Source organism: Paramisgurnus dabryanus, chromosome 6, assembly GCF_030506205.2.
Source record: "Paramisgurnus dabryanus chromosome 6, PD_genome_1.1, whole genome shotgun sequence".
Taxonomy (NCBI): Eukaryota; Metazoa; Chordata; class Actinopteri; order Cypriniformes; family Cobitidae; genus Paramisgurnus; species Paramisgurnus dabryanus.
The window spans coordinates 38,051,758-38,189,417 of record NC_133342.1 but is presented as its reverse complement, the minus strand read 5'-3'; the positions used below and the strand labels follow the sequence as shown (position 1 = coordinate 38,189,417).

General features: G+C 37.1%; 4 protein-coding genes, 1 long non-coding RNA gene and 2 other non-coding genes across 22 annotated transcripts; 5 read left to right on the top strand and 2 right to left on the bottom strand.

The window, feature by feature from the left end:
• The first annotated feature begins 32,264 nt into the window (after positions 1 to 32,264).
• adcyap1r1a (adenylate cyclase activating polypeptide 1a (pituitary) receptor type I) lies at positions 32,265 to 66,315 on the top strand. Of its 4 annotated transcripts, none has more exons than XM_065276727.1 (15): positions 32,265 to 32,498; positions 34,590 to 34,684; positions 38,895 to 39,000; positions 48,372 to 48,479; positions 48,934 to 49,034; positions 49,224 to 49,321; positions 49,900 to 50,032; positions 50,810 to 50,963; positions 51,108 to 51,168; positions 53,750 to 53,819; positions 53,970 to 54,061; positions 54,515 to 54,598; positions 55,002 to 55,131; positions 57,403 to 57,444; positions 61,575 to 66,315. In XM_065276727.1, exons 2-15 carry the CDS (start codon positions 34,628 to 34,630, stop codon positions 61,797 to 61,799), a joined length of 1,461 nt encoding a protein of 486 aa, XP_065132799.1. In that variant the 5' UTR covers positions 32,265 to 32,498; positions 34,590 to 34,627; the 3' UTR covers positions 61,800 to 66,315. The 4 variants fall into 4 exon arrangements, with proteins under 4 accessions (XP_065132799.1, XP_065132800.1, XP_065132801.1 ...); XM_065276728.2 differs by having other exon boundaries at positions 32,266 to 32,498; positions 61,588 to 66,315; XM_065276729.1 differs by lacking the exon at positions 54,515 to 54,598 and having other exon boundaries at positions 32,268 to 32,498.
• Positions 66,316 to 68,454: 2,139 nt separating this feature from the next.
• On the bottom strand, positions 68,455 to 98,965 carry ghrhra (growth hormone releasing hormone receptor a). Its single transcript, XM_065276755.1, has 13 exons — positions 98,918 to 98,965; positions 98,239 to 98,347; positions 92,473 to 92,580; positions 86,280 to 86,380; positions 81,432 to 81,529; positions 81,186 to 81,318; positions 80,838 to 80,991; positions 80,296 to 80,356; positions 80,086 to 80,155; positions 79,910 to 80,001; positions 77,055 to 77,184; positions 76,920 to 76,961; positions 68,455 to 69,544 (listed from the first exon to the last, which is right to left on the bottom strand). The coding sequence occupies exons 1-13, from the start codon at positions 98,960 to 98,962 to the stop codon at positions 69,395 to 69,397; spliced, it is 1,293 nt and encodes a 430-aa protein (XP_065132827.1). The 5' UTR covers positions 98,963 to 98,965; the 3' UTR covers positions 68,455 to 69,394.
• LOC135767123 (uncharacterized) lies at positions 72,590 to 75,071 on the top strand. Of its 3 annotated transcripts, XR_010541895.1 has the most exons (10): positions 72,590 to 72,688; positions 73,133 to 73,245; positions 73,349 to 73,414; positions 73,515 to 73,625; positions 73,729 to 73,794; positions 73,895 to 74,005; positions 74,109 to 74,174; positions 74,275 to 74,393; positions 74,491 to 74,587; positions 74,668 to 75,071. It is a non-coding gene; the product is annotated as an uncharacterized lncRNA (long non-coding RNA). The 3 variants fall into 3 exon arrangements; XR_010541897.1 differs by lacking the exon at positions 73,515 to 73,625; XR_010541896.1 differs by lacking the exon at positions 73,895 to 74,005.
• A 433-nt stretch (positions 98,966 to 99,398) lies between the features above and the next one.
• trnal-uaa (transfer RNA leucine (anticodon UAA)) lies at positions 99,399 to 99,481 on the top strand. Its single transcript has one exon. It is a non-coding gene; the product is annotated as a tRNA-Leu (tRNA).
• A 7,173-nt stretch (positions 99,482 to 106,654) lies between these two features.
• Positions 106,655 to 106,737, top strand: trnal-uaa (transfer RNA leucine (anticodon UAA)). Its single transcript has one exon. It is a non-coding gene; the product is annotated as a tRNA-Leu (tRNA).
• A 765-nt stretch (positions 106,738 to 107,502) lies between these two features.
• Positions 107,503 to 127,866, top strand: eef1da (eukaryotic translation elongation factor 1 delta a (guanine nucleotide exchange protein)). 11 transcript variants are annotated; one of them, XM_065276718.2, is made up of 11 exons: positions 107,595 to 107,654; positions 108,755 to 108,804; positions 112,867 to 113,382; positions 118,176 to 118,296; positions 118,813 to 118,884; positions 124,724 to 124,789; positions 125,431 to 125,518; positions 126,934 to 127,028; positions 127,116 to 127,316; positions 127,391 to 127,585; positions 127,727 to 127,866. In XM_065276718.2, exons 3-11 carry the CDS (start codon positions 112,868 to 112,870, stop codon positions 127,763 to 127,765), a joined length of 1,392 nt encoding a protein of 463 aa, XP_065132790.1. In that variant the 5' UTR covers positions 107,595 to 107,654; positions 108,755 to 108,804; position 112,867; the 3' UTR covers positions 127,766 to 127,866. The 11 variants fall into 11 exon arrangements, with proteins under 11 accessions (XP_065132792.1, XP_065132793.1, XP_065132796.1 ...); XM_065276715.2 differs by lacking the exon at positions 108,755 to 108,804 and having other exon boundaries at positions 107,529 to 107,654; XM_065276720.1 differs by lacking the exons at positions 108,755 to 108,804; positions 112,867 to 113,382 and having other exon boundaries at positions 107,503 to 107,654.
• A 119-nt stretch (positions 127,867 to 127,985) lies between these two features.
• On the bottom strand, positions 127,986 to 136,753 carry ftr87 (finTRIM family, member 87). The gene is made up of 7 exons (XM_065276710.2): positions 135,992 to 136,753; positions 134,745 to 134,831; positions 133,512 to 133,745; positions 133,023 to 133,182; positions 131,439 to 131,501; positions 131,297 to 131,356; positions 127,986 to 128,588 (listed from the first exon to the last, which is right to left on the bottom strand). The coding sequence occupies exons 1-7, from the start codon at positions 136,574 to 136,576 to the stop codon at positions 128,038 to 128,040; spliced, it is 1,740 nt and encodes a 579-aa protein (XP_065132782.1). The 5' UTR covers positions 136,577 to 136,753; the 3' UTR covers positions 127,986 to 128,037.
• Between the last annotated feature and the right edge of the window lie 907 nt (positions 136,754 to 137,660).

Below are 137,660 nucleotides of genomic sequence, written 5' to 3'. Positions count from 1 at the left end.
TAACTAATTTTGACGCATGTGCATGACACCACGCATGATATCATGTGTCACTTCAGAGCCGAGATGTTCTCACAGGCCAGAAGGACTTGATTTAGTGTGAACTTGAATCGGGTCATGCGTAGGTTGGCGTGCTTGCATGCAGATCCTTCAGACGCCCGTGATTACGACCGTCACTGAAGGTTTTTTCTTCAAGCGCAGAATAAATGGCTCGGTAATTACAATATATCGCTGCAGGCATTGGAACGGACGTGCTTTCCAGCTCAGGTTTCCATGGATACCCCGTCTGTTCTGGAACCTTTCTAATGCGAGTCATTGACTTCCATTAGAGAGGCGAGCGGCAGTGGAAGAGAGCGGGTTTCTGCACATACCTGTCAGCTTCACATTACATACACAACTAGACATCCTAACATACCTTTAGCACCTTTCATTTAGCACCAGCTCATCTTCATTAACCGCTTTTGGTAAATGTTCCTGTAGCTCGACTGCGTTAACAATGCTAAAGTCATGGGTTACAGTCTCAAGAAACACACGTACTATTAAAATGTATAGCTTGAATGCAAGTCACTTTGGATAAAAGAGTCTGCCAAATGCATAAATGTAAATATTTTGCTTGAGACAGATTTAAAGAACATCTAAGTGCTCATTGCTATATATATCAAAAAACCCATCTCCTTTATCTCTGGCTTTGATTGAATTTCTTTCCCAGTTTTGTTTGTTTGGCTGTGTTTACAATGGCAGACTTCCATACCACTTCTTCTCCCGCAGTATGTACTGTGACTTATGCTAATTTTACTGCATACGTGAAACGAAATGGCTTGATGGTTTACATTTTGACTCTACCCCATAAGAAAAATCACAGATGAGATCTCTCTCATAAAAGTCTCTGTAAAGCCAGTCTTGAAAATTGTTTCTAAACGCATTATAAATGTTAGAAATGTATTGCTGAAACACACCAAAAAAGACTGTACACTATTCACTACTGAATAGACCTTTTGCGTGTTTGTAAACAGAGATGACGTATTTTGTGGGCGGAGCCAACTGGTGTTAGTAAGTGACAGCTCTGCAATAGCAGTGTGAAGTGTTAAACTGTGATTTTTATGGATCCGGTCTTCTGTCAGAAAGTCTGTTTCCCTTCAGTTTTCATCACGTAACATTTATTTTTTAGAGAGATTAAAAGTTTAAATGGCTTGGCTACTGAGATGTGTGCATGTATGTAATGTATATGTATTGTTCTTTATTGGTAAATCAATTATTTTAACAACAAAAATTACTAAAGTACATGAAAAAGCAATACTAACATTTATTCTAATACCATTAAATGGTATAAACAGAAAAAAATGAAATATTTAATACATTTTATTAAATATTTCATATTTTTTTCTGATTATAGCCAACTTGTTTGTTCTAAACCTATTCTAAAACTTTTATGTTTACATACAAATTAATATGCATACGTTTGATTATATATTGTTAGCACTTTACATCGTGTGTGCTATATTTATATATTTATTAAGTATCTAAACATAATAATTTTAGAACAAACAGTAGGGACAAAAGGGAAGAAGACATAAGCCATAGAAATAAGGTAAAATGAAATAATAGAAAATGGAAAACGGTATTATAGAATACATGATATTATTGTTTTTTTTTAGTATAACCCATTCAAATTTTTTATCTTTTTAAATAAATTATAAACATAAACATAGCCTTTTTTGCACAAACTGATTTATCCAGGTGTGTCTGATTATTGTCGTTGTGACTACTGAGGTCAGGCACACCTGGATTAATCAGTTTGTCCAATAATGGCGGACAGGAAACAATGAGCTGGCTGAAGTTCAGGGAGTAGTGCAGCTGGGCATAAAGCCTTTTAAACATAACGTGCCATTTAAAGAATGATCATGTGACTTTTATGCATGTCAGCTAACCTTTAAATACAGAAAAACTGTTTCCAATGCAGTTTTGCTATATATTCCTTGTTCGCATTGCCTGAAAAACCACCTCACCTGCACGTAAAAAAAAGTTTTTGCGATATATGGGAGTTTATGTGAAATTGCTATGTTTCCATTGGGGCACATTTTCAATTTGCTATTACAATTTAAAGGGTAATGAAAACATACCTAAGATATATCAGTATTTTTTCTCCTAATATCAGATTTATAGTCAGAATTACATTTCTACTAAATTAAAAAAAAAGGAAATTTGTTAACACCAGCATACAGATTAATTGATATACCTTTAAAGGTTCCTAAAAGAAACATTGGTTTCTTATCTTTTTATAACCTGTAGATCCTTTCTTTTTCACTACAAAGAGCCTTTTGTGAAACTGAAAGTGTCTGTGGATTTTAAAGGTTCTTTATGGAACCATATAGATTGACAAAGACCCTTTTGGGAACCTTTATTTTTAAGTGATAGTGCTTGACTAGTATTCCATGTACAGTATTCAATTGCAAACATGATAATGGAGTAAGTTTGACGTCTCGCCTCTCCTCTCCAATATTTAATTACTGAAACAGGTGCTTCGGCTCTCCACCTGCTCTCAATAGAGTAAAAAAAATCTAATTGAAAAATTACCGCACACATTAACCCTGCTAATTGCTGCGATTTAAACCTTACAGATGTGGCACACATTATAATCATTTCATTTGTCAGACATATTGACTAAAGAAAACCTTTTTTTGAATACTAATATTTCATGTGTACTCAGAGGAATCATTTGGGGTTATTTTAATGTTATGACGTTAATCTTTCATCATGAAATCAGGGGACGCTGAGTTCTCAGATCAGATATCTTAAAATAAAAGTAGAAAGGAGACTACTGTTAGCATACCGTGAGATTGTAAAAGTTATCTTAATGTTGGGAGAATTTGATGAGAATTGCTTGGTAAAGTTTGAGACACTGTTGTGGGTTCGTTTTTTAGTGTGAGTCTATGAGACTGTGAGGATTTTTTAATTGTGTAATTAATCCCTGGGATCGAATTCACAACTTTTTGTGCTGCTTAAGAAACAAATCTTCAATATTCTGGTCCATTGTTTTCATCTGCCAGACAAAAAATCCTAAAAAAGTAATACCATACTTTTTTCAAGGTCTTGTATCACCTCTTGCACATAGTTTAGATAAGATACAAACCAAATTTTATAGCTAGGTTTAGTTTGTGTTTAGTTGAAATTTTGTAAGCCCAAAATAAGCCCAATATATATAATCTTTTGTTATTTCTATTTAGCGGAATTATTAGCAGGGCCGTTTTTAGGCATAGGCGAACTAGGCCAACCTGATCTCACAATGTTCCGTGGGATAGACACGGAATTTCTTGCTCATTTTTCCGTGGCATTCTCACGGATCTCTGCATTTTTCCGTGGCCTTGCTACGGACTGTGTTTTTCCGTGGCATTCTCACGGATTGGTTACTCAACTGCTTTTTCTTATTTTCAAACCATTTTCACTTCGGTTTAGGGATAGATATGGTGTTTGCGTTAGTATGTCACTTTAACTATTGGTTTATACTATTTTTTCTGATTTATTCTTTTATATTTTTAAAACTTTAAACAATTGTCGCCTGGCGTTGGGGTTAGAGTTGGGTTTGGGTAGGGATGTCATTTCATGTAAATCTAACCCTAAACCGAAGTGAAAATGGTAAGAAAATAGGACAAAACAGTTGAGTAACCAATCCGTGAGAATGTCACGGAAAAAGACAGTCCGTAGCAGGGCCACGGAAAAATGCGGAGATCCGTGAGAATGCCACGGAAAAATGACTATCCCACGGAAATTCGTGAGATCAGGCTGAACTAGGCGGTCGCCTAGGGCGCCACCTGCTGCAGGGGTCCCAAAGAGCGCATATACATTATGTATTCACTGACTGCTGCTTCACTGACTTAAATGAAAAGTGTGAAAAATTAGCACGGCAACAAAATGAAAGATAAACTCTGAGGGCCCTATTTTAACATCTAAGTGCATGGTCTAAAGCGCACAGCGCACGGTCTAAATGGGAGTGTCCGAATCCCCTTTTGCTTATTTAACGATGGGAAAAATGGTTTGTGCGCAGAGCGCACAATCAAAAAGTGTTGTTCCTATTCTTTTAATGAGTAATGGGAGTGTTTTGGACGTAACGTGCAATAAACCAAGAGAGTCTCAGCTCTCTTAAAAGCTAGTTGTGCTGGCGCTATGTCTAATCCCTATTTAGATGACGGACTTTGTAAATGTTTGGCTATCCAATATCATCAAAAAATTATTTACAAGTATGTAAGAAAAGGTTTGTACTCTAAAAATACTTTATTTGTAACAAACAGGAGATAAAGAATTTACAAACGGCTCTCCGCACGTTTCAGCACTTGGACAGCGTTACGAGTTTTTTTAAAGCATTACTTAAAAATGTTTCTCATCTCACCATATCCACAGGTACAGAGTCATCATATACAGTACAATAAATCCATGAGGTAGCATTTAAAAAAATTTAAAAACAGTTGCATTTGTTTAAAGCAAAGCATTTATTTACGTACCAGGCTGCAGGTGAAGCAGCTCTTTGCGCCTTCTAAAGTCTCATAATCGGTCCTCATTTATGTCCAAGAGACTCAATAATAATCTTTTACATTTGAATGCTTTCAATTTTCATATTTAAAAGCTTTTTTGTGCTGCTGTGCATCCATGTGTGTGATAAGCAAACCTGCGTTGTGCTCCCGTTTATAGGCGCATATTTCTAACGCGCTCATTAAAAAGCAAAAAACATACTGCAGTCTATTTTAGTTGCCTCAAAACGTGCCAACAATGCGCCTGAACACACCTCGTTTTTAGATTAAAACGCCGATGGGCGCAGAAATGGGCGCAAATGCATTTGCTATTTAAACAACGTGGCGCTAAACGTGAAAATGATAATTGCGCTGGGTTGAAGCTAGCAAAAGACACTGCATTGCGCCGGGTGTATGATAGAGCCCTGAATGTCACGTTTTTAACACCAAAAGGAAAATATTTCACCAGACAGAAGGTGGTATGTGTGATTTGCCCAAAAGTATGCCGTTTTTAAAGACTACAACCTGTTTTCCTTTGTTTTAACACATATTTTTCATGATAATTGATATGTTTTAATTATCAAGCAATGCACTTGTGATTTATTTATTCTTAGGAAAATGAAGCCTGGCAACTGTATTTTATTTGTAGTAAAAATATGGTAATAAAATGATAATTAATCTGCTAAAAACATAGTTATTACTAAAAGAAAACCATGGTTAATTTTTTTATGATGATATGGCTCACAATGTATATGAAATGAGAGTTTGGTCTTACTATGCTAAATATATTTATTTAATTGTGATGTTTACTGTAGAACTGTAAATATAGTACCGTTTTTCCAAAATATAAAATTAGTATATTAAAGGAGTAGTCCACTTTAAAGATGGGGTCCATTGACTTTTCATAGTAGGACAAAAATATACTGTGGTAAGTCAATGGGCCCCATCTATAAAGTGGACTACTCCTTTAATAAAAGCAGGTTAAAGATGAATGCCCATGTATAAATATAGTACAGTAATAAAAATTGAATGCTGATTTGGAATAATCTAAATTTGTCGTTCATATAGTATGTGGCCCTTCAACTGTATTTTAAAAACCTGATGTGGCCCTTGAAACTAAAATCTTTGCCTACTGCTGGTCCAACAGGTGACACAAACTGGGTACAGCCACCCTTAAAGGGGACAGAGAATGAAAAAACATTTTTACCTTGTCTTTGTTGAATAATGGTAGTCTACCCACATTCACAAACATACAAAAAGTGCTATACATGCTAAACATCTCAGTCTCATAGAAATTCCTCTTTTAGAAATGTCAGCCAGAAAACGGCCCAATCTGAAAAACTGATGCTTATGATGACATCACAGGTATCTCACTGCCCCTCCACTTTAAAATAATTGGCTACATTTTTTGAGTGGCAGCAAAGTCAGCCAATCAGTAATGAGATTGCAAGTTAAGCCAGTAGGGGGAGCCAAATAGGTGCAAAACCACTTGTTTAAAATCCCCCACCCTAATAGAGCTATCTGAGAGAGGTTTTTAGAAAGCTTCTAAGGCATTACAGACCCAAACAAAAAATATTTTGTCTACATGTCACATGACAGAACAAGGATAAATACCCCGTTCAATCATTCTATGTCACCTTTAAATGACTGCTGCCCCCACTATTCCACCAGCACCATTAGGTGCCTGGGTGATTCTCACGAAAACTTGGTTTTAAAAATGTCAAGCATGAAAATGTAAAAATTTCTTAAATTTACTTTTTTCCCCACCAGACATCGAAAAACAAAGTCTGGAGTAAATGGGAACATTAATTTAAACCCTTTTACTTATTATTTAACACTTTTTGTAACATAATTTAAAAAATTAGTCCTAAAAAATCTCATTACCGCAACAGTCAGAAAAGATCAACACTGACATATTTTCAAAATGACATGACAAACCTGAAAGAACATAATTTGGAGATTCTGCACATGCATTTAAAATCAAAGTATTATGCTTCTATTAATTAAATTAACATTTAATAAGCATCTGTTGCGGTAATGATAATCAAAATGTCGTGTAAGCATTCTGACAAGACAATATTTCAAATTAACTGTAAAAAAAATGATCTTACCTGGTAGCCATCTTGAAGTAACTGGTCCATGTGCTTGGTCACTCAAAATCAAACTTTATTAAAATTCTGTATGTGTGCTTAAACTGTTCTCAAAAAGTGTTGCGGAGGATGAGAACATCAGGCATGGACACATCATTTTCCTAATTTTTCTTCATTATTATTATACATGAATATTCAGTAAATATTTTTCTGTCATCTAAAGTAGTCTAGCAAAACATCCATTTATTTTTTTCTAAATATTTTTGTGTTAATTTGATTAAATTACAACATAACGCATGTTCAAACACAGCCGGACACATTGCGGTAATGAGAATTTCAGCAGAAAATGAGATAAAATTGACAAATTATAAATTCTTATGTTGAAATCACACATTGTGCAAGGTAGAACACAGTATTGTGTTAATTCTGATGCTTTTTAATATTACTATATTACACATTTTATAGCTAAAATCATTAGTGCCGTGGTGTTTCAATGGTTTCGTGAGAATCACCCGCCTATTGGGGTTTCGCCTAGGGCGTCATAATGACTAGAAATTGACCTGATTTTTAGAAATGATATACACAAGAAAAATGCATCTTTAAAAGTACGCCTTGTGTTTGACTTGAGATCTGGATGGAGAAGAATAAAGGTTCTCACACAGACAGATGTATTTTGGATGAAGGGTCTTTGAATCTCCTTACTCTTGTTTTGAAGGGTCCTTAAAGAGATCTCAGGCACACTGCAGGATAACGCCGTTCACTGACACTCATCATTTCATCTGAATCCAACCGTTGTACAGGTGTGAGTATAAAAGACGTTGTATAGTGTTACACAAGTACACTTAGCAGATGTTGCGTTAATATTTTACCCACACCGTATGTACTGATATAAAAAATAATACAAAAAGTTAGTTGTACAGTATTTGTAATGAATGATGACTTTTTTTTAAATAACCAACTCATTATTCTGTAAAAATAGTGATCATATTATACGTCACAGTATTGTAGCTCAGTTGGTTGAGCATTGCGTGAGCTTGGCAAAAGTCATAGATTTAAATTCCAGGTAACACACATACTAATAAAATGTATTGCTTGAATTCACTGTACGCATCTGCCAAATGCATAAATCCACTCATATATCGTAATCTCGTGAATTTTCCTTTAATTGAGCCGAATTTCTTAAATTGAATGAAATAAAACTATTCAACTTTAATGAGTTTGTCATATTTGGATAATAAAATGTGTATGCTGTGCTGTCGTGTCTCTACATGAAGCTCTTTGGGGCGTCTGATAGATGACCTGCTCATACAGCAGTTACCATGGAAATGGTAACTATGAGACATTTGTGATTTGTTGCTGAGACAGAGAGAGCAGGTAAAGCTGTTTGTCATGGCATCGGTGAAATGATGCTCAAAGACATGAAGGCGATTTTGTTTACGGTTGGCTGTTAGGAACCACAAACGTAATTTGTCTGCAGGTCACGCTGAATTCTAGAAACAGATGTTTTCCTTGAAATGACAAATATCTGAATCTGATGACGTCTGATATTGGCACGTGTGTGTTTGTAATTGAATGTGATGCTGCGTGCACCAAACCAACAACAGAAGGTCCTCAATGGGTGTAAACTACAAATCTTAATGCGTGAACGGAATTCGCGCCACTAGGCGGCCATGTTTGCAAAGCGTCTGGCCAGTTATTGTTAGTCATGCAAGACTATATCACTGTAAAAACTAACTCAAAAAATTAAGTTCAATAAGTTATGTCAACTTATCACAAGTCAAAACTTAAAATAGTAGGTTGAATGGACTTGAATAACCATGTTTTTTGTTGTTGACAAAATAGAATCAACAAATATTAACAACAGATCAAATATTAAGCTTTTTGATACTCTGTGCATTTTATTAAAAAAGAATAATACCCAGATTCTTTAATACACTGTTGTTTGCCTTTTTATCCAATTATTTTGTCTAAAAAATACCTTCAAGTTTAGTCAATTTTGTATCATACACCTTTGAGGGTTTAAACTAACCTGAATGGACATTTAAAGCAAATATTGTAAAACATTTTCCCCTGGACATCATCTTTGCCGACTACTGTACACTGTTAGAAAAAATTGTCAAAATATGTACAGTAGCTGTCACTACCCTTTAAAAAGGTCTATACTGTATGAACTCATTATGTACATAGCTGTAACATTTTAAAGGGTACCGCCCCAGAGACAGTTTTGACATTTTTTATGACATTGTATCTGTTATTCTGGATAATGAGGAAATGCGGTGTACACCACAATATTTAAACTCTATAACAAAAACAAATCTGATTGTATTCTGTATTGCATTGTGAATGTATTACCCAATTTCTTCAGAGCAATCTTGTCTCTCTCTCATCGGGAAATAATAAGGTACATGCAGAACGCCCACTTGACTCTGAGATCTTCCCGGCAACACTGGCAACACTCGTACACTTGTAAGCATCAAACAGACATGTGTTGTGCTTATCATGTGACTAATGCTTTTGAGTGAAGCGTAACCATGACAACCTGAAGATATGCTGCATGGTGTACTGTGAGGTTTTTTAATCAGCTCTTAGAGAAGCATACAAATGGAGAAATAACTGCAGAAACCCATGAGCAGTCATAATATTGATCTGGTTTGTGCAAAAACATCTAAATAAATTTAAAAAATCTTAATAAAACATGCTGTTTTATCTTAACAATGATCAAATTAATACCCCAAACAAAATGAAGGTAAATGAGGGTCAAAATCATATTTTTGCCTCGAGTGTCCTGACACTATCCATTTGCTTGCCTCCTACAGTATGACGTATCTGCATAACATAACACACCACACAGCAAAATCAAATTAAGCCAAAATAATAAACTGTTATTATTTACATAATGGCAACCACAACCTTCTTTAAGCTTGACTAAATCAAAAATCGTAGCAACCTGTGTTAAAAAATAATAAACCTACAGGTATTCATGAATATCAGCTGACATCACTCACTTGTCTTCCGCCATTTTGAGTACCTGAAGTGGTCACAAAAGAACTTGAAGCTATGCCTTCAATATGTTGTGAGCATCAAAATCGCTATGTTTACAACACTAAGAAGGCTCGACACAACATGATACTTTGCTGGAAGTATCACCTGTGTCTCTACACGTGAACTCGAGCATTGAGAACATTGTTTGTGTACACAGAAAAATAAGGTTTTGAACAACTGACTTTGGTTGTTTTTGTGTCCGCTCGCCGCCATCTTTCCAGTCAAGATGTATCGATCTCCGAATGCGACGTAAGGAGGTCGGATAGTAAAGATTGATAGCTCCTAAAGCTTAGTTCCATATAAATGCATGGATAATTTGTTGTTTTGTCGCAAGTAAAAAACAATATTGACCTTCTATTTGAAAAAGGAGCCTCATATGAGATTCATTCATTCGCATTCGGAAATCGATTCTTTACGTCTGGCAGAGATGACGAGCGGACGCCATAACAGCCAAAGTCAGTTGTTCAAAACCTTCTTTTTAGTAAACTCCGTGTACACAAACAATGTTCTCAATGCTTGCGTTCATGTGTAGAGATTCATGTGATACTTCGAGCAAAGTTTCATGTTGTGTCGTGCCGCGTTAGTGTTGTAAAAATAGTGGTAGTTCGGTAGCAGCAGACAGCGGCTGGAAGAACGCATCAGGGATCGAGTAGGCATCACACCCTAACCAAGATATTTTTTAAAGTAGCATTTCTTTTCATGACAGTCGAGGTGTGAAACGTCGTCTTTCGTAGCCATTTCCGTATCCGTAAAACTCATAGACAGTAAAAGATAAGAAATCTGTAAATCGTAGCAAGCTAGCCAATGCTTGTCAATAGCCTACTTGTACTCGGTAGGTACTCAAGATGGCGGCAGGCAAGTGGAATGACGTAAAAGGCCACATGACTGATATTCATGAATAGAAGCACCACAATAAACAATTCTTCTTCTCAGAACCTGTTTGGTAAGCAACTTGATGTATTAATATAGACTTCAATTTTTGTAACAAATGTTTTTGTAAGCCAATATATGGAATTTGTACGTATTTTTTTAATTGGCTAATTCATATGAATTCGTATTAAGTGACTCGTACAAAAACCTGATTATCATTAAAAACAATAAGGAAACAGTAACCTCAACGTCAGAGGGGCAAAAACAAATCATACAAAAATGAACGAATGTGGTCGCACGAATTAATACGAAATAGCCACCTCATAAAAATTTGTACAAGTTGCCATGAAATAGCATTGTGGATATTTCATAAAGCTTTGTATGTGGCTCAATAGAAAATATGACGATGCAACGCTGCATCCTTCCGTTGTAATGAAATAAATGTAAAATGTACGACGATGGGCGCTGACGTTACGAAAAAACGTGGAGCCTGGGCATGCACATGCTTAGAAGGAATTGTCCGTGGAGCCCGGAGGCGGAGCCGTGGTATGAAATTTCTGCCCAAACACTTGCTAAGGCATTCAATCATTGAACTTCTCATTTGACTGGCTTGCTAAAATAAGGTTAAATACAACTCATTTTGTCTTTGTTGAATAACACAGAAATCGAAAATTTATAATAAGTTATATCGTCAATCGTCCCTCGAAGTCTGCTCAGAGAAGCTGTCAATCACAATTATCATAAGGACACGCCCCGTTTCTATAGCATCAAATTACTAGCTAAACTGAAACTTATCACAAAAATGAACAATTGAACATAGTGGCCGGTTCCACAAACATAGCCGTGACAATAAGACTGCGTCTTAAGAATGATTCTGACCAACTAGCAATTAGTTAGGGCTAATCAGTCTTATTATTTGGATTTAAATTAGACTAATCTACCTTTCTATGTAACATACTTAAAACAGTTATGATCAGTCTTGAAGAAAAAATTCATGACTAACTTTTAAGACTAGTCTTAAAGTTTTATGCAACCGGCCACAGCTTGATAACAACTACCTTAAAGGACCAAAACGATCTTTCAAAAAATTTTATTGGAATTGTATTTTTTTACCCGAGTCGCGTTCGTTTGTAGGGAGAGAGCGAGGTTTATGACTTGTACTGTAACTTGCCACCAGGGGGCGATCAAAGAGCCGGCATCTTCACTTTTTAGGACGGATAGCACACCCGTGCTCATCCAGTCAATTTTTTTTACCTGTTTAATAATTAAGGTTTAAATATGGGTTTAGAGTTAGCACAACTTTTTTGCAAAAAATGACATCCTAACCCAAACCCTGATTCTGACCCCAACTCCAAGCGATCAAAAAACATGGAAAAAGCTACAATATATATTTAATGACATCCCAAAGCAAATCCCCAAAACCAAGCATCAATGGTTTAAAACAACAACAACTGTGAAACCAATACAGTACATAAAATGACACAAAAAGATGCGGCTTATCAAGTGAACAGGAAGGCCTGTCGAATCATATGTACGCAAAATTGGAATTTGGCTTATATATTGTATGAATTTTCAAGCGCATTTCTTGAGAATGGGTTGGAATATGATGACTTGCATTTACATTTGAAGAGTTTAGTTGCAAAACGAGATACCCAGCTAGAAAAAAAGTTCTAAGAACGTTCCGTGAAAGTTCCCAAGGTTCCCAAAAACATTCTGCCAACGTAAAAAGTGTCCAGTTTTCTTTAAGTTCTAAGAACGTCTCTGGGTTGTCTGAACGTAAGAGGAATGTTACATTTAAAGGAATGATAGAGAAACATTGCATTTTATTATTTTATAAAACATTATTTCTGAATGTTCGGTAAATATATTGCTGTAGAAAACACAATTCACTTATTAGGTGTAGATGTTGATGTTTTGTTTCATTTAAAGTCACCATTATTGTGATTAGTGTTTGTTTTAGTTGGACTCTTGACCCTTGACTTTTTGCTTGCTAGTTTTTTCCCTGGTTGTGTTAACTTTGTGTTTAGTTGCAAACTTTGTACCATGTATACAACCTTTGTAAATTCAGTAATCTTGTCATATTCACATTTGTCTTATTCGATGAACAATTCGATGAATTGTACATAAGAGGATGTGGTGAAATTACGAGTTTATTTGAAATGGCAACAAACAGATGTTAGAGGTCACATCTCAGTGTTTGTCTAAGGGTGAAAAGATGATCCTTTCCCAACAATGATGTCACGTAGGCCGTAAGTTGCTTTGTCTTGTAGCTATTTAAACATTTTAATGCATTATTTTTTGTATTATTTGTTAACTGAATCTTATCTGTCTTGTTTGTTTTCTTTGCATGTGTCATTGTCGTCAAAGACAGTCAATGCATGCATGTCATCACGTTACACACTGTAAACACAATCTTCTTTTAGCTCTGTTAACATTTCATTGGCTATTTAACCTCCTCCAGTGAAATCCTCTGAGAGGTTAAACATGTGGAATGTGTGTTTATTGTGAGAACTGAGAGACTCAATGAGTCCAGTATGTTCAGATAAACACGAACCCAAAACCACATGAATCAGGACGCTGAGGTGGTTATTTGGAGATTTAACCTCGATTAGCCTAACAAAGATGTTTCTGAGAAGCGCTGCCAGACCACATTGTCATGGGACATCACCGATAGCTTCTTAAGGTCAGACATTTTTGTGTTTTATGTTCACATGAGAACAACTACATTAGTATTTTCAGAACTGCAGTATTTTTTGTACAAAGCAAAATCACCAGTGTGAAATGTACTTTGCTGGTGTATTTATTGGCATGGTTGGACTGGCCAACTGGCATACTGGGCATTTTCCCGGTGGGCTGCGGAGCTATTTGGGCTGACAGTCCCAAGTCCCACACTTTTTTAAATCTAGATATTACTGTTTCTGACCTGCCCATGAATCTAGACAGTTGATCAGCGGCCTGATTGACATTGGGCTGGCCCAATTACATCGTTAAGCACCAACCCCTTTCACTTTGGTCCTGCCGGCATAATGCATAAAAAAAGAGTAAGAGTAACCACCGAATTGACAGAATTCGAGTTTTTGTTAAGACAAACATGAATTCCAGCCAATCACATTACAGAGCTAAGCAGAATTCAACCAATTAAATGAAAGAAGGCGGGAGTCTCTGTTCACAAGTTTGAGCGTTTGTATAGTGCTTAACACATGAATTCATATTGTTTCAAAGCTGCATTACAGACAATGCATCCTTATATAAAAAATACAGACAGTAAGCAAGTCCAGAGATGCAAACTACTTAACTTTAGGTCAATTTTGCAGTTTTAATTTAAATGTTACATTTAGATTATTTGCTATGTAACACTTGCTGCAGTGACTCTCAGTCAAACAATAAATGTTTATAGCATACAGTATAAGATAAAGTATGAATGTGTGTATATTGTGGATTAAATTAGAATGGAAGAATTCACAAGAACGCAGAACTGTTATTACAAATAATGAAATGAAATTAGGGCTAAGTTTGTGTTAAAACGATTAAAAAATCTTATTAAAGCCACCGTTTTTTAGTCAGATTTTTTATGTTGTTGTTTTTTTTTTGAGAAAGAGATTTTGTGAGTATGTTTTATTTGTTCCCTTTTGTTTAGACAATGCCATCAGGGACGATTTTTTTGTCCCGCCCATATGGGCACCACCAGATCTGGTGGTACTCATATAAACACAATAGTTTGATGAACTTAAAATTTTAAGGTCAGTCTATGTGGCCACCATGTTAAGTGAACTTAAATACGTTTTGGGGAGACCCATTTCTTAATTTAACTTAGGCAATGAGTTTACTCATTAAAATTAGTTCAGTCAAACTTATTAGGGTTTTCTATGCAGCAGTGTAAATTTAACAATAATGATTTTGCTGTGCGACCATCCCAGATAGCAAAATTGCTGTGGCCCAGATCTGGCTCACATTTGACACTCTCATCTGGCCCACCTTTGATGGCACTTGAGCACTCCACTTCTTTTTTTTCCAGATCTTTGCCACAAACAAGCCATAGAAATACCACATGTCAGCCAAGCACAAAGCAAATAATGCAGATCTGGCCCAAATCTGGGTAATGTTGATTTAAATTCTGGCCCAGATTCGGCCCACACCTGGTATGATTGACGGCACTTGTGTGGTCCACTCCTGTTTAACACATCTCAACCACGAGCAAGCCAGAGTGATGCCACAATCAGAGTATGAATCTCAACCATGGTGAGAACTAAATGAAAAACTTCATGCTGCAATGCATGCTCGGTATTAACAAATTACAAATCTCATCCAGGACTCCCTGCATGCACATTCAGAAATAATCTTTTATAACCGTTTTAAAATAATAAAATGCAATGTTTCTCTATCATTTACATATCCAGCAAACAAGTCAATATAAAAACAGTTGATGTTTAAAATTTTTTGGGAACTTTCAGGGAACGTTCTTAGAACTTTTTTCTGTTATCTGGGTTATGTGGATCACTTCAGACTCACACACACATGAGCCGGTGCCCGCTGTGCCATATCTTTGTAAAAACTTGCCCCGGATATGTTTTAAAAGAACTGGGCCACATTTGCTACATTATATGTGGGCCACTTTAGACACACACCCAAATGAGCCGGTGCTTACTGTGCCACATCTTTGCCAAAACCGTCGCAGATATGTTTAAAAAGAACTGGGCCACATTTACTACATCATATGTGGGCCACTTTAGACACACACCCACATGAGCCGGCGCTTACTCTCTCATATCTTTGCCAAAACTGGCCCAGACACGTTTGTAAAGAACTGGGCCACATAACATGTGAGGGCCACATTTGGTTTATTCCAAGATTAGGCGTGTCTGTTGTGCAGCATTTTTTGCCAAAGATGGCCCATATTTGTTTGATATTTAGGCCATATTCAGTATTTGTCGGATGGGCCACTTTTGGTTCATATTCAGATGACATGTTGCCATGAGCACCGCATCTTTGCCTAAAAGGGCCCACATGTGATTTGATATATTTGGCACATTTTTGCTATTTTACATGTAAGACCACTTTAGGTTACATACATTAGCAAATACATTTTATAAATGTTTGTTCGAACCCACAACCTTTGTGCTTTTAACACAATGCTAACTAAGCTAAAGAAACTTAAATGTATAGTTCATCCAAAAATGACATTTCTTTCATCATTTACAAACCCCCATGTTTCATGTTGTTCTAAACCTGTAATAGTAATAGTTTTTTTTTTGATGAAAAAGATATTTTGACTTCCATAGGAGGAAAACAAATATTATGGAAGTATTGTGAATTGTAAATGATGAAAAAGATATTTTGATGATGATAAATGATGGTAAGCACACAGTTGACGGTACTAATTTAATTCCTTCGTATTTGTTTATCCTACTATGGAAGTCAGTGGTTAAAATTTACATGCTTACCATAATTTATCAAAATATCTTCTTTTGTGTTCATTAGAAAAAATTTATTCATACAGGTTTAAAAAAACATGAGAATGAGAAAATGATGAAAGAAATGTAAATTTTTTTGGGGTAAACTTTCCGTTTAACCATGACACCTGACTCATAGGCAAAGCCAATCACAAAAGGACATCTTTGCATTCCAGCTAGATGAGTTTATTTTATTAAATAAATATTCAAGTATACAAAATAGTGGTGTCAAATGATTAATCGTGATTTATCACATACATAGGAAAAGTTTGTGTTTGCATAATATATTTGTGTGTCCTTTGTGTAATTATTATGTATGTATAAATACACAATTATGTATGTATTTAAGAAACATTTACATGTGTATATATTTTTTATATTGTTATATGTATTCTATAGTATAATGATAATATATTATGAATAATATAAAACATATTTACATACATAATATATACATAATTTGCCCTAATACAAAACAATTGCCTTTAATAAAGCATACATTGACTACAATTTTATCTGTTATTAATATTTATTGATCTTTTTTGTGGTAATATTTTGTAGTCATTGCCCTTGGTGGTGTCTTTATAAACTTTGCACATGTTTTGTGTGTCATTTTTTGCCAAGCCTCCCTTAATTCTTCTCAAAGCTAAGTTTCAGTTTATACCAATGCAACATGCATAAGTTGATGCATCTTTAATAAAATATTAAAAACAGAAACCAAAGATGTCAGATGATGTTGGTAAAAATATTACTACATATAGAGACATTTCATTTGATTCCTCAAATCACTTTCTATAAGCATCTGTTTAGTAATAACATTGATTATACAGTCATAAAGTGTGTTTATTATGTTAAACTTTAGTCTGCCCTGTACGCAAACCTACAGTGTGGCTTCAAAACACTTGAAATACTGCAAGATAACTTTATTAATCTCTTTTTGTCTCTTCTAAAACTCGACAGCTTCCGTCCTCTCACACTTTCAATGTACTCACTGTATAAACTTTTGCTTTCTGAAGAACACGACGGTGAGTAAAGAGTTTTTACTTTTGAGTGAGCTGGTTTAAACTTAATTTTAAGCTTGCGATGTTTCTAATCTCTTCCAGTTTTTTTCACCCATGAAATGAAAGATCCACACACACGTACATACACCCATCTGACAGTATTATGATGTGAAAGGAGAGTTTCTATTAAACATATAGACCCCATGACACGTGTCAGTCATATCAGACAGCTTGTATTACATAACAGCTTCATTCTTCTGTGCGCCGCTTGACACATCTAAAACAGGCCTGTCAACGCTGCAAAATGAAACAGAGATTGAATTGTTCAAAGATTGGCTTTGTTCAAAACCCCATCAATCGTCTTCATTTTATGCTATCTACAGTGCACAGACAGTTACTTTTGAGAGCAGTACCATAACTGTTCAGGTTCAGATTACTTTATTTGTCCACAAATACTGTCATTTCAACTTACTATTCTTTTTATGAGTTGCTGTTACTTTAAAGCTAAAAGTTGAATTAACTTCAGTTATTTCAACTTATTTTTTTATAGCAACACTGCAAAATTGACTTTCTTGCTTAGGTTTTTTGTCTTGTTTTCAGTAAAAATATCTAAATATTTAAAAAAAAAGTAAACTTATTTAAAGAAAAATTCCATTAGCAGATTTTTTTTGCTTGTTTTAAGCACTAGTTTACTAGTTTATATTTTTGTTTAAGAACTATACTTATTTTCCTAGGTCATTTTGCTCATCAAGAAATTACATCTTATTTTAAGAATTTTTTGATATTTTTACAAAAAAAAAGCCAAAAATACTAAGTAAGAAAGTCATCCCTACACTGCAAAAAATAATGTCTTACTTAGTATTTTTGTCTTGTTTTTTTTTTTAAATAAATATCTGAAAATTCTTAAATTGAGATAAATTTACTTGATAAGCAAGTGGCTTAAGATATTAAGTCTTGTTTATTGAAATAAATGATGAATATCAAGAGGTTTCTTACTTAAAATTAGGGATGCTCAACAATTAATCGCGATTAATCGTTAGCAGAATAAAAGTTTTTGTTTACATCATATATGTGTGTAAACTGTGTATAATATATATATATATATAAATATGAACACATTCATGTATAAAAAAAATTTATATATTAAGTATTTATATTTATATATAATATAAATTATACATAAATATACAAATGCATATACACATGTAAACATTTCTAAAACATATACATGCATGTGTGTACATTTATTTATACAAAGTTATTATACACAGTTCACACACATATATGATGTAAACAAAAACTTTTATTCTGCTAACGATTAATCGCGATTAATCGTTAAGCATCCCTACTTAAAATAAGTCAAAATATCTGCCATTGCAGTAAAAAAAATCAACTTAATTCCAGTTTCAACTTAATTTAACAAATTTAATTTAAGTTGATTTTTCTTACTGCACTGGCAGATATTTTGACTTATTTTGAGTAAGTAACTTCTTGATACTCATCATTTATTTCAATAAACAAGACTTAATATCTTAAGCCACTTGCTTATCAAGTAAAAATATCAAACAAAATCTGCCAATGGGGTAAGCAAATTTTTCTTGATTTCTTCTTGAATTTAGTGTTTAAGAAAAATTTTCAAGATTTTTTGCTTACCCCATTGGCAGATTTTTTTGCTTGTTTTATGCACAAAATCACTTAAATTTGATATTTTTGGTCTTAAAAACTAGACTTATATTCTTGGGTCGTTTTGCTTATCAAGAAAATACATCTTGATTTAAGCATTTTTAGATATTTTTACTGAAAACAAGACAAAAATACTAAGAATTTTTTTTCTTGGAATTTTTTCTTGGAATATATATATATATATATATATATATATATATATATATATATATATATATATATATATATATATATATATATATATATATATGAACACATTCATGTATAAAAAAAATTATATATTAAGTATTTATATATAATATAAATTATACATAAATATACAAATGCATATACACATGTAAACATTTCTAAAACATATACATGCATGTGTGTACATTTATTTATACAAAGTTATTATACACAGTTCACACACACACATATATGATGTAAACAAAAACTTTTATTTTGCTAACGATTAATCGCGATTAATCGTTAAGCATCCCTACTTAAAATAAGTCAAAATATCTGCCATTGCAGTAAAAAAAATCAACTTAATTCCAGTTTCAACTTAATTTAACAAATTTAATTTAAGTTGATTTTTCTTACTGCACTGGCAGATATTTTGACTTATTTTAAGTAAGTAACTTCTTGATACTCATCATTTATTTCAAGAAACAAGACTTAATATCTTAAGCCACTTGCTTATCAAGTAAAAATATCAAACAAAATCTGCCAATGGGGTAAGCAAATTTTTCTTGATTTCTTCTTGAATTTAGTGTTTAAGAAAAATTTTCAAGATTTTTTGCTTACCCCATTGGCAGATTTTTTTGCTTGTTTTATGCACAAAATCACTTAAATTTGATATTTTTGGTCTTAAAAACTAGACTTATATTCTTGGGTCGTTTTGCTTATCAAGAAAATACATCTTGATTTAAGCATTTTTAGATATTTTTACTGAAAACAAGACAAAAATACTAAGAATTTTTTTTCTTGGAATTTTTTTTGCAGCACTGCAAAACATGAATGTCTTTCTTAGTATTTTTGTCTTGTTTTCTAATATAAATATCTGAAATTCTTAAATTGAGATACATTTACTTGATAAGCAAGTGGCTCAAGATATTAAGTCTTGTTTATTGAAATAAATGATGAATATCAAGAGGTTTCTTACTTAAAATTAGGGATGCTCAACAATTAATCGCGATTAATCGTTAGCAGAATAAAAGTTTTTGTTTACATCATATATGTGTGTAAACTGTGTATAATATATATATTTTTTTGCTTACCTCATTGGCAGATTTTTTTTCTTATTATTATCTTATATTTTTTTTTATTTTCTTGGGTCGTTTTGCTCATCAAGAAAAAGCATCTTCATTTAAGAATTTTTTTAAAAATTTTTACTGAAAACAAGTCCAAAATACTAAGAAAATGTTTTCTCAAAAAATATTTTTTTTGCAGTGTGGTGAGGAAAGTTAAAATATATTGAATTTTCAAATTGATAAACTTAAAATATTTAAGGGGTAACAAGAATTTTTTTCAGTGTAGATATGTTACGCAGTGGATGGAAGATCCCCAAAGTAAATTCTGTACAATATGTACAAATATAAAAAAGTAGTTAAGTATTTTTTTATATTTGCATTGTTCGACTTGTTTAAATGGTTAATGGCTACTGATGCAAAGCAGGGACTTGGGGACAAAGACTTGCTCTATTCTCCTTATTTACCAGAATGTATTTTTAGTTAAAAATATACACATCATTTTAACTGGATGTATAAGCAGAGGTGCCCAAAGTCAGTGCCGGAGGGACAGTGTCCTGCAGAGTTTAGCTTCAACCCTAATCAAGCACACCTGAAGCACCAAATGAAGGTCCTACTGTGCATAAAAACTTTCAGGCAGGTGTGCTGAGGCTAGTTAGAGCTAAAATCTGCAGGACATCGGCCCTCAAAGGCCGACTTTGGGCACCCCAGGTCCAAAGCCATTGTGTATTATATCTGAAGCCAACTGATCAAACATGACAAGGTTTACATCTAACTTCCTGTGATCCAATCTGTGAATTTTTTTGTGATTTACTGTTATTAAAAAATAATTAATCATTGTGTGAAAATATAACCTTGACATAATATTTATTGAGTAAGGAAATAAAGATTGAATCAGTGTGACATTAATAGCTGAAATCTTTAGTTTTTCAACAGGCATGATCTCTCTAGTGATGCAATTTCAATCTTGCTGGTAAACCTAGTTAAAAAGCATGATGCTAGTCTTTAACAAGACAACAACTACAGTAATGCCATGAACCAGCACCCACAACATAAGATAATGCATGCTGGTGGCTGGCAATGCTTGTCTTTCGTAAACTACCGAGTGACTCTTCGCTCTTAAAGATGAAGTCATGTTTTGTTTTTTAGGCCGCTAATAGACTTTGATGCAGTGAACTTTGTTGCTTTTGGCATCATCTCACATAAGAGAGCCACTGCCGGCCTGCACTTAATGAAAGTGGGGGTTGATGGTTTTTATCGAGTTCTTCCGCTTGCTCCCGCTGCGTGCTCTTCACAGGGGGGCGAGGGAGTTCGTCGCTCAAACCTTCAAGTATCTATCAGCCCTGCGTCACTGACAAATCACCATGGTGACGCGCACACTCGGGGCCTTGAATGACCCATCAGATCCTTTGGAGAAATGTGCAGATGCGTGGGGATCATTTACATATTGAGAAACAATAAGGGGAAATTACAGATAAGAAAAAAACCCTTCAATTAAAAATTCTGATTCATTGTTTCAAATAAGGTGAGTGCTCTATTGATACTAATGAGCACAGGCTTTATGAACCGATATAGTGCTCTGATGTTGGGGAACATGAGAGCGAAAGATCTTCAATGAAAATGTTTTTTGTCTGCTAATATACAGGGCTGAGATGAGAGTTTTCCTCATTTTGCCATGGAAACACTTCAGCTGTTTCCCCATATGCCAATAAAATATCTATATATGTTAAATGAATTCCCAAGGAACACACATACTGATCAAATGTAAAAAGCTTGAATGCATTTGTAAGTCACTTTGGATAAATCGTGTAATATCCTGTTACCGTGTTATTTGGGGAAAATAATAAAGAACAATTTTCATACCCTGCTTTGTGTAAAGTGCTTTAAATATTCCTGACATGCTGTGTTAAGGGATATACTGTACTCAGCACTTTTGTTTCCGTATCTGTCCTCTGTGCTACCGTGTGCATATGTTCACCTTTAGATGCTGTGCAGACATTCTGGGTTTTGGCAGGTTAGTGTGCTCTCCCTTGTCTCATTACAGACAGTTTAAATGATAAAGAACACATCCCAGCAGGATGTCTGGGTCGGGGTCTGAATGCTCCTGCGGTGAGCTCCAAATGCACTGTCACCTCCTGCATTGTGTATTATTAGACAGATCACGTGGCTCGGCTGAGAAAGTTTGGCTAGACACAAACTAAATTAGTCATGTATTTGCTCTTTATCTATATTATAAAAGAAAAAACTGAATAGACTGGTTTAAATAGAAAACCTTAAGGATTCAAGGAAGAATTTTTCTTAAACACAGTAGTAAATTCAATAGCAAGCAGATTATCCCAGATTGAAATGTTCTTGCTTTTAACAAGAACAGTGATGATTCAGTGAGGGTGAGTGAAGATTCAATGATAGTGAATGACGATTCAGTGAGGGTTAGGGATGACTCCCTGAGGGTGAGTGACAATTCAGTGATCGTGAGCGAAGATTCAGTAAGGGGGGGACGATTCAACAATCGTGAGTGAAGAATCAGTGAAGTTGAGTGACAATTCAGTGATCGTGAGTGAAGATACTGTAGGGGGGACGATTCAACTATCGTGAGTGAAGAATCAGTGAAGGTGAGTGACAATTCAGTGATCGTGAGTGAAGATTCTGTAGGGGGGACGATTCAACGATCGTGAGTGAAGAATCAGTGAGGGTGAGTGACAATTCAGTGAAGGTGAGTGATGACTGCCTGAGGGTAAGCGACAATTCAGTGATTATAAATTATAATAGCTTTGTGATGGTAAGAGATAATTTACAAATAATGCCCATGATACATTGGAACAATGCCATCATCTTCTAGAGTGGACTTAATGAGCAACTGTTCTGGTAGGTACCAGCAAATGCTACAACATGTTTCCTTGTGCAATACCTTGTGCAATGGACACTGTGTTCTGGTGATGTGGCTTACCCTTCACAGTGTTTGAAGCAGATGACAACTTTGACTCCATTTTCTACTCCAACTCTTAGTAAAATCCAGTTCCTTCCTGGCATCAGTGATCGTCAGTGCTGATTTCACCTGTGCCTCAGAAGTCCTCCAAACCTCCCAACAGCTCCAGTTCTCTCTGCAGTCCCCTCACTACCCCCAGCTTCAGAGTTCACCACAGATTAAGCTCCAGAGTTCATCACTGAGTCCGCTCTAGAGTTCATCTCCCTATGCACAGCTACAAGCCTGCTTTCTTTCCTGAAATCAGCCACAAGCCAGTTCTCCTTCCAAATTTGGCCACAAGCCCAGTTAACTTCCCAACTCACCCACAAGCCAACTCTCCTTCCCGAACTCAGCCACGAGCCTAATCTTTCCTTCCCTACTGTAACTCTGTCACAAGTCCTCTCTCCTTCCTGAACTCATCTCAGTGCTTAGTACAGAACCTGCGCTGGCTTCAGAGGTCGTTGTGTCGGTCTTGTTGACACTGGAATTAGGATGTGTTTTGGGCAGCACACACCTCTGGAATCTCTTTCATTAAATGTTTTTTTGGTTTTTGGGGGCCTATCCTGTCACAGCCATGGTGGCCGTTTGTCTCTTCTGTTCTCCAGTCTCCTGTGTCTTGGTCATGACGGCCCTCAGTTTATCCTGTACTCCAGTCTCCAACGTCAAAGTCACAATGGCAATCTGTCTCTCCTGTACTCTAGTACCCAACCTCATGGTCACATTGGCTGTCAGTTTCTCCTGAGCCTTATGTAGAGTTCAGACTGCACAATTTTCAAAGTAGTCGGGTCACATTTCTTTTCATGGTGCATGACTATCTGGGTTAGCATTCAGTCACTGCTGTTTTCACACTGCACAACGGATCGGCGGCAGGGGGTTTCACACGGCATGACTTTACAATAGGAAAAATTGCTGACTACTTGGTCCCGGTCCGCAAACTTTGTCTCACAGCCAAATGCACGCAAGAAGTGACAAGAAAACAACGCGAGGTTGCACGTGTGACACTGCGGATTATTATTAAAAATTGTAGCCCACAAAAAGCTTGCCATAACTGCATGTGCGCTCATTTGTAGCGAAAAGAAAAAGAAAAGAAGCCCTTTCTTAACCAAATCCATGCTTGCTGATATTATGGGCTGTAACTTTATAACTCCTCCCTGAACTTCCAGCTGCCCTGTATGTTGCTCTCTCATTGGCTGTAGGTCATCGCCAATGTTAATTTCAGTCAAAACACATTTCACACAGCATGATTTTGAATCGCCGACAGGTCCAGATATTTAGCATGCCAAATATCTCACGGGTGTCGGTGACTCGTCGGTGATTCTCTCAAATCGCGTTTTTGATCATTCATTGTCACTCGCGTGCATGAGCACTGATTTGCCTGTGATTTCGGGCATTTGTCACCGATTTCTCAAAACCTGTCGGCGAGTCAAAATCAGGGCTAAAATCGTGCAGTCTGAACTCTGCATTAGTCTACTGCAGGGCTATTCAAATCTTACCCTGGAGGGCCAGAGCACTGCATAGTTTAGCTCCAACCCTGATCAAACACACCTGAGAAAGCTAATCAAGGTCTTCATGATCACTAGACAATCACAGGTGGTTAAGTTTGATTAGGGTTGGAGCTAAACTATGCAGTGCTCCGGCCCTCCAGGGTAAGATTTGAATAACCCTGGTCTACTGTGTCACATCCATGCCGGCCGTCAGTATGCTCCAGTTTCCAATGTAATGGCTACTCCGGCCACCTTTCCACCTTGGCTCCTGGTACGGGCTGCACATTTACATTTAGTCATTTTGCAGATGTTTTTGTCCAAAGCGACTCATAAATGAGGTAAACAATAGAAGCAATTAGAGCAACAAAAGAACAGCAATACATAAGTGCACTAGAACTAATCTCATCAAGAATAACACAGTGTACATAGCCAAGGGTTAGTTGGTATTTTTTATAGAAAATGTACAGATAAAGATGGAAAATAGAAAAGATATTAAGCCCTATATTAGTAAGTGAGGTGTTGGCAGAAGAGATGGGTTTTCAGCTGATTCTTAAAGACAGCTACAGTCAGCAGATTGTGTCGTGACTGGAAGATCATTCCACAGATGTGGAACAGATCAAGAGAAGGTACGCGATAATCATGTTTTCCTTTTTTGAGATCGCACCACAAGCCATCGCTCAGTGACAGAGCCCATGGATCGGGAGGGTACAACCCCAAATCAGAAAAGTTGGGACACTGTCGAAATTGTGAGTAAAAAAGGAATGGAATAATTTACTAATCTCATAAACTTATATTTTATTTACAATGGAATATAAATAGCATATCAAATGTTGAAAGTGAGACATTTTAAAGTGTCATGCCAAATATTGGCTCATTTTGGATTTTTATGAGAGATACACATTCCAAAAAAGTTGGGACAGGTAGCAAAAAGAGGCCAGAAAAGTTAAATGTACATATAAGGAACAGCTTAAGGACTATTTTGCAACTTATTAGGTCAATTGGCAACATGATTGGGTATAAAAAAGCCTGTCAGAGTGGCAGTGTCTGTCAGAAGTCAAGATGGGCAGAGAATGAGTGCGTGTGGCATGGACAGCTTACACATCTGGAAAGGCACCATCAATGCTGAAAGGTTTATCCAAGTTTTAGAGCAACATGTGCTCCCATTCAGACGTCGTCTCTTTCAGGGAAGACCTTGCATTTTCCAACATGACAATGTCAGACCACACACTGCATCAATTACAACGTCAACATTCCTATTCCTAAACATTGGTCCTACTCCAGCTGTTCCTTATATGTACATTTAATTTTTCTGGCCTTTTATTGCTACCTGTCCCAACTTTTTTGGAATGTGTAGCTCTCATGAAATCCAAAATGAGCCAATATTTGGCATGACATTTCAAAATGTCTCACATTCAACATTTGATATGTTATCTATATTGTATTGTGAATAAAATATAAGTTTATGAGATTTGTAAATTATTCCATTCTTTTTTACTTACAATTTCTACAGTGTCCCAACTTTTTCTGATTTGGGGTTGTACATACGTCTGTATAAGACAAGACTAGGACTTGCGTAGCATGCTCACTTAGAAAAAGTCTAATTTTCCTAATATTGTAGAGGATGAACCTACAAGAGTGGGCGGTGCTGGCAACATGCTTCGAGAAGCTAAGCTGATCATCAATGAACACTACCAGGTTTCTGGCTGTCCTGGAAGGCGTAATGGTCGAGGAACCGAGCTGAATGGAAAGGTTGTGATGAATCTTAAGGTCAAACAATATGACAAGCAGTTACATTTTTGCAAGGTTCAGCTGGAGATGATGATCCTTCATCCAGAGTGAGATGTCCCTCAGGCATGCTGAGATGCGGGCAGAAACCGTGGGATCTTCAGGGTTGAACAACAGTGTGTGTCATCCGCATAGCATTGGTAGTAAAAGCCATGTTTCCGAATGACAGGACCCAGAGATGTCATGCATATAAAAAAGAGCAGTGGTCCAAGCACTGAGCCTTGAGGTACCCCGGCATTGAGAAGTTTGCACCTCTGTGGCTCCTGGTGCTGGCTGCACCACCCTGGCACATGGGTGTACTGTCACACTCCCAGTCTGTTCTCTCGTCTGTTTCCACGATTTCTCCATTCATCTCCCTCCAGACTTACACTTCCTCACCTGTCTTGTGTTTGCAATCATTCTCACCTTCCAGCCATCTTCTTCATTATCTCCACTCAACCAATATGCTCCTGTTCCCCTCATCCTTTGTCCATTCTTAGTCTTATTAAGTGTGTGTTCCATGCCTGTATCTGTTCCTAGTCTTCTAATTAAAGATTGTTAAGATATTATTTTAATTTAATCTTAGAGTATCCAGTCTTCTCCATCCACGCGCACACCTGATGCAGTGTTGGTAAGATATGATTCATTGTGATAAATGATTATAGCTCAGTGATGATGAGAGATGATTTAGTGATGATGAATGATTATAACTCAGTGATGGTGAGAGATGATTCAGTTATGAGGAATGATTACAGCTCAGTAATGGTGAGAGATGATTCAGTGATGAGGAATGATTATAACTCAGTGATGGTGAGAGATGATTCAGTGATGGGGAATGATTACAGCTCAGTGATGGTGAGAGATGATTTAGTGATGATGAATGATAACTCAGTGATGGTGAGAGATGATTCAGTGATGGGGAATGATTACAGCTCAGTGATAGTGAGAGATGATTTAGTGATGATGAATGATTATAACTCAGTGATGGTGAGAGATGATTCAGTGATGATGAATGATTATAACTCAGTGATGGTGAGAGATGATTGAGTGATGATGAATGATTATAACTCAGTGATGGTGAGAGATAAATAAGTGATGGGGAATGATTACAGCTCAGTGATGGTGAGAGATGATTCAGTGAAGGTGAATGATTATAGCTCAGTGATGGTAAGATATGATTCAGTGATGGTGAATGATTAAAGGTCTCATTCTTTCTGTGTTTTTGAAGCTTTGATTGTGTTTATAGTGTGCAATATAACATGTGTTTATGTTTCACATGTAAAAAACAGTATTTTTCACTCAATTTACTTATTTGTATACCGCTGTTTTCACTGTCCTAAAATGGGCTAATGTCATCCTTGTTCTGTGACGTCCCTCCTTCAGAAATACGTAACGAGTTCTGATTGTGTAGTTTGTTTAGTGTGTTGTGATTCGACAGCAGCTTAGCTTATCAGAGCCATTTGAGCCAAGGTTGACGACTGATGTATTCCTGTGGGCGGAGTTTAGTCAAAAACTGTTTTATTGAGGTCATTCAGTCAGGAAGTAGAGGGCTGTAGACTTTGAAAGGGGACTTCTGTTAAAGAAAATATATCGCTTGGCAGTGAACTTTGAGCTTTATCATTTTGCAGGTATTATTTATGCTCCAACAGCAATATTACACACTAACTAAAGTTTGAAAAATGGGATCAAAAAGAATGTGACCTTTAAAACTTCTTACACTCTGAGGCTATTTTGGGGATTTCCGCCTGGATTTGGCCTACCAAATTTCAAAAGCTTCCCATACCCACATGCAGAGGTGCACATACAAAAGTTTGGTATCATTTTACAAGAAACCCTTTGAAATTACATAAAACACTGTTAAAAGTGGTCAACATGGTTGTATGTGTTGTCAGTCCTCTAATAAACACAAAAATAATTAGGCGCTTTTTGATGTTTTTTTTCTAAAGTCTGTATTTAAAAGTGTATAACTCTGGCCCTGAGTGGTAACGAAACCTACAGACAGTTTTGTTTGATTCCAGCTATTGCCAGCTTACAGAGGAAAAGGGATTTTTTTCTCTATCATAATAAATGCAAAAGTTATTTTACTCCAACTGAAGGGAGGAATAATACCCTTTTTGTATTTAATTTCTGCCTAAAAATATTTGAAGTGCTCCCATAACCACATACAGTGGAATAAATGGAATATCTTTATATCATTTTAAAGAAAACCCTTTGAAGTTACATAAAAAGCTGCTGTTTGTGACAAATAGTGTTATTTATGTTGTTTTTCATATGATGAAACACCAAATTGTCTTTTTTTATGTTGTAAACACTGTCTGTGATAGTGTATAACTCTGGTTCTGTGTGCTCTAGCAGACTGCAGACAGGTCTGGTTGTTAGCAGCAGCAGACAGTAAACAACCAAAAAAAGAATGAACTCTTTAGCATGTCGCATTCAAAAGTTATTCTCATTTTACTGAAGGGTGTGAAAATACATTTTTCATATAAATATAAATTTTTTGTTTTGCACATATAATAAATAGCAAGGGATTATATATGCACACAACCAAAGAAAATGCCGTGAATGGACTCATTTTTTAGAGTAGGACCTAAAATAAAAGATGATGTATCATTTGTGGCTATCTGTGCTATCTGAGGCAGATCACACTCAAGTTTCCCATATGTTTACAAAAGACCATATTTTACCTCATTATTCATTCGACGATTGTTGAATATGTGATAATAATAGAACAAAAATAACGATGTAGCTTTATTCCTGAGAGTGAGAGCTTTCATTTGATATAAGACTTGCCCATGTTGGTCATACTTGAAAAATATGAAATACGTGAATATTAAAATCATATACAAAATTGTGGGGGGGGGTGATAGTGTAAATTAAGTGTAAATAACTTTCTTACAGTGAAAGATATCTCAAAGTGATGCATATCTGCAGAAAGTAGAGACTCTAAGCTTTCAAACAGTATCTCATATGTGGTACTGGGTCCATGATAGACCATTAAAAATTACAGGAATATTTTATATTAAGTCAAAATAAGATAATTCTGGACCCGGTACAGGGTCCCAGAGTTAAAGAAGTTAAAGTTTAGTCAGTGATGGTAAGAGATGATTCAGTGCTGGTGAATGATTATAACTCAGTGATGGTGAGAGATGATTCAGTGATGATGAATGTTTATAATTCAGTGATGTTGAGATATGATTCTGTGATGGTGACAAATGATTCAGTGATGATGAATGATTGATTATAGCTCAGTGAGGGTGAGAGATGATTTAGTGATGATGAATGTTTATAATTCAGTGATGTTGAGATATGATTCAGTGATGGTGACAAATGATTCAGTGATGGTGAATGATTATATCTCAGTAATGGTAAGAGATGATTTAGTGATGATGAATGATTATAGCTCAGTGATGGTAAGATATGATTCCGTGATGATGAATGATTGTAGCTTAGTGATGGTGAGAGATGATTCAGTGACGATAAATTATTCTAATTCAGTGATGATAAGATATGATTCAGTGATAGTGAATGTTTATAATTCAGTGATGGTGAGAGATGATTCAGTGATGGTTCTGTGATAAATTATTATAGCTCAGTGATGGTAAGATATGATTCAGTGATGGTGAATGATTATAGCTCAGTGATGGTGAGAGATGATTCAGTGATGGTGAATGATTATATCTCAGTAATGGTGAGAGATGATTTAGTGATGATGAATGATTATAGCTCAGTGATGGTAAGATATGATTCAGTGATGATGAATGATTATAGCTTAGTGATGGTGAGAGATGATTCAGTGATGATAAATGATTCTAATTCAGTGATGGTAAGATATGATTCAGTGATAGTGAATGATTATAACTCAGTGATGGTAAGAGATGATTCAGTGATGGTTCTGTGATAAATGATTATAGCTCAGTAATGGTGAGAGATGATTCAGTGATGATGAATGATTATGGCTCAGTGATGGTAAGATATGATTCCGTGATGATGAATGATTATAGCTCAGTGAAGGTAAGATATGATTCCGTGATGATGAATGATTATAGCTTAGTGATGGTGAGAGATGATTCAGTGACGATAAATTATTCTAATTCAGTGATGATAAGATATGATTTAGTGATAGTGCATGTTTATAATTCAGTGATGGTGAGAGATGATTCAGTGACGATAAATTATTCTAATTCAGTGATGATAAGATATGATTCAGTGATAGTGCATGTTTATAATTCAGTGATGGTGAGAGATGATTCAGTGATGGTGAATGATTATATCTCAGTAATGGTGAGAGATGATTTAGTGACGATGAATGATTATAGCTCAGTGATGGTAAGATATGATTCTGTGATGATGAATGATTATAGCTTAGTGATGGTGAGAGATGATTCAGTGACAATAAATGATTCTAATTCAGTGATGGTAAGATATGACTCAGTGATAGTGAATGTTTATAATTCAGTGATGGTGAGAGATGATTCAGTGATGGTTCTGTGATAAATTATTATAGCTCAGTGATGGTAAGAAATGATTCAGTGATGGTGAATGATTATAGCTTAGTGATGGTGAGAGATGATTCAGTGACGATAAATTATTCTAATTCAGTGATGATAAGATATGATTCAGTGATAGTGCATGTTTATAATTCAGTGATGGTGAGAGATGATTCAGTGATGGTGAATGATTATATCTCAGTAATGGTGAGAGATGATTTAGTGATGATGAATGATTATAGCTCAGTGATGGTAAGATATGATTCTGTGATGATGAATGATTATAGCTTAGTGATGGTGAGAGATGATTCAGTGACAATAAATGATTCTAATTCAGTGATGGTAAGATATGATTCAGTGATAGTGAATGTTTATAATTCAGTGATGGTGAGATATGATTCAGTGATAGTGAATGTTTATAATTCAGTGATGGTGAGAGATGATTCAGTGATGGTTCTGTGATAAATTATTATAGCTCAGTGATGGTAAGAAATGATTCAGTGATGGTGAATGATTATAGCTTAGTGATGGTGAGAGATGATTCAGTGATGGTTCCGTGATAAATGATTATAGCTCAGTGATGGTAAGATATGATTCAGTGATGATGAATGATTATAGCTTAGTGATGGTGAGAGATGATTCAGTGATGATAAATGATTCTAATTCAGTGATGGTAAGATTTGATTCAGTGATAGTGAATGATTATCACTCAGTAATGGTAAGATATGATTCAGTGATGATGAATGATTATAGCTCAGTGATGGTAAGATATGATTCAGTGATGATGAATGATTATAGCTTAGTGATGGTGAGAGATGATTCAGTGATGATAAATGATTCTAATTCAGTGATGGTAAGATATGATTCAGTGATAGTGAATGATTATAGCTCAGTGATGGTAAGAGATGGTTCAGTGATGGTTCTGTGATAAATGATTATAGCTCAGTAATGGTGAGAGATGATTCAGTGATGATGAATGATTATGGCTCAGTGATGGTAATGATTATATCTCAGTGGTGGTGAGAGATGATTCAGTGATGATAAATGATTGTAATTCAGTGATGGTAAGATTTGATTCAGTGATAGTGAATGATTATAACTCAGTAATGGTAAGATATGATTCAGTGATGATGAATGATTATACCTCAGTGATGGTGAGAGATGATTCAGTTATAAATAATTATAGCTCAGTTATGGTAAGATATGATGGTTGGTGGTGATGTGATTCAGTGATGGTTCAGGAATTATTCAATGATGGTTTAGGGATGATAAATGATTATAGATCAGTGATAGTCAGTCAAAGTAAAGTTTAGTGATTCCTTTATGATGGTGATTGATGACCATGTTAGTATAAAGTAAAGATAGCAGGCTGATAAAATTAGTTAACAGCAAGTAAAATTCATTTTAATGTGCGAATTGTAATTTTGGAAAGTATTCTAGTATGTCAAATATTTTAAAGCTTTACACAAGCAGAATTGTATTTTCTACTTTATTTTTTATATATATGAAAATTTACGTGTTTTTCTATTGTTAATGGACTGAACTCACATTTATGCTAATTTTTCATTTCATGGAATACTGCAGTTTTTATTCAATTATTTATTAGCTGTTTTCCACATCATGTATAAATGAGGTCTTTAATGAGGTAAAATGTTGACTGTTTTCTGTGAAAGACGTTGAGTACAGTGTGTGATAGTTGTGAAGTGGTGAGTAAGGCTGCGTGATGCTTCGTGCAGGTGACTGTCTGTCAGCATCAGCAGCAGAGCTCGTGAAGGAATCACCGATCAAACAGCATCTCTCTCTCCACTGCAGTAGTATATACACACAAACCGGCTGCTTTTATCCTGGATAAAAAGTTGAAATCGCCGGTGTATGAAGCGCATTTGCAGACACTAAAGGAAAACAGGGATTATATCGCGTCTTTTGTAATGGTGAGTTTATTTCCTTCGCATTTCTTCATTCGCGGTTTGTAGCCATAGCGATACATAATAAGCGTGTACACTATGACAAAACCGGCATTTGCCTCGTGAGTGTTTTCTGTATAAATATATATATTTTTTATAAAATATCCAGTGGTTTGTGACTGTGTGCTGTTGTGTTGGCATCGCAATCTTCTGTAATTGATTTATGGGAATGTACCGATGTGTCCACACCACTTTAAAACGATACATTTGATGCAAAACGTGTGTCGCAAACCAGTGTTCAAATCAGTGTTTTTGTTTCTTTGGAAAGACGACGGAAGATGTAACGTTAAGAAAATGTCTAGTCACATCTCACCACCGCGAAAATGATATAAACATACAAACAAACATATTTTTGCATAAAAACGGAAGATTTATTTGCAAGTATATTTTCCTCATAAATGAAATGGATTTACTGTACGATTTTACTCATGGAGATGTAAGCAAATAAATACATAAACAATAATAATATTTGGGTAGAGATGATGATGGGAATATAATGAGAATCGTCCTGAGAGAATGAGTATTATAAACTTATAAGGCATCTGGAAACATAGCCTAATGAGAACTTGAGGGAGAATGATGTCACAATGCAAAAATGTAACAGACTTCATTTGAAATATGATTTGATATTTTGTTTCTTATGACTGGGATGTGAAACATGACGTGGACACATTCTTATTGAGATACACACCAAGAGCAAAGACATTCCCTAAATGAAAACAGACATCACGCGGCTCATTCTTGTTTTCCTTGCCAGAGAAATGTAACCAATGCATGTTACAGTAAAGCATCTAATAATCAGCCAATTCTATTGATTTTCCTTTACAATAGATCTGTCGTCTTTAACGCTTCACAACAGCATCAATAAATCAATTCAGATTGTGCTTTGACTGAAGGCATGCAGTGAGTCACGCCACAGATGAATTCAAGCTTCATGCTAATTCAACTGCATCTCTTCTCTTTCAAATGTTTGTTATTTTGCCTCTTTTAATATGCGGTAGTGACTTTTTATTCGGCATCTCTTTTGACCTTGCCATGTCTTGACATTATGTCCCTTATTCAGTTTATGTGAAGCATTGTGTTCTGTATATTAACATAAATAACTATTTTTTTAAGAATGCGTACAGTACGTCTCTGCTTGCATGCTGGAAAAAACTGAGTTGAAATGACACTAACCCTTAACGTCATAACAATGTAAAAAGCACATGATGTTAAATGATGGTGGTTATTATTGGCAGACGCTGTTTTTCTCTTGGCTGTAAGATCACAGATCCTGGTCAGAACCAGACCCGTGTCCAGCTGGAGCACAATGTCTGTGTTTATAAAGATGCTTATCAGAGCCCAGAGTGTGTTTAGTATCTAAATAAAACCTGTTGTTCGATGTTTTTACGGCCTCCTCTGCTATACTGTACAAGGATTGCAATAACAGAACAAAGGCAAGGAGAGAATATTTTATCAAATCTGTACATCAACATTTCAAACATCGTGAAGACGTTTCCATGTCTATCTTGTTTTCTTGTTGATTCATTTTAGGTGAATCTGATGTATTTGAAATTTAAAATAACGTCTGTGCAAATGCCCTCTTAAAGGTACCAAAATGGTTCTTGTAGGGCATCGTCTAGCACGTTTATTTTTAAGATTGTGTGTCATCATGTGTGTTATTTAGTATGATTCATCAATTATGTTTTCTCTATTCATAAAGATGTGTTGGTCACAGTCAGTGAGGTGGAGATCACATCTTGAAAAACTGCAAGCAGATTTTAAATTCGCTCTCAGTAAATCTTCCTCACATACATTTCCCATAAACCCCTGCCCACTCGGCCCCTCCCTCCACAGCGGCCCTATGCACTTCAGTGATCAAAGATTATTATTTCAGATGGCAGAGTATGTAATAAAGAAGATGGGGACTGATTCTGTGATTAACTGGTTTTGGTGGTCGTCCAGACAGAACAATGACCTCTCTGTTGCGTTATATCATATTGCTCAATAGCAGACACTGCAGTTGAATGAAACAGCTCAGTGTGTTTTTAAAACAGTGTATCGTCTTTTATTTTACAGGGCTGTGTGTGAGGTCTCCAGAATCAACAGTGAGCAGAATGCATAGAAACACGGCAAGGGAGGCCTTCCTCCTGCTCTTCCTCATCCTCAGTCTGGTAAGAGTTTGTGTTCTCATGGATGCAGATGTGGATGGTAGTTTACTGGGTGTGCGTCATCATATGCTGCAATAACATTGAGGGGTAAAGGATGGTTTTTAACAGCGCTTTTTTTTAGATGGTGATTCTGTTTTTCTCGCTTTTTGTTTCAAGAGAGGTTACTTCAAAGAAAAAGATTTTGCTATTTTTTGTATTCGATTTTGGTGATTTCCCTTGCAGTGTCTTAGCTTTAATCTGATAATAGAAAATGTAAAATGTTTGAATTGTGGTAAATGGAAAAAATACTTTTAAAAAACACGTTATAACGTGATAATGTAGAAATATTTTAATATGTCTTGCTCTTGTAGGGTCTTCGAAAGAGCAATGTTACTCATTCAGTTTAAAAATTAGCATAATGTAGCATTACATTGTCTGAAAAATTATCAGAAAATTGTCCTAATTGGTCGAACTCCTAAAAGGTACCATTAAGGTACAGATATGTATACATTTGGTACCAGTGTATATCTTTGATGTACTTATATGAACTCTTTAGGTGCAAATGTGCACTTTTTGATAGGGTACCGTTTAAGTGACGGCTAGGGATTATTGTTTGACCATTTTTCTGACACTTTTCTGAAAAGACAAGTAAGATTTATACCTCTTTTAAACGTGGTCTTCATCTTTTAAGATTTTAACAACCTTAAATCAGTTTTAAAGATTTAAAGAACTTAAAGAATTTTAGGTTTCATTTCGGTATCCAGAATTCCTAGGAGAAATGAAAATAGACATAAAAAAATCTGTCAACAATTTCATAATATTACAAAGATATATAAAATTACTAATTGAAGAGTTTGGTTCCAAAACGCAATAAATCCATTTTGAGTAATTTGGGTAAAAATGTGTTTTCTATACCAATAAAGTGAAAAGATGAAAACCACTATTTTCTTTTACAAACTTTCACATAGCATTATTAATTTTCATAATTTGATTTTCAAAAATGTATTATAAAAATTGATTTTTTTTTCCACAAAATGCAATAAATCAACGTCAAGTTTTTTTAAAATGCTATAAATCTATTGAATAATAGAATTGAATAAAATATATAAATGTGCATTAATCTTTGCCATGTTTTATTCATTTAGTTGACTAGATTAAAAAATTAAAATTAATGGCATTAATCAAAACACTTACTTTGTCATATTGTCGCTGAACTTTTCTGACAGCGCTCAGCTGTAAAATGTTTTGTTCCTGCTTGATTTTCGTTGACTTCGAGTAAAATAATGTAAAGTTTTTCATAAGATCCCCTGGGGTCAATGTGTTAGCATGAGAGAAGATTGATGCTGTCGTGTGAGAACAAGCAATGGCTGGCATTTTTCCTTCTCCCGACTGCATCTCATATAAATTCTTTTGATGACTGACGTTTCTTCCCCATCACAGAAAACAACCACAGGTTTATCAATGCCATCAAAATTACTATTTTGTTTTTGTTTGTTTGTTGATCACGAAGTACAAAGTAGATGAGGAAAACTAGGATTCTGTGTGTATTCAGAGCGCCACCATTATTGTTTACAAAGCTAAATGGTGCGCTGTGATTGGTTGAGCGGATTTATTGCGTTCTGTAGAAAAGGAGGACTGGCGTTTATCGTGTTTTGGGAAAAATGGGAGAAAAGATGACAGAATAACACGGCCGATATTTTATTTTGCGTAAAACCTGATACAATACTGATTTTGTCGGTAACTCATAAAAAAAGTCTTCAGTTAGTAATTATAAAAGATAAATTTGTTTTGGAGGAACAGAATAAAACACCCGTATGATCCGTCCGTTTTATTTTGTAGTAACCATGGCTTAATGGCATATTAATTACACTGAAAAAATTATTCATTTAATTTTCTTAATTTTTTAAGGTAAGTGGTTGCAATCAATTTATTTAAGCTACATTCAAACAAAAGTTTTTTTTATTTTATTTTATAATTTTTTTTTTAAATTTAGCTTAAAGAAATTGATTGCAACCACTTACCTTAAAAAAGTGAGTAAATTAAATGAATAATTTTTTTTCATTGAAAAAACATGGTTTTACTACAACCATATAGTTTAACCATGTTTTTTGTAGCACAACCATGGTTATTTTGTTCTAACCATAGTAACAATGATTTGTGTTATTATTTTTGTTTAATCTGCATTTTACAATGGTTAGTATTATTTCGCTTTTATTAAACAAACAGAAGACAAAATTTAACAAATGAAGAATACTTTATGTAAAAATAATATCTATTGCTTATGTCTATAAATGAACTCCCTGGCTCCACCTTGCTTTATGTGGTCAGCAGTACTAGTGTGACAGCATCACTCATAAAATTATCTGTGATTTTTGGATGATGTTATTTTCTCTTAAATCTGACTCGAATGCAGACAGGCCCTTTAAAATATAGACTCCCCTATATTTAGACCCCTATAAATTAAGTCAAATAAAAAGGTAAACCAAATATATTCATTCGTTTTAATGCCACTCATTTCATAAAGACAAAAGCAGCTGTTAGTAAATAGTATCCACATACACTCACATATAGGATTATTAGGAACACCTGTTCAATTTCTCATTAATGCAATTATCTAATCAACCAATCACGTGGCAGTTATTTCAATGCATTTAGGGGTGTGGTCCTGGTCAAGACAATCTCCTGAACTCCAAACTGATGTCAGAATGGGAAAGAAAGGTGATTTAAGCAAATTTGAGCGTGGCATGGTTGTTGGTGCCAGACGGGCCGGTCTGAGTATTTCACAATCTGCTCAGTTACTGAGATTTTCACGCACAACCATTTCTAGGGTTTACAAAGAATGGTGTGAAAAGGGAAAAACATCCAGTATGCGGCAGTCATGTGGGTGAAAATGCCTTGTTGCTGCAAGAGGTCAGAGGAGAATGGGCCGACTGATTCAAGCTGATAGAAGAGCAACTTTGACTGAAATAAACACTCGTTACAACCGAGGTATGCAGCAAAGCATTTGTGAAGCCACAACACGCACAACCTTGAGGCGGATGGGCTACAACAGTAGAAGACCCCACCGGGTACCACTCATCTCCACTACAAATAGGAAAAAAGGCCAGAATTGGATAGTTGAAGACTGGAAAAATGTTGCCTGGTCTGATGAGTCTCGATTTCTGTTGAGACATTCAGATTGTAGAGTCAGAATTTGGCGTAAACAGAATGAGAACATGGATCCATCATGCCTTTTTACCACTGTATAGGATGCTGGTGGTGGTGTAATGGTTTGGGGGATGTTTTCTTGGCACACTTTAGGCCCCTTAGTGCCAACTGGCCATCGTTTAAATGCCAAGGCCTACCTGAGCATTGTTTCTGACCATGTCCATCCCTTTATGACCAAAGCTCAAATCATTTCAAATTGGTTTCTTGAACATGACAATGAGTTCACTGTACTAAAATGGCCCCCACAGTCACCAGATCTCAACCCAATATCTTTGGGATGTGGTGGAACGGGAACTTCGTGCCCTGGATGTGCATCCCACAAATCTCCATCAACTGCAAGATGCTATCCTATCAATATGGGCCAAGATTTCTAAAGAATGCTTTCAGCACCTTGTTGAATCAATGCCATGTAGAAATAAGGCAGTTCTGAAGGCGAAATGGGGTCAAACACAGTATTAGTATGGTATTCCTAATAATCCCTAAGGTGAGCTTTCACTCCAGTACCCTTATAAAGGTTCCAAAATTGTACTATGCATACGTATGGTACCAAAATGTACCTGTGAGGTACTAATATGAACTCTTTGGTGCCAATTTTTCCCTCCTGAGAGTGTAACAAGATCATGGGCAAGATTATTAATAGTTCTATACAACTGATTACCCACCAGGTTGGGCATCTTGAACTAGTTACAAACCATGTTTAACCAGTCAGTGTATCATCAGAATCTGGTTTTAGCTGGATTTTCTTGCAGTGGAGGCACAGGGATGCCAATTAACTTAAATACAACCCCCTGATGCAGATGGCAAAGACACAAAGAATAACTTAAACCTCTGTGATGGTCCGTAAAAACCCCTGTTAATTCCCAGAGGGGTAAATAAAATCACGACACGCTTTTTGTCAACTTTATTTGTGCTGGCAGATTTTACTGGGGTTTTTTAATGGTTTATGGTGATGCTTCTGCTGCTGTTTGTTCTCATTGCTGTTGTATTGTTTTGCTTTATTTATTTGTTGTTGTGTTTCTTGTTCCAGATGTGGCCCGTACAGTCAGTGATCTCAAACTGCGTCATCAAGCGCGAGGAGGAGAGATGCATGGAGCGAATCGCGCTGCATGACCCCGAAGAGGACGCTGTGTTTGGTGAGACTGTAAAAAAAAACATTTTTTATGAGCAATGCTAAGATTCGCGGACCACCCAAACAGTTTTGCAGTATGCCGTTTGTATATTAAGCATTTACTTTTAGCCAATGTGAAGTATAACAGGTAGATGTGACTCTGAATTCTGAATGGATGAGCAGAATGTTATAAAGCAGAGGGCATAAAATGTTCATGTAATACCTGTGACCATAAATCATTTCTATATTAATCCATTGCTTTGTTGCTTGGCAACATAAAACAGCCTACATTTAGGCAACTGGGCTATTGAACCTGATAGAAGAAATCTTTCCAGATGAAAATGTACAAAAGCTATCACTGGGACGAGACCCTTCTAAAAGTACACCTTTGTATCTAATGGGTGCAAATAGTGCCATAAAGTTACCAATTGAGGAGCTCAGATGCTAAAGCCTCTAAACGTTAGTTTCCATATTTCATCACTATTTTGGGAGAATAATGACATAGTGAGAGTCAGATTCTAAAAGGTCAAGAGCCCACATGTAGGCCTAATTTGGTTTTACACATTTAGAACACTAAACCCCTACTCTAAACCTAACAAATCACAACAAACTATATCACTGGAAAGAGTGTAGTTTTCATATTTCAAGATCATTTGATAATAGAAATAATGTAGTGACAGTTTTTTGTTACATGATTTCTCCACCATAGAAATGCATATTAATTATAATTTATTCATAACACTATATCCTATTATAAATCTACAAACATGTTGACAAAGTACACGGCAAAAATTATTCATTCAATTTACTCAATTTTTTAGGTAAGGTAAAAAGTTTTTTATTTTATTTTACTTTACTAATCTTTTTTATTTAAATGTAGCTTAAATAAATTGATTGCAACCACTTACCTTAAAAAATTGAGTAAATTGAATGAATAATTTTTTTCAGTGTATGTATCATTGGAAAGCTCTAAGAATGTAGTTTTTATGCTTTAATAATAATGCAGTGACAGTAATTTATTCATTTGTGACAAGAGTATGCAGCAAACCGTTGACACCTAGTGGCCGTTGTTGGTAAAACTACTAAAAGTGTGACACAAACCTAATTTTTTGTGATTTTAACTTGAAATTTGGATCACATCTGCTTGAGACTTATGGCTTCATGTTTGCATTATTACTTTTATGAAATATTTACATTTTTATATATATTTTTAATAAAATGAATATGTTTATCTCTATTTAAACTTTTTATTAAGATTTTTACCTCCAGACACTTCTGTGAAGTGTATTTTTTTTAAAACAAGACAAAGATTAGGCTTCTAGACCAAAAAATGCTTGAGTTTTCACCCCCCCACCCCCCACTTAAAAGGGATTTGCGCCACTTAAGGGGTTAATGTAAAATTTCCCCATTATAAACAAATTATTCAATAGAAATTGCATTTGTTTATCTTCCATAAGTGTACTAAAAATTATAGCATTTTAGAGATCTGAGATATGACAACAAGTGTAACCATTAAGCCACTCATACATACGAGACCAAAAAACATTATTATATGAACTTAGTTTAGGGTGGTTCTCAAACTGGGGTGTGAGATGGTGCCAGGGGGGCCACAGTTTAATGACATTTTTGTAAATACATTAAATTATCATATAATTAAACTTTAGGAAACTAAGGCTATAACCAACAGCACTACTTAATATCTTTTGTTTAGTTCATCTTCTAAGTTTGAGATTGTTTCGTGTCATGAATTTTCTTTGGGGGGGGGGACACGAAGAGATGCAGCTTACACTGGGGTTTGCAAGTCATTTAAACAGACTTTTTTTACAGTGGGGCTTTAGCTTGACATTGTGTTGTATTCTTGATCTTCTAGTGTTTCTGTAACTTCTTTTCCTTATTTGTGGAGCTATTCGGGTACAGTGGTAAACAGGAAGCCAGGGATGTGACACCTGTCAGCAATTATAGAGGAGAGCAGTTATTTCAGAGATCGCTAGAAGACGTGTACTGTGAGATGTAGGAGAGAGAGAGAGAGAGAGAGAGAGAGAGAGAGAGAGAGAGAGAGAGAGAGAGGCTCATAGCGTAAGTTTTTAATCCTCAATGATACTTTAGATGACGGTTTGGTTTGGGGCAGGAAACCATAGATTATATAATGACAAACTATTTGAGACACTTATTACCTGCCCATCACACATTGTGGTTTTGTCATCATACTGTATTTTTGTCAATTGTGAAAGTGATTAGAAAGAATAATTTTCAAATGATATATGCTGAAAATAGTATACCGACTATAGTTTTTGGTTGATTTTTTTTTTGAGGCGTACATCCCTGTAGATTTTTTGTTATCTCATTTGACCCACAAACCCATGTTATGGAAATGTTTTTTAAACCGCATTTAAACCTTTAGCTGACCAATCATCACTCTTGGGAAGTAATAAAGGTAATTGGACGACAGCAAAACCATTGACTGTAAGCGGGAGACAGAAACATTTTTACCAGCAGAGGATTAGACATCGGGGTCAACTTATGTGAAAAGCATTTATAACCACAGTAATTGAAGAGCTCATACAGTAATTAAATTGAAAGCTCTCATTGGTTGAAAATGATCTGGCTGTAAAGCAAAACCTGAACCAAATGAAGGATTTGCATAGATGTATAAGAAAATATAATCCAATGTGGAAATTTTTCTTTTAACATTCACTGTAAAAAATTGCTGTAATTATGCAGCTGGCTGACAGTAACTTACTGTAGGAGATAAAGACTGAAAATGTTTAATGTTCATTTTACTTGAAGCAAACTGTTGCCAGTAAATATTCTACAAAAATATTTTAAAGTGTTCATATCAATAATTTTGAAGATGTACATTGTTGTGAAAAACTGTACAAAAGCACATTATATTTTTCATATTTGCTGTCATTTCTGTGCATTTGGCAGATGAACAGGAAGTTGGGATAGGACATTTTAAATGTTTTTTTTAATATCTTAATTATATTTAGTAAAATATATCTGTGTTTCCGTACAGGGTTTATCCTAGCCACAGAAAATGCATGTTTGAGCTGCCTTAGTTTAAAAACACCTTGACGTATCTTAACATAAATCTGTGCCATTGTTTTGTCTTAAGATGCACACCAGTATTGTTTTTGTAAGATTTGCTTGTAAAAATTATTTAATGTCGTAATGTAACTAAGGCCTAGTACTCGATTAATCTAAACCCTGTCCGGGAAACTGTCCCAATGTCCTCTTATTTAAGTTATAAATGACAATTTTGGGCGGGTCTTATTCTTCAGATCTACATTCACCTAAAGGATTATTAGGAACACCATACTAATGCTGTGTTTGACCGCCTTTCGCCTTCAGAACTGCCTTAATTCTACATGGCATTGATTCAACAAGGTGCTGAAAGCATTCTTTAGAAATGTTGGCCCATATTGATAGGATAGCATCTTGCAGTTGATGGAGATTTGTGGGATGCACATCCAGGGGAATCCACGAAGTTCCCATTCCACCACATCCCAAAGATGCTCTATTGGGTTGAGATCTGGTGACTGTGGGGGCCATTTTAGTTCAGTCATTGTCATGTTCAAGAAACCAGTTTGAAATGATTCGAGCTTTGTGACATGGTGCATTATCCTGCTGGAAGTAGCCATCAGACGATGGGTACATAGTGGTCATAAAGGGATGGACATGGTCAGAAACAATGCTCAGGTAGGCCGTGGCATTTAAACGATGCCCAATTGACACTGGTTATTTCAGTCAAAGTTGCTCTTCTATCAGCTTGAATCAGTCGGCCCATTCTCCTCTGACCTCTAGCATCAACAAGGCATTTTCGCCCACAGGACTGTCGCATACTGGATGTTTTTCCCTTTTCACACCATTCTTTGTAAACCCTAGAAATGGTTGTGCGTGAAAATCCCAGTAACTGAGCAGATTGTGAAATACTCAGACCGGCCCGTCTGGCACCAACAACCATGCCACGCTCAAAATTGCTTAAATCACCTTTCTTTCCCATTCTGACATTCAGTTTAGAGTTCAGGAGATTGTCTTGACCAGGACCACACCCCTAAATGCATTGAAGCAACTGCCATGTGATTGGTTGATTAGATAATTGCATTAATGAGAAATTGAACAGGTGTTCCTAATAATCCTTTAGGTGAGTGTATGCGTATGGTGAAATTTTTTTTCTGTTTTAACTGTTTTCTTTCCTAAAAACTGAAACAGGACGATTCTGTAGGGTTTGACGTTTGGTTACCTCATAGCTTGCAATTTGAATCTGAAGTGCAGAATGATGTCATTAAAATCATAGATCCTTATTGGCGAAAGTGAGAGACTGTAAGCTTTGTATACTTATATATGTTTGTCAACGTTTTCATCCACACTACTGTAGTTTTCAGATATCCCCAAGGCAGATTCATGTTAAAGGCAAAATTAATATTTATTATATAGTTATTATTTGTATCCATAACTTTTGCACTAATATTACAATGCAATACTGACCTATGTAAAGGAACTTTTATTTTTTAATTTTAATTTAATTTTAAGACGAAACTATCATTTATATGTTTTATTTCTGTTAAGGATTATATAGTTCATTCAGTTTCATAAATCATACCCGCTTTTTGTTCCTGGGAATAACCCCCTTATCTTGGCATTGTTAGACGTTAGTGCCATGCTATACCACTTCATCTATTAGCACATTGTGATATAGAAACTTAAAAATATACAGAATACATAGTAAATATCTGAAATATTATGCACATGAAAAAATATTTAATGCTTAACTTGGCAAAGTCACACCCTCCCATATTGAAATGGGTTTAGAGTATTTGGAAGCGATGACCTCTGTTTGCTGGCTGTTTACATCTGAGTTCATTGATCCTCGTCCTTTCCTGTTCCTTAAAGCACAGCAGACTCATTTCAGCGCAGACAGAAAATCATTCAGTCGGAAATAAAACAGCCGCGTCTGCAGGGGGGAGAGAAAGATTGACAGATGCAGACAGATGGAGTGAGTGAGAGAGACACAGACTGAGAGAGAGATACATGAAGCTTTAATTCATTTTCGCTTGTACTTAAGCAGCATCATAACTTAACAGAGACCTTCATAAACTAAAATTTCCTAAATTTCCTTTTAAACATAACTCCCTCTTATTTATGTTACAAATAATCATTTCTGGCAGGATTTATTTATCAGCCTAATATATATCTTCGATAATTAAATGTGATTTTTTTTGGGGGTGCTTTATTTTCTTAAAAGCTGTCAAGTGTGGTTTTGCCAGTAACTAAAGATTATTTGTCATTTAAGAAATGAAAAACCCCTTTGATATGTCACACCTCAACTTCCTGTTTCAACAGGAAGTCTGTGACTCACCAGTGACCTAATTCTTTAAGCCAACCAGTAAATTTGATGATAATCTAGTAATGGCCTCTGATAGCAGTGATTCAGATCTAAGCAGATGTAAACAGTTTAGATTTTCTCTTCATGATTTAGGAGAACTGATTTCATGCAGTATTTCAGTATGACCGCCTTTATCTTTCTGTGTCATGTAGTTTATTATGTCTGTCTCTTTCACATACTGTACATCTGTCCTGCTGGTTAAGAGATCTTGTTTAAAATGTCAATCTACATTTAAAAAAAAAAATGCTGGGTTATTTATTAACCCATATGTCAAAAAGGGAAAAACCAGTGTGTTGGGTTTTAATTTAAACAACGCAGAAATTACAGTAATACCAAATTGTGTATACAATTTGTGTTTACCAGTAACATACTGTAGATTTACATGTATGTTGGTAACAGTTTGTTTAAAGATAAATGAACATAAAACATTAACAAGACTTTGTCTTTACAAGAAAAAGCTATAAAAAGTACAGCATTATGCAAAGCGTTTCTGGGAACCAAAATCAGAAAAAACTGGAAAAGGTTGATGACGATTTATGGTTCCCAAAATGCTTGGCATGGGGCTGTTTTCCCATTTTGTTCTGTAAAAATAAAGACTTGTTAATGTTTAATATTTATTTTTCTTTGAACAAACTGTTGCCAATAAATAGATAAATATTCATCTACAGTAAGTTACTGGGAAACAGCTTCATAACTACAACTAATTTTTACAGTGTATGCCGGGTTGTTTTAACTCATTGTTTGGTCAAATATAAATATTTTCTGGGTTACAAAAGAAGATATTTTGATCAATGATTGTAAGCACACAGTTTATGGGACTTATTGATTTTCATAGTATTTATTTTTCTTACTGTACACTGTAAAAAAATTCCGTAGAAATTGCAGCTGGGTTGCCGGTAACTTACCGTAGATTTAATTTTATGTTTTTTACTGGCAACATTTTGTTCAAAGTTAAATGAAAATTAAACATTTACAAGTCTTTGTCTTTACAGAGTAAAACTAAAAAACAGCATCAAGTAAAACATTCTGGGAAACAAAATCTGAAGCAAAAAAGGTTGATGATGATTTCTGGTTCCCAGAATGCTTTGCATGAGGCTGTTATTGTATGGTTTTATTCTGTAAAGATAAAGACTTGTTAATATTTAAAATTTATTTAACTTTGAACAAACTCTTGCCAGTAAATAACATAAATGTAAATCTACGGTAAATTACCAGCAACCCAGCTGCAATAACATTGTAATTTCTACAGATTATTTTACAGTGTAGAAGTCAATGGGAACCATCAACTATCAAAATATATCAAAATATCTTCTTTTGTGTTTAACAGAATAAAGAACCTCAGACCAACATAAGGATGAGTAAATGATGACAAACATTTCCATTTTTGGGTAAACTATCCCGATGGCTGGGGTTCGTCTCTTTTTGGGTTGAAAATAACCCAGCATTTTTGAGAGTGTGTACAAACACTAACTCGGAAAATAATAGTAGTTTGACTCAGATTTGGTGCCGCACTTGTTTTGTTGAAGTGATCCTAAAAACTGAGCTGCGCTGCTTTGGATTTTCTGTGTTGTTACTCAAAATAGGTTTACAACCTGTAATTGTTCAGGCACTTGGCCAAAGAAAGTATTATTTTCATTCCTTCCTGTGATTCATACCTCCCTTATCATGCAAATGAGCCAAACATCTGAAAGACCACATGTTCTTCAATTATGTTGCTAATTATATCAGAATAAACATGCAGGTTAAACTACAGTTTTACATTTTTAACCGTACGCAAGGTTGTAGCTATTGAGGCATTGCTGTAGGGTTTTGCTCTGGGTCATTCACGGGGCATTGTTAGATGATCACTTACTTAAGTTGAAGCCTGATCTCACTGTTTATACGTATGTAACTTTCAAAAACACGAAACATATTTTTGTACGTTAAAATAAATCCTAAAGCGTACAATGTAGATGTATTTGCAACATTTGATCGTAGCATTATTACGTTTTTACAACTTACAAAATCTTTCATACCATAAACATTGCAGTACAATTTCCATTTAACCATTTTATCTATAATGTTACCAGCCTAATGCAAACCTTACCCTCAACCTAAAACCTTTTATACAAAAAAAGGTAAATATAATGTATTATTTTTATATTTTGCAATGTAATGGAGAGAAATGTGTAGGATTTTTTTTAAACAATCATAACAACATAACGTTAGTATTTAAAAGATATTCTAAGCGGCTAATGCAGTCCTACCCAAAACAGTTCAGTGAAATCATGTACTGTTAGAAATAAAAATCATAACAGACAGATTTTAGTCTGTTTACTTATAAGTCTAATCACAATAATTTATTTATTGCAAATTTTCAAAAGCAGAACCAAAAGTAGTTAAAATGAGGATGTGCTGCAGCTGCAGTCCTCTCTGGAGTTTATGAAGTAGCATAAAGGGAAATATTAAAGTTATTCATCTATGAAGACTTAAATCTGGCTTCTCTCTGTAAAGGCGCACATTTGAAATTTTAAAAGTACATCGATTGAAAGATGGCAATGTCGCAAATCTGTGACGTCGCACGCAAGAGCCAATGAGCTTTTGATATCACTGCTGTTAAGCAATGTGTCGTAAAGCTTCTTAAGGCGCAATATTTGAATTCATATTCATAACGAATTCGAGATTGGACATTTACAGTTGCTGATGAAAACTGGGATCAAGATCGCTGGATAAAAGGCCTGAATTTGGATCTGTTCCACGCAATCATAGGAATTTTAAAGATGTGGATTACAGCGAATAAATAAAATTAACATCTTTTGTGAATTTATGTTGTGATGTTATGTAAGTATTGTTGCATAGGAGAAATCATCTTTTGTGTGTCATGGGAAATGAACTAAATATTACAAAATATTACAGAAATGTTATTAACTCTTTTCCCACTAGCGTAAAAAAAAGTTGCCAGCCAGCGCCAGCATATTTCATGATTTTGAAGTTTAATGCCTACCAGAAAATGTCCTTTGATAAATATATAAACTTACAATATATCAAATGAAAGAACAGACCCTCTGCTTTCAAACAAACTTTTCAATGTTTAGTTCTCTTCTTATCACCTCTCAAATATGGGTAGGTTTCTTCAAAAACACAAATTGTTTTGCAAAAAGCTGAGATAATTTCATTTTTTTAAGGACTTTTGACAGAGATCAAACATACACGGAGTTCTTACTCTTTCATGTGAGGCGTTGTTTCCAAGTTGTAACAGGTGCGGAAGATCAGAGGAAATTTGACCACCTGGTGGATAATAGCAGTATTGCGGATTGCCAGAAATACTCGTCATTGGCAGGAAAAGAGCTAATTTTAAGGTTTTAAAGTGTAGTGTTGTTTAATATTGTGTAATTCTCTAAAAGTCATGAACATATCATTAGGTAAATGAGTAAACTTAAATAAATTAGCCAGAAAATATAACAACAAAACATGTCATTATAATGGTTAAAAAAATGCCAATGCCCGCGATTTTAATATTTATGAATAGGAATATGTACAAATCTGTATGTCTGTAAATGTATTAATCTTGTCAATATTTGAATATTATACGATTCAATGTGTATGAAAATGTAAATAAACCATACTTTAAATACAGACAAGTGTTTTGGAGCTGGGTTGGAACTGAAGTCTGCAGGACAGTAGCAGGGTTGGAGACACCTGACCTAGGATTTAGGAATGCACATCAGATTATAAATAACCAGGGTTATCCCTGGTTAAGTATGAAAAATTTAAAACATGAAACAGTTAACCCAGGATTCTGTTAACCTGTGGTTCGGAAAAACCTGGGGTTACTTATTTCATGCATGGAAAGCCATCATGTGTGCTGTCCAGTATTAACCCAGCAAAAAAATAACCCAACATAATGTAGTATTTACATAATTAAAGAATCCAATGGTGCACTGCATCTCAAAAAAACATGGCATGCCAAAAATGTAAGAGATTTATTTATGCAATGAGTTTTTTTTTTGGTCTGTTATTTTTTGCATCAGGCTGTCCATGGGAATGGGATAACTTGACCTGCTGGGAGGGGGCCAGGGTTGGTGATGTTGTGGAAGTCAACTGTCCCGAACTTTTTGAGTTCATGAGCCCAGACGAGGGTGAGAGATATTTCTATGCACTGATATGACCAGATGTCATAATTGCATGTTTTTATATGTATTTGTATAGATGGACATTAATGTTGTATATTATTGTTCTTATGTTATGATATAACTTGAAAGTAGTATGTCTGATAAAACACTTATCGATCTTTCAATCTTTTTACACAAGTTTTATAGTCAAATTATATTTCGGACACAAGTAAACAAAATATATGACACGGTGCTAGTGATGTTTAATATGTTTTACATATTGTGTCTTTAAAACCAAGCCTTCATGTATGAGAGCATGCAGAAATGTTCAGTTTGAATGTCCATTAAATCAATCAACATAAATCGTTACCGATACGGATGTTTCCTGCTCAAGCTTTCGTTTTGTGCTGACGGCAGCAAATTTCATCAGTTACTTACATCATGTTTAATGCATTGGGTTTGATTTATTGCTGTTTTTCAGGTTTCGGTAAGATCAGCAGAAATTGCACAGACGCTGGCTGGGCTGAGCCTTTTCCTCACTATGTTGATGCATGTATGACCGGCGAAAACGCAACCAAACCTGTGAGTTGTGACTTAACACATATAAAGCTCACATCTATAAACTGGTAGACATTCAGTGGTGTGTGGAAGTAAAGTTGCAGATTAAAGCGCTTTTATAAGCATTATTTTCTTGAATATGAAAGTTAAACACCAAAAAGGCATCTCTTTAATGGTTTATACTATGTGTGTGTTTTCTTGTCTCATTTGAAGGACATGTACTATGCGTCAGTGAAGGCTCTCTATACGGTGGGTTACAGCACATCTCTGGTGTCTCTGACCACAGCTATGGTCATTCTCTGCAGGTTCAGGTTAGTTTTAAACAATTTCAGCACATAACATTGACCCCATGCTTTTGTATTTTAATTAAAGCCATTTGTCGCTTTTCTTTTACAATATGCAAGTGTAAATGTATGTTATCTTCATATGGAGAGTTATCCAACCTTTCACTTAAAGGGAAACTCCACTTTTTTTGAAAATATGCTCATTTTCCAGCTCCCCTAGAGTTAAACATTTGATTTTTACCGTTTTGTAATCCATTCAGCTGATCTCCGGGTCTGGCGCTACCACTTTTTGCATAGCTAAGCATAATCCATTGAATCTGATTAGACCATTAGCATCACGCTAAAAAAATAACCAAAGAGTTTCAATATTTTTCCTATTTAAAATGTGACTCTTCTGTAGATACATCATGTAAAAAGGCAGACGGAAAATAAAAATTTGCGCATATCGATAATTTTGACTCATACAATGTTGGCTATTGCTCCAAATATACCTAATAACTGATTTGGTGGTCCAGGGTCACAAATGGTATAAAATCACAGCCATCCGCCACAGTTCGTCTTCTAACAGCTTCTAAATGCTTTCTTCAAATCTGTCTGTCTCACAGAAAGCTGCACTGCACCAGGAACTTCATCCACATGAACTTGTTTGTGTCTTTCATCCTGAGAGCGATCTCTGTGTTCATTAAAGACGGCGTTCTGTACGCAGAAGAGGACAGCGACCACTGCTTTGTCCATACCGTAAGTAATGCAATGACAGGAATATCAAATCCCATGAATATCTCGAAAACTAAATGAAGACGTTTCCATCATGTTTTAATCTTTAATCAACCTTTACCGAAACACTCATCAAAGCAGGTTGGATTTATTCTTTTATTTTATTTGTGCATTCATAGTCTTTTCATTATTTCCTCTCACAAACTTTTGCATATGGAAATGGACCAGAATCGTATACGCGGGGCCAAAATACTTCTGTGGTCTATTTGCATCTGCAAGCCACAAGCTAATAATACCTCAGTTTGATTATGTCCATGTCTGTCTGAAAAACAGCCGTAATTACAATGACCCTGAGTTCAGTGCGCTCCGGAAATCTGCTATTATTTCTGAATCACCATAGGAATAGCTTTTAAAACCTGCACCTGAATGAGGCCTCCGAGTTTTCCCCAGCCAATCAGAGGCCACGGTAATGACATCATCTAGGATCTAATTGGATCAGAGGGTAATTGATAAACATATAAAAAGACTTAAGGGTGTTCTGATACAAAATGGTACAGAAATGACGAATGGAAATGTACATTCGCCCTGACAAACGAAAGATAAAGATTTGCTTCACTTTTACTTTAAAAATGCAAGCCATGATTGGGGAAAATATTTACATTAAACTTTAACTTTTTGGTCATTGTGCAGAATATACAAGTACAGGGCAAATGACATGCATCATCTTTAGCAAGAATTCATCTTATTTTACAGCTTAGCACAAATGCAGTGTTGTAATGTGTATTGTGTTATTGTGTTTAGGTGGGCTGTAAGACAGTGATGGTCTTTTTTCATTACTGTGTCATGTCAAACTACTTCTGGCTCTTCATCGAGGGTCTCTACCTCTTCACACTGTTAGTGGAAACCTTCTTTCCTGAGAGACGCTACTTCTACTTTTACACCATCATTGGTTGGGGTATGTCACAGTGTGAATATGAATGATTGGATTGTATAATATTTGGTCCTTTCTGGTCATTGGCTGTTTATGATATGATATGATGTCGTATATAATATAGATTATTTATTTCAAAAGCAAATTTCGTCTTTCTTCATTTCTTAGGAACCCCCACTATCTGTGTGACCATATGGGCAGTTCTGCGTCTACATTTCGATGATTCTGGGTACGTTGATGCCTCATATAAGAACAAGATGTTGTTTAGATCCTGCAGATGACAGATGACAACACATATGCTGGGATATAAACTATTAACATTCACTGTCACTTTAGAATAAAGCTTTATTTGGAAGGGATTACTAGCTCATCCAACACAACCTTATAACAGTAACTACTTGTTTATTACAAGGTGACTGATTCATATGAATTCGTACAATCTCATTCGTACCTTTTTGTACGATCTGCTTTTTCACAATTTACTTTGGTTTTTGGAGTTGGGCTTCATTACTGCTTTATTTTTAATATTAACAAGGTTTTTTATGATTTATATTGTACGAATTCGTCTTCGCCATCTCGTAAAATAGCTACAAATTAAATCAGGCTGGCTAACCAGTTACTGTCCATTATACAGTATAATGCTATATATACTGTTTGGTATGTTTCAAACTTTAGTGTGGTACATTATTGTCACATAACCTGTTTTTATTTCATTTAACATATAACACTCAAATGTATTTCAGTTTAAATGTATTAACACTAGGGTTGTGACGAGACACTTAATCCACGAGACGAGGCGAAACACGAGATTGGGTTCACGAGACGAGACGATATTTTTACACTTTTTAAGAAACCCTCAACGATTATTTTGCTAACTGATAATGAAGTAATTTGTTATTTAGGGTAATAAAAATAGACCCAAGTGAGCAGTAGCATTTAAAATGACATAATAACGAAGATGCAATAATAATTGGTTCAAATAAAGTATTAAAACCAAGTTACATTAAACAACATTTTGTGGCCTATAAATAAAAAGCATTATGTATGTATTATAACAAATGCCTGCAGGGGGCGATAGAGGACTCGTCTCGCAGACGCTGTCTTCACTTTCACTTTAGACGGAGAGAAACGCTTATTTTTAGTCAAACAATGTTTAAATCCATATTAATATTTAATATATGTCCATTTCTTTACAATAGAAATGATACAGACACTGTCATTTTTTGAGCAAGAACATGCAGACATTAAATCATGTAAACTCTGAGTGAGGGTTTAATCTGCTGAGACTTCACATCTGACACTGATCAACAGACAAACACAACGCGTCTCAGACTTCACACGAGCTCCCAAACGAACATTATTGGAAACCTAAACAAAAACGCAAACGCAGTAAAAGACAAATATAATGCATGCACTGTAAAAGGTTCAAACAGAAAGCTGCATCCTCCGGAGGTCGCATATGCAGGCTGCATTCGTCATTAAAGTTTATTTCTGATCATTAACTGAGCATTACATTTGCAAGTCGTGAGCATATTACAACAAGTTGCGATTAACTAAATAATTAGTAAACTTTATAATTGTTAATAGTCTCTAATAAGACAGTAATGAAGTAAATGCAGTTTAAAAATGCGACCTCCGAAGGATGCAGTCTTTTATTTGAGAAACGGCCAGCATCTCCACAAGAAATCTCGCAAGACACATTTAATCTCGCGAAACACATTTAATCTCGCGAGATCTCATCGCACGAGATCTCGTCACACCCCTAATTAACACTATAAAAAGTGAAAGTTGGATAAACAAAAACAAACAAAAAAAAATACTTCAATTGGTATCACCTAAAAAATGTAATACATTTTAAATAAAATTAAATACACTTTACTAAAAGAAAATTTATGTTGAAAATAAATTTTTGGGTGGTACCAATGTTTTAGTTATCTTACATTTTTCACTTAACATAAGAAAATGAAAGTTTAGAAAAAAGTTTTTGTTACCAGTGTTACCTTTTCACTTAAAGTGAAAAATGCAGTTTTTAGGTGTTACAAGTTACCAATTGAAGTAATTTTTAAGTGAATCCAACTTTTACAAAGCAGCATTACATAGAATAAAAAAACTGAAAGATAAGAAAAACAGGACAAATTTTTTAAAGGGGACATTTTACAAGATGTAAAATAAATCTGGGTGTCCCCATGTATGTATGCAACGTCTAGCTCAAAATACCATATAGATAATTTATTAGAAATTGACACTTTGTAGGTGTGAGCAAAAATGTGCCGTTTTGAGGTGTGTCCTTTAACATGCAAATGAGCTGATCTCTGCACTAAATGGCAGTCCTGTGGTTGGATAGTGCAGATTAAGGGGCGGTATTATCCTTTTCTGACATCACAAGGGGAGCCAAATTTCAATATTTTTTCACATTTGCAGAGAATGCTTTACCAAAACTCACATTTATAATTAAAAACATAATTAAAACATTTTTTATTGTTACAAGATACTCAGTGAGAAAAAAGTAGACTTGATTTTCTTTATTAGGAATGATTTAAATCTTAATAAGACAGATTGTGGGTGGGTTGAAATTTACAAAGGAAGACATTTCAGCATTCTGTGCGGTTTGCTCTTGTTGTACACTACACATGTTGGCATATGAAGCCATCCACACATGCAGAAAATGTGCAAAGTGTGCACAGTAGACACAGCAAAATTATGCAAATCATTTTCATAAAATAACTAAATAAATATTGCAGGTGTCATTGCTAACACACTTTGAAGTGTAAATTAAATCGTTTGACCCAGCAAATCGTGTGTTTTTTCAGCTGCTGGGACATGAATGATAACACTGCCCTCTGGTGGGTGATAAAGGGACCTGTGGTGGCATCAATCATGGTAAATTTACAAATTACACATTTTTTTTACAGTTTCTGTGTGTGACACGTCTATATAAATGCATTTATGGAGTTTTTCCATAACACACTATAAACATATTTCTTATATGTAAATATTTTCTGTACTTAAACGATTTCTTTCCTCATTCAGATTAACTTTGTGCTCTTCATTGGAATAATCATAATCCTGGTGCAGAAGCTACAATCTCCAGACATCGGCGGAAACGAGTCCAGCATTTACCTGTGAGTATGCTCGTCTCGGTCGCCATGGCAACAGCGTACAGAATCCATTGCACGGATTTATCGGTTTATGGCACAGATGTGGCCAGGCTTTCTTTATGAGCAATAACAAAATGATGAGTGTGATGTCACTGGTCCTCTACCCGTTGAAATGGGGTGCGTCCCTGGTCAAGAAAGGAATATGTATTCCTACTGGCCCCCTGTACAGCTCAATGTTGATTGTGTTATGTGTGATTTAAGGTTGAAATGTCTGCAGTGCATGTCATGTAAGTCTGTTCTGAGATCAGTGATCATATAAAGCAAACAAATGCTGTGTCAAGTTTTATTGACTATTGAAAGACTCTCAGCCTTAGTGTGTATCCAGATTTTTGGTGCGAGTCTGCGTGTTGGTGTTTGTGCGTTTGTGTGTGCGTTCGTTCTGTCCTAAAGAGTGTTTGTTGTCTTTGTCGTGTTCAGCAGCTGTGCACAGAAATGCTTCAGTGAGCCGATACAGGCTGCCCAGCATTCGTGCAGGATGTCAGAACTTTCTGCCATCACACTGTAAGTGTGTGTATGTGAGTGTTCGACTGTGACGATGTGCATTTGTGGGCTTCGCTCGGCAAATGTGCATTTTGGGTCTGTAAATATTGCCCGCTGACAGTTCTGTCATCTTGTGTGGTGTTGTGTGTAGTTTCTTGAGGCTAAAATCTGAAACCAGTTAATGGTGGTTCAACACTATCAGAGGTTGAATATCTAGCTGACCGGGTAGACCACTTGGGTCAAGTTTTTTTTTACTGGAAAAACAGATCGTACCAGTTGAAATTGCTTTTTTTGAATGTTTGTTGTTTGGTCCAAGAAGGTCTACAGGTTCAGTTAGCTTGCTGAGTGTTTATTATAGTGGTGGTGACATTGTGCGAGATTCAGTCGAGCGTTTAAAGTCTCGCTGTTTGCTGTGTGTTGACAGACGTCTGGCGCGATCCACGCTGCTTCTCATCCCTCTGTTTGGTATCCACTACACTGTGTTTGCCTTCTCTCCTGAGGATTTCAGCAAGCGAGAGAGACTTGTCTTTGAACTGGGCCTGGGATCCTTTCAGGTACCGAGGATCAGTTTTGAGTTCATCATGAAACATGTTCATGGGCACTTTATAGTGCTATTTTAAACCATAGTGATGCACTGCAGATACCTTATGCCATTTAGGTACAGGTAACCTCTAAATTGTACATTTGCATTTAGATGCTTTTATCCAAAGTGACTTAAAACAATAAAGTGATTCTTCTAAGGCAGGCAATATAAGATATCATATAAGCTATATAGGCAGTAGAAGATAATATAAGATATATGATAATATAAGAATCTGATATGAAGTTACAAAGTGTTAAAATTTTTTTAGAGACCATACACTGCAAAAATAAATTTCTTACTTTTAAGTATAAATATCTAAAAATTCTTATGTAAAGATCCATTGTCTTGGTTAGCAAAATGACCTAAGAAAATAAGTCTAGTTTTAAGACAACAAAAAAAAAATACAATTTGAGTGAATTAAATTAAAAAAAAATACCTATGGGGGAAGCAAAAAAATCTTAAACTTTTTTTTTACCCCATTGGCAGTTTTTTTGCTTGTTTTAACTGCAAATTCAATATTTTTTGTCTAAAAACTAGACTATTTTCTTAAGTCATTTTGCTCACCAAGAAGATAAATTAAGAATTTTTAGATATTTGTACTAAAAAACAAGACAAAAATACTAAGTAAGAAAGTAATTTTTGCAGTGTACATTGTAAAAAAAAAATTGTTGCTGACATAAATGAACACGGCAAAAATGACTTTCTTAGTTAGTATTTTTGTCTTGTTTTCGGACAAATATCTAAAAAGTCTTTAAAATTAACATATATTGTCTTGATGAGCAAAATGACCTAAGAAAATAAGAAATAAGAAAAGAAAAAGAAAATAATAAGCAAAAAATCTGCCAATGGGATGAGAAAAAAAAATCTTAAACTTTTTTCTTAAACACTTAAAGGTGCAGTGTGTAGACTTTTAGTGGCATCTAGTGGTGAGATTTCGAATTGCAACCAATGGCTTAGTGCACTGCTCACCCCTCTTTTTCGAAGCGCATAGGGAAGCTACGGTAGACACCGCAGGGCAAACATGTCTTGTCATCTGTAAAGCAGTTTGTCCGTTTAGGGCTACTATAGAAACATGACTGTGACTTCCATGTAAGGTGTATGTAGATAAAAACTAGAGCTGGGCATAGATTAACCTAGATTAATCGCATACAAAATAAAAGTTATTTTTTGCATAACATATGAGTTTGTGTTGTGTGCAATTATTATGTATATATAAATACACACACATTCATGTATTTATATTTAGGAAAAATGTACATCTGTATATATATTTATTTATATTTTTATAAATTCTAAATTATATATAAATAAAAACAATATTTAAATAAAAAAATTCTTAAATGTGTATATATGTGTGCGTGCGTGCGTGCGTGCGTGTGTGTGTTTAAATATACATAATATTTACACACATCACAAACTCATATATTGTTCAAAAATTACTTTTATTTTGTATGAGATTAATCTAGATTTATCTATGCCAGCCCTAAAAACTGTTCATTCTAAAGTAATAAAAACATAATAGATAAAAATGTAAACACCACTGGAAAATAGTTATGTATATTAGATTGCATTTCTCTCAATAGATCCTCCTAAAATGTACACACTGCACCTTTAATTCAAGAAAATTGCAAGATTTTTTTTTACCCCGTTGGCTGTTTTATTTATTTATTTTTGTCTAAAAACGACATTTAGTTTCTTAGGTAATTTTGCTCGTCAAGAAATTGAATCTTGATTAAAAACAATTGTAGATATTTGTCCTGAAAACAAAACAAAAACAGTTTTTCAAAGTGAAGTTGTTCAGCCTGAATGTGCAAGTCATTTCGGCGTAGTATTTTACATTTTAACTAATCATCAGTTGCAATATATTATAAATAAAAGCTGAAATCGCTTAACTTGAATTCAAAATAGTACGTTGAAATAACTTGCACTTAATTGTATGCATTTGGTAGACACTTTAATCCAAAGCAACTTACAGTGAATTACAAGGTGCATACATTTTCATTATGTGTGTCTTTGGGTTCAAACCCACAACCTTTTGCACTCTTAATGCTATGAATGGTCTCCCAATGAGCTACAGAAAGAAATATCATACAGTACAGTGTGCTCACTCACTAGGTTTTAAAACTTTAGAAAAGTGTATAGATGAATACTTTACATTTAAAACTAATTTGTAATGAAATGCAAGGTAAGACATTAGATCACTTTTGGTGTATTAATGACATATCACTTGAATTTTCAACAGGGCTTTGTGGTGGCCGTGCTGTACTGCTTTCTGAATGGAGAGGTAGGAGGGTTTTAGCTTTTGTCATATTATGTGCCAGTGGTGGTCTGTTAAAGTCTGTGTAAAGTCAGATATTAAATGTTTTCTCAGTATCTCCCACCACAGAAAAATATGTTAGCATCCACACAGCCAAATTTGCTTGATTAAAAAAATGCTAAGTATAATATAGTAAGTTTTTAAAACAGGCATGATTCTCTGCTCTCAAACGTTGGGGGTAGGTCTGATGACAGCACTGAAACCACACCTACACGCAGGAAAGCTCTTTCAACGTTTAAATACCGCTACAAACGGAATGGATGCTTGTGACTGTGTTAGGGGTGGGGCCATGCTCGGTGGCTCCAGTGCATCATCAAGTCACCATTTTAGCCCCGCCCAAATAATTCTAAACACAGAAATGTGGAAAAACTGTTAAACGGTGTTATCTGAAATGACTTTACATGGACTTTAATATATATTATACATATGTACACATACACTCACCTAAAGGATTATTAGGAACACCTGTTCAATTTCTCATGAATGCAATTATCTAATCAACCAATCACATGGCAGTTGCTTCAATGCATTTAGGGGTGTGGTCCTGGTCAAGACAATCTCCTGAACTCTAAACTGAATGTCAGAATGGGAAAGAAAGGTGATTTAAGCAATTTAGAGCGTGGCATGGTTGTTGGTGCCAGACGGGCCGGTCTGAGTATTTCACAATCTGCTCAGTTACTGGGATTTTCACGCATAACCATTTCTAGGGTTTACAAAGAATGGTGTGAAAAGGGAAAAACATCCAGTATGCGGCAGTCCTGTGGGTGAAAATGCCTTGTTGACGCTAGAGGTCAGAGGAGAATGGGCCGACTGATTCAAGCTGATAGAAGAGTAACTTTGACTGAAATAACCACTCGTTACAACCGAGGTATGCAGCAAAGCATTTGTGAAGCCACAACACACACAACCTTGAGGTGGATGGGCTACAACAGCAGAAGACCCCACCGGGTACCACTCATCTCCACTACAAATAGGAAAAAGAGGCTACAATTTGCACAAGCTCACCAGAATTGGACAGTTGAAGACTGGAAAAATGTTGCCTGGTCTGATGAGTCTCGATTTCTGTTGAGACATTCAGATGGTAGAGTCAGAATTTGGCTTAAAAAGAATGAGAACATGGATCCATCATGCCTTGTTACCACTGTGCAGGCTGGTGGTGGTGGTGTAATGGTGTTGGGGATGTTTTTAGGCCCGTCAGTGCCAATTGGGCATCATTTAAATGCCATGGCTTACCTGAGCATTGTTTCTGACCATGTCCAATCCGTCATGACCACCATGTACCCATCCTTTGATAGCTACTTTCTGCAGGATAATGCCCATGTCACGGAGCACAAATCATTTCAAATTGGTTTCTTGTACATGCCAATGAGTTCACTGTACTAAAATGGCCCCCACAGTCACCAGATCTCAACCCAATAGAGCATCTTTGGGATGTGGTGGAATGGGAACTTCATGCTCTGGATGTGCATCCCACAAATCTCCATCAACTGCAAGATGCTATCCTATCAATATGAGCCAACAATTCTTAAGAATGCTTTCAGCACCTTGTTGAATCAATGCCATGTAGAATTAAGGCAGTTATGAAGGCGCAAGGGGGTCAAACACAGTATTAGTATTGTGTTCCTAATAATCCTGCTGGTGAGAGTATGTTTACATTTACACTCATAACCCAATACATAAATGTATGGGCAGCGTTTACACTAGTACATGGTTTAAGTGATCCTGTTCCAAATTTTCCTCATAGATTCATAGGATATGACCTATGAATCTGATACGTGCATTTGAATCACGTCAACTTAGGTGGACACCAACTGTGATCAGCTAACTTTTGACTCTTTCTCGTCAATATTTCGCTGGCGTGTAAAGTAAAACCATGTGTAATCATTTTGGCTGCCTCTGTAATCAGTTTTTAGTTACTTGGCCACTTACAGGATTACTCCACTTTCAAAAAAAATTCTGATAATTTATTCACCCTCATGTCATCCGAGATGTTTATGTCTTTCTCTCTTCAGTCGGGAAGAAATTAAGTTTTTTGAGGAAAACATTCCAGGATTTTTCTCTATTAGTGGACCTCAACAGTTTACAGTTTCAATGCAGCTTCAAATGCTCTAAATGATCCCAACAGAGGCATAAGAGTCTTATAGCAAAACAATCATAATTTTCGCAAAAAAGTACTTTTTAAGCACAACTTCTCGTCTTGCACTAACTGTGTGACACGCCAGCGCGACCTTACGTATTATGTAATCACGTGGAAAGGTCATGTGTTACATATATGCATCTTGGAAGACATGGGAGTGAGTAAATTATCACAATTTTTTATGAATATTGAGTAATCCTTTAAGTATTTCCTTGTCTACGTCTACTGTGGATTATTTTTCCAAGTGTATGTAAATGCAAATATTGGATACAGGTCACTTTTTTAAGTTGATGTCGTCACCATTCTTAGTATTTTTGTCTTGTTTTCAGTAAAAATATATAAAAATATTATAAATTAAGATGCATTTTCTTGATGAGCAAAACGACCCAAGAAAATAAGTCTAGTTTTTAGACCAAAAATATCAAATTTAAGTGATTTTGTGCATAAAACAAGCAAAAAAATCTGTCAATGGGGTAAGCAAATTTTTCTTAAATTTTTCTTGAATTTAGTGTTTAAAGGATAATTCCGGTATTTAACACTTTGAGTCTCATTTCTAGTTTGTTTTGGATGAACTACAGTGATGGACACAGAAATTTTGACAATGGGTCGTGTCTTGAGTTTTTGACTCGTTTAGAAGCGTCTCTTGACTGCTTCAGAATGGAAGTCAATGACCATGCACAAACATGTCATTAAAACAACACTTAACGTTCATTTTCAAAACTGTACTACTCACCGAGTGGTTTGTGGTGTTCGTTGATGATTAAAAACAAATATATTGGTGCAATGTATGATTTCAATCCATGTTATTTGCTATAGTGGAACTATTTTTTCAGATACTTCACAACCGCGTATATACTTCCGCTCTATATTTGAGTCTGAAGCGTTAGCACACTCCCGACCACTTGATGGCAACAACCACTTTGCCATACAAGTACGCTCGGTGTCTAGCGTATAGACAGTCACAATCTAGCTCAACTTCAAACCTAAAGCTGGTCACTGAGCCATCAAATATGGGAAAAATTTCTTCTGAGAGAAACTGAGCGAAAAAACTACAACCACATGTAAACAGACCCCTTTTCTGTTTCCCGGCGGCGGAGTGATATATCAGCGAGCAATGAGTCTTCCAAGAGAGATCAATGGAATTTTACAAAATGCCAAATAAAACACGACAGAAGCTGTATTTCGCTACACAACTTGTTTTTAATCATCAACGAACACCACGAACCACTCGGTGAGTAGCACAGTTTTGAAAATGAACGTTAAGTGTTGTTTTAATGACATGTTTGTGCATGGTCATTGACTTCCATTCTGAAGCAGTCAAGAGACGCTTCTAAACAAGTCAAAAACTCAAGACACGACCCATTGTCAAAATTTCAGTGTCCATCACTGTAGTTCATCCAAAACAAACCAGAAATGAGACTCAAAGTGTTAAATACCGGAATTATCCTTTAATAAAAATGTTCAAGATTTTTTTGCTTACCCCATTGGCAGATTTTTTTGCTTGTTTTATGCACAAAATCACTTAAATTTGATATTGGGCATCAAGACCTGTACTGTAAATGTGGCCATATACATATGACCAGCTGCCATATTGTATATTGTCTACTTGCCACTTGTAATGCTAATTTGACACATTTCTGAAAAAGCTTGGCTTGCATGTTATATGTTAAATCAAGTGTCTTAATTTCTTATAAGGAAACAATAATTTTTAGTCATTGAAGATTTTAATACAATGTTTCAACCAGGTCTGATGGGAATACATTGAGTTTTTGTCCCAATCAGCAGCAAATGATGCACGACTTTTATCCTCACATCAATCTGTTTTAATTCCATTGTGCCCAAATCATCAAATATGTTTGATCCGCATCAGGCCTGGTTCTGACACAGTATTAAAGGACGAAGCAGTTTTTGCGCGTGCAACCCTTACAGCTGAGTACATTAAAAAAATGACCTCTTCAAGTTTCTCCCTAAAGGTGCAGTCGGAGATAAAGAGGAAATGGAGGAGCTGGACGGTGAACAGGTACTTTGCTGTGGACCTGAAACAGCAGCGTCACCCTTCGCTAGCGAGCAGTGGGGTCAACGGGGGGACGCAGCTGTCCATACTGAGCAAGAGCAGCTCGCAGATCCGCATGTCCAGCCCGCTGGCCGAGACGGTCAACCTCAACCTGCCCACCTGAGCGCCTGATTGGCCCATTCCTCCGCTCGTCCATGCTTAAAGCCCCCTGCCCTTTCACCAATCACGATTCTAAATTAAACCTCCGGATAGTATTTATAAACCCATATCATTGAAAAGAAAAGGGTCGGATGTGTCATCCATCACCCAATGCTCTTCTGATTTATCCGGGGATATATTTATAGTGCCAAAACTATTTTAAACTCACGCAGAGAACAGTTACAATTCATGGGGAAGTGGTATGAGCGCCAAGTAAAATTTCGAAGGCTTTCTAATTAATCTGTTCACAAAACGAATATAAAAGCTTAAACGAATGTTAAGATACTTTATTTAATTTAAAAGTAATGCAGTACCTCATAAACGTCAAACGTGAGGACGCAGTGAATCTTTCGCGATGCATTATGAGCCATGAATAATGTGAACTGTCGTTGCTATAATATCGACACAATGCATAAACACAATCCTCTTTAAATCCATTTACGGCTGATAGATACTGTAATAGCACATTGCTTTACTACACGAGAATGTCGAGCGAGTAAAATCGTACGACGTCAGACGGGTTACATTTCAGTGTTATGTCAATAGAAACGTAATAACATGAAGTGCCAAAACAGTTTTATCTGCAAACTACTGTGTTTAAGAAAAATTCATTATATATATATGAGAAAATGTACAGATTTAGTGTTAGTCATACGGATGTATTCGATGAAATGATGTTCGCTATAGAGAGGTTGTAAAACAGTATTTTTTATAACCAGCCGCAAGTACGGAGTATGTCAACATTACGATGATACGTAAAATTATCAATTTTTCTCCAGTTTGCTTTTTTGCTTAATGACAGGCCAGTGTATTGTGTTTCTCTCCTCATTCAAATATAAAAAATACAGCACTAATGTAAACAAATTGACAAACTAACTAGCTAAAAATAACAGCATTTTTTAAATTTTGATAATATGTGTGCAAAGATGCCCACAATCCCCTGTGATTTATTCAAAGTGCCTGTTGGTCACAAAAATAGCTTTGATGGATTACCAGTATTATAAACAACCTGTGCCATACAGTATTATTCGTAGTTTAGATCAAATTCAATGTGTCAGGTAGTTTTTCATTTTAAAATGTACCAATCGATACGATCTTTAATTTATACACAGTAAGTCTTAGAGTGTTTCTAGTATAAATAGATGCTTTGAGATGCACAAATAAATGCCATTACGTTATTATCAGGTACATTATAAAGGCATTTAGGGCTGATACATTATGTTTAACTGTGAGAGGAAAGAGTAAGTGTTTAAGGAACAGTTCCCACCCAAAGTAAAAATTCTGTCATCATTCACTCAAAAAAAAAAAAAAAAAATCCTGGGTTTGGTCAAAAAGGGAAACCCAGCCATTGGGTTAAATTAACCCCTCAAAACCAAAAAACTTTATATTTGACCCAACAATGGGTTAAAACAAATCAGCACACTGTAAACTGGGACAAGTTAAATTTACTTAAAAAATTAGAGGAAAGTTGTTGCCCTGAAAAAATTAAGTAATGTGAACTAAAAGAAGAGTACTTGTAACTTAATTTCAACTTAATTTAGCAAGTTCAGAAAACTTAATTTTAAGTTAATTTAACTTGAAATTTCAAATGCTCTGTCCAACATCTCCACTTACGTAACCGACTTTTAGTTTTATGCTGGATTCACACCAAACGCAGTGAAGGCGGAAAAAAATGCGCTATTCGCACGTAGTGGGACACTTGAACATTCGTGCGTGAAAGCAGCGGTTGAAATTCGAGACATTCACGAGGAAATTTGCGTCATGGGAGGGGTTTTTGCGACTCTGCTCGCTCCCTGTGATCACGTCACTACTAGAGCAAGTTCCTGATTGGTTAAGGGGGCGCAAATATCCGTCAAAGCTCAGATTTTTCTACTGGCGCGAGCCAAATGTCAATTCACGCGGAACATGCCATCCACTTTGTGCCTTCCGCGCCATTTGCATTAATCGCGCCGCAGGATGTCTATTCGCGTCTTTGCATTGACTTAAAATCTAAATCACTCGCGCTTGCCTCCTCTTTTGCATCTTGTGTGAATGCCTCATTATAAATGGCATTATAACACAAAATTCATGACTGAATAAACACCGGAACGGTGACTTCACAAAATGATCACTTACGACAAAACAACATTTAATAATATAAGAGCTTAAACCTCTATGAAATGTTATCAACAAATATTTAAGAAGTTAGGGTATTCCTAATAATTTAAAGGGGTCATATTATGAGATTTTTTAAGATGTAAAATAAATCTTTGGTGTCCCCAGTGTGCATACGTGAAGTTTTAGCTTCAAATACCTCACAGGTAATTTATTATAACATGTTAAAATTGCCACTGTGTAGGTTTGTGCAAAAATGTGTTGTTTTGTGTGTCCGTTAAAATGCAAATGAGTTGATCTCTGCACTAAATGGCAGTGCCGTGGTTGGATAGTGCATATTAAAGGGGCGGTATTATCCTCTTCTGACATCACAAGGGGAGCATGCTTGCAGAGAATGGTTTACCAAAACAAAGTTACTCAGTTGATCTTATTTACATTTTCTAGGTTTATAGAAGCACTGGGGACCCAATTATAGCACTTAAACATGGAAAAAGTCAGATTTTCGTGATATGACCCCTTTAAGTTCATTTGTTTTAGTTTAATGTATTTTACATGCTTAAAAGTTAAACGAACTAAGATTTTTTTAAATATATGTGCAAATAAGACAATATCTGAGTCAACAGTGCATAGGTTAAGGTAAAACCCAACATTTTGGTTGTACAGTGTTCGCTCACTGTGTGTGTGTGTGTGTGTGTGACTCCCTTCATGCGAAAGATGTGTACTATAGATGCTCTTTGCTTTTTTTCTAAAAGAGAGGTTATCAGTGCCTGTCAAGCTCATAAAAACATAATTAAGTTTGAAGTAAATGATGACAGAATCTTTATATATGTGACCCTGTGTGCGAAATCCAGGCTTTAATAATGAGTTAAGGAGCATCAAAGTTGAATTTCCCTTTGATTTCAGTCTTTGACATGACTCAGCCAATATTGAAGATATCAAGATTATATTTTTACAAAGTGTTCTTTGCATGACGTGTGGGATGATTTAGTAAATAAAAACAAACTAGGTTTTCACAGGCAGGGTCACATCCGAGTGAACTTTAATGCTAGGAGAGGGAGAGTGTAACCCCAACCCTTTACACGTACAATCTTTGATGTCAATCTAATAATCCAACCAAATTTACAGCTTCACCACTGACTGACAATCACTATGAGTTGTAACATCACTCTGCGCTTTTCCATTTACTTGTTTGAACAATGTGCATCGATGTACAAAGTGAACTTACATGGCAGTGAAACTACAGTGTTCGTTCTCTGGCTTGATGTTTTAGGGTGTATTTTCTATATGTGCCACTAACTGATGGATGTACCAGCATTCTCTCTCTCTTTACATCAGCACTTTCAGTCTCAATCTTTGATGTAAATCTTGTCATTTTTCAGATATGAATGCAATACGTATGTGCTTTTTGTTGCATAGTTGTATTTTATATGGAAACAGAGGTGAAATGTAAAGTGATGGTGATTCTTTTTGAAATGTCTGTTTAATGTGGAGATTGTAAAATATTTGCCGTTTTGCGAAAGTGATGTCATTTCTGAGGCACCAGCAGTACCAAACACAACTGCAAAATGATGGACCCACCTCCAGGGTCTTGTCATTGGTTGAGCTGGGGATGATAGGTGTGGCCACTCATGCAAACAGGTGCAATGCATGCTTGCAAAGTTATCTTAACCTCACTACTGTATATGTGCAGAGTCAACTTTGCATTTGTATTTGTGGGAGCTAATGGCACAGAAATGACTCACTTGAACTATACCACAAGTTTGATTTTTTTCTTTTTATTATTAAAATATGATCTTTTATTCCGGTCAACCTGTAAATATTACTGTTCTTGAATAAGCTTTCAGTGATAGTGAACGTGTGACCTATAAAGACATAGAGCTTAATGTTTGGATATATAGTAACAGGAAAGCTGACATTCCTATCTGCATGAAAAAGAGAAATATATTTGCTGCTTTCCGTGTTCTTAACACCAGCTGTCATTCTGAGTATACGGGCGCTCAGGAGGGAACGACCATGAGTCTCAAAGCTGTTACAAACCTGTCGTGTCAGCTGTGGAAATGTGTTTGTAATACGTTTGCCTGCCAGCAGACAGCACTGTGGGTTTTATTGGTGCGCAGGACACGAGGAAAGGGATCTTGGGCCATCGGACGCCTTTGATCTGTCTCTTCTGTAGGTCTGAAATGTGCATTGTAAGATGTAGTCGTGTGACTAATATAAATCTGAATGTAACACCTGGCCAACAGCTGTACTGTACATTCAACTCCGCTGCTTTGTAAATCTGTCTGCTGTGCTTTCTGCTTAGATGTAGAAATGATGTCTTTGTTTGACCTGTGGACATTTTTTGTACATGTTTGTTAAAATCCATTCTTGACATACAACTCTTGAATTCCTGGGATTTGTGTGTTTTTATGTATGTGTGTTTAAGAGTGAATGTATGTTTAGATGAAAATACTAAATGAGAGAGAGAGAGAGAGAGAGAGAATTTACCTTCTTGGGAACTCACTTCACAATACAAAATGAGAATAGTATTGCTAAAAATAAAGGTGCTGTAAAATTGTTATTCACACTATTGCCATAAAGGTGTAATGTGTATTTTTAGCGGCATCTAGTGGTGAGATTGTGAATTGCAATCTACCTCAATTTCGATCGGTCACAGGACAAAAGTGGTCGTCTGAGACAACATAAGGATGAAACACGCTCTGGTATAGGGTACGGGACAGGGAAGGGCATAATTTTTTTTTTCTGAGAGGTACGTGTACTTTTCTAAATGCATAATCTAATACAATGGATGCTTGTACATCCACTTGCGCATCTGAGGTTTTGGTTTCGGTTTAAAACACGCAGGAATTATAAAATAAAGTGCAGGATTTGCTTGATGTGAAAAGAGTTATTAAGAGCGACTCGAAAATGATGTTTCTCATGCTGAGTGACCCATCTAAAGCATTGACACACGCGCAAGTGCGTGACCCCGATATATGCAGACATAGACAGAATTACAGTTAAAATATCTGTTTTTACAAGAATTTACGCAGATATAATCTGTTAGGTCTTAAGTAAACGTTTGATTAACTGTTGGGGACAATATCTGATATGTAACATTGTGTTAGATCATTGCATTACAGTTGATCTTAAAAACTGTCTGTCTCTCAATGTCAATCAAACGATAAAAGAAAGAAAAAATTTGAACAAACATTTTTCCTATAGATATGTTTTTGTGTGTGCTAAATCTATTAGTTTTACCAGAAATTTTAAAGTATGGATGCAGTGATTTTGTTTTTAAACCTTTACTCATTCCCCACCAGCCTTTTTATTAAAGTTGCCTGCCAGCATTTTTTGTGATTTTCACAAAAGTTTCACAAAATGCCTTCCAGGAAAAATTTCTTCTAAGAACATATAAACATACAAATATATCAAATGAAAGAACAAACCCTCTGCTTTCAAACAAACAAAACAGGAAAAAAAACTTTTAAGCAAAAAGCTGAAATAATTGCATTTTTTTATTATTAATTTACGTTATTAATAAGTAAATCATCAATGGCGGGGAATGAGTTAAAAAACCTTTAAAAATTACCTGGATTTTTTTCACAATTATTTTCGCTGACTCTTTCACTAATAATAAACATACATTTGCATAAAGCATATATATTTGTCAACTCCATTGTTGATTAGAGAATTAAAAACTTGATAAGTGCCAAATTAAGGTAAATATAAACAATTCAGTTGCAATTAATCAACTCATAAAAATCATGCAATTATTCTAGATTAAATATTTTAATCGATTGACAGCCCTAATATAAATACAATTGCCATTGGCTGTTGTTTTTGAACAAATAATGAGGTGATTTCAAGAAAGGTTTAGGGGCTATATTGGTGATGTTTTACTATAAATATAATATATTTATGTGTTATTACATTTAAGTAATAGTGAATTGCATATTTTCGAATATATATTTTAAAGATGCGTTTTCTTTAAGTTACCGTCGTAGAAAATAGTAGGCCTACTTTTCCTTGAATACTGCCGAAGAAACCTGAGCTTTGTGTAAAACAACCAGACATTGGTGGGCGGGAGCTAATATAGCGTTTGCCAACAAATGATGTTATTTGTGTAAAGAGACACTCTATTTATTATGGTTGCCAGGACATTTTTGGGGAGCAGAGGGAAAATCTGGAGGGGGCAATGCCCCCCTGGCCCCCCGTAGACCCAGCCTTGTTTAGGGCTACTGTAGAAACATGACTGCAACTTCCATGTAAGGGGACACAGGGTGTTTGTAGATAAAAATGTCTTATTCTAAGGAAATTAAAACAATACAGTTCATTATGTAAGGTCTTATATCAACTACAGGAGAACTTATGGAAACTGCAGTACATTTTCATCTCTATAAATGCATTACACTATACAGTATGTTTTGCAAATGCCTTAGAAAAAAAATGATGCATTTCACAGCTACCAACCAACAGCACTACATTCTAAAGTTTAATATGTTTTTTATTCAAATTCGAAGTTTGAGATTGTCTCAAATTTCTTTGGGGGACTTTGAAAGGATGCACCATGGGAGGGGACACCAAAAAGTTTGAGAACCACTGCTACAGACATGAACATTTTTCTGTTACAGGACTGTTCAAGCACTTGACAGAATTAATGTGGAATGAGGAAATAAAAAAAAGATTTTCAATGTTTTTCAGTCATTTTCATTCACATACAACAATCAAACATTACAGATAGAACAACATTCAAGAGACACTTTTCAACGTCATTGATCAACTTCATTATTATTACCAGAACACAAAATGTTTTGAATTTAAAGGGATAGTTTATTATAGAAAATATTATAATTTGCTTTTAGTTTACTCGCCCTCAGGTCACATGTGCGTGACATTTTTATTCAGCACAACAGAAATGAAGATTTTAAGATAAATTCATAAAACGCAAGATCACAGACGCCACCTCTCTGAAAGATAAATGCAGATACAGAATTTATTTCTCTGGCTTTTGATGATATATTGATATATATTGAAAATATCTGTTTGTGCAAGAAACTAAACATTACTTACAACATTATAACCTGTAATCCACAGCATTTACTCCTTGTGTCGTGTCATTATATTGTCATTTGGATTAATTTTGTGTTGCCTTTATTTGCTTTTATTCTTTCAAAGAGACGGAACCTGCATTTTATAAATCATCAAGGATCATGGTTTTACCCATACATCTTCTTTAGCATTAACTACTTTAAATCCACTATTGTCCTCCTTCAATCAAACCGCTATACACTTACTGACTGTTACAATCTGTAATGTTGTACTAACATCTGCTTGTAGAACCCAAATAACCTTTCACATGAGATGATCTTTCACATCTACAACTGAAAGGTATTTCAGACCCATTTCCTCTTTCACACCAGAGCCAAACCTAAAGCTCTTAAAGACTTTAGGACACTGTGTAACCTTAAACCTGGAAAATCAGGTGGATTCATTCATACAGATGTGATGCTACCATTGTTGACGTGAACCCCATCAACCTCATGCATTGAGATTTGAGTAACAGTGGCCCGGTGCTTTTTACTGGGACTCAGATGGGTCTGTGTCTTCCATTTCAATAGTCTCCGCTTTAACTCTGCCTGTACCTGGAAAAAGAGAGAGCGAGAGAGACTTCTTGTTAGTTCATGTTGACTAACACAGTAAATAATATTACCTACACTGCACTGTCAAAAAAAAAATGTCAAAATTATCCCAAGGCGTGCTCTTTGAAAAGGTCCTTATATGTACCATTTAAGGGAAAACACCATAGTTTTTCAATATTTTACTATGTTCTTACCTCAACTTAGACGAATGAATGCATACCTATCTTTTTTCAATGTCTGCACTGTATCTATGTACAGCGTGTCGTGAATGTGTTAGCATTTAGCCTAGCCCCATTCATTCCTTAAGTTCCAAACAGGGACGAATTTAGAAGCCACCAAACACTTTCAATGTTCCCTTTCAGTCGGTCACTGCGATGTCACGTCATGACCGAAGAATTGGGAACGCGCTTCGCGGGACCAATCTACTTCTAGAAATGTTTAAAAAGGCAATGAACTTGGCATGCACCACCCCGGCGCACAAGTATTTAACGAGAGGCAAGTGCGAATACGAAATCACATTTTTTCTCTTCGAAAGCCGGCAGATCGTCTGCTATTGAGAAGCTCTCTCCCTGCTCACTGGATACGCTGTGTGCTGGGGTTGTTGGAGAAAGAGCACTTCAGTGGAGGCTCGCGGATTTCCACCTCTTTACTTTTAATCCATTTAACTTGAGTTTGAGTGTGTGCGTTGCACTCCCCTGTGTGCTTCATCAACTCAGCACAGCTTTAAAGAGCGATTTCCTTAAAAGAGCATCACGAGTTGAATTTGTGTCTTTTTAAAGATGTAACATCGTGCACATCCGGATGTGGCAGATATGTGGTTCCCAGGTATGTCCACGATTGTTGTCTCTTGTGCCTTAGAGTGCACTCTGATGCAGCGTTCCTGGAGGGTTAGTGTTCCGCATGCTGAATTGCATTACTGTCATGACTGGGTAGGAGTGACAGGACGCAAACGCAAAGTTCAAAAATAAATAACATTTAATAATAAAAACACGAGGGCTGAGACGGTGAACACAGGAACACAGGAGCATCAACACAGGAAACAGACAGGGTTGCAATGACAATAATCCGGCACAGGCTGACAGAACAAAGGCATATAAATACAAAGACAATTAAACATATGACAGGTGTGGTGTGTTGGCGTAATGAGTCAATGAGAGTCCAGGTGAAACGGATAAGTGCAACACACAAAACATGTCACGGACTAGCCGTGACAATTACACAACACTTCTGTCGATGTGGCCAAAGAGCATTTATTGGCGATCACCTCTGGCTGGAGACTTGAAAGCAGCTTTTCCAGCCCACCATGTTGGCTTTTACACACGTTCCGTTTCGACTACGCGATTCAGTTCGCCTGGCTCCAGCCCACAAATTTGAACGCTTTACTGCGATGAGAGCCCCCAACATGCACGTATTACGTGCAGAGATTGCTATCCTACGGCGAAGAATGCGATCAAGGTGGTCCCTCATCAGAGTTGTGCTTTTATATCTCCAGCACCGCTTGGAGAAGAGGCTGTCACCATCTACTATTAAAGTAGATATTGCAGCAATATCTTTACACCACATGCCAATAAACGGTAGATCAGTAGGTCAGCATGACCTGGTCATTAGAATTTTAAGAGGTGCACAAAGGCAAAATCCTTCGCACCCTTCTTCTATTCTTTCTTGGGACCTTTCCGTAGTGCTGAAAGCATTACAGGACGCCTCATTCCAGCCTCTGCATACTGTGAGAATTAAGTTTCTTACAATGAAAACTTTAACGTTTGGAGGAGGCAGACCCAGCTATGGCTTTGTTATGTCCTGTGCACTACGTGTGTATGTAAATCGAACTCAAAGCTTTAGGACCTCAGAACAGCTCTTTGTCTGTTACGGAGGTCAGCAGAAAGGTAAAGCTGTCACCAAGCAAAGGATGTCTCATTGGATTGTAGACACATGCTATGCAAAGCAGGGCATTCCATGCCCCTTTGGTTTGAGAGCCCACTCTACAAGAATTGTGGCATCATCTTGGGCATTGGCTCATGGTTCCTCGCTTACAGCTGTAGAGCTGCCGGCTGGGCGACACATAAAGGGCGATTTATAGTCGTGCGTAGGTCCTACGGCGTAGCTACGGCGTAGGCTATCCGTAGCCTGTGCGTAGCTCTGCGTAGCCTGACGCGCACCAGAACCCCTCCCTTCAGGTAAAAAAACTGCGTCATAGGTATTTCCGTTTGAGACGGTGAAAACAAAGATGAGCCAAGTTGAGGAGTGATTTAACTCAAACTGCAACATTAGTCGCTGTTTATTTACTTCCATCATTGCTGGTCTTCTCAAATTATACACAACAAGTTGCTATTTCTTCTTCGTTTGTGGGTTAACTTGCTTAGCTTCTTCTTCTGTGACGACTTCTGCTGCTACTGTGGTTACACGCGTGATTACTGCCAACCAGCGGTTTCGCGTGTGTTTGCACGTCGACGCGGACGGCGACGCACAAGTATAAATGAAAACCGACGCGGAACCTACGCCGTCGCTGCTACACTGTCAGAAATAGGGGTACAGTAGGGGTCCATTTCTGTCCCCCAAGGTACAATCAACACAAAAGTACCCCATAGGGCTCATTATTGGACCTCAAGGTACATGTTTGTACCTTTTTGAGGGTCAAAAAGGTAAATATTTGTTCCCAAGCATTAAAAGGTACATATTTGTACCATTTCTTTTAAAGGATAAGGTACAATGTTAAGAGACAGCCTCTTGCCATTTTTTTTTTATTTGTTGTTCTAGACAACTGCTGTAAATCTGGTCAGTAACGTAAATAACTATTGTGTCAATTTTTGTTTCCTTTAGTTGGACACATGGGTATTGAAGTAGTATTAGTTTTCTTCTGTTCATTGACAGTGTGTTTAATTTTAAATTTTAGTTTTAAATTTTAATGAAAAAAAAGTTACTTTCACTTAATAAAAACTTTGATATGAATTCAAAAACTGCAATTGATTAACCATTATTTAAATATTTAATATTTAATAAATACTGAATAACTAAATCCCTCACACACACACACCGAAAAAAAACCCGCGCTTTTATTTTGACATGCGCCCATCCCCCCACATCTCACGGTCGGAGTCAGTTTCACAGAGCAGCGCAGGAGGACGACAGACACATAAAGAACATTAACAGGTAAGCACTGGAAACTCATTCATCATCTTTAAAACATTTTAAACTTTAAAAATGTGTTGTTTGTCGTGGCTCTTCATTTTAATACTGATTCGGTTACGGTTATTTGTGTAAAGTTGTATACGACGAGTCAACGCGATATTGACACAGCACTATTGCCTCAGACTCCTTAGACTCATTTTTATGAGCAGGTTAATGTGCATTAAGTATACCACAGTTCTGTAAGTGGAGAAATAATTCATATTTATGTGTGTTTTCTCACAGTTTAGTTTGAATCTCTCTCAGTCAGTCAGGGGGAGATTAACTGACAGACTGTATAACGTTACACGTCTTACCAAGAAACCTTTTAACGTTACCACATTTATTAATTAATTTATTATATTGTTTGATTACACCACAGTTCTGTAAGTGGAAAATTAATTTATATTTATGTGTGTTTTCTCACAGTTTAGCACAAATGTTTCCCGTGGAAGTTTGAATCTCTCTCAGTCAGGGGGGAGATTGACTGACTGACTGTTTACTCGCCACCAAACAGTAATTTACCCTGAAACCTTTTACAGGTAACGTTACCACATTTATTATTTTATTTATTATGTTGTTTGAGTACACCACAGTTCTGTAAGTGGAAAAATAATTCATATTTATGTGTGTTTTCTCTCTCAGTAAGGACTAACGTTAACTGACTGTCTGTCTGCTCTCAACCAAACAGTCATTCAGGACCTTGTAAAGGTAACATTACCACATTTATTATGTATTTATTATGTTAAGTGAGTACACCACAGTTCTGTAAGTGGAAAATTAATTCATATTTATGTGTGTTTTCTCACAGTTTAGCGCAAACGTTTCCTGCGCAAGTTTGAATCTCTCAGTCAGGGGGGAGATTGACTGACTGACTGTTTACTCGCCACCAAACAGTAATTTACCCTGAAACCTTTTACAGGTAACGTTACCACATTTATTATTTTATTTATTATGTTGTTTGAGTACACCACAGTTCTGTAAGTGGAAAAATAATTCATATTTATGTGTGTTTTCTCTCTCAGTAAGGACTAACGTTAACTGACTGTCTGTCTGCTCTCAACCAAACAGTCATTCAGGACCTTGTAAAGGTAACATTACCACATTTATTATGTATTTATTATGTTAAGTGAGTACACCACAGTTCTGTAAGTGGAAAATTAATTCATATTTATGTGTGTTTTCTCACAGTTTAGCGCAAACGTTTCCTGCGCAAGTTTGAATCTCTCAGTCAGGGGGGAGATTGACTGACTGACTGTTTACTCGCCACCAAACAGTAATTTACCCTGAAACCTTTTACAGGTAACGTTACCACATTTATTATTTTATTTATTATGTTGTTTGAGTACACCACAGTTCTGTAAGTGGAAAAATAATTCATATTTATGTGTGTTTTCTCTCTCAGTAAGGACTAACGTTAACTGACTGTCTGTCTGCTCTCAACCAAACAGTCATTCAGGACCTTGTAAAGGTAACATTACCACATTTATTATGTATTTATTATGTTAAGTGAGTACACCACAGTTCTGTAAGTGGAAAATTAATTCATATTTATGTGTGTTTTCTCACAGTTTAGCGCAAACGTTTCCTGCGCAAGTTTGAATCTCTCAGTCAGGGGGGAGATTGACTGACTGACTGACTGACTGACTGTCTACTCGCCACCAGTCAGTTACACAGAAACCTTTTAAAGGTAATGTTACCACATTTATTTATTTATTATGTTGTTTGAGTACACCACAGTTATGTAAGGGGAAAATTAATTCATATTTATGTGTGTTTTCTCACAGTTTAGCACAAACGTTTCCCGCGCAAGTTTGGATCTTTACCATTGAGGGTGGCTGACTGTTCTCTACCAACCATCATGCACACGCAAAAACTTTAAAGGTACCACATTTATTTATGTTGTGAGTATACCACAGTTCTGTCAGTGGAAAATGTATTCATATTTTTGTGTTTTCTCACAGATAAGTATGAACGTGCCCAGAGCAGTTTTCGATCTTTACCATTAAGGTGGCTGACTGACTATCCTCTACCACCCATCATTAACACAACAAAAACTAAAGAAATGTTACTCCATATGGACCTATTCATTTGCTCATTATGCTGTGAGTACACCACAGTTTTATCAGGGAAAAAATGTATATTTGTGTGTTTCTCACTGCTTGGCAAGGACAGATGTGGCCCTGTTAAAAATGTTTAAATGTCGTTTGGTTTAAGGAACAGCACACTGATTTTGTTTTAAATATTCCTGTTTGGACAGTCTGTTAAAGTCATAAAGCAGGGGTGGGGAACCCTGGTCCTGGAGGGCCACTGTCCTGCAGAGTTTAGTTCCAACCCTAATTAAACACACCTGAAAAATCTAATTCAAGTCTTCAGGATTACTTGAAAATGAAATTCAGGTGTGTTTGATTAGGGTTGGAACTAAACTCTGCAGGACAGTGGCCCTCCAGGACCCAGGGTTCCCCACTCCTGTCATAAAGGAATACATGATATATTTAATAAGTAAAGTGTAAATGTAATATTAGTTTTTAATGTTGTGAATTTGGACTGAACAGCACACTTCTGTTTTATATCTAAACCTTTTGTAAAATAAATGATTGTTCAATAAACTGTGTATTTTATCTTTTCTGTTATCATTTTTTTTTACTAATGTTTAAAATGTACCTTTACGTTAAACGATTGGCTAAACCAACACAAATATATTGAGTCATATGCAATTTTAATTTAAAGTTTACAGTACTTAGATTGAGATATATGTATAAGTTTTAAAACCATAATCAATGAGTGTACCCCGTCAAAGCCAATTTTGTACCCTTTTTGAAGGGTCCATATTTGTACTGTTAAATAAAGGTACAAAATTGTCACCAGAGGTACAAAACTGGTCTCTTAAGGTACAAATCACAAGGGTACAAATTTGTACCCTCTGCCAAGGGTACAAAAACTGTACCCTTGAGGGTACAGCCCCAGTGACAAGCCATTGTACCCCTAAAAGTACATTTATGTCCTTTCTTTTCTGAGAGTGTACGCCGTAGGACCTACGCACGACTATAAATCGCCCTTTACACGTTCACTAGATTTTAGAGTGTTCATGTCGAGCCGGTATCCTCTTGGGTTCTCTCCTCAAACCAGTGAGGACACCCAGGAGCGGCTTGTGTGTCGGCTGGCAACCATTATGTAAGGCCATTAGTGCAAAAACGTCACAAAAACAGTTTTTTTGTACTCCTTCACCGCCTTGGTGGCCGATGTTGCAGAGCATCGGCTGTCAGCCTCTTACTAGTTGCAACCTTGAGAACCTGTGAACCCTTGAGGGTTTCTATGTGAGTATCCCATGGACATTTTTCTTTTCTTCCCTTAGCGGAGCTCACTCTGTGGCTCTCTAGTATAAGATATTACTAAGAGGGTTTCACGTCGTGACCTCGAGTCCTTAAGATGTCACCCTAGTGGTAGACCCCCTAAAGGGTAGTTTTTCCGCAGCGATCCTAGTTCCGTCTAACGGGTTCGCTTCTCAGTTCACCTAGTCCACTATCGTGGGTTAAGGAACAAGTAGTGACTGGCCTCTGCTCTAACCCCATTTCTGTCCCCCTAAAATAGGAGAATTGGAGGGTTTACGCAGGCACTGGAAGTGTCAGCTTCAGTGGCGCTTTTGTAGAGATTCCCAATTCGTCTAAAAGGGAATGTCTCGGTTACATATGTAACCCTCGTTCCCTAAAGGAAGGGAACGAGACATCACGTCCTGTCACCACAGTTTGCTGTTCAACTGCTGATACCGGCCGGGCACTGATGCTCGGCTTTCTTAGCAATAATTTGGTATTCGCACCTGCCTCTCGTTAAATACTCGCATGCCGGGGCAGCGCCGGCAGATGCAAATACCTGCATGCCAAGTTCATTGCCGTTTTAGAAGTTTCTTGAAGTAGATTGGTCCCGCGGAACACATTCCCAATTCATCAATCATGACGTGACTTCTCCGTTCCCTTCCTTCAGGGAATGAGGGTTACATATGTAACCGAGACATTTTCCCTGTTTAAAGACTGTTACATGAGTAGCTACACGAGTAAGAACTATATTGTATGGTGGAAGAGCATTTAGTTTGCAGCCCTTCGACCTCTGCCCAATATTTACAATACACAACAATAATTTTTTTTTTGGACAACCATTAGATGGTGGGGACATGTCCCCTGGGGATGTAGGCCCCTGCTCACACAATTCAAAAACTTACCTCTGCATTCAGAAAACAGTAAAGTAAGGCCACCACAAAGCCCTGGAAATGAAACAACAACTTCAGGAACAACATCATCATCCATCAGACACCATCAGATGTCATCTCATTCTAACATGTGTTGGTCTGTAGTACCTGAAATGAGCCGAGGCCGAGCTCGATGAAGAAACGCACGACTTCGCCTGTGTTTTCTGGCAGAAAGGCAAACACAGTGTAGTGCATCCCGAATAGAGGAATCAGGAAGAGAGTGGACTTGGCCAGGCGCCTGCGTGATCAAAGAAAGACACAGCTCTCATTAAAACCAACAATCATTATACATACTGTCTTCCACATAAACAATTCAGAGTTCTGACAATAGATCTGTGTATCCCTTTGTTAGGCCTATGTATTTATGTATGGCTTCAGAAGAAATGATGAGTATATTTAAATAAAATTTACTATTAGCTTGTTTGAAGTCATCCAATCAGATTTGCTTGACTGATTCCGCCACAGCAGAACCTGATTTTACACTTTAATTGTGTGACACCATGGGCCCTATTTTAACGATCTGAAATGCAAGTGTGAAGCGCAAAACGCAAGTGACTTTGTGGGCGGATCTTGGGCGTTGTTGCTATTTTCCCGGCGGGAGAAATAACTCTTGCGCCGGGCGCAAATCAATAAGGGGTTTGTCTGAAGTAGGTTCATTATTCATAGGTGTGGTTTGGGCGTAACCTCAAATAAACCAATCAGAACGCTATCCAACATTCCCTTTAAACGCAAGGGCCCAAGTTCCATGGCGGGTTGCTATTATGACGGATTTACCAGGCGCACACCAGGAGCGGTTCACAGCTGAGGAGACCGATGTTCTTGTAAGAGCAGTCAAAGGCAGAGAAGTTGTTTTGTATGGGGATAGGAGAAACCCGCCCAAATCAGCGTCGGTCAAACAGGCGTGAGAGAAAATGGCCACAATTGTCTCATCAGCTGGCATCCCCATCGTTGCGCCAAGCGCTACAATGATGTCAGGAGACGGGGGAATCCCAAGCTTGCCAGCATAAATCGGGCACGCCGTGTAACGGGAGGTGGATCTGCCTCTACACAGGACCTGACGCCAGCAGAGGACATCGCTGCGTCCACCCTCACCCCTGAAAGGGTTTGGGGGCTTTGAGATCGGACCCAAGAGACGCAAGCAGTCCAACCCCAAAGTACACTTACAAATCAAGTTCATATACATTAAGGTTTCTTATGAAAATATTTTAATCGTTATTTGCATGAGAATTTTTTTACGCAGCCACACAATAAATAAAAACTATCACCACAATGCTCACCACAATGATTCCCCTTATCTCATGTGTTAATATTTTTTATTGTAACAATTTATGATTTGCAAAAATAACTGTTGCATCTGTGTAGATTAAAGTGTGTGCGCGTTGTGAACGCTATACATTATGGTCAAGCATGCGCCCTTAAAATAGCATAATGAACAACGCGCCACTGACTTTAGACTAGTTTTTTTTGGTCAGTGTCGCAATTGTTTTTTGAAACTGGAAAATAGCATCAGGGATGGTTTGCGCCACAACACGCCTCCTTTTTTGTGCTGAACCGCCCAGGGAGCGCAAGTTCATTCCCTAGTTTGCCGACGTGCGTTTGTGGAGGGGAAAAAAACCCGCTGTGCGCTGGTGCAAAAAACGAATGATACATGCGTCACTGACAAAGTCAATTGCGCTGGGTGCAAGATAGGGCCCAATGTCCTAGCTGTTGTGTCTTTTTTGTTTTGGTACTATTAATACTAAGTCATTTGTAGGTTGACTGTGTATCGTGTAAACAACTTTATTCACTTTAGCAAAGATAAATCAAACGAACAAATGAAACCCTCTAAATGCATTTGACATGTTTTCTTGTAAATGAGCGTCTTTTATCAGGCTCATATGTTTAAGTTCAGTTATTTCAATTGCAATGAAAAGGTTATTTGTCAGAAATTGAAATGACTTATTTTCGCAAATTTGACTGTCTTTTGCTGCAGAACCCTCTAAGTGCATGCAAGCTTTTTTGTCAAAAACCTCCACTTTTAAAAAAATAATCACTTATTTGGACAAGACATGGTAAACGAGTCACTGTCTCATCCATGCCCGTTTCACATTCATTCTCCCTGGACTTTGAGGACTTTGCTGAAAAATCAATGTGGATCTTATTCGATGTAAAAGGCTAAATCAAATTAAATCTGCAAAACAGATCTTTACATCAGTATGTGCTCTCAGACACTAACAAGTCTCCGGATATAATGGGCCAAATGTAATTTGACAACATCTATAGATATACGGAGCTTAACCTGCAGAGATATTAAGCCATAAGATAATGGAAGCTTAAAATAGAAATTCAGTCTTGTGGGAACTGTCAGGCCAGTCAGTGGAAGTCTTATTATAATCTTATTCATGCATTAAAGATAAAGCTGGAACATTAACATTGACATCCTAACTTAGAGCTGACAGCTCATTGCACTTTTACAGTAACTCACTTAGATATATACAGCATGTGTGGTCCTTCTTAACCAGGGGCGGCCAATGTTTCTTTTTCAAGGGCGCACGATGTGAGGCTCGTCAAAACATGTATTTAGCCCGTCGTGTGTGGCTCGTCTTGTCAAAATATGTGTTCGGCGTGTCAGGGGAACCTATGTGCATCATGCATCATGTCAAAATATGTGCCTGGTACGGACTATTCGAAGGGGTTTATGATAAAAGAGACACTCACGTTTGCCAGATACTCGCTTATTGAGGGTCTTGTGAGTTTTTTGTGAACGCAAGCTCTTTTATCATAAACCCATTCGACGCGTCTGCAGCAGGCACGTTTTTTGACATGATGCGTGATGCATATAGGTTCACATGAAGCACCGAACGCATATTATGACATGACGAGCCACACAATGCCCGAATGCATGTTTGACATGACAAACCACACACATGACACACCGAACGCATGTGTGTGTGAGCGTGCGTGCGTGTATGTGTGTGACTCACATGTAGTGACCTGTGTCACAGCTTCCTACTCCAGGACTCTTCAATTTCTGAACCAAGATTCGAATCACATTTAGGAAGATGATGATATTGGCCTGTGACATAAACGAGATGAATCACAGCAATACAAGTGATATTTCATGTGATATCTTTGATTAACTTTAGCTTTCATGACTTACAAACAGCGATGCTGTGATTGGTCCTTTAATAATCCACCAGATGTACATGTTATCTGTGTCATCCCAGCACCTGCACAGGTCATACATAACAGGAATATTATGTACCGTAAACCGAAATCAGTTTTATTTATCTCATGTTACGTACTGAATAATAAAATAAGATGTTTCATCACACTATTAGTGTTTATTTGTTAGTCTGACATACAGTACCCTCGGTTATCATAGAACTGTCTGGTCAATACCCATATGATCAGTACAACAGATGGCACACCTACAAAAAAACAGATGAAATAAACTACTTTTAGATTTCAGAACCAAAAACATACATTAATAGATAAATAAAAAAGAAAAAAATCAATCTATCATCTATCAAGAAATGTTATACATCATACACCCACCAGGGGTCTCAAACCTTTTTGTGAACAATCTGGAGGGCTAATTTTTTGATATTGTCTACTCAAACCATTTTTGTTTTACTTGTTGATCTGTTTTATCATTATTTAAAATGTTAACAACGAATATAAAAATATGTAATAAATTAATATTAAAATTGAGGCTATTAATAAAATGTGCTTTGGAGGGCAACTCCATGTGGGCAACCTGGTACCCGCGAGCACTATTTTGGAGACCCCTGCCATACACTTACAGTAGTATTATTGTATTCTCCTGAACTACGAAGTAACCTCTAAGCATTAAAAACCTAATTATATGAAAACTACTTATATTTGTGTTTAGACCATTTTTGTACCAACCCCATCCTATTAGGATGTACCACCAGAAGTATTTCCTCTGTGATACAAACGTAAAGGCAAGGAGCGTCTGCAGGTACATGCCCTCCACCAACAACCAGAAGTAATTTGTAAGAATGCAGAACTGAAAGAAAGCTACAGCAGTCTTACATGTCGCCTGTAAACAACAACAACAACAACATATATTAACAATATAAAAATCTTTAGTCACAGTATTTTTACACACTGGTCCCAAGCTGTCATGACCTTTGTGCAATGTGCAATGCTATACCACTGAGCTATACAGAAGCATAGCGAGAGTCTAAACAAGAAATCAATCAGTATCTCTTTCTAAAACGCACAATCGCTCACCGTGGACATTAAACAATGATCCTGAGTTTCATCGGAGAACAGAACGGCATCTTTGATAAACACCGCACTCGCCCGTAATATAAAGGAGACAAACAGATTGATGTGTATGTAGTTTCTGGTACAGTGAAACTTCCTGTAGGACAAAAGACAACATGTCAAAAAAGTATGTTGACAAATCTATGCAATCTGAACATGGTGTATTTTGGAGCTTAATAATAATCACACATAACTGAAAGAGAGTTTTACCTGAAGCAGGTGAATATGATAACAGCCGTTATGAGTGATATAAGAGACGTTGCATATCCTGTTGTGTACAGTTGTTTCAAAGTTGAGAAGTAAGCTGTCTGAAAACATAAAGGTCAGATCTGAGAAACACATCAGAAAATCAACAACAATTGTTTTATATGACTATATTAAAGGGCAAAAGATTCTACGCATATTCTTTGTTATTATTTATGTCATACAGGTCAAATACCTGCTTTCATTTTAATAATAATAATTTTTGAACAGTTGGTTAAGTAACCTGTTTTGGTTGATCAACTTTGGAGTTTATATTCATCGAAAACAAGACTTTTATTATAATATTATATATATAATATTGCTATTTTCAAGCAAGCATTGGGTCAAAAGGGGACAAACAAGTTCCCTGAAGCGCATTCAATCGATCCATAAGCATTTCAATTATGTAAAGTGGTTACATAATTGTTTAACTGAAATGTAATTGTTAATTGTTTTAAAAACTGCAAGCTTGTTGTAAGCTCCCTGAATGTTGCGGAGTAGGCAAGGCGAAGCAAGGTTTATTTATATAGCACATTTCATACACAGAGGTCATTCAAAGAAATGAGAAAACAATATATGAGAGAAAAAAATAAGAGACACAATAAAATCACTTTCATATCCCTAAAAACAAAGATACATGAGAATTTAACATAACAATTAAAAGAAAATGTGATTTTATAAAAAAAAAGAATAAAACAGGAATAAAAATAACTTTATAAATTAATAAAAAATTAACTTGAATAAAAATAGTCAATAAACCTTGCGTTTAAAGCGTAACTAAACCCCTGGTCAGAGCCTGACTCCACCCACTGGCAATATATGAAAAATGCAAGAAAAGTGGGCAGATCCCAAAGAGATAGAGGGGACGAACTAAGTGTGTGGTGAGATCGTAACAAGGGCGTGGTGAGCTTGAACCTGCTTACGTCACGAGTCATTTTTTGGAGCCAACATCCAATAGGAAAATTCAACTGCAGTAGCCACCGTTCAACCTGAAGAGGGCAGCACTCAGACGTTTTTACACCATATATTGTAGTATTGAAACACTTTATATCCAAATGTCAAAAAACTTACTAAAATCAGCGAACAGCACTAATAAAGCCCCATTCTTACAGATCATTAACTAAAAAAAGTTGGTTTAGGGTTTAGTTACGCTTTAAGGTCAGGCCTGCCGCCTCAGTTTATTTTTAGTATTTAAAAAAAGATAACTTATTAAAACTGTATTGTGTGTTAAGAAGGCTAATTGAAATAAACTAAAAATATAAAAATGTTATTTTTTAATTATTTTACACGCAACAGGGCTATGTGTCTTCGACTGGCTAAAGGGCGATTTGTGACCCGTCACGGAAACCAGGGACTCAAGTCGGCAGCACAAGTTTCGAGAAAATGAGAAACAAAGTTTTTTTTTCGAAATTTGTGATTTTCGTTTTATTGCAGAATCTGTTAGTTGAGATCACGAAGAAGCCTCTCCATGTTTGAGATAGCAGTTTTTGTATATTTAAAAGCGTACATTTTGCGGTTAAAATAGGCTTGTTTTTCCGGAGATTCTAGCGTGCAGCGGGGGGCGTCATTGTCTGTGTGTATATTTACATACTGTATAAGCTTGTGTTTTCGCCTCCGCCCCCAAAGGGAACAGCGTGACTACTAAATAAGGATAGTTCGCCCAAAAATGAAAATAATGTAAGTAATGACTCACCCTTATGTCGTTCTAAACTCGGAAGACCTCCGTTCATCTTCGGAACACAGTTTAAGATGTTTTATCGTTAGATTTAGTCCGAGAGCTTTCCCCTTCGTTGAAAATCTATGTATGGTTTCCATGTACAGAAAGTTAATAAAAACATCATCAAAGTAGTCCATGTGACATCAGTGGGTCAGTAAGATTGTGTTGATGCATCGAAAATACAGTTTGGTCCAAAAATAGCAGAATTACGACTTTATTCAGCATTGTCTTCTCTTCCGGCTCGAGCGTGAAGTCACGTGACTGTAGTGACGCGCTGCCCTGTTCCTCAGATATGTTTGCCAAGTTTTTTTTTTTTTTCAAACTTATAGCCTGCGTCTCCCCAGACTGTAAAGCTCGGGTGCACAAAACAAAAGAAAAATAAAAGAAGGTGGGGCGGAACAAATAACAGTCAGCCGCATCGTACGTCAGCCGCGTCACTGACTTTATGCGGTGCCGCAGTAGGATGACGTCAAAGTACCGCGAGAGCTCTTCAAGAAATCTTACGGAGTAGTTTAATTTCGACTCGCTCTCGCGGTACTTTGACGTCATCTGTATGTCAGTTCTTGCAGCGCAGCATGAGTCCAAACACACAGAAGTTACACAGATATCGTTGTATTCTTCATATAATTGGCTACATGTTTTGTCTATCAATATTTTCCATGAAGTCATTGGCTGATGGAGGAACGAGCGAGCCATTGGTAACCTCTCTAAAGGATGTCACGTTTTCGACGGCGCTGTTTGGATGATCTATTATACTACTTCCCTATTTTAAATACAAACTTTGAAGGCCGGTTCATGTGTTTAACGGAGTGTAAGCTCATATACCCTTACATGTTACGATTTAAATAGTCTTCAGATTATATATTATATTGTATTACCAGACATTCATGCGAAATCTGATGTAAACAATCTATATTTCACGGATTATACGCATTTTTGGACAAATATGGTCATTGGATAATCTGAAACAGACTGGATTCGACTTGTGATCCCCACAAAGGTAAAAGAGTCATGTTTATTTTTGCGGGTTGTCATTTGGTCATAAAATACTACATATGATGCTAGAACATCTCAAAAAGGGTTTTACAGGGGGCATGGCTTAGCTAAATGAGATGTAAATGAGCCCTATTGTCTCCCCCAGCTGAAAAGAAGAGTCCCTTTCGTCTCGATTTTCTCGGTTTGAGTATTTCTGAGTTCCTATATTCAAATGGCCACAACTTCTCCAAATCTTATCAGATTTCCATGTGTTACACATCGTTGGAAAGCTTAGAAACTGCACTTTCAGAATCTGTGAATAACTCAAAATGCCCAGATCCGACTTGTGTCCCTACTTTCCGTGACTGGTCACATTTATAGTCGTGCGTAGGTCCTACGGCGTAGCAGCGACGGCGTAGGTTCCGCGTCGGTTTTCATTTATACTTGTGCGTCGCCGTCCGCGTCGACGTGCAAAGACACGCGAAACCGCTGGTTGGCAGTAATCACGCGTGTAACCACAGTAGCAGTAGAAGTTGTCACAGAAGAAGAAGCTAAGCAAGTTAACCCACAAACGAAGAAGAAATAGCAACTTGTTGTGTATAATTTGAGAAGACCAGCAATGATGGAAGTAAATAAACAGCGACTTATGTTTCAGTTTGAGTTAAATCACTCCTCAACTTGGCTCATCTTTGTTTTCACCGTCTCAAACGGAAATACCTATGACGCAGTTTTTTTACTTGACGGGAGGGGTTCTGGTGGACCAATCACAGCGCTTACGGTCCGCGTAGAGCCGACGCGCTGTTAGAAATTTTGTGAGGTGCGCGTTTGGCTACGCAGAGCTACGCACAGGCTACGGATAGCCTACGCCGTAGCTACGCCGTAGGACCTACGCACGACTATAAATCGCCCTTAATGAAGTAGATGAATAATCGCACTAAAATGTGATTGGTGGTTTTCTTAAGAGATACTTCTGACAATAAAACTAAACTTTTTAATATAAGAGCAAAATTAAATAACAGTCTCATAACTATTGTATTAAACATTTTATTTTATTTATATTTATATTAAAAACCCTTCAGCCTTTGGTTTTATTATTGATTTCAATGTATATACTAAAACAAATTGCCTGTAGTTTTAAATGAAATGTAAATAAGGTCTTTTTTTTAAACTATTAATAAATGATAAGATCCCAGGTATTCTTTTTAATTTTTTACCAAAGCCATAAAGAACTGTGACCCCTGAACCGAGGTAAGCACCAAACCGTGACTTACACCCCTAGCATACATACATTATCCCAAAGGTTCCCATGGATTTATAAATCCAGGGTTTTTTTAAATAATGGCTCGTCCTTGTATCCAGTATCCCTTGTAATTGTCGCCATTTAAGTGACTTAATATCCACACACTGATCCGCCTCTGGTTATTGAAACTATCGCAATATGCGGTTATGCAGCATCTAACACGCAGCTTTTGCTGCCTTGGAGCTAATTTATTACATTGGCATAAACTAACATCATGAAACATACATAAAAAAAACAGTTATTTATTACCTTGCCTTCACCTTTAATATTGTATTATAAAATAGGGACCTCTAGTGGTAAAAACCTACATATTGCACCTTTAAATTAACTCAGAAAATTTTTGCATTTAGCATTTTAAACAACTCAATATAGGTTCAATTTAAACATGCCTGGACTTCCTATGGCAACAATGTTTTTTTTTAAGAAGCTGATAAGCTTTTTAAACAAATTAAATTCGAAATAATAACCAAAAATGCTTCTTCTTTGGCATCATCAAGTATGAATTTATTTATTTTTAAGAGTTTATGGTTTTGGTAAGTGTAATTTTTTTGCCTTGCTATGTGTCAACTAATATTTTGCTGTTTGGTTTGGTAAAAGTTTTCTACGATATTAAACGTTGCTCAAAAAAAGGAGGAAGAAAACAGCAGCAATCAAGATCAACAAAAATAAAACACAGCAACCCCTTGTGGTCTCCATAGGAAGTCCAAGTGCACTTTACGTAAGCAAGAAATTCATTCATCATACTGAGCTGCTGTAAAGAGGTCAAGTTTTCGTGTTTCAGTGTGCATGACTGTTATTTATGCAGGTATTATGGGATATCTACCACAGTGTTAGACTCGGAAACATCTTCAACAGCACAAGCTTCTGCATATGAGGGATACGGGTCAGTCCAGCCATTAGACGTGCAGTTCCTGTAAATAAATCCTGTACAAACAGCAATTTCTCTAAATCTTACGACACTTAAAAATCTCTTAAATCTCTTATGCACTTGAAGAAGTGCCAGTTAAGTCTTCAGTTTGTAGGTTGTCACAGCAAGCAGTTGATCAGGCCTCATTTTTTGAGAGAAGCAAGCACAATTCCCACTTCGTAACGCTTCCAAAAATACCTCCTGAAGCCTGGAGAATGCTTAGGGGGAAACATGATCGCTAGAACTGGGACGAAAAGCTGCTGTTGGTAGCATTTCCAGGGGCAGAACAGGAGGCAGGTGTTCCACTTTAGCCCATGAAAGAACTTCAGTTTACGCTATTGAACACTCTTAAAAATTAAGGTTCCTAAAAAGTTATTTTTCGTTCTGAGAAAATCATGTTTTTGAGAAATTCCAATTTAACAACAATCTTATATTTACAGGAAAGTTCTTATTAATTAACATAACACCAACTGTGATGTTACAGTCGAAATGTATGCCATTCTAAAGTCAAATCCTATGTTTGTAAATGGACATGTAAAACCTTTTGTGGATCATTTTTGTACTTAAAGGGGAATCTGACTTTTTCCATGTTTAAGTGCTGCAATTGGGTCCCCAGTGCTTCTATCTATCTAGAAAATGTGGAAAAAGATCAACCCATTAACTTAGTTTTGGTAAACCATTCTCTACAAGCATGAAAAAAATATGTCATTGAAATTTGGCTCCCCTTGTGATGTCAGAAGGGGATAATACCGCCCCTTAATCCGCACTATCCAACCACAACACCATTTAGTGCAGAGATCAGCTCATTTGCATTTAAAGGGACACACCCAAAACAAAACATTTTTGCTCACACCTACAAAGTTGCAATTTTAACATGTTATAATAAATTATCAGTTTGGTATTTTGTGCTATAACTTCACATATATACTTTGTGAAGATTTGTTTTGCATGTTAAAAAAATCTTGTGAAGTGTCCCCTTTAATAAAGCCACATACCTTCTATGTCGATATCAAAGAACAATGTAACATTGTATCACGCATTCCTTGGCACCTTTAACAACTACAAAACAGTGCACAGCTGCAAACAGAAAAAAATCATTTGGCACAGCGGCCTATTCAATTTTAAATAACTTACCTTATCAAATAACCTTAAAAGCAATTCCATTCTCCTGTACTTTTGCATTACACTAGCTTCAATTTTTTTTTAGTAGTGTTTCCTATAGACTAGACTGGTGATCCCCACAGCAGGCGGAGCTTGTTATAAAGTTAGTTATACGTTATTCTGTGACTTGAAATGAGTCTCCTATTGATGTACTATAGAGTGCTGCAGGGATGACGTATTTTTGCAGGCAAAACCCAGAAGCGAGTTAGCATTTTAGCACTTGCGGTTCTATCGTCCCAAAGTCAATGGGTTTTGGTTAAGTGCCAAAAGATAACCTCTAACACTGAGACTTCAATACTGCAACAACATTATTCTATTCTCCCTTAAAGGAAAACACCACCGTTTTTCAATATTTTACTATGTTCTTACCTTAACTTAAACGAATGAATACATACCTATCTTTTTTAATGTGTGCACTTTTAACCTTTGTATAGCGCATTGTGAATGTGTTAGCATTTAGCGTAGCCCCATTCATTCCTTAGGAGCCAAACAAGGATGAATTTAGAAGCCACCAAACACTTTCATGTTTTCCCTTTTTAAAGAAGGTTACATGAGTAGTCACACGAGTAAGTATGGTGGCACGAAATAAAACATGGTGTTTTTTAAGTGGATAAAAACGAGAACTATATTGTATGGCCAAGGCCGCGTTATCCTAATGGGCAACATGGGCTGCAGCCCAGGGCCCCGAACACTAGGGGGCCTCCGAGACAATTCTATTTTGAGTTTTTAAAAACATTTTGATTGACGTTAATATGCGTAAGCGCTAACTAGAGCAGAGGCCCCCAACCACTGGGTCGCAAGAATGTTCTGAAAAAATGTGTATAATAGCTATAGCTTATGGGATATTTTGTCCTTTAAGAACTGACTTCAAATAACATCGATCATTTCCACTCTTGTAAGGCCGCGGTCTCTCTCTCTCTCTCTCTCTCTCTCTCTCTCTCTCTCTCTCTCTCTCTCTCTCTCTCTCTCTCTCTTTCAGCGCATCGGCAATCACATAGCTGTCTTTGGAGTTTGAGTATACAGTACTTTTAAAACACAGAGGTATTATTTATGAATCATTTGCAAATGTACCTCGCAAATCATGTATACGTGAAGACCATGATCAAAATAAACTCTTTAACTGCAGTAATAATATTTAACGGGTACACTTTTAACGTAAGTTTGAAAAGAACCTAAACAGTGTCAATCATCATTAAAATCATATCGTAAACGGGAGTCTCTGTGCGTCCGCGCCCGGCCGAAATTCTTCTGGCATCTCTCCTCATCATCTCCTCCTTCACTTAAACTTGGGGCTCGAACCCGTCCTAAGGTCGAGCTGCCTTCAAAAACAGCGAGCCAAGTTTGTTTACCGTTAATTTATGATGACTAAATATAGGCAGCCAATCTCGTGAAACAATGAAAGTAAGCTAAAACAATCCGCCAAAATATGGTTTTACACACCTATAGAAAATATACAATAAATAAAGCAATTATTAATTTTCCTAATGCATGATTGTTTTATCTACTTCTGTTTAAAACGTTATACATTTCTCAAAAGAGGATCTTCAGCACTTTTCCAGTTCGAACAGCAACTACAGGAGCTTGTTCAGTTTACTGCTCCAGTGTGCTTTTCCCAATGTGTAAAATGCATTATAAGAATCTTTCTCACCATCCTTGTGTCGAATGCTTCGGCAGATTTTCATTTGGGATAAACGAAATTGGGATAAACTGAGGTTGTCAAGTGAGTAAAACATTTTGCATCAACTTGATTTTAATGATTTAATTAAGGAATTCTCTTTGAAAAAGAGCAGAAAGAAGCTCTTTTGGTTAGTTGTATTTATTAAATGAATGTTCTGATCTGTATTATAACTTGATACCATTGTTTAATTTAATTACATAATTTAATTACATACATTAATGTCAAGTGAGTATGACATTTTGCGTCAACTTGATTTTGATGATTTAGTCGAGGAATTCTCTTTAAAGAAGAGCAGAAAGAAGCACTTTTAGTTGCTTAATAAATGTTCTTTTCTGTGCTGTTCTGATTGTAAAATTATTACTTGATAATATTGTTTAATTTGTTTAAAAAATTTCAGCCTAATTTTGCGTCAACTTGATTTTAATTATTTAATTGAGGAATTCTCTTTAAAGAAGAGCAGAAAGAAGCACTTTTTGTTGTAAGTTTTATTAAATAAATGTTATTTTCTGTGCTATTTCTGATTGTAAAATTATTACTTGATAATATTGTTTAATTTGTTTAAATAATTTTAGCCTACTTTTGCGTCAACTTGATTTTAATAATTTAATTGAGGAATTATATTTAAAGAAAAACAGACAGAAGCACTTTTAGTTGTGAGTTGCATTTAATAAATGTTATTTTATGGGATGTTTTTAATTGTAAAATTATTACTTGATAATATTGTTTAATTTATTTAAATAATTTCAGCCTACTTTTGCGTCAACTTGATTTTAATGATTTTATTGAGGAATTCTCTTTAAAGAAAAGCAGAAAGAAGCACATTTTGTTGTAATTTTTGATTAAATAAATGTTATTTTCTGGGCTATTTCTGATTGTAAAATTATTTGATAATATTGTTTAATTTATTTAAATAATTTTAGCCATTTAATGTTGCACATACGCTGTAAAAAACACTGGATTTACTAAAAAAATATAGACAGTGCATCGTTTTTGCATCACCTTTTTTCAGTAAGTTTTACTAAAAAAATTAAGCAATGGGGCACTATATTTTTTAGTAAATCCAGCCATTATTTTTTTCAGTGTATATTGGGGGGCCTCAAACCAGCGTTAGCCCAGGGCCTCACAAAGGGTTAACCCGGCACTGTGTATGGCGGAAGAGCACTTAGTTTGCAGGACTTTGACATCGATGTGCAGTAACATCATCACTCCTGACTAAACCCTCTTTCTCGCTTACACTTCCGTCAATATTACTGCACCTGAGGTCGAATTGCTGCAAACTAACTTTTATTTGTGCCATCATACTTACTCATGTAACTACTCATGTAACAGTCTTTAAATGGGGAAAACATGGAAGTGTTTGGTGGCTTCTAAATTTATCCCTGTTTGGAGCCATAGGAATGAATGGGGCTAGGCTAAATGCTAACACATCACGACGTGCTGTACAAAGATTAAGTGTACGCACTGAAAAAAGATAGGGATGTATTAATTAGTCTAAGAACATATAAAATATTGAAAAACGCTGGTGTTTGTTTTTTAATTCGCAACAGTCATCACGCATGAAGATCTCAAAAACAACTCAACAAGGGCACAATTCCCAACAAAGATTCATCCACAGAGTATTTCCTTATCAGGAAACATGTTTTAAATGTGTTTAATAAAGGTTGAAAGAGTTTGGTGGCGAAGACATTGATGTCGAGAGACTGTAGTATAGTTCGCTTGTAGCCTAAGGTTGTGTTTATCTGTGAAGATTATCTTGCTTGACAAAACGTGTAAGTGTCATAAACTTTTGTTGAACACAAAGCTTATTTTTTGCAATATTACAAAAGTTTATGGGAAAAATGTATGGGCTTTTCGTCAAGGGAACCAGTGTCCAGTTTTCTTCTGGGTTGGCCTATAAAAATAGATCAACCCTTGTGTGTAGGACTTAATGTGATGCTGTGCCGACCAATCATATAAACACAAATAATGTGAGATCAGACCACTTTGTATGCTTTCAAAACGCTCTTGCAGTACTTTGATGTAATTCACTGATCGGTCTGCAATGCGAATGGGAAAAACTGGACAATGTTTATTAAAAATCAATTTATTTATTTTTTTAACAAAGTTTAGGTCCTGTCTAGGGCCCTGATGGTTCAGTAAAGTTGTCAATTAAATCATTAATTTCACTTTTTTCATGTTATAAGTAAAAGTTTAAATATTTGTAAAGGGGACATTTCACAGACTTTACAAGACATTTTTATGATGTCAAATAAATCTTTGGTGTCCCCAGAGTACGTATGTGAAGTTAAAGCACAAAATCTCATATAGAACATTTATTATAACATGTTAAAATTGACACTTTGTGGGTCTGAGCAAAGATGTGCCCTTTTTTGATGTATCCTTTTAAATGCAAATGAGCTGATGAAATACAAACACTGGTCGCTATAATGGTGGTTTGTTGAAATAGAAATTCAATTGTGCTGTCAATTATTATTTTTTCTCTCTTTCCCTGCAATAAATGGCAGTATTGTGGTTGGATAGGGCAGATTAAGGGGTGGTATTATTATAATAAGATCCCCTTCTGACATCACAAGGAGAGCCGAATTTCAATTACCTATTTTTTGACATGCTTGCAGAGAATGGTTTACTAAAACTAGTTACAGGGTTGATGTTTTTCACTTTTTCTATGTTGATAGAAGCCATAGGGACACAATTATAGAACTAAAATATAAAAAAAATCTGATTTTCATGATACGTCCTCTTTAATCTGTCATTTGCAATAATCAAATTATTTGGTCAATTTTATGGTTATGACTATTTTGACGTCCTATCTTATAATTGGATTACGTGACTTTAGCCGGGGTTTCACAGGCGGGATCACATATAGTTGAAAATGAAAGCAGCTTAGCTCATTGTAAGCAAAATCTCAATTTCTCTGACGCCGTAACCTTTCTATTTGTGTAACTGTCATCCCTGTAAAAAATGAATGACCCTCAGAATATTACAATCCCTGATTTACACACAAACCCTCAAGAACAATCTTAACAATCCCTCATCTGCTTTACAAAAAACCTAGAGCTCTGTCCAAAATGAAAAGCAGCAGCCTAGTTCTGTGTCCCACTTTTACATTTTCTTAAGAGCAAACGCTGAAACTACACCAGGACAAAGAAGGTTTTAGTGTCTGATGCAAATACATTGGATGGAGGAAACCTAAAGCTGTGTGAATTTCCACTTCTATGAGAATATATACATGCATAATAGAGAAATGATAGCTAGACAGAGAGATCTGACCTTGATTGTTAGAGAAATGTTGAAAGACTTCCGTGCAGGAAACATTGATAAATTGTCCAGCGTTGGCTGTGTGCCAGCACCGTATCCCATCCCAATCTGTACCACATCCTGCGAACCATCATAACAGTCTAAATCAACCGAAACATTTTTTTCCATTCCATTAATCTTTCATCTCTGCAGTACATCAATATTTAAAAGTATATTGAAAAACCAATTCAGGTGAGCTACAGTATTGATTTATCCATCTGCACTAACAGCACAGCACCGGTTTCACAGTCAGAGCAAGTACGATACCTAAATTAATCTCATTTCCAAACTGAACGTCTGCCAAAGAAACTCAAATCATGAACTTTAACAATCTGTTTGAGATCTAGCAGTAAAACGACCAGACCGCATCAGATCATGTCATTGAATAGGCAGATCACACCTTATGGAGTCATGTCTCTACAATAGTACCAAGATTTATAGATAAACGTTATGCAAGTCTACATAATGTTGTATCGCCAAAAAGAACATTAAACATGTGTCATTATGTCACTTTTGTTACACTGTCAGAAATAAAACTGGTCTCTAGCTGTTGCCAGGGCGGCACTCTTTTAAACGACACTTTTGTACCTAAGGAAATCATATTAGGTACATAATGGTATACCAGAGAGTGCAAATTAATACTTTAAATACCCTTAACCGGCACAGAGTGGGGGTGAAATTGTGATGTACACCTTCAAATTAATTTAACTCTGCATTTTTTTTGTCTAAAAGTCTAATCTTGGTCTTGTTTTAAAGAAGACACTTAAACGTTTGTGTTGTTAAAAGAGAAAAAAATAATTAAAAAGTTATACAATTTTTCTTTTATTGTAATAAATAAAAATAATGCAATAAAGAATATATGTTTTATATATAAAATAATCACAAAAAATTAGGTTTGTGTTACACTTTTAACTGTTTTACCAACAACGGCCACTAGGTGTCAACGGTTTGCTGCATACTCTTGTCACAAATTAATAGATTACTGTTATTGTACTATTATTACTGCTAAAATGTTTTAATATATGAAAAATACTCAAACTTCAAACCACTGTTTACAACCCTTATATTTCTGGCTAAGAAATGTATATTATTAAAATGGTCTACACCTCAGGTCCCTACAATTTCTATGTGGATTTCTCAGCTGTCAGCCTTTTTTCCCTCGGAGAAACTAACTTATGTCTTAACTTATCTCAACCACAAACAGGACAAATTCAGGAGTCTTTGGGATCCTCTCCAATCCTTTCTACAAAAAAACTAACCTGTTTTATTGTGAGAATTTTGGCTTTTTTGTATATATTTTACTTAATGTTTTTTTTTTTGTAAACAGACAGTTTTGTTTTAATTAACTTTCAGCGCTTGGGGTTTGTTTGTTTGTTTGTTTGTCTGTCTGTCTTTGTTTTTGATGTTTGTATTATTTGAAAAACCTTATATAAAAAAAACAATATATATATATACCTTATACAACAATATACAGTTGGCCGTGATTGAGTAAAATTTACATGCAAAATATTGAAGTAAACTCAGGTGTCCCAATCACGGGACAGTGCTAAGGAATTAAAGGTAGATATTGTTACCAAATGGTACAAATTAAGACCTTTTTAAAGTGTACATTTTTCTGACAGTGTATTTTTTTTTTTTGTTTAACTGGGGCCTCATTTATAAAAGTGCGACGTAGGAATTATGCTATTTAATCAGTGGCGGCTCGTGACTGCTCTTCCGAGGATGCGCTAATTCAAAATAAGTGTTCGGATTATCACGTGTGTGGTTCCCTTTTCCAAAATATGTGGCCTGCGTTTAGAGAGATCCTGTGTGCATCACGTGTTTTGTCAAAATAAGTGCCTGCTGCAGATGCGTCAAAACCGTTTATGATAAAAGAGACGCTCACATTCCCTAAATACACGCAAGACACTCCCTTAACAGTAAACTCTGATTACGTGTAAGATTATGTGATTATCTGGCAAACGCGAGCGTCTCTTTTCAAGTTCAAGTTCAAGGCAGCAGGCACTTATTTTGGCATGACACACGATCTCTCAAAGCGCAGAATACACATGACAAGCTACATACATGTTGTGACGAACTTCGCATTGTGCGCTTCAAAAAAAGAAGTCACCAGCCGTCACTGCATTTAATCTAAGACCATTTCTGAAACGATCGTACGTGTGATTCAGAGAAAAGGAGCGGACGCACAAAAATACGTGCGTACACCTCTTTTCTAGATGTGCAGTTTATAAATCACAAATGATCTTGAAATTGTGGGCAGCTGAATGCTCTTAGAACTCCGCCTTGTAAACGCCCCTAATTTAATTCATTAACATATACATTTTTTTAAAGGCCAAATTCTCTGACTGTTACAATGGCAAGTGGTAAGTAAACATATGTTGTCATTTGCTTAAGCTTTTAATTTTTCAAAATTCTAACATGGAAACTTTTTTGAGCGTTTTGATCACTCGGGTTAAGGCGATTATTAGTCGACCTTTTAATTCACGGGTTTCATTTAAATATATTTTTTACACGTAAACCTAATATTTGTGTCTTTAAAGTTCCAGTTTGCCATGCCTCCTGCATGGCGGTGTAAGATAAGATATTTTCGACTTTAAAATTCAAAGATAGCATCCTAAACTGTCAGAATATATTCCATATGGATTAATTTGGATTTACAGATGTTTAACATTAAAATCGATGCATGGAAATAATTTATATAAATTTTTTATATTTTTAGTACTTTTCCACGTCAAAGATGAGTTTTATACATCTGAGCGTTGGAGTGGATTTGAGCGTACGCACGGTCTAAGATCTAATCTGTCTGTGAAAACGCTTTATAAATGAGGCCCCTGGTGTTTAGCGTAAAGTTATTGTGATTTATACAGAGGGTCTGTTGAATGCTTTATTCTGATTCTTTGAAAAATGTTCTACAGGTGTTGATTATTTTTCTATAAAACGCACACCTAAAGGGCTCATTATAGTTGTGCGTAGGTCCTACAGCATAGCCGCGATGGCATAGGTTTCCGCGTCGGTTTTCATTTATACTTTTGCGTTGTCGTCTGCGTCGATGTGCAAAAACATGCGCAGACCGCTGGTTGGCAGTAACCACGCGTGTAACCACAGTAGCAGCGCGAACGTCAAAAAAGAAGAAACGTTAGCAAGTTAACCCACAAAAGAAGAAGAAACAGCAACTTGTTGTGTATAATTTGAGAAGACCAGCAATGATGGAAGTAAATAAACAACGACTTTTGATGCAATTTGAGTTAAATCACTCCTCAACTTGGCTTTGTTTTCACCGTCACAAACGGAAATACCTATGACGCAGTTTTTTTTACCTGACGGGAGGGGCCAATCACAGCGCTTGCGGTCCGTGTAGATCTGACGCGCTGTTAAAATTGTAGCTACGGTGTAGAACTTACGCACGACTATAAATGGGGCTTAACCTGTCAAATATCTTCAAAAAAGTGTAACTGTGGTGTAAGGACTCTGGTCCTTTGAATTATTTGAAAATAATACACACTTGCGGTGCAACCACCTTGGGCATTACCACCTTAGTGGTGCATTATTTTCGTATATTTCAACGGCCCGTCATCAATAATTCCTTACATAGTTTGGGAGTTACTTTGAATTTGCACAAAAAAAGTTTCATCCGTCATATGAGTGCATACGAATAATCATCTTTATGTTGAAGTCACTGAATATTCATGGTTGAATCCAATTACTTTTAAGTAAGTTTCTGTATAAACCAATATTGTTGTGGTTTAGGTTGTTTAGGCCATTGTAAGAAGGTTTAAATAGACCGTTTGAGGAAGGTTTGAGGAACACAAACCTCCCGAGGTTTTAACACAATTAACATCTGCCCTGTGGGTCAATGTGTCTGGCTGCAAATGTGTCACTCTAGATGTGAACTTTCAAAACCAGACTTCGATTCTCGGAGCGTCTGAGTCCTCAGGGAGGAATATAATCAGAAGACATTGTGAAAACTCATTTCAGATTAACGACAACTCCGTGAGTCTCCAGATTACGCTTGACGGTACCAAAAGGGTTTCGCTGGGAAATTTCGTAGTGCTTCACTGCAGGGTCTCCATCAGTTATTAAACAATTCAAGCTCTAATACAAAAGAAATACAAAAATGATTTACTATTAACATAATTTTGCTCTCTCTTGAAACCATTAGAGTAAAGACTGTCTTAAGCTGTGATGGTCTTTTCTATTTGGGTCACAGGGATAAGGGGAAAAAACAAAACTGAATTCAAATAATAAATGCTGAAAATTATATACTAAAGGAATATCAAAATAATTTTAAATGTAAGAGGTTGAATGGAATACCCTTTAAGTGCATCTGACATATTTTCTTGTAAATGAGCACTTTTATCAGGCTCTTATGTTCAGGTTTAAAACTTCACTTTAATGGCAATAAAAAGGTTATCCAGTAATTGAAATGACTTATTTTCACTTTAGTCATTTCATTGGTATTCAACAAAATGTGTCTGTCTTTCGCTGCAAAACCCTCTAAGTGCAAAATTACTAAACTAGAAACATTGCAAAGCAGTATTCAATAAAAATATATAAACTGAACCAGACATTAGGGGACGCTGTGATGGATGTGGCTGCCACATTCGGGTTGTGTTCAGGTCCAAGTCCTCGCAATTATTTCTGAATGGCCTGAGTCTGGGATTAAGTAGATTTGAAGCGAAAGTATTTGATAAACCAATATTACGTATCCAGTTATTATCATTATCTTATATTTGGCATTTAGCGGGTTTTGCATCTGAGCTCTTCAAATATTACTACAATATTTTTTTACATTTGTTAGGTGTTAAGCGTTTAAATGACACTTTTGTCAATGTTTCTGTTCTTCACGTTTTGTTAATCATTTCATATTGTTGGACCTGTGCAGTTCATGGTATTTCTAATAATTTGACTGTAGTTCAATGCATAAATGACATTTTTGTATCATAAACAGATATGATCTATATTGGGTCACCAACTGATTTGAGAACAGCTGATCCGTGAGCATACTGCAGGTGCCCGACCCGCTTTCAGCTTCATTTCCTTCTGTTTTATTCAATTAAAGTAATATGATTAAGATTTCCTTATATGATTCCCTCATAGTCATTCACGGTCTAATCAACTGAAGTGAATCAGGCCGGAGTGAACATCAGCTACTGGTGTCAGATTCATGGAGGACAGCAATATAAACTCACAACTTCTCCTCTTACAAAATCATCTTTAACAACAAGAACAAGCACACTAATGTTAGAAACTAGTGTCCTAAACAGTATTCAGACACTTAGGGCACACTTAAATGTATAAATGGCATTGCATTATATACAAAATATCAAATCTGCAACCATAAAGCTTTATCTTTTCTGATAACAAATTTAAATGATTTGAACAATGTAGTGTGAAAGTGTTTTATTGGATGTATGAAGTCATTAAATTAGTAAACCATAGATGTGTTATAGACAAATTGTATTTTATATATCCACCTTGTGTTTTGATAACAGCATGCACTGAAGTTGGCATGGGCTTTTGTTTGTGCATAACCTAAAGATTAGTTTGTATTCCTGTAGCTCAACTGGTAGAGCATTGCAACTCAAAGGTTATGGATTTAAATATATAAAGAAAATCTATGCAAAGTTATTTTGGATGAAAGCATGTAAATGCATTGCATATACACCAATTATTAGTTTGGCATACACATCCTAATGCATCCAGCGTGTTTTTTAATCAATGTAAGTTTACTGTTATAACCTGTTTGTTGGGTCTGGTTCTTGGTCTCTCTGTTCTTCGTCTGGACGCAGATCTCTTGCTCTTGTATAAGCTGAGTAATAATAGCACAGTCTGGATGAATGGCCTGCACCTAAAAATCAATAAATACAGTAAAAGTGCACATTAACTTTGCATGGTGTCTGAGAAAGACAAAATCGTTTAAGATTACATTTTAAGAGTAATTTAATATTAAACTTAAATATTTAAAGTTATGCATCTTAATTTAACCCTAAATATATATGAAAATGTTACTGTTTTAGCTTATGACTAGATAAAATATGGACAAACCCAACCATTGGTTTAAATTAACCCAGAAAATGTCCAACCCATATAGGCTTATTAAACTCAAGGATTGGGTTTGTTGATATTAAAGAATCAAAATCTGAAATGTTTAAGTAATATAGTATCGACCTTTATTTGTTAATGTAACGGCATATGCCTGTATATCACATAACCATAATTGTTTCTGACAAAATGCGCATCGTTTATTCCCTCTCAATTGCTTTTAGCTGTATACATCTTATGGAAACTGACCAAGAAATTAAAAACATCGACTCAGTTCATTATACAAATGTTTATAAAATAACAAGTTTCGATTAGCAAGTTAAATTGTGATACACAAAGTATAACAGTAGGCTATTTGAGAAAACGTAAGACTTACCGCTCTCCAGAGGATCTCAAATAAACAAAGATGCACAACAATCATATTAAATCCAGAAGGAGCAACTATCCAAGCAGTCAAAACACAGTGATGCCTGTAACTCCAAAGGGATCTCCTCGATCAGACTCGACAGACTGAATTAAGCCGCTGAGATCAGATTCAGTATCACCAATACTCGCTCTGGTGCGCATCAGTACGCGGAGCGCGCGCAGTAATCACAGGCAGGCTGACCGTAAAAATAGACGCTCTTTAAAGTGTTTTAGATCGGAATATTGGAACTGTTTGCGAAATGTATCTGAAAAATTGCTGATAATTTTAGAAATGTGTGGATTTTAAGCGAATACTTTGAACGACTTTGGGAATGGACGACAAATAACCTTTTGTGAAACAGAAATAGGCTTTTCGGATGTTAAAGGTTCTTTATGGAAACATACAATCAAAAATGTTTTTTTCATGAGTGTTGACATTTTGCTGCTAACCGACCAGGATGGCCGAGTGGTTAAGGCGTTGGACTTAAGATCCAATGGACAAATGTCCGCGTGGGTTCGAACCCCACTCCTGGTAAAAGCTTTAAATGTACTTAAAACTGAAAATACATGCTTTAAATTACCACCTTACTGAATCTGGGTCAGTGTTAATGCAATGTAGACCAACAGAAGTGTGTTTCTCAATGTCAAGGATACTTCCTTGGCAGGACTCGTCTTTCCAAGTCACTTCCTTCATAGTCAGGTGAGGCTCCTCTTTAGAATTTGGAAACACGTAAATGTAACAGGCTAGCAAGTGCACGTCATCACGTCAGTAAAAATGTGTGCTTTCGGCGCTGCTCGCATAGGATTGTGGTAATTTCAGAGCGTGAAGGACACACATATGCATCCTTTCCTGTATATGGGATATTTTTCGAACGAAGGACTCTCGAAGGATCCTCGACATTGGAACAGTCCTTTGACGAATGTCGATGACGTAGCACGCTCGAAATTATGGCTTCCGAGGATCCTACGGAGAGAACGGTTAATTGGTCAAAAATCTGATGAGTAGGCTACGTGTGGTGCAGAATGCTGTTGATCCATTTTGTTTGAATTAAGAGTCTGAATGTTTCTAAACGTAAGTTGTGTCAATGTTTGGGGCACAACACTTATCTGTACGTGTTTCATTTTACTTGTTGAAGTTCTCTTCCCCATGTACAGGTATACATCACCTGAGTGTCTGTTACAAGTGGTTTTGTTGGAGAAATGTCCACGTGGGTTCAAACCCCACTGATGGATATAGTTTTAACTATAACTATAAATTCAGATCACACTGAATTTAATCATGCTGCCAATCATGTGCTAATGTAATTTCCACTGAAACTGGAAATTAGGCTGCATCCGAAATTGCATACTGTGACAGTAGGTCTTTTCAAGACCTTTTCAAGACCTGATCGTTAAAACAGTAGTATGAATATGGATAGTATGACTGCGTCCAAACACCCACACTTGGGGTCTTGGCCATTCGAGAGCGTGTGCATGCGGAAGGAAGTAAGCGTGCAAGACTGTCCCATGTTTTAAAACTAAAACTGTGAAACTGTGGAACAGCCTTGCCCCTGATATCAGGGCTGTGTTTAAAACTAAACTTAAAACTTTCTTATTTTCTATGGCTTTTAACAATCCCTGATCTTGTGATTGTTTTTTTTAACTTGCTTTTTATTTGTGTTAACTTTCTGCTTTGGCAGTTTTTAAATGTGCTTTATAAATAAACATTGTTTGACCCACACTTAACCCACACTATCTCGAATAAGGCTTCAGAGCGGTATTCAAGGTTAATGCATATTGTTCTGGATGTAAATTGTAAGACTTCTGCCATAACCTTGTGAGATGTCGCAGAATCAGGGAATACTGAATAAACAATAAACTTTAATAAAGCTGCATGCACAAAATGAAGAGTTTTTTTACAGTTGCAAAGAATTCTTCTTCTGAAAGTTTCAGATAAGTGTTTATTAATAACTAATAATGTTTATTTCAGAGTTTTTATTTTATTTTATTTTAAAAACTAATTCTATGTGCACGCCCACTAGAACACTTGGGATAAATACAGGAAATACATCATGCAAGTTGTCAAGTGGTTAAGTGAAACTAGAAATACTAGAAATGCAATCAAAAGGTGTAGAAAGTGAAAATAAAACTTTTTTACACTAAATTTGCTTTCTTGCTGCTTTCTTGGCCACCGTTTAATTTTTTCAAAATCGACCAGGCTGACCAATCACATTCCACGCGCCAGCCCACCCATAGAATGCAGAGAAAATACGATGAAGGTATCTCAGGAGACAGGAAGTAAACCTAACATTGGATTGAGATGTGCCTTGATGACTTTTTTCCTCCGAAGGCAGCATTTTAGAGCTTTCGGACACAGCCTATGAATTTGGCCATACTACTTGCCTCACCTGATGCTTTTTGCCTACTATATTGCATGGAAGTAGGCGGTTTTGGACGCAGCCTCAGTCAGATTCTGCTTGAGATTCTAGAGAACATTTAACTAGATGCTAAAGTTTGTAGCAAAAAACTTTATGTTGGCCTGACAAAGCCTGGCCTGAATGTTTAATACTGTTTGACAGAAGTTTAGTTTAATAGTCTACTTGGCTGTTAGCATGATTTAGCATGAAGCTAGTATGATTTACCATGAAGCTGCATTATTTAGCAGGAAAATAGCATGATTAAGCATGAAGCTAGTATGATTTAGCATAAAGCTAACATGATGCTAGTATGATTTAGCATGAAGTAACATGATGTTAACATGATTTAACATAAAGCTAGCATGATTTAACATGATGTTAGTATGATTTAACATGAAGCTAGCATGATTTAGCATGAAGCTAGCATGATTTAGCATGAAGCTAGCGAGATTCAGCATGCTTTAGCATGAACCTAGCATGATTGACAGAACTTTAGTTTAATATTCTACCTGGCTGTTAGCATGATTTAGCATGAAGCTAGTATGATTCAGCATGAAGCTAACATGATGCTACTATGATTTAGCATGAAGCTAGCATGATTTAGCATGAACCTAGCATGATTGACAGAACTTTAGTTTAATATTCTACCTGGCTGTTAGCATGATTTAGCATGAAGCTAGTATGATTCAGCATGAAGCTAACATGATGCTACTATGATTTAGCATTAAGCTAGCATGATTTAGCATGAAGTTTGCATTAGAGTTGTGACGTTCGCGAACGATCCGATTCTTTTGAACGGCTCATAAACATGAACGATGGGAGCCGAGTCGCGGCTGGAGAGGAGCCGTTCTTTCTGTCGTTCTTTTTTTCCTATGCGTGTTTCACAGATACACACAAATTAGCTCCTCCGCGAGACAGAACAGTTATAGGGGGAGGGGCGCAAAGTTAATTTGACTTATTTGCAAATTGTACAGTAGTTATAGTAGTAATAGTGGACTGTACGTAGACATTTCAATTTTATTTATTCTAATTTTATCCACAGTATATCTCTAATACTTTAAATATTTTTTGTTATCTATCAAAATGTTCTTTTGTGATACTGTTCTTGTATAGAATTTTTTCACCAAAAGCTGTTTTGCACAGACATTCATTGCAGCCCACTTTGTTATTGTTCATTTAAGACCTGAAGGGGTTGATGTCCTATTTGCAAAGTTTACAGTAGTAATAGTGGACTGTATGTAGACATTTCCATTTTATTTATTCTAATATGTGTAAGTGTTTGAGGTAAAAGCTGTTTTGCACACAAAATTCATTGCAGTCGGCTTTGTATTGTATTGTATGAATAACATAAGTCAACGTAGCTTTACCCGTACACACACTTTGTACTAAAGGTAAATCCAAAATAGTGATGTCACTGTCTAAGCAGAGGGATGTTGTGCAACCCTATGGAATATAGTCTAATAGTGACAAATGAGGTAATAATCAATATTTCAGAATAATTCAAACTCAGATATTGGTGTGTGAGTTTTAATTATTTGACTACATATCTCACCTCATCATTCCTCCCAGTGATTATTTCCAGGATAAACTGAGATGCCCCCAAGCTGGCTTCTTAAAACTGACTAAATATTTAAAAAGAGCCAAAAGAGCCGTTCTTTTGAACGGCTCTTTGAAAGGAACGGATCGCCAAGATCCGGTTCCCCTCAAAGAGCCATAAATCCCATCACTAGTTTGCATGATGTTAACATGATTTAACATAAAGCAAGTGTCACGGCTAGGGGCTGGCTACTAAACCTAAAGCCACGCCCCTTCTCAACTTCCACCTCGAGGAGGTCCCCAAAGCCAACCCAATGACCAAACAACACGAGAGCAGGTAAGTATTAAAACAAACTTTATTTAAATATTTAAAATAACTGGGGGAATGGGGAAGGGGCAATTAAAACTAACTTCCTCTCTGCCTTCCAGGCAGACCACAGCACGGGAAGGTGGCAGAAAGGGGAAGGGGGCAACGGAAGTCCCAGGGGCTGGGGACCAAAATATAGGGGGGGGAGTGGGCCGGGAACACAGGCTCCTGCCAACTCCGCTATCCGTGGCGCCCTCCTCTTCTCTCCTGGAGGCAAAGACAAATAGTGTGAACTTGGGGTTTATCTCTCTCTCTATCTGCGGTACCTGTGTCACGTCGGCCCAATACTTCACTGCTCACTCCACTTTGTGTTTCCTTCCACAGGCTTCGACGGAGACACGAAGACTCGTTTAACCTGGACTGGGATCGTCCTCACCTGTCGGTTTGCTGCTAGTTCTTGGTAAGTATGGTTCTTTTTCCACAGGTCACTCTCCTAACATCCACTCCCGTCTTTTCTCTCTCTTTACAGGCAGCTTGGACACAACACAGTTAGTGCAACTTGGATACTTCTCACCTCTCTGCTGTTTACAGCTCGGGCATGTGTGACTGTCCACAGTTCGTTCTACTGACGTTCACTCTCGTTCTCTCTTCCTTTACAGGCAGCTTGGACACAACAACACAGTTAGTGCAACTTGGATACTTCTCACCTCTCTGCTGTTTACAGCTCGGGCATGTGTGACTGTCCACAGTTCGTTCTACTGACGTTCACTCTCGTTCTCTCTTCCTTTACAGGCAGCTTGGACACAACAACACAGTTAGTGCAACTTGGATACTTCTCACCTCTCTGCTGTTTACAGCTCGGGCATGTGTGACTGTCCACAGTTCGTTCTACTGACGTTCACTCTCGTTCTCTCTTCCTTCACAGGCAGCTTGGACACAACAACACAGTTAGTGCGCTTGAATACTTCTCACCTCTCTGCTGTTTACAGCTCGGGCATGTGTGACTGTCCACAGTTCGTTCTACTGACGTTCGCTCTCGTTCTCCCTTCTTTTACAGGCAGCTTGGACACAACAACACAGTTAGTGCAACTTGGATACTTCTCACCTCTCTGCTGTTTACGACTCGGGCATGTGTAACTGTCCACAGTTCGTTCTACTGCGTTCTGGTCGACAATATACAGGGGCGGGCTTACGACAGCTGGCCTGCACAGAAAGGCGAACGACGATGGTTTCCCTAGGGGGTGCCGGGGGCAAAAACCCTCTCGGCGGATGCGCTGGGTCAGCAGGGGGCGAACGTCACACCGTCTCACCGGGCCGAGCGCTGCCCTATCCTCAATGCCCGTAGGCCGATCGAATGCCGGACAGGGGCGCCCCTTTGTAGAGACCACGGGGCGGCGGAACTCCTTTGCCTCTCACTCTGCCACAAGATAGAACACACAGGTAAAGTAGCAATATACAGGTTCGTGGTTGTACTCACACACGCACTGCCAGCTTCCCAATCTTCACCGCCACACTCTGCAACTGTCGACACACCAGACGGGCGACTTCCAAAAAAACCCACACCGTCACTTTACACTTGAATCGCACACAGCGTACAATAATGGATGTTGCTCACAACCGTCAGCCTCTCCGTCTCTCCTTAGCAGAAGGGGTGATGCGGGGTACGTCTGACAAGACACACAGCACTTGCACAGCAACCCACAGCAAATACACAGCACCACTTCAACGTGAAAAGTTTTCAAATGACATGGACTCACCCCCCCACACTACAAGTGTACACACGAGACGCCCGACGTCCTCCTCTTCACTAAGGTCAAATGGGGGCGATGGTACCACGGCCGGAGCTTTTGGTTCTGTTGCTATGGCTACTGGATCCACTTATTCCTGCGGCCCACCTACCACGCTGAGTCAGGGGTAGGGCCGCCTCCTGGAGGCGTTCGATAATACACAGGTTAATAGTTATGCTTCAGTTATCCAGAGCCAATACTCACAGCGATCCTCTTGATGATTAGTTTACAAACTGCTTCGTTTCCTTCCTCCTTGGTTACTCCAAGCGTGTCACAATCACCGTTGTTGTCTTCTACCCACAGGGTTTCCTCTACGGTAACATCCACAGAGAACTACGAGAGAGAAAGAGAGAAAGTGCAACCAACTGCCAACGTGTAACGGACGAGCACAGCTCCGTACCTCAACTCACACACTACACAACCAAACTGTGATTTACACTGCTCTTAAATACTCTTCTGTGTGCTGTAACCCTCCAATCAACCAGCGTTCCTCTTAAACATGCACAGCTGTGCTTGATTTCGCTGATTACAGCCCTCGCGATGCTACCGGATGTCCGGTGTTTCCTCTTCCCGGTCTGGGCGGAAACATCCGGGCGGAACCAAAGTTTCCCTACTTTTGGTTCCGCCCAAAAGATCGTCACCTTGTGACACAAGCATGATTTAGCATGATGTTAGTATGATTTAACATGAAGCTAGCATGATTTAGCATGAAGCTAGTAAGATTCTAGCATGCTTAAGCATGAACCTAGCATGATTTAGCATGATTCTAGAATGATTAGCATGAAGCTAGCATAATTAACTCTTTCCCCACCAGTGTTTTTTAAAGGTCCCATTCTTTCTGTGTTTTTGAAGCTTTGATTGTGTTTATAGTCCGCAATATAACATGTGTTTATGTTTCACGTGTAAATTTTTTTTTATTTCATTTGGTGCCTATTTGACAGAGAAAAGGGGTGTTTGTAGTCTCACTCCCTCAACAAAGATATTGGACTTCCTTTTTTCAATGATGCAAAATGATGATTTTTACGGAAGTGAAAGAAGGAAGTGCAACGCTGAAATCTGTATTTCTCCAGACTTAGCGGCAACTGAGAAAATTATTCATGACCATTCAAAAACAATTTGAATTCAAATCCAATTCAAAGCTTTATGCAAATGAGTGAAGTGTCCCTTTTAAAGGGGAATTATGTTAAAGAAATATATCGCCTGGCAGTGAACTTTGAGCTTTATCATTTTACAGGTATTACACTAGCTCGCCAGTGGCAATTTTTTTTAATGATTTTTACAAAAGTTTAATGCCTTCCAAAAAATGTTCTTCTTAAAATATACAAACATACAATATATCAAATGAAAAAACAGACCATCTGCTTTCAAACAAAAAAAAAACGTTTCATCCTACCTTCATTTGTGTAAACACAATAACAGCTTCAAAAACACAGGAATAACAGGACCTTTAAGTCAATGGGAATTTTGGGGTTTTCGATTGCCCTGTTTAAGAAGTCCCATCAGTTAGAAAAGGCATAGTAACGTTAAGCTAAATCAGACCAGTCTGAAAACCTTTGGAAAGTTGGTGGATGTAGCTTGAAAGCTCTAGGAGAAATTACAGTCAGAAATTTGAGGGATCAGAAGAATAATGTTTAAATGCAACCACAGTACGTTGGCTTTGTCGAGCCAACGTAAGAACATGAACCAGGATGGCCGAGTGGTTAAGGCGTTGGACTTAAGATCCAATGGACAAATGTCCGCGTGGGTTCGAACCCCACTCCTGGTAGAATCAAATATTTAGTACACAAAATGCTAAGGGTTGTTAAAATGCTTTATAAAATACACAATGACATGCAAAATTTTAAAGCTGCTCCGTTGTCATATATATAGGATATACATAGCACAAAAAACTTAATTCTTTTATCAAGGCATAGCCATATAGATACACGTTTCAATACGATTTTAAATTTAAACATTAGACCTACTGTAATCATACACATGTTTGTGTTTGCTTTACATGTGTATGTAAATGTGGCTGGTTTAGTGATTTATTCAACACAACAGCTGTAAATTTAAGCAATCATGAAGTGGGTATTACTTCATGACGTCATACCCAGTTTCGTTTGCGCATAGCTGCATAAAGTCGAACACAGCAGGACGGAAGCCGTTTCTTAAAACCAAGTACGCCGAACTCGGACTTGTGTCCTTCGGAGTTCGAACTTGCAAGTTCAGACCTCGGAAGAACGAACTCCTGACGCGAAATGCATTCTGGGAAACTTCGCTGTCATAAGTCCACACTAGTCTCCTCTGATGCATCCTCGAAAAAATGGGCGGATCCACAAGAACACAAGTACAGACAAGAACGCATATTGAGAAACGGCTGTTTAGCGCAACTCAACTGGAATGTACTATATCATCTGGAGGGGATGCTATTTTAGAAACACCAGTATTTAATTAAACTTTACATTCTGTTACATGCTACACAAGATTAAATCTTTTAATATACAACACAGAAGTATTTTTAATGGATTATGGATGTACAAAAGTTTATTATATCACATATTCTACATGATGATAGTTTATTATACACACCTCTGACAACTATAAGTTCATGTTGCCCGGCTCTTACGGTCTCTTTCTGAAACGAGATACCAGCGGAAAGTTACACTCAGAACCGCTTGTCACTTATCAAACTCTTCAAAAGTAAGTAAAACTTTACATTTACCATCACGTTTGTGTTAAATACGTGACAGTTTATCGCGGCGTTATCGTATAATTAAGCTGTTCTTGTCGCGCCACGTGGCTGAGTGTAAAACTGTCAAGAGTTTAATCCGGTGTAACGTTAACGTTAACATTTAAACGACCGCGAACTTGATCCACATTGCGATTTATATTTATATTAATCAAGGTCGAAATACGGATTTGTTCGCTTTTAACGGTATGTTTTAAGTCGAGTTTGTAAACTTCTTAAAACTCGCATAAAGCAAACAGAGTAGAGACAGCACACACGTATGGCACTATGAAGTTTATACACAAGTGTTCATAAGCACATGTAACAGATCTGTGTTTGTGAGTGTCATCTAATCCTGACCTGCTTGTCTTTTGACAAATTAACGTTACATGACAACCTTCAGAGGTTAATTTGCTATTATATTCCTTAACAATATTAACTTTGACTTGTGACTGTTAAAGTCCCCATGAAATTACACTTTTTCCTTTTAGTATAAATATTTAAATACGCAATGCTTAAGAAAAAATATAAACTGGTATGGTCCAAAACACTGATGAAATTCTCATACAGAAGATATAAACAATTAAAACGCGTGCTTTTATGACATCACCGTACACTTCAGATTCTCATCAAATTCCCTGTCTAATCAAAAGCTCTTTAGATGCTAAAGCGTCCCGTCCTCTAGAAGTTGGTTATTTAAAAAAAGGGGCAAGGTCTTCCAATAGTTCTGTTGTTTTAGTTAAAGTGACGTCACCACATCAAATGCTGCAAATTCAAAAAAGTTAAATGGTATTACAATATGTGGGTAACACCATGGTATTTTTTTAAGTACACTACTGTATCATTTAAATGGGGGTAAACTGGTCATTTTAAACTTGAACTTGAATTGTAAGTCATGGACAATGGTTGAGGTTCTGTTCTTGAATTGATTTAAGATCCTTTTGTAGTAATCACAAATTGCTGGTATATTGTAATCAAACTCCTAGCATGGCATCAACGTGATTTTGCCACAGTACGTTTTGTAAGTGTTGGTAGCTGTGTCATCTCTCCTAATTGTCGCATATTATTAAAGGGAAAGTGAAAAGCCCCTGTCACCATTTTTGTCTCTAAATACCTAAACAGGTGAGTGTGAACATACACCACATGGCCTCCTGAATGGTGTGATCTGTATTTTTGCAACCAAAGTAATGGACTTTGGGCTCTTAATGGGTTGTTGTGATGTTTGACAAATATGTCTGGGATTGTTGTAAAAACAAAGCCAAGATTTTACAGCTTCTGTAAGTGTTTATAGTTTTTCTTTTCTCCAAAGCCATGAGTTGATTGGCACGTTGATTCGAATGCATTGAATTATTAATAAAATTTTAAATGCTTTTGTTTTACATTAAAGGTGAAAGAGGATGTTTGTTTAATACATTTTTGCAATATTACTTGAAACTGTCTTTACTAAATGATAAAAGACTATTTATTAGCTGCACTGAAAGTAATATTATTAATATACGTCATCTGTGCACAAAATAGGGCCTTAAAAACATCTGCCAATTGCTCATGCGGTCATCGCATAAGCGATTGGCCCTCTGGCTTGTCAATCACTGCCATTACGATCCTTGTGAGAGACGTGCGCGCTCCAGTAACTAAACACATGCGACGCATGCGCATAGCGCATGAAACTCCGTCTTAAGTTTCGTTTTGTTTTCATTGTCGATCCAGCTTTCCTCCTCGAATTTGCACCACGGTAGAGAAGAAACTCGAAGGAGGACGCAAAAGAAAGACTTCTTTAAGCCGCTGGGAATAGGAGAAAATTGTCAGAAGAACGTAATGTAAACAGAGTCGTTATTGGAGAAACATTTCAACACTGGAGAGCAATGAAGGAACAGAGAGGTGTCAAGACAGACGCGCAGTTCGCAAAATTCTTCCCGACAGGTAACAGTGATTATTCTTTCTTTGGGGAATAATTATTGTTGTACTGTTATTCCGGTATATTGACGTTGTTCTTGTACTGTAGTTGTAAGGCAGGGACCAGTCTGCTACATGCTAGTTGAAATGGGAGTAGCGTAGACTAATCTAACGTTTTAACGTCTTATTTGTTTATTATCAAATCATTTCACATAATGAATCCACTGACGCGAGTCACGCGACACAGCATATGCCGGTGTTAAACAAACACTCGTGTTCAAATATTTGTGCACGAGTTTTGGAAGGCGTTCCCTAGAAATGAGCTGTGAAGGAGGGAGGCTGTTCTTACGCATGCGCTCATTTAAAAAACTCCAGTAACCGTTTTTGGATTCTCAGTCGGTGAAAAACATCCTCTTTTGCGCCTTTAACTGATGTTTTTGAGGATTTTAGTATTTTGAGTTAATCAAAGTGGTAAACAACTTTTTAAGGGGTGTTTACACCGGCGGCTATTTTTTCCATTGTTTCCAATGGAAGTGCCATGCTTTTCAAAAAGACCAGCAGCTCGCTGAGCACAGAGAGTTGAAAAATGTTGAAAACCGCTCGGGTCGTCTATGACTATGTTTACATGCAGCCAGTAACCCGTTCAAAACCGGAATATTAGCAATAAATGTTGGTCATGTAAACGCGTAACGGCATATCCCCATCAAAAGGAACATTGATTTGTGTTCTGTGCATGTTCTATTTGCAAGGAATCTTGGTCTTTTGAGTAGAAACTTCTTCTCAAACTTCTTGTATGCACCAGAAAAAGACAAGGAGTAGAGGTAAACATGGCGAGACGCAGCACAGCACCACACTTTTGAATTGAGGGGGAATCTAATCGCGATTTGCCCCGAACTATTCATTATCCACGTGCTGCTGCTGTTTTTATTGTTGTCTCTGGATACAGTAAGAAGAACTGGAAAGACGCATATTGCGTCTTAAGGTTGTCCGTACGTCCAGATGCTAATTGTGTGTCACCGTTTACATCAGAATATTGCCAATTGATTACAAATTCCATGCATGCAGGAGTAACTCTCTCTGCTCACGCATGTAAACGGGTTATTCCGGATGTTTCTTAAACCCAAATAGTGACCTTAACCTGACCAAAACCCGAATATTGACAGCATGTAAACTAGGGCTGTTGAAACGAATTTCAGTAATCGAATATAATTCGAATATTTAAAAAATGAATACTAATCGAATGTTTAAACTACTATTCGAGTGGGATTTAAAAAAAAAATTGATTTAAAAATATATATATTTTTAATCTGTTCACTATCTAACGCATTTATGCTGTTAAATACCGCTAGCTACCTCGACCCGCGTTTCCATCGGCCAATTCATTTGAAACGAGACCAGCAGCAGGAGGTACGTGAGAAAGGGAAAGCGGAGCTGACAGCGATTGCGGAGGAAGGTTATGAGGAAGACGAGAACAGAGCGGCCAAGGTGAAGAGGACACAGTGTCCGACGTGCATAAATAAAACATTTTTAAAGAAAGACCCGACCCGAGACAAACCTGAGAAAATTAGACCCGAGTCCGACCCGAACTAGTGAAAATTTGTTTTTAACCCGACTGGAACCGAATGTAAACGGCACTGACGTGTGTGCATTCTGCAGACCCACGCGCAGCAGTCAGACAGAAAGAAACTCCGGTGGCCTTGCAACAATTTGGCGAGCTGCTCCATTCGTTTTACTTTGTTATCTGACGACGACACCAATGTAACCGCTAAAATGTACATTTATAATTGACTGACATGTTTGTCTCAACGAAAATGAACCTTCCGACAACCACACAATGTCGCAAGCGCTCTTGGCAAACAAATGAGAGGTTTGAAAAGGACATTGACGCACACAGGCGAGTGAGTTTGGGTCTTCTCGGGTCCGTTCAGAAAAAACACATTCATTTTCAAATTACCCGAGACCCGATGCCGCTATTATTGTACCCGACCCGTGTCCGAGGCACATGTGAAACTTTTAGACCCGATCGGGTCTCGGGTCGGACCTCGGGTTTTCGGATCTAAGTGGACCCGTGAAGACCTCTAATACGAGCTCATAGTGGCATTGGCAATGCATAAGCCCGTTTTTACAATGTGTGTAGATGGATACATAGTAAATATTAATAAGTCAAATTTGAGCATTAAATAATCGATTATAAATCGAATATTAAAAAAAATAATGAATGAAATTTAAATGGGATAATAGAGGACAATTGACAGCCCTAATGTAAACGTAGTCGGTGTTACTTCTCATTCGACCATCCAATTACAGTGGTGGAGGGTCGGGACAAATATCACAACAACGAGCCGGCGATTTGTTCAACGACTAAAAAACAAAGCAGAAGTATCACAGCAACCAAAGCACTCATCTGAATAAAAGCTGGCAAGTGTCTACAGTCGGCGTCTGCCTGACTTTTTTTAACCCTTTGGTGTAAATCAACAAATCTAACTTTAGTTTATTGAAAATCTTTTTGATTAAAACCACACTTTATTTTATTGCAGTTTAATGTTGTGATACTTGAGTTTGCCATGAAAACAGCCTTTGGTGATGAAAAAAACTATTCTGCTCTTTTAGAATCAGTTTTGAATCGACCACGTTTAAAAAAACGATTCATCGAGAAAAGTTTTTTTGCCCAGCCCTAATTTTGTGAAACGTGTGATCAATAGATTTCACACATAAAAATTTCAAAGCGTGACTATTTCAGGTCATGGAGAAACTGAAAAAAAAATGTATAGCACAATCCCATTTTGTGCAGTAATAACTAAAGCAACGATAATGATACAAGCACATCATAATCCATGATGTGAGTATAACAAAACCACTTCAGCACGAGTCTGATTGTGGCCATATTCGCAGGGGCATGCCATGAAATTTAGCATGCCAAAAATCTAGTGCAGTGCTTCCCAATCCTGGTCCACAAGGACCTCCTCCCAAAAAGTTTTAGATGTTTCCTTATTTAAAACACCTAATTCAACTTGTCAGCCTCTTTCCAAAATGGTAAACATGTCTCCCTAACAAGTTGATGATTTAAATCAGGTGTGTTAAATAAGGAGACATCTAAAACTTTTTTGGGGGGGGTACTCGAGGACCAGGATTGGGAAGCACTGATCTAGTGAGATGGTTTCTGCTGTTGTGACCGGCCTCCTCTGCATGATGCTTACATGCAATTTATCGTATCTAACCTCAACTTAGATTAGTTTCTTAACATTTACGTTTTGTTTCTTTTTCTCATCCTAATCTGTAATTGGGGTTGAGGATGGAAAACCAGAGGAGGTCTCAAGCCAAAGACCAAACTACTCGTGTACAGGCAGTTAACAGGCCTGACCTGCCAATTTCAAATGATGAAAAGAGACAGCACAATAGCTCGTCCCGGTCTGAACACCAGCGCTCTCAGGAAGTTCACTACCATCATGATCACATCTCCCAGGCTTCCAGAGGAGAGAAGGTTTGGTTCAATCGCAGTGTTTATGAGCAAGCCGACGAGGCATATCAGACCTTGTTGACTTCGGTGAGCGAGATCCCTCCGGTTTTAACTCCCACAAAAGCCAGAGTTCCTCGCACCTTGGTCTTCAGGGCCAAAAGAAATTCTGGCCACCAGTACCAAGAAGAGGTGAATGATGCACATACTCGTTCCTTAACTTCACAACAACAACAGCAGTGTTACACCCCCCAGCGCTCATCATCCGAACCTCGGAGGGGTCGACACGCCCCCAAAAGTAGCAGAAAGAGAGTTTACTCCGAGAACGAACGTGACCCCAAGAGAAGAGAAAAGTATGGATAGTTTAGGGGCATGGAACTATTGACTCTAAAATCTCAATTGCACTGTGTTTTTTGTGGATTGTATTTGAGGGTTCATGAACTGTTAGGGGTGTAACGATACACCAATGCTACGGTTCATATTATATACGACCTGGCCAGTATAAAAAATTATTTGCATTGAGCCCTGCAAGCCATCTTGCGCAAAGTGAAGCCCACAAACCCTCTCATGCGAGAAAAAGCAAGAAGTGCACATGTTAAAGAGGCCCTTCCACATAAAACCGTTTTTACTTGTATTTTTTGATATGTGTTAGGTTCATATGTGTTTGTGTTGTGTCGTGAATGTGAAAATTAACTTCCACCTCCTCTGTCAGCTCTAGCCACTGAAAAGAAATAAGTGTAGAAATCAGGTCAGTTTAAAAAGCTTATCAGTGTGACGTGGAACTGATCGAGGTCATTAATATTCATGAGCTCTTCAACTTGAGACCGCGCCCACATATTACGTGTAGTTGAGTTAGTTTTCATAACAAGTTACTGAAAGGATGGCTAAACGTTAACCGTACCATATTCGGGCCATTGTTTTTCGTCAAGAGACATCATTCCTATTAAACGAGGTAATCATACCAGTTGCTACATGTTTGGATGTTCAGAAGAACGCTGGATTTGAAGAGAGACTGCGATTAAAAAGCAATGCTCCTCTATCAATATTGGATCCGGACGTAATGGTGGCGCAGCTTATGTGAGTAAAACGCTTTAGTACTATGTGTCACTGTGGTGGCCGGTGTTTTCTCTTCCGAGGGACGCGAATTCATGCTGCACACTCTTTGAAAGGGTTTATGATAAAAGACACGCGTGTTTGTGGGAGTAAAACACTTTAGTACTATGTGTCACTGTGGTGGCCGGTGTTTTCTCTTCCGAGGGACGCGAATTCATGCTGCACACTCTTTGAAAGGGTTTATGATAAAAGACACTCGTGTTTGTGTGAGTTATTAAATGTGATAAAAAAACAGATGTGTGTGTTTGTGCATTCGTTACACACGCGTCGAAGGGTTTATGTAAAAGGGTTTGTGTGTGTGTGTGCGCGCGCGTGTGCGTGTGTGCTGCTACACGCACAACGAAAGGGTTTACGATAAAAGACACGTGTACGTTTGTGTTTGTGTGTGTGTTTTTGTGCGTGGGTTTACGATAAAAGACAGGCGTGTGTGTGTCAAAAGGGTTTATGATAAAATATGCGTGTGTAAGAAAGACACTGTGTCTTAAGACACTCACTTAACATTAAACTGATTACACATGAGATTAAATTGAAAGTTAGTTTGAACGAAAAACTGGTATCCAATCATAGCAGTGGGCGTTTACTTCCAAGTCGTCAATGCAGCCCGCCCATTAAAACGGATCACTTCTCTAACCAGCCTCAAAATCAGGGTACAAAATAGCCTATTACTTATTGCTTTTGATGTTTTTGGATGTAAAAACCATGCAAACGTCATGAGTAGACCTCAGACAACAGTATAAAACAATAAAAACGCCAGAGGAAGGGCACCTTTAATGTGAAACTACGATGATGATGATAATAATAATAACTATCACCAACTATCGTCATGAAAGCCTGCTATCGGCCATACGTTGTGTTTTACCCAAGTAAATGTCTGCTTCCAAGATGTTAAATAATTGTTTTTAGCCGGTACCCCAACATCTTAACGTCTGTTTGCTCTACCAGCTGACGTAACAAGCAACACGCATTGTTGTTCACAACAACCAATAAGGTAGGAGAAATGCTGAGTAGTTAACGTGTGCGCCACTTAAAATTGTAACATCGCATAAGAATATACACAAACAGCCACGGGGAGAAAATATTTTTAAGTGACTGGGGCAAAGCACTGGCCCGATCGGGCAAGTGACAATACTGTTTACTGGGCCGGACGTCTTTCACATTTGTGACCCGTCACGGAAACCAGGGACGCAAGTCGGCAGCACAAGTTTCGAGAAAATGAGAAACAAAGTTTTTTTTTCGAAATTTGTGATTTTCGTTTTATTGCAGAATCTGTTAGTTGAGATCACGAAGAAGCCTCTCCATGTTTGAGATAGCAGTTTTTGTATATTTAAAAGCGTACATTTTGCGGTTAAAATAGGCTTGTTTTTCCGGAGATTCTAGCGTGCAGCGGGGGGCGTCATTGTCTGTGTGTATATTTACATACTGTATAAGCTTGTGTTTTCGCCTCTGCCCCCAAAGGGAACAGCGTGACTACTAAATGAGGATAGTTCGCCCAAAAATGAAAATAATGTATTTAATGACTCACCCTTATGTCGTTCTAAACTCGGAAGACCTCCGTTCATCTTCGGAACACAGTTTAAGATGTTTTATCGTTAGATTTAGTCCGAGAGCTTTCCCCTTCATTGAAAATCTATGTATGGTTTCCATGTCCAGAAAGGTAATAAAAACATCCTCAAAGTAGTCCATGTGACATCAGTGGGTCAGTAAGATTGTGTTGATGCATCGAAGATACAGTTTGGTCCAAAAATAGCAGAATTACGACTTTATTCAGCATTGTCTTCTCTTCCGGCTCGAGCGTGAAGTCACGTGACTGTAGTGACGCGCTGCCCTGTTCCTCAGACATGTTTGCTAAGTTTTTTTTTTTTTTCAAACTTATAGCCTGCGTCTCCCCAGACTGTAAAGCTCGGGCGCACAAAACAAAAGAAAAATAAAAGAAGCTGGGGCGGAACAAATAACAGTCAGCCGCATCGTACGTCAGCCGCGTCACTGACTTTATGGGGCGCCGCAGTCGGATGACGTCAAAGTACCGCGAGAGCTCTTCAAGAAATCTTACGGAGTAGTTTAATTTCGACTTGCTCTCGCGGTACTTTGACGTCATCTGTATGTCAGTTCTTGCAGCGCAGCATAAGTCCAAACACACAGAAGTTACACAGATATCGTTGTATTCTTCATATAATTGGCTACATGTTTTGTCTATCAATATTTTCCATGAAGTCATTGGCTGATGGAGGAACGAGCGAGCCATTGGTAACCTCTCTAAAGGATGTCACGTTTTTGACGGCGCTGTTTGGATGATCTATTATACTACTTCCCTATTTTAAATACAAACTTTGAAGGCGGGTTCATGTGTTTAACAGAGTGTAAGCTCATATACCCTTACATGTTACGATTTAAATAGTCTTCAGATTATATATTATATTGTATTACCAGACATTCATGCGAAATCTGATGTAAACAATCTATATTTCACGGATTATACGCATTTGGTCATTGGATAATCTGAAACAGACTGGATTCGACTTGTGATCCCCACAAAGGTAAAAGAGTCATGTTTATTTTTGCGGGTTGTCATTTGGTCATAAAATACTACATATGATGCTAGAACATCTCAAAAAGGGTTTTACAGGGGGTATGGCTTAGCTAAATGAGATGTAAATGAGCCCTATTGTCTCCCCCAGCTGAAAAGAAGAGTCCCTTTCGTCTCGTTTTTCTCGGTTTGAGTATTTCTGAGTTCCTATATTCAAATGGCCACAACTTCTCCAAATCTTATCAGATTTCCATGTGTTACACATCGTTGGAAAGCTTAGAAACTGCACTTTCAGAATATGTGAATAACTCAAAATGCCCAGATCCGACTTGTGTCCCTACTTTCCGTGACTGGTCACATTTGCCCCGGACTATTAATGCACTGTCATTTTCACTGAGCGTGAACAGCTCAATGCTCCTGCGCTGTGTGATTGGGGTAGCAGGGGGGCGAGGTTTCGCGGGTGTACAGAGGATGGTGTTTTGCGGGTTTTTGGATCGGTATCGAGTATCGTTACACCCCGTGAACTGTATTTAACTGTACTGTCTTTGGCATCCTTTTCCCATCCCATTATTAAATGTATTCTCTCATATCAAAGCCTTGACCTGGCTTGTGTCATGACTGACTGCAGGTTTATCAGTGTGAAACTAATCTGAGGGCTTTAGCATTCAAAATCTAGTTTTGTTGTCTAAAGCCCATGTCAGCAGAAAAAGACATGAAAAGGTTTAACCGGGTGAAAGGAGTGTGATAATGGGATTCATTATGTCATTTTACATTGGCTGATTCAAAAGATTGAAGCTGGCCTAGAAAGTCTAAATAACATTCTAAATATTTGTTTTATTTTATTATTCATATTTTTATAAAAATAATACAAAACAAAGTTAATCTATTGGGTTGTACTTTATAATAAGGTTGAATTTTTTAACATTACTTAATGCATTAGCCAACAGGAACTAAAATGAATCATCATCTGCAGCATCTTAGTTCATGTTAATTTTAGCGTTTACATTTTTTTTTTAAATAAGAAGTTGTAAGTGGTGTTCTTCTCTCAGTAGTGTTGTTTACATGCAGTTTGTGTAGATTAACTCAGAACAGGGAAATTTGGTAAAGCAGGATCCTTTGCATAACATATTTCATACTGGGCCGTAAATGCATACACTTTTTTTTTTTCTCACTCTTTACTTTTTAACTTTTGCCCATGACTGTCAGTTGTTTGAAAATAAGTGGCTTTGGGAAAAATTCCTGCTGTGAAATTGAAATGATACCAGTAAAGGATCATGATATGTGGAAATACAGAAATGGGATACATGGCACATGTTTTTGTGTTTGTCTTTTTTTGCTTGTGTGCGTTTTAATGCTTTTGTGAATGAATGCACACTTTAACACACTTCATTAAAGACTTCTGCATACAGCATTTGAATTTGTGTTTTCTTCTGAGATTTCCAAAGTTTTGTTGTATTTGTTTTTCACACCTTTGTTCTAACGTTTTTGTCTGTGTGTCATGTTTCTTAGCATCACAATGAGTGGACTGCAGGGACTCGCCCAGGAGAAGATCTGGTTTGACAAGTCCAGATACGACGAGGCCGAATACCATTTCTACGAGGGTTCGAAATGCACTGCACAGACGCCACAGGTACTGCCCCCTAGTGACCTGGATGTCAAATCTCACACAATTTGAGTGCCAATATTTCTCATTAGTCTAAATGGGTATTGTAGTTTTTTTTTTTATTGAATAAGAGAGAGAAAATCTTAATGTGTTCCTGTAGCTCAATTGGTGGCAATGTTGCGAAGGTTGTAGGTTTGGCTCCCAGGAAAGTACAATACAGTACTTTTTTTTTCAATGCACTATAAGTCGCATTGGATAAAAGCATCTGCCCAAGGCGTAAATGAAGTTGCGTTTGTAGGCATGAATTCCTGTTTACACAGCTGGTGTAGGTCTACCAGTGGTCTGTTTTTCCAGGTGTCTTCAATTACACCTACTTTACCTTTCCTCACTCACCCATATGCTGTATATTCTGCACTGACACTGTTTTTTGTGCACCTGTACGTTTGTTTGTTTGTTTGTTTGTTGGCTTGCTTGTGTTGCTCACTCTCTGCGTCTTGCTGGTTTGTTTGACATGGGCTTCTTTACCCTGCTATATTCTTCCAGGAGAGGGAAGCTAGTGCCATCCTGCAGGACATTGCTAAAGCCCGACAGAATATCCAGCAGTCCCTATCCGGAGTGAGTACTGCCTCCATAACAGCAAAGCTAGTGCCGTCCCATTTTAATCTGAACTCTTCATAGTACTGTATCATATTTGGAGCATACCTCACTTAGGGGTTGTGTACACCAAAACTTTTAAAAGCGGCTGAAAACGGCTGGACAACGCCGAATGCCAGCTGTTTTTCAGCTGAGTGCCAGCTTTCTTCAGCTAAGCGCTTTGGTAGCTCTGATACGTCATCTGTGAGACGGTTGGTTGCTGTGCTACTTGTCCCGCCCCTCCTCCACTGTGTTTGGACGGCCGCGTGAGAACTGACAATGACGAGCGGAGCTTTTCATCCAAAGTTGAATATTTTTCAACTCTCAGTGCTCAGTGCCGAGCGCGTAAAAACCGCCGGGCGCCGGTTTTCAGCGTGGAAGAAAACCACTAGCTGCTGGCTTATTTGAAAAATGCCGAGCTTCCATTGGAAACAATTGAAAACATGCGCCGGCCGTGGGCGTAAAAGCTTTGGTGTGTCCAGCCCCTTACAGTAGACACTACTGTAGTAATCCACTAAAGTCAGTTACTGTATACCATTGCAGAATAGAAATTTGCGGTGTTATACTTGTTTGGAGATATCTTGCAGCCCTAACTAGAAGTGATCTCTGATTTTCTCCTTTCAAGGCATCGTTATTTCAAAAAAAAGTGTGGGACAGTTTGTAGCTGCTGAACAGCTTAATGAACGGGGCTACAGTTCAGGCCTCCCAAAAATATCCCTGTACTATTTTAAACATGGTATTTACTAAGGTGTCAAGTCCTTCAAGTCCAAAAAAAGTGCGTCCATCCTTCACAAATTAAATCCAAACGGCTCCAGGATGATAAACAAAGGTCCTCTGAGGGTAATCCGTGCGGTGTTGTTGTAGAAATATCCATATTTAAAACTTTATTAACGTAAATAAATACCTTCCGGTAGCGCCGCCATCTTAGTCGCGTCTGCATTCAGGATGAGCGCTTACGCAGCCTACGGAGGCTACTCTGCTGCTGCTCTGTGCCCCCGCCCTCTGAATTTATCATACGTCACTAAGAAAAGTGCGTACACTACGCCAATACTCTCTCCTGAATACAGAGGAGTCTAAGATGGCGGCGCTACCGGAAGGTATTTATTTTCGATAATAAAGTTTTAAATATGGATATTTCTACAACAACACCGCGCTGATTACCCTCAGAAGACCTTTGTTTATCATCCTGGAGCCGTTTGGATTTAATTTGTGAAGGATGGACGCACTTTTTTTGGACTTGAAGGTCATGGACTATGGGTGGACCCCGTAACATTACATTTAATCAACTGAAAGATCTATTTTCTAAAATATCCGAAAATGTGTTTGTCTGAAAAACGATGGACCTATGCAACTCTGACAGCTTGGGGGTGAGTAAATCATGGGTTTAATATCATTTTTGGCCGAACTATCCCTTTAACACAGTTCTAGAGTTGTTTCCTCATGTTCAACGTAGGCAAAGTGTCAAAAAAGCAGTTGGGTGTGTTACAGAGAATTTCTGTGGCGAATGCACTTTGCCAGGGTTCGTACAAGTTTCGGAAAGTTTTTTCCAATTACGTCCAGCTGACGTTTCAGGGGTTTTCTATACGTATCACTTCTTTATATGGGCACTTCCCCCGGAAAACCCCGCCCACCCGTCAATCAGCGGGAGACGCTAGCTAGAACTTGCAAACACCTTATCACGCGACACAGCTTTGTTTAATTTCAAAACTCAACAATGGCACGAAAGAAGAAGTGTGTTTTTGGATGTAAGGAGAAGAAATCCAGCCTTATTAAAACAATGACTGCGTTTACATGCAGCCAATAACCCGTTCAAATCCGGAATATTAGCAATAACCCGGTCGCGCACGTCCATGTAAACACCGGCAAAAACCCGAATATGCTCATATTCCTGTTTTTAAAATCCCGAATATTACCCCTGGGTTACCTCTTTTCTAACCTGAAATTTTGGTCATGTAAACGCGCATCGGGATATTCCCATCAAAAGGAACATTGATTTGTGTACTGCGCATGTTCTATTCGCAAGGAATCTTGGTCTTTTGAGTAGAGGAACTTCTTGTATGCGCCAAAAAACCCGCAGGGAGTAGAGGTAAGCATGGTGAGAGAGATGCGCCACACTTTTAGAGCGAGGAGGAAACCAATTGCAACAACCGCGTTTTTCACGTTAAATTAATATATAGCTATTCTTGTTTTTCAAAGCATACATGTATAATAAAGGCCAAATAGATTGTCAATAGTTATGAGAGTAACTTGTTTTTTTTGTGTGAATTTGAATTCAAAATGTAATACTATGCTATTCATATTTCGTTAAATACAGTGAATGTGTGAAAAAGTTAAGGATGACAGAATAACTGTAGCGTCGTCTGCATCTTGATGCAGTTTCTAAGATTAAAATTACTTTAACTGATCAACACAAATACAAAGCGGCATATAAATGATTGCTTACCAGCATTAAAACAACTTAAAATAAAAACCTTAGGTTTTTTCTTTGTATATAGCGTCCGCTCCGTGGATAAAGATGTTGCAATAACGCCGGTGGCTTTATTATTAACTGACTGAATACTTATACCTGACATTTAGATATGAAAGTTTATCATTAACAGTACCTGCGTGAAACATTATAAACATTGATGATCATCTGCCGACTCGACTGTTTCTGCACGTTCTCAGTCCGCTTAATTAACGCCTTTTCGTTCTATCCGCGTGAGGTAAACTTTTTTTGTTCTGTACTTTTTTACTTGCATGTATTTCTACATATTTTCAGCCAAGTAACACTCAGGATATAATGTAAGTTATTATAGATAGCATATAAGCTTTTTCTGAAAGGATGACAATTATAAAAATTATCCATCCAGCTTAATTTAGCCAAAATAATGATTTATTCGTTTTCATACTTTATAGATGTTAATTTATCTACTAATATATTATTGAAAATGCCATAAATAAATATTCATTGCCTTCTGTAAGCTATTGCATTCGTTTTGTACATTTACAGGTGCATGAATACTGTCTAATTTTAATTTCTTTAAGACACTCTTGTGTTCTGTATTTACCGATGCTCTGTAAATATGCACTTAAAAAAACTTCTTGTTAGAAAATCGTTCTTCAATTATTTTTTTTTTCAAAAATATATTTAGCTGAAGGCTAGTATAACTTGTTAATATTTTTCTCATAAAAGGAAAGACATGTAACTTAGCTTACCCTGCTTCTACATCGGTGCAGCTTGTTCTGGATTTAAATAATAATTTTATTTTAGTAAATGAAGGCGGTAAAACCGCATTGCGCAATAGTGAGCCACGCAAAATCACCGCATTTACCTTTTAATCACAGTTTACATCGGGATATTGCCAATGCCATGTATACAGGGGTAACTCTCTCTGCTCACGCATGTAAACGGGTTATTCCGAATGTTTTAGAAACCCGAAACCCGACCTTAACCTGACCATAACCCGAATATTTAAAGCATGTAAACGTAGTCAATGGATATAGTTTATCCGGGGTAGCAGCAGAGTTTTGTGTGTGTGTTTGATGCGGTGGATTTTCCTAACCGGGTCATGAGTTATGCGGTAAGTAAGACTTCTGTCTTATGTTGGAAATAGTCGCGTGCATATTATATAAATGACACGAACATGTAGTGAATCATAAGTTAAACAGTGTTGTATAGTGTTGCATGACTCGTACTCGCTCCTCCCGGGGTACACTACCTCCTTCTTCATTTTTTCGTACGTTAACGGAAAGATTCGGTAAAGCTAATCTTTCTTTTATAAATCTGATTAAACTAAAGACTCATCGGAGATATAAAGGATGTCATACTACTCTGTAGGTACTCCAGAGTAACATCAGAAATGCAGAAACAGCGTGTGTTATGGGAGCTTTAAAGCAATCCAAATCTCTGTCGGAATGGTTTTTATTTTGCATCAAAACATGTAAATGATCTGCGAGTGTTTTGCTTTTGTAGTATGCAAACTACAGAGTAAAATTTTGCATTGTGTTGCTTTTGCATAGGTCTTTACTTTTAAAGAGCTACTGTGCTTTTTATTTGCTTTTGCAATACATCGACCCTTAATAATAACATTTTGCAATCTGTTCCAGTTTGCTCACTGTGTTTCGGTATCCTACGTACACCGTTCTGTCCGCCATGACACTGAAGAGGCTTTATATACGTAGCATTCATTTTTTTATTAGCTATTTGATAATTCCCATTTAATATAGAGATCTGTATAAATATTAAAACACACATTTATTAATTCTGGCTCTGAGAAAATAAAACGTCTTTTTCAGTCCGCTGCCATGTTGATTCCAAACGGAGGCTGTGAGGGATGCACGTCTAGAGCGTGCACTTAAGCCTATTGTTTTGTACCGGGATGTTGATCATTCAGCCATCAATCCACAGAAAATACATAATTTACAAATTTCCACAGGACAAAGAACATCAGACATGGATTGGCAAAAAAAAGAAGGGACAAATGACCTAATTTTTATATAAGAGCAGTGCAATGTGTACATAAAATCTGATTTGTTATTTGCCTGTTGACTAATCATTAATTTCTAATGTTGTAATGTTTGTAATATTGTATTTTTCTTTAAAACACTGCTATAGTCCTATAACTAAGTTCATATCTACAATTCATACAGATTACAAAAAACGCAAGGCATAAATCTTTTTGATGTCTAAATTACCAGCATCCTGATACAAAACAATTGGTTTAAAGCGCACGCTCTGGACGTCCATCCCTCACAGCTTCGGTTTGGACTCAACATGGCAGCGGACTGAATAAGGCGTACAACGTGCGTACGCACAAAACCGAGCTGGAAACGTGCGTACACCATTTTCCACGCAAAGGTTGTGATCTAAAAAAAAAACTTGGAGAATGGGGTTGTAGGGTGAGATATGAGGATAATTCACATATGCACACTTTGCAGGTGATCTGTGATTTATAAAGGGAACAATGCTTTATTTTATAAGTCTTAATATTTTTAGCATATGCCATTTTTGGCTTTTTTTTTTTAAATGAGACCCCTGGTCCTGAAAGCGAAATGTCCTGTGATGGCAGTAGATCTAACTTGATCTCTTTCTCAATATTTAACCCATTCAGTGTATCTGTGTGTGCGTGCGCATTTCGCAATGTATGTCCCATGCTTTGTAAGTCTTTGTGTTCGTTTGTCATTGTTTATAGGGTAAGGGTAAGGACACACCAAACCAACGGTAACAAAGTAGCGCAGACTGTGAGGTCCAAACTGGTCTTACCAGTTTCACACGCATCTCACTCAACACAGACAGATTAGTGATATATCTATAATGTCTTATGAGCCATATCTTTTAAAAATATTTGCGTATTTGAATGGCATACAAAAAAAGTTTGCGTTCTGTGCATTTGTTCTTGACTTTTTGTTTGCTTTGTTACTTTTGGTGTTTGTCTATGCTGAACAGCCAATTAGAATGATCCACATCCCAAAAAGTGTGACAGTGACTTAATTTAGCTAAACGCAGAGGGAAAAACTCAGTCAGACGATGCTCAAAACCTGAATGATGTCCGACAGTCGGCTTAATGTGCACTTAGCTTGAGTCGCAGGTTGCTCAAGGATGCCATTGTGTATCCGTGATTTATGCTCTTGTGGGTTGAACATCTTGTGGCTTTGTCAAGTAAACCTCATGATTACATTGTAAACATTGTGTACATCTTTTTAAATTGAACTAAATGCTGTAAGACCAAACGATCAAAATCAGCATAGGAGTATTCTTTCATCTCTTCCTGTTTTAGCGTAGTGCTCTCTCATTTCTTGTTTGTTTTCTGATTTTGCTGGTGTAATGTGAATCTCTCAGGTCAAGACTGCACTGCAGGCTAATAAAGGGCACGCTCGCTCTCAAAAACCCCGTGAGAGGAAGAGTGTAAGTGCTGTGGAGAGATGAACTCCACATTGGTGTGAAGAGCATGTGAATACAGCGTTACGAATACACACACACAGTTGCCCTTTCTGTGTTGGGTGTTTTTATGAACTGGCTTACGTGTTAAGCTTGCATACATTAATGCATGACTTCGGGTGTGCGTTGAGAGTTTTAGCTTTTACAACTGCATGTAACAGATAATAAAAATTAAATTATAATTGAGAGTTCAGCCACCAAATTCCAACGCTCGTCTGGATCAGTGTGTTTCGGGCATAGTTCACCCCAAAATGTTGTCTTTATTAACTCGCCCTTAAGTAGTTGCAGACTTGTATATGTAAATGATGACAGAATATACATTTTTGGGTGGACTATTCCTTTAACTTTGTGCGCCTGTGGGCCGTTGTGGAACTTATGGTTATTTTTACAAAAAAAACCTAAGACTTTGTTCTGTCTAAGTTTAGATAGAAGATAGTCTGATGGTTTCGAACACACTATATGAATATGAATAATTTTCTTTGTTTTTTTTTAGGTTTAATTAACCTTTTGTTTGGCATGTCTGTAGTCGCAGTGCTGCATGAGTGTGTCAACAGTCCGTTTTTGCTCTTTATTTGTTGACAATCCAATTATCTTCATGTACATTTCAGAGCCAGAATGCCAGTAAATCTGAGGATCAGAGTGAACTCATCTCACGCGTCAAGAATCTGGAACTGGACAACAAGAATTTGCACAAAGGTTTGAAAATGTCAACTATTCTGAGATTTGGCCAAGAAAATTGCAGCAAATGTACAATGATGGCTCAGATGTCCATTGTTGTAGCATTTCTACTAATGTCTGTGATAGTTAATGCTATGCCACAAATGCTGTTTAGACAATTGTAGTAAAAATTAACCAGAATATTTTTCTTTTAGTTCTCCCCAAAATGAAAATTGGCAATTATTTTACTCGCCCTCAAGCCATCCTACTGTTTGTGTACAGTATACGACTTTCTTCATTCAGCCAAAAACAGTCAGTGTTATATCCTGTCTTTTTTGCTTTAAAATGTAATTGGATAGTGCCCCATTTTAAAGCTCTAAAATTTTTTTTCCATATTCTTATTTAATGGCCTCTGATGTGAAGCTATGGGGTTTTGTAACATTGGGTCAGAGGTAGAGGTCTTATCTGGTCCAAAGAAATGTACTTGACATGCATAAATCATTTTGGAAAAAAGAAAGACCCGACCCAAGACAAACCCAACACAATTAGACCAGAGTCCGACCCGACCAAGATGTCGTCTCTTTTTTTTTTACTTGAATGTAAACGGCACCGACGTGTCTGCAGCCGGGCATGCACCAGTCAGACAGGAAGAAACCCCCAAGTGGCCTTGCATCCAATCTGGCCCGCTGCTTTATTTGTTTTCCTTTGTTATCTGACAGCGAACCCGAGGTAACAGTTTACAGTATATATTCAAAATTGATTGACAGGTCTGGCTCAACGCAAACCTAACGCAAGCCACACAATGTCACAATCGCTCTTGGCAAACAAATTGGGTGTTGGAAAAGGATTCGATTGAAAAAACACAATTTTAAATGACCTGAGGCCGCTAATATAAAACCTTACCTGTCTCCAGGCACACGTACAACTTTTAGATCCGAACCCGCTTGGGTCGGACCTCTGGTTTTCCATTCTAAGTGGACACGAGAAGACCTCCAGTCAGAGGTCAACCTTTCTCCTGACCTCAACTCACGTATGGCTGTAGTTTGTCCAGTTTTAAATATAAATGTTTTCTTAAAAAAAAAAATGTTTCTTCACCTCAGAAGACATTTAATAACGATATGTGTCTTTTTCTGAGCTTTAATAATGGGGCACAATCCACTGCCATTGAATAGCTGATAAAAGCCAGGAAGATATTTATTTTAACTCCGTGTTAGGCTGAAAGTAAAATGGTCTCATACACCTAGGATGGCTTGGGGGCTCATCTTCATTTTGGGTTGAACTATTTCTTTTAATACTGTAATCTGGTCACTCAAACCAGGTTTATAGGGGATTTCATGTGGGTTACACCTTGTAAATCAGTCCCTTGTGTTGGCATCTTCTTAGATGGATGTCCATTGGTGCATAGATTGACGAATCATTGATACATGTAAAATTATAATTCTGTTCCTTTCCAGTGGTGGATGATCTGAGAGCCACATTGTCCAAGTTGGAGTCCAGAATGGCAGTGCTGGAGAAGAGCCCAGCTTCAAAGACCGCTCCCGTCGCCAAGGTACATCTTATATTTAATATGTTATAAGATAACAAGGATGCCTTATATACATATATTTTGTAATAATAACTTGAGTTTTATTTGCAGTCTGCTCCCGTCCAGAAGCCCAAGGTTGAGGAAAAGAATGGTGGTGCTGATGATGATGACGACATTGACCTGTTTGGCAGCGATGAGGAAGATGAGGAAGCGGAGCGCATCAAAGCCGAGAGAGTAAAGGAGTATGCGCAGAGGAAATCAAAGAAACCCGCCCTCATCGCCAAATCCTCCATCCTGCTGGACGTCAAACCTGTATGATTCAACAAACTGATTTGTTCACGTCTTTCTTTTTCGTCCAGCTAGTCACGTTATTTTTTATTTATTAGTGGGACGATGAGACCGATATGAAGAAGCTGGAGCAATGCGTGCGCTCCGTACAGATGGATGGGCTCCTGTGGGGAGCATCTAAGCTGGTTCCTGTCGGCTACGGCATCAAAAAGCTCCAGATTGGATGCGTGGTTGAAGATGATAAAGTGGGAACAGACTTTCTGGAAGAGGAGATCACAAAGTTTGAGGACTTTGTAAGTGTAAAATGCATTTGGGGAATCACATGATGTAGCACAAAAAAAAAGAAAAAAATTGGTATTTTGAGATGTTTCTCCATAGTTTGTTTGTTTGGATTTTTTCTTTTACTAAACAAAATGTTTTTCTCATCTTGTTAGGTCCAGAGTGTTGACGTTGCTGCCTTCAACAAGATTTGAAGATTTGACTGTTACCTCCAAAAACCACCTCACACTTGGTTACCTCTGCTTTTATATCACACGGTTACCAATAAACTGTTCAGCCACATGAACCAAACCATCATTGTAAACTGTCTTTCTTTGATTTAATATTTATGTGCCAGTTTTCAAAATTTTACACTTTTATTTAAAGGGTTAATTTACCCAAAACTCACATGTGGGGTAATGAATGACAGATGTATTTCCAAAGCTGTTACTACATCCCTGTAAATAAGATGTAGAAAATGATAACATTAAGCAGCAAAGCTAAAAGTTTGACAAAGTTTTAAAGTGGAACCCAATCCAACCCAAAATCCAGGGTAAAGTGGCTGTGTAAAGGAGGTCAGCTCTCGATGCAGTAATGTCATGGAGTCGTCTTCAAGAGAAACGCTATAGAAAGCCAAAATCCCAGCCGCGTGATCAAGAAACACCCCGACCCTTTCCGGCGCAGGGGTGTGTATTTCTACACTCGACTTGCTGTGCTGAAACAAGCAGAGAGAATCCGTGAACTCCAAACTCCAGGATTTGGAATTACGTCCCAGTTTTCGGTCGGTACTCCCTCCGGTTCTGGGAATCCCCTTGTAGGAAATTCCAATGGAAACGCCTCCATTGCCTCCCCACTCCACCTCCCAGTAAGAGCGCCCGGCAAGACCCTCCACGCATAAGACCTGAGCCCAGCTGCCGAACCGATCGGGGTGATCCGGGTACGACTGAGACTCGTGTTCTGTGGCGACGACTTTGTTTTCTGCAGAAAGTCGGAGGAAGGAGTTTGCAGTGTTTGGGTCAAACGTCAAATCACAGGAATCTGTTGATTTAAAGAGAAGATACTGTAGCTTTTAAGATGAAATAACAAATAATTAAGGATTAGGGATTTACCTGCGTGTCTGTGCTACTACTGATGTGAATGGTGTCCCAAATCATTGTATTGCTTTATAAAGGGTGGTATTAATTTTCCAAACAATTGGGCTGGCATGTCTAGAGACCAGTGGCGGCCCGTGACTGCTCATCCGATGGGCGCTAATTCAAAATATGTGTTCGGGGTGTCGTGTGTTGCTTGTGTTTTCAAAATATGTGTCATGTGCATCATGTGTTTTGTCAAAATAAGTGCCTGCTGCACACACGTCAATCCCGTTTATGATAAAAGAGACGCAAAACACTCCCTTAACATTAAACTCAAACCCTTGAAAAAAAAGAAGTCACCGACCGCCACTGCTAGAGACTATAATTTCAAAGACTTGGGGTGAACTCTTTTGACTTAAAGTAATCGCTCATACCAAAATTAAAACCCATATTTTAGTCATATGGCTTGAAGCCATCCTACTGTAGGTGTATATGACTTTCTTTCAGCCAAACACAATTGGAGTTTTTCCATTTTTTTTAGCCTTATAATGGCATTGGCTAGTGCCCCATTTTTTGTAAAGATCCAAAAGGTGCATCCATCCTTATGGTTATTTTTGAACTGAACATTTATTTTTATACTCTTGACCGTGTCATATATACCTCGGATGTGTCATATACTGGCTTAAGGGTAAGTAAAATATGGGGTAAGCCGTAAGAAACTACATGACAAGCGCTCAAACACCCTGCTAAGCATCACAGCACCCTAAAGTAGTGGAACAGATTAATAGAGTTAACTTAAACTTGCATATGACAACCATTATTATGGTTTGACTGCATCAATAATTACGGGGGAAACACCTTGGTTACCATAAATACCATTGTCTTGATACCGTGTTGGTATGTGAACCACATACACTGTAAAAAATTATATCAAATCAACTAATACTTTGTTACTTTAACTTAAGTTGAAATGATTTAACTTAATGTGTTAACTTATCACATGTCAAAACTAAAAATAGTAGTTGAGCTACCCAGTCTTACAAAATTACCTATAGTCACAATTTTTTTTATTCTTTTTCGTGATGCGATCACAAAAAAAAAACACAGAAATTCGTCACAGTATCACAAATTTCTGTTTATGTGTCATTGTCACGTATTGGTTACTCAACTGCTTTTTCCTATTTTCAAACCATTTTCGCTTTGGTTTAGAGTTAGATTTGGTGTTTGTGTTAGGATGTCACTTTAAGTATTGGTTTATGCAATTTTTTTCTGAACATTTTTTTATATTCTAAATTTTAAAACATTGTCGCCTGACGTTAGGGTTAGAGTTGGGTTTGCGTAAGGATGTCATTTTATGTCAGACATGGGGACTTGTGACTTGGTGACTTGGACTCGAGTCGACTTGAGTCGCTATTTTTGTGACTTGTGACTTGACAAAAAATAAAATACTTGAGACTTGACTCGGACTTGGAAGTTAAAGACTCGGGACTTGACTTGAGACACGATGACTTGAATGACTTGAGTGTTAATCACATCATGTTTTCAGTTTAAATATAAAATATATAAACTATTTAAAAAAATAAAGTCGACCCAGCTGGAGCGCAGGCTGAGAATGGCGTTGTCATGACTGAATCACGACACTATCATTCGTCATGCGCTCTCGTACCTTACGCACACCACGCCCACTTAGATCAGATATCAACATGTCAGCCAGAGGGGTAGCGGGGGTCATCGCTTTCGGCTTCAACAAGATGGCAAAAGACGAACCGTGCTTTGCAAGACATGCAAAATCACGGGCAGCCAGACGACAACCTCAATTTCGTCCGTCATTTGAAGGTTAGTTGGTAGTTAGCTAATGTAATAATAGCTAAAGTAGCCATTAACCCTCATCATACCGTGTTGGAGACAAATGTGGGCAAAATAATTTTGATTTATTTTTTAAAAATACTTCCCTTGATCTGAGCGGTATGAGACTTGGCTACTGTGTCTAAGTTTGCCACCTGAACACACACACAGAAAAAATTACTGGATTCTACAATGTTAGGGCAGGTTCACATATCACATCTTTTGCGCGCTCAAGTTCGTTATTTCAAATTTAGGCGTGCGAACGTAAGAGATTACAATTTTGTTTGATTCCATGATGTATTTTACTGAACATTAGTATTTCTTTATATCTTATTCTATATATCTTTATTAAGATCAGATTCTGCAGGTACAATTACAATAATAAGGTGACTTGACTTGGACTTGACTTGACCTACTACAGGACTTGACTTGATTTGACTTGACATAGCCTGTGACTCGACTTGACTTGCCCAAGAAAAAAAATACTTGGGACTTACTTGAGACTTGAAGGTTCAGACTTGAGACTTACTTGAGACTAGCACATGTGTGACTTGGTCCCATCTCTGTTTTATGTAAATCTAACCCTAAACCAAAGCGACAATGGTAAGAAAGTAGGACAAAACAGTTGAGTAACCAATATGTGACAATGACACATAAACAGAAATTCGTGATACGGTCAAGAAAAAACTCAGAAATTCGTGACAGAATCACAAAAAATTACGTGACTAGGTACGTAATCTCCTGCGACTGGGCTGAGTTGAATTTACTTGCATAACCAAGTTGTTATAACTTCATGCTACATTTTTTACAGCGTAGAGAGTTGCTTACATTGTAAGAAGTCTCTTCTGGTCTTGAGCTCTTCTCTGGTCTGTTGTGAATTTCTATGTGCTGTAAAAGGTCAATGAATTTAAATGAGATCAAATGTGTGTCATATAAACACATGGAAACACGGGTGAGTTGGTTTGTGTACCTGTTTCAGTGTTGACTGATAAACGTTCAGAATTTTCAGATGACTGGCTTTGTTCTTCATCGACTGTAAATATAAGAGTATGAGGTAAGTGTTTCTTCTCAGGTCAGGTTTATTATCACAGCCGTTCGTCTAGCAACACTGCGGATGTTTATCTCATTCAAAGCAGGTGGTTGCCTTTATTTGCATATTTTCTATCTTTATCCTGTTGTCTGTGATTACTTTGATTTTACAGTGCATAAATAGACACAACATGTAACATAAAAATTTGATTTTGTATTTTCAAATTAAAAGCTGAAGTGATTTTATTTTAGAGCTGGGCATAGATTAATCTAGATTAATCTCATACAAAATAAAAGGGTTTTTTTGCATAACATATGAGTTTGTGCTGTGTCTAATTATTATGTATATATATAAATACACACACATTCATGTATGTATTTAAGAAACATTTACATGTGTGTGTATATATATATTTATGTATATTTTTGTATATTCTAAATTATATATAAATAAAAAACGATATTTAAATAAAACATTTCTTAATTGTGTATATATATGTATGTGTGTGTGTGTGTGTTTAAATATACATAATATTTACACACATCACAAACTCATATATTATGCTAAAAAGTACTTATATTTTGTATGAGATTAATCTAGATTAATCTATGCCCAGCCCTATTATACTTACATGTTTTTCATCTTTGGAACTACCTAAAGCAAAACATGTTTAATTTCCTTTGTGTGCTGTCAGTGAAACTACAAATTAATTACATTTTATTTGGGTTTTGCACTGATGCAACGCCGCTTTATAGTAAATACATCAGTACTGACAGTAGAGGCGCATAAGGAAAAACCCAAACTTATGAAATCAATAATGTAAAAAATCTACATATATTCTTGTTTTTTTAAAGTTACCTCAACTTATCACAAGTTAAAGTCAAAATAAAATTTAAAAGGAAAACTGTATTTTGGGGGGGAATATTGTGGTGTGTTTGTCTTTTTTTACAAATGACTTATCTGTGAGCTTCATTATTATTTTTTAATTAATGTGCCCTCATAATCGTTAATCAAAAACACAAATCTCCTCCCCTACTTCCAACGATCTCTGTTTACTTCCGGTCATGGCAGGTGGATGGGGTCCGGGAAAAGATCCCAACAATTAGCAATTACATGAAACAATATGACCCAACTTCAAACAATCCAATCAATTCTTGATGGATGAATTCAATTCCCGCCCTATCTTAAATTTTTTTTAGCTTTTTCATTTCAGAAGCCATTTCACGTCACCACAGGGAAAATACGGCAATCGCTACTTCCGTTTCATGACAACTTTACGTTAACTTAAAAACATAGGTTAAATTGACTTGCATTTGTTAGCGTTAGTAAATGCATTATCTAACATGAACTAACAACGGGCTATATAGTTTATCAGCATCTGTTTATATTTAATGTTAGTTAATGTCAATAAAAATGGTCTACTGTATATTGATTTTATGTTAAACCTAAGCTCTGCAGGACACCGGCCCTTCAGGACTGAGGTTTGGGTACAGATTTTATGGAGGAACAGAAGAACAAACTCACCAACATCTGAGATCCTTGCCATCTCTCTCTCGCACACATCGTTGACTTTTTCTTGTAGTTCGGTGAGAGCTTTTCTCAATATCAGCAATGAAAAGTATGGATGGACATCGATGCTGGGCCGACTTGCGACTTCAGGAGGAGCACAGAGGCTCTTATAGTGCTACACAGGTGAATGGGGTGAGATATTATTAGTGAACAAATCCACACCCTCACTCTTTATATCTCTTGACCTACATTCCCCTATACAGCCTAAACAGAATGAAGGTGACTTATGTTTCTCTTTGTGACTCATAGATGTTTTATCATAGCGTATCGTAGCTTCCAGCACAAACAAACTGACTCATATACCGTCTGTCTGTGAAATCCAGGGCATTTTTTAAGATATCAAGGTTTAATGTTCGTTACGTAATGAAGGATGATTTCTTGTAACAGTAAATCAAAGTTTTCACATGAAGGGTCACTTATCAAAAAACAATGTGAAATCTTCACCTGTAGGAAATGCAGATGATCTTCTGTGTTTGAGAGCATTTCTAGTTCGGCTTCTCCTCTTCTGTGTTCGGTGATCTGTTGATTCAGTCGTTCCAGAAGTTTCTCTGTCTGCCCCAGAGCCGTTCTCTCCTCACCTCGGAGCATCTCTTTCATCTCCGAGTGCTTTCTTTCGATGGAGCGCAGCAGTCGGGCGAAGATCTTCTCGCTGTCGTCTTCAACCGCTTGTGAGGAGCGCTGGGTCCATATAGATAAGTAGAGCAGAAATTTTAGTGACAGTAGACTTGTACTACTTTTATACCTGACATCTCCCTTTGTGTTTTACAGAAGAAAAAAATCACGCAGGTTTGAAGCGACACCCAGGTTTTGGTGAACTGATTCATTTCCTAATCTTTCTGCTGAGCGCTATCAGACAGATATCTTGTTACTGTCACTTTAAGAACTCTCAGATTTGATAAGTAGAGATGCATGAGAACCAATAAGGTTTGATGTTATCGACATGCCGCCATATTTGAATTTAGAGCGCTGTCTCCACGACTTCACCCAAACCCTTTTCTTTTTTCCTTGAATTTTATGTGAAAATCATTCCAAACACTATCATTGAAATTTCTTCCTGCATATCATCCGCCATGCTTATTCTGAAGTCTCGTGAGATTTTGCGAGATTTCAGGGTGGCCATTCGTGCCAGTTCCGCCGGACACGTCCCGAACATGTTTTCGGGTTCGTTCTCCGGAAGTCGCGTTGGTTGACCGCATGCGTCATCAAGGTTTAATATTTCAGGTTTAATTTCAGAAAAGCAACCGTTACATTTCAAGAAAAGAATGAAACTACAATGATTGTATGTCTTAAAAGAAATAAATCTTAATTTTTTAATGTATTTAAACTGAAATGTGAGAACCTCTATGACATATTGGTCGAGCAACACGACTTCCGGAGAACGAACCCGAAAACATGTTCGGGACGTGTCGGGTGGAACTGGCACGAATGGCCACCCTAGTTAACAGTCGATCTGTTTGTGTGTGCTGTCTTTTACACATGATATGATATGATATGATATGGTACTTTATTGTCAGTATTGTCAGGACATCATGGCACACCACACACTATAGGTGCAAAATGGTTAAATCTAGGATTTTTTCATTTTTCAGTTTGTGGTCTATCACATTTTCAAAATCTTATAAGATGTTAAAAAATCTTTTGGTGTGTACCTGGCATAAGAAGATAAGATTTGCTTACCTTGATGTATTTTACAATGTCTCTGAGCTCCTTTTCTCTCTCTTTACACCTCTGCTTGGACTTCTTCCACGCGTCCTCAAGCTGTTTCTGTTTTAAAATCAAGTGACACTTGTTTTGCCATGTTGATCATCATCTGGCTTATGAATGCCAGATTTGTATTAGTTTAAATCAGGGCTTTGAACCAGATTTTTTCCCAATTGATTCGTTTCCGAACAGAAATGGTATTTTAACGTTTTAAATTAATGTTCCTGAACCAGTTAGAACAAAAAATAAAGTTCCCTAACCGGTTAATAACGTTCCATGTCAGCTGTGGGCCATACAAATAAGTAGGCTGATCATTAGGACATTAAACTTAAATTATTAGTCTATAGAATTTTCCTTAAGTCTCTATCTTGTCACCGAACATTATAAAAGGCTACATGATGTAAGCGGCGTAACTGTAATTCTGACATGCCTACATTTGTTTCAGCATTATACATGAATTAAGACAAGGACAATTTCTGCCATGTCGTTTATTGGCAAACAACTTAAATATTATTATTATTATTATAAAAGAATACTGTGGTATTTCAAGATCATTTTGTTTCTATGTGTCAAGAACAGAAAGATTGTTCGCTTGCTTTTTGAAACGCGTCTCTCCGTGTATGCACTTTTAAGTGCACTTAAACACGCGCATACACACAGACGGAGGATGAATTCCAAACTGTGCTTCTGGAAGAAGATGCAGCATAAACAGTCGCTCCACATAAAGTGAAAATTACGTTGTTTTTCAGTGCTTTATTCGCCAAATGTATTTTAATGGACTACAGTATGAGACACAGTAGCGCAACTCTCAAGTCTATACATCAAGAGTTCTGATCTTTGAAGGGTATAGGGATATCACGTTTGATTGGAGTTGGACCGGACACATTCAAGCGCAAGTGCAACTGTGCATACAGAAAATTGCTCACTTTAGCGCCTCTTTGTGGTTAAATTGTTTAAAATCACTTGAGTGTTAACATTTGCAAGCCTTTAAAACACATTCAAATGATCAACCTTAACCCTATTTAAATTTGCATATTAATCCGCGAATCGCACGCGAGCCGAACCGTGGGTCGTGATCTGGATGGATCAACTGCGATCCGTTACACCACTAATTAGTATTAAAAAAACATAATATATATTTTTTTAAGTTTTAGGTTTCGTTTCTGTTCCTTGCAAAACATCTTAAGTTCCGTGAACCGGTTCAAAGCCTTGCTTTTAATTACCTGTTTTTCAGCTCTTTCATCCATCAATGAAACTATGCTGTGCCCCTTATGCCCATCTTTTCCGCACGAACTACAAATGCACTGATGGTCGGTGCGACAGTAAACCTCCTTTAGTTTATTGTGCCGTGAACAAATTCTTTTAAGAAGCGTTTTTGTAACATCAACAAGCTGATGGCTCCTCCCGCGGTTTCTTTCGTTGTGAAGTTTCAGGTGAATTTCGCAGTACGACGTCTGACATTTCACGCAAAACATAACGGCTCTGTGTTTCTTTCCGGTGCAAACGTCGCACTCGACATCGGCTGCCTTCGTGTGACTCTGAGGAACATCCTGAAAATTTGTTGTTCTCAGTTTCTCAACGACATCAGCCAGCATGGTGTTTTTGGACAGCGGAGGTCTGGGACTGAAGGTCCGTCTGCACTGAGGGCAGCTGTACTCTTCTTTCAATTCACATTTCTTCCAGTAACCCTTAATACACTCCATACAATAGCTATGTCCACATGGTATGGTCACCGGGTCCCATAGTACTTCCAGACACACCGAACAACTGAACTGCTCCTTGTCCACAGAGATATTTGTGCCTGCCATTTTCCCCACAACTGTGGTTGGAATGAAATGAAAGTCAGATATGTAGCCACCTGGACTGGACGGGGACAATAGGCTGTTTGTGTATAAACTGGGCGTGGGGATAATGCAGGCAGACACTCATCAGGTTTCAATGCAAAACAGCCCACAGCAGGCAATCACACATGAAAAAATATCAGGTGAGTCACCTTTCCTAATATGCGACGGACAAACAATATACAACCCCAAATCAGAAAAAGTTGGGACACTGTAGAAATTGTGAGTAAAAAAGGAATGGAATAATTTACTAATCTCATAAACTTATATTTTATTTACAATAGAATATAAAAACATAATCAAATGTTGAAAGTGAGACATTTTGAAATGTCATGCCAAATATTGGCTCGTTTTGGATTTCATGAGAGCTACACATTCCAAAAAAAGTTGGGACAGGTAGCAATAAGAGGCCAGAAAATTTTAAATGTACATATAAGGAACAGCTTAAGGACTAATTTTCAACTTATTTGGTCAATTGGCAAAATGATTGGGTATAAAAAAGCCTGTCAGAGTGGCAGTGTCTGCAGAGGTCAAGATGGGCAGAGAATCACCAATTCCCCCAATGCTGAGGCGAAAAATAGTTTTCTGAGTTTCTCAGAGAAAAATTGCAAAGAGATTGAAGTTATCATCATCTACAGTGCAAAATATCATCCAAAGATTCAGAGAATCTGGAACAATCTCTGTGCGTAAAGGTCAAGGCTGGAAAACCATTCTTGATACCCGTGATCTTCGGGCTCTTAGACGGCACTGCATCAAATACAGGAATGCTACTGTAATGGAAATCATAACATGGGCTCAGGAATACTTCCAGAAAACATTGTCGGTGAACACAATCCACCGTGTCATTCGCTGTTGCCAGCTAAAACTCTATAGGTTAAAAAAGAAGCCATATCTAAACATGACCCAGAAGCACAGGCGTTTTCTCTGGGCCAAGGCTCATTTAAAATGGACTTTGGCAAAGTGGAAAACTGTTCTGTGGTCATACAAATCAAAATTTGAAGTTCTTTTTTCAAAACTGGGACGCCATTTCATCTGGACAAAAGAGGACAAT

What these genes read in the sequence shown, in the direction of transcription:
- ghrhra (XM_065276755.1), bottom strand. Translation starts at nt 98,962, where the DNA reads ATGATTGTTGTGCATCTTTGTTTATTTGAGATCCTCTGGAGAGCG. An exon ending in ATCATATTCACCTGCTTCAG is followed by an intron (nt 81,319 to 81,431) that starts GTAAAACTCTCT and finishes TTTGTCCTACAG; the next exon opens with GAAGTTTCACTGTACCAGAA. An exon ending in TGTGACACAGGTCACTACAT is followed by an intron (nt 77,185 to 79,909) that starts GTGAGTCACACA and finishes TTGATCACGCAG; the next exon opens with GCGCCTGGCCAAGTCCACTC.
- ftr87 (XM_065276710.2), bottom strand. Translation starts at nt 136,576, where the DNA reads ATGGCAGGCACAAATATCTCTGTGGACAAGGAGCAGTTCAGTTGTTCG. An exon ending in ATCAGTCAACACTGAAACAG is followed by an intron (nt 131,357 to 131,438) that starts GTACACAAACCA and finishes GACCTTTTACAG; the next exon opens with CACATAGAAATTCACAACAG. An exon ending in CAGAAGAGACTTCTTACAAT is followed by an intron (nt 128,589 to 131,296) that starts GTAAGCAACTCT and finishes TTAAATCAACAG; the next exon opens with ATTCCTGTGATTTGACGTTT.
- eef1da (XM_065276715.2), top strand. Translation starts at nt 107,563, where the DNA reads ATGTTGCCCGGCTCTTACGGTCTCTTTCTGAAACGAGATACCAGCGGA. An exon ending in AGACCGCTCCCGTCGCCAAG is followed by an intron (nt 127,029 to 127,115) that starts GTACATCTTATA and finishes TTTTATTTGCAG; the next exon opens with TCTGCTCCCGTCCAGAAGCC. An exon ending in TCCTGCTGGACGTCAAACCT is followed by an intron (nt 127,317 to 127,390) that starts GTATGATTCAAC and finishes TTTATTTATTAG; the next exon opens with TGGGACGATGAGACCGATAT.
- adcyap1r1a (XM_065276727.1), top strand. Translation starts at nt 34,628, where the DNA reads ATGCATAGAAACACGGCAAGGGAGGCCTTCCTCCTGCTCTTCCTCATC. An exon ending in GCGAAAACGCAACCAAACCT is followed by an intron (nt 49,035 to 49,223) that starts GTGAGTTGTGAC and finishes TCTCATTTGAAG; the next exon opens with GACATGTACTATGCGTCAGT. An exon ending in ACTGCTTTCTGAATGGAGAG is followed by an intron (nt 57,445 to 61,574) that starts GTAGGAGGGTTT and finishes GACCTCTTCAAG; the next exon opens with TTTCTCCCTAAAGGTGCAGT.